We start from the raw sequence: 144,179 nt of genomic DNA, 5'->3' as shown, positions 1-144,179 counted from the left end.
AAACGGTAAGTGAACTTCATGGGAGATTCAAGGAGATCATCAACGGTCTACACTCTGTGGACGAACGAGTGGAGAATCGCGATCTAGTAAGGTACGCTCTTAAATCTTTTCCTAGGAATGCCTTGTGGTCATCTATGGTGGATGCCTACAAGGTATCCAAGGATCTTTCCATTGTTAAACTAGATGAATTTTTCTGTGAGATGGAACTTCATGAGCTTGCTAACAAAGGTCAAAAAGAGAAGGGTATTACTTTATTTGCAGGACCAAAGAGCAAGGATGGAAGAAGGAAGAAGGAAAAGAAGAAGGAAAAGGAGATTTCCTCATCCACCTCTTCCTCCGAATCCGATGATGAAAGTGGATCATCATCAAGTGAGATGGCGAACTTCGTAAGAAGGATTATGAGAAGAAGCCGAAGATACAAAGGAAAAGGTAAAACTAATGATCAAAATTTTGATAAATCTAATGTTATATGTTATGAGTGTAGCAAGAAAGGACACATTCGGAGCGAGTGTCCGAAATTAAAGAGGAAGGAGGAACGAGCCAAAAAGAAGGAGGAAAGAGTCAAGAAGAAGAAGGCTCTCAAGGCCACTTGGGATGAGTCCTCATCAAGCTCATCGGAGGAAGAAGAGAAGATGGAAAAGAGCACACGACAATTAGCACTCATGGCAAGGGAGGTTTCGGACTCCGGAAGTGAGGGAGATTCGAGCGACGCTTCAACCGCGGCTTCATCATCGTCGGATGATGAAGAGGTAACCTCTTTTCATATAGAAAAGTGTTATAAGACTATCACTCACTTATCTACATTGCTTAAAAAGTCAAAAACAGAAAATAAATTGTTAAAAGAAGAAGTAAAAACCTTAAGGACCCTTAGGGAAGATGAGGTCGATGACCTACATCTAGAAGTCCTTGAGGATGAGAACAAGGCTTTAAAGGGTGAGGTTGAGAAACTCAAGAAAATGCTTGAGAAGTTCTCAACTAGCTCTAAGACTCTAGACATGATTCTAAATGCCCAAAGGGCAGTCTACAACAAGGCCGGGCTAGGGTATCAACCCAAGGAGTCGAGTTTCATTTCTCTAATGTCTAGAACTCAAAATAGTAGATCACATGTTTCTAGGGCTCATGGAACTAGGAAAGGTATGACCAAGGCATGGGTTCCTAGGTCTTTCGTTGTAGAAGCGTTAGGTCCCAAGATTTGGGTACCTAAAACCTCTATCTTCCGTGTCTTGTAGGCATTGGTCGAGGGGGAGCATCTATCAACTTGGTTTGTTGATAGTGGATGCTCCAAGCACATGACCGGGGACAAATCACTGTTTACAACCATTCAAAACAAAAGTAGAGGTAATGTATCTTTTGGTAATAATGGTAGCCTTAAGGTTGTAGGAGTTGGAGACATTCATATATCCGAATGTCTCCATATCAAGAATGTCCTTCTAGTCAAGGGGATGACTTTTAATCTCCTAAGTGTCAGTCAATTGTGTGATACGGGTTACACAATTGAATTTCATTCAAGTCAATGTTTGGTTAAACACATTGACACACTTGACACAGTACTAGTAGGCACAAGGGTTGATAATATTTATCAAGTATCGTTTAAAAGTGCTACTAATGCTTTGATTAAGTGTTTCATGTCGAAAGAAGAAGAGTCTTGGCTATGGCATAGAAGGTTGGCACATGTAAACATGAAGAACATCCGGAAGTTGGCCAACCAAGGATTAGTGCGAGACTTACCCAGCATCAAGTACCACAAGACCAAACTATGTGATGCATGTCAAAAGGGTAAGCAAACAAAAGTTGTTCATAAAGGTAAAAACACTGTAAGTACATCTACTGCTTTAGATTTATTGCACATGGACCTATTTGATTGTAGTAGTGTAATATCATTGAATGGAAGTAGATATTGCTTGGTAATCGTTGATGATTTTACTAGATACACATGGACTTTCTTCTTGAAACATAAGGACCAAACTATAGATATTTTTATTTCTTTTTGTAGAAGAACTGAAAATGAAAAATCGACAACAATTAAAACCATTAGAAGTGATCATGGTGGGGAATTTCAAAATCATAGGTTTTTAGAGTTTTGTCAAGAAAAGGGATATAGGCATGAGTTCTCTACTTCAAGGACCCCACAGCAAAATGGGGTTGTGGAGAGAAAGAACCGAGTCCTACAAGAGGCTGCACGAAGCATGCTCAATGAGTACTCACTACCGAGCTACTTATGGGCTGAGGCTGTGAATACAGCTTGCTATGTGCAAAATCGAGTTTTAATACATAGGTTTTTAGGAAAGACTCCCCATGAACTTTGGTTTGGGAAACCGCCTACAATTAAACATCTTAGGGTGTTTGGTTGTAAGGTGTTTATCTTGAACACCAAGGATCATCTTGGGAAGTTCACGGCTAAGGCTGATCAAGGGATACTGGTCGGGTACTCTCTTACCAGCAAAGTCTATCAAGTCTACAATGAGAGGACTAAATTGATTGAAGAGTCCTCGGATGTAGCTTTCGAAGAAATCCCTGATAATCAATCAAGGAATGTAGAAGAAATTCAATTCGAACTTAGAAGGCTAGGTTTGAATGATCCAAACATGGAAAGAGTCGAAATTGACTCTGATGATGATGAGCAAGGGCAACAAAGAACTCAGGCAGACCCGTTGCCTGATACTGAGTCCTCGCCTGTGCCGAGTGAGACCACTCATGAGGCACCGCCAACACCAAGGCAGTCTAGGTTAGTCTCTAGTCATCCCCAAGACCAGATTGTGGGAGACATCCAACAAGGGGTTAGGACTAGATCATTCTTTAGAAATGAGTCCAATGAGGTTGCCTTAATCTCAGAGATTGAACCAAGACTAGTTGATGAAGCATTGCACGATCCTGATTGGATCATAGCTATGCAAGACGAATTAGGTCAATTTGAAAGGAGCCAAGTATGGGACTTAGTTCCGAGACCTAAGAAGACCACCATTATTGGAACTAAATGGGTCTTCAAAAATAAGTTAAATCAAAAGGGAGAAGTTGTAAGAAACAAGGCAAGACTTGTAGCCAAGGGCTATAGTCAAGTCGAAGGTCTCGATTATGATGAGACTTATGCTCCCGTGGCCCGATTAGAGTCCATTCGTTTGATGCTAGCTTTTGCTGCACATAGAGGTTTCAAGCTCTATTAAATGGATGTTAAATCTGCCTTCTTAAATGGCTTTATTAAAGAAGAAGTCTATGTTGAACAACCACCGGGGTTTGTGAATACCGAAGCTCCAAACCACGTGTACAAGCTCAAGAAAGCACTTTATGGGCTTAAACAAGCACCACGAGCTTGGTACGAAAGGTTGTCAACATATTTACTAGAAAAGGGTTTTGTAAGAGGTCAAATAGACCCAACACTATTTCTGTGTAGAGATGGTGAAAATATTTTTGTAGCCCAAGTGTATGTCGATGACATAATTTGTGGCTCAAATAACAAGGGCTATTTGAATGAATTTATTTCTCACATGGAAAGTGAGTTTGAGATGAGTCTAGTAGGAGAATTGACTTTCTTCCTTGGACTTGAAATCAAACAAACTCGAGATAGAATTTATGTCCATCAAACGAAATACACTCAAGAGATGCTCAAAAAATTCAACATGAGTGACTCTAAGGAAATGTCCACTCCAATGGCGACAAACACTCGTCTTGACAATGATGAGAGTGGGAAACCAGTTGATCTAACGCAATATAGAAGCATGATCGGTAGTCTTCTATATCTCACAGCTAGTCGACCGGACATACTTTTTGCTGTGGGCATGTGTGCTAGATATCAAGTTTGTGCCAAGGAATCTCATTTAACTGCAGTTAAGAGAATTCTAAGATATCTCAAGGGCACAATTAGAGTAAGACTGTGGTACCCTCGTACGGAGTCTTTTGATTTGATAGGCTATACCGATTCCGATTATGCTGGATGCAAATTGGATCGAAAAAGCACTAGTGGGGGTTGCCAATTTTTAGGTTCATCGTTGATTAGTTGGTCAAGTCGGAAGCAACATTGTGTTGCTCTCTCCACGACCGAGGCTGAATACATTGCCATGGGAGAGAGTGTGTCACAATTGTTGTGGATGATTCACACTCTAGAAGATTATGGACTTTCATATAAAGGAGTGCAAGTGTTGTGTGACAACATTAGCACAATAAACCTAACAAAAAATCCAGTCCATCATTCTAGGACCAAACACATTGAAGTGCGTCATCACTTCATTAGAGATCACGTAGCTAGGGGAGACATTGCACTCACATATGTTGAGTCAAAGTCAAACTTAGCCTATATTTTCACCAAACCCCTTCCGGAAAATGAATTTAGTCATTTAAGGAGGGAATTGGGAATGTGTTTGGCTCAATAAGTCATTTTAACCACATCATGATCAATAAGAACCATTAAAATGACAAGAGAAATTGGAAAATTAATTTGGGCAACTTGGGGACATCTCACACAAACTATAAGGTTTAACAAAATATTTTTGTTTGCTAGAAATGGGGTGAGATGCTAAGATCAACCAAATTATTCAAAATGTATCATGCATCCCTTGAATAATTAGGTTGAAGAGACATAAATTGAGTATGGGGAAGGCCATTACATAATTCATGTGTATTTGGCTCCTAGATCTTACTCATATATTCCAACCAAGGAATCTTGGTTGGATCTGTGTCTAGAAATCATCAAACCTGGTTGAAAATAGGACAAGTTGGTGAAGAAATTTGACATATTTTGACAAACTTGTAACTACTCATAGGAAGAATATATCGTGAACCGATAGCCTGAGTCAGATTTTTTACCTTGGTTCACTATAAATCATAGTTTCAGCAAACAACTAACACAAACTCTGGTTTTGAAACTTTGAGATTCAACACATTTGTTATGAAGTGTCTGAAACTTTCGAGCCCTAAATAATTCCAAGCATTAGAGCTCGTCATTAGGAAATATTCATTGGTATCACTGAATATAATCTGTGAGCTCTTCAGATCCTAGGTTCTAAACTTGGAAGTTGTTGAATCAAGTTTGGGTATCGTCACAATTTGAGATGAAGTCACGATTATCGAGACCTTGATCGGTCGAGGACCGATCAAGATGATCTCGATCGGTCTCTGACCGATCGGAGAGTTCTTCGATATCGATCGATGCGCAAATCGATCGGTGGTTACACGCGTATTATCGATTCTTGGTGGACTTTTGATCGGTCCGGGGACGATCGAGAACTCCCGATCGGTCTCCACGGCCGTCGGGAGGCAACTGCGATCCACCTACGATCGGTGCGGGGCGATCGGGAGGCCGACCGATCGGGGCTCTACCTCGATCCACTCGATCGGTCCGAGGACCGATCGAAGCTCTGATCGGTCTCGCGGCCGTCGAACACTCCACGACCGTCGGGGCGTTCACGATCGGTCGAGATTCTCTGATCGGACGGTAGTCCGATCTTTTGATCTGTTCACCCCTTTTTAACTTCCCCAATCCTTCGTCTTCTCATTTCACGCCGAAAACCCTAGCCGAACCACTCCTCAGTCCCGACTCTTCTCTCCATCTTCTCCGAAAACCTCAAATGGCGCCCAGGTAACTTCCTTTCTCCCCGAAATCTGTTCATTTTTGACATGTTAGTTTCTTTTCACAGTGTTTTTCTGTGTGTTGTCTTGGTTCTCTACTTTGTGGCTCCCGTGGACTCCCATTTGCCTCGACCGTGTCCTATTTTTGACCTATTTAGGAAGAAATCTGCCGGTGAGGGTACTTCTAAGTCTTCTGCCGAGAAATCCAAATCCCAGGCACCCTCCCGACCTCAACCTTCCTCATCTTCAAGATTTCCTAACCGCCAGTTTGAACAGGCGTTTCAACAGAGGACATTCAAGCTCCTCCCATGTCGATCTGTGGATCGAAAATACATGGATGAATTTTGTCCCTCTGTATCCGAAACCTTAGCATATTACAAACTTGACTCGGTAGTCTACTTAGAAAGGGACATCAACCTTGACCTAGTTTCTGAGTTCTATAACAATCTTCATCAGAACAGTGATGGTGTTTATAAAACCCGAGTCGCTAAAAGAACTATCGATTTCTCCATCAGAGAATTCTTTGGGTATCTAGGGTGTCGTATGTGTTCAGGAGATCCTTTTCCTATTTATCCTGATTTACCAGAGTCATTACCTCCTCCACTTGATGTATCACCTGACTCTATCTATGAGTATTTCTTTGGACACCCTAGACCTGATGGACTAGATGAGCTAGATGTTGACTTCCCTACTTTTGCAGTCTTGAGATTATCTCCTCAAGACTACATTCTTTTTAAGATTGTCACGAACTGCCTTCTACCTATCACATCTAAACCATTATCAGAGATCCGACCATACCACTGTCTTATGCTTTATGGTTTACGTCGGCGTCTCAATTTTGATATCGAGTATCTACTCTTCGATCATCTCTTATTCTCAGCCTAGCAGCTCCACTGTTTATATGCCTTATGGGTATATAATTACAGATTGGCTCGAGACCCTTCAGATTGATGTCTCTAAGGGTAGAATAGTCAAGATGGTCAGACAGGATTGCAGACTTGGGAAGCGGGCATTTTCCAAGTCTGGAATCATAGGACAAAATGGGGATGTTCGGTGGAAGGATGGAAGAGCACTAGGTGAGTTACCACGGGGATCTCCACGACAGGTTGCTCCTGTTGCTGCTCCTCCTGCTGCTGACGATGGAGAGGTCGATCCTGATCTGCGCTGGCAGATCGCCGAGCTGGAGAGTCGCTTTGATCGACACGATGAGCTACTGGCTGCTGAGCTCCATGGACTGCGTGTTCGGATCGACCAGCGCTACGATGACTTGCGCAGTCAGCAGCTGGTGACGCAGCAGCTACTTCTGGGCTGGATGGTCAACTACCCACCTCCGCAGCATTTCTCGGGCCATCCACCTTCGAGCTCCAGCATGCCGCCTCAGGGTTACGAGCCTCTCGCGGATGATGATGATGTTCCTCGTGTCGAGGAAATTGATTGATACATTCTATGTGTTATTTTGCCTGTCTATATGTTGGATGATATTTGTTGGATATCTTTGTCTGACCTGGATACTTATGCTACTCATATATTTTTGCTATTCATTTGTCCATTTCTCGTTTTTCCTTATGCTTCAGTTCATATTAATATGATGTTCCTATGCCATGACTTGATTGTATATTATCTCTTTCTTACTGTCATATTATACACTTAGAGGGAACTCTAGGTGCAAGACAGTATGGGTTAAGGGGGAGTCTTTTGAGTCTTATCACCCCATTCACACCTTTTCGGTGTTTGACAAAGGGGGAGAAGATAACTAAGTTTAGAAATGAATGAAAGGTTGATTTTAGGGGAGAGGATGACTTTGAGTCTTTTTGAATCCTCTTACCTAATTCGCACCTATTCGACTAAGTTAAGTTAAGTGATGAATTGACTTCATCGAGTCAATATGAAAAAGGGGGAGAAGATAACTAAGGTATATCCGTCTTAGGGGGAGGATCCTGATTTCCCTAAAAATTATGGGTATATGAGCATTTTTGATCTAAACTTAAATCGTGTTGTCAAACAACAAAAAGGGGGAGATTGTTGATACAGTCTGACCTGGATGTTGTTTTGCTGTTGACACTGATTTAAGTTTGTATCAGATATTTAACTCAGATTAATTACTAATCTAGGTTGACTTGGTTGACCTGATTGAGGAAGTCCTAACTGGGATGTTAGGCAGTTGGAAAGTCCTGGTGAGTGAAGCCAGGCAGATTGAAAGTCCTGGTGAGTGAAGCCAGGCAGATTGGAAATCCTGGTGAGTGAAGCCAGGTGAAAACCCTAGTGAGTGAAGCTAGGTGCAAGTCACGGTGAGTGAAGCGGTGAAAACCCTAGTGAGTGAAGCTAGGTGCAAGTCCCGGTGAGTGAAGCCGGCGAGGAAAATCCGGATGGATCAAGGGTGATCGGACATCCGGTGTTGAAAGATCCAGGAATGTCTGGATCGGTCGGCTGACCGTTCTCAGGACCGGAAATCGGGGACGCTACTGTATGGACTGGATCGGTCGGCTGACCGATCCAGGAGGGTCAGAGCCTGATCGGCTGGATCGGTCGGCGGACCGATCGATGGCTGGACACTGATCGGTGCGCGGCCGATCGGGAATCGTCGATGGCTGCGGCGATTGCGTCGATCTGCGGACGATCAATCGTCGATGATCTCGTGATTTTCTTGATCGATGCGGAGACCGATCGAGGCATGGCGCTTGGGAAGGCGACATCGGATCGGTGCCGTCGAGCTCTTGCATTGGAAAGAGCGACATCGATCGGTGCGGGGACCGTCAGATTAGTTCTGATCGATGCGCGGCCGTCGGCGATAATCGGCGTGGATCGATGCGAGACCCACGGTATTGTTTGTTTTGCATGCACTTTTTCTTATTGCCGTATTTGTTTTCACCCATCTGTTTTTAACCATCTGCTGTGAGTCTTTTTAGCTTGCAGATTGCAGGTCACACTCTCATGGTTGAATTCAAATTGAGCTTCATTAAGAGAAGAAGACAAGTGCTCTTTTCACTGTGATTTGCTGCAACAGATGCATTTGAGGCATCAACGTTCACTGGCGAATCTGATTGCGATTGGGCTGCGCTCAGTTTGACCTCTACTTATTGGTTCGTATCCAGAGACGCCAGTGATTTCCATTGGCATGGGTTCAGAGAACCAGATGAGGAGGAGAGGTGATTGGCTACGCCTTGTTGGCAGCAGCGATTCTGCAGGCGGCGGTGATTCGAGACATAAGAAGGAAGAAGAGAGGTTCAGAAAAGGAACTGAATTCTCTGTTTCTCTTCGATCAATCCTTTGAGAAAGCAAGTTGGTGAAGCTGTGAGCTCCTTGCTAAGAAGGTCGTTGTGCGCTCTCTGCTCTGTTTTTTTTTCCGCGTGGCTGTAAGCTCATCTGATTATTCTTCTCAGCCACTGTAAGTCTTGTGCTTAATTCTATAATCAACTGAGACTCTGTTGAGAGGTTGCTCCACCGAGAAGGAGACATCTTTAGCCGGATTTTGTCCGGGGTGTGATCTACCGAAAGATCAAGGAGTCGTCCTCCTTACGGACACGCCGAGGAGTAGGGGCAAGTTATCCCCGAACCTCGTATATCCTTGTGTCTGCTGTGTGTGTTTTTCTTCCTTCGTTTTAGTTTTCTACTTCCGCTGTGCTAACAAGTTTTTCTTTAAGAAAGATTGTGTTTAAGTTTTCAAAGAGGTTATTCACCCCCCTCTAGCCATCTAAGATCCCAACAATTACTATGTTATTCATGAGATTGCCATTCTTAGTGTCATGCATTATGATTGCATGTTGTGCGATTGTCGGCTCCACTATGGTTGAGCCCATCGCCAGTTATATGTACTACACACACCACCACCCATGGATATCGGGCAGGTGTGTGGCGGTTCTGCTGTTTGGCTCCGTTGGTCAGGTGACTCAGCGTGGTAGCCAGCAGTCAGTTCCGCTCTAGTTGGCTCCATTGGCATTTAGTGTAGCAGCGTGGTAGCCGGCAGATGGTGGACTCTGTTTGGCTCCGTTGGTCAGATGACTCAGCATGGTAGCCGGCAAAGATATCCTCCCCGTCATCGTGTACCGGGAGATGAGAGCATTGAGCTCCCCCATTTATAATTTGGGGTCAGAGGACAGGAGTACTTCGACAGCATCCCGTCCACTCGGTCGCTCATCAGGAGCAGTGATGTCAGAGTGCACGGTCACCATATGCATTTATTGCATTTATTGTTTGTGATTGCTGCATTTACTTGCTGCATTTATATGGATGCATATGATTGACATGCATACAGGATTATGACTTCCCCGGTCTGACGACCCTATTACCTTTGTACTTTGATTCCGGTTAGTAAAGTTATCTCCTGATTTCGTTTCAGTTGCATTTATCCTTCTCGTATTCAGGAGACTGTACGCATGATTAGTGTTGTCTGTTATTTGTTTTATTATGCATATCAGTTGTACCTGATGAGTGTTGGACTCACCCCGCTTCCATTGTTGATATATTTTCAGGTTGAGGCTGTCAGGAGCAGTTCCAGTCGCTGGTTCCCACAGCACGTAGTGCTAGTCCTCTGCTAGTTTTGAGTTGTTATTTTATTTTATCTTTTCTCTATCAGACTTTATTTTAGTCTTGTTTTGGATTTTACATATGGATATTGTATGGAATCCTTCCGTTTGATGGACTTTTGGTATGATTTGGATTTTATTCTATTACATGCCTGCCTGGACGGCAGAAGAGGTGAGTTCGTCGGATTTGAGCATTACGAGTGTAGTTGAGTAGGGTGGATTTCGAGTCAGAGTACTATTGTTTGTGATTACTATTATTAACTGCGTGGTTGTGACAGTCAGAGGCTGAATATCTATATAAACTGCGTGGTGATTGTTTTTATTTATTGTTATAATTCCAGCCGCCTGTGGCTGAGGTATATGTGTTATGTAGAAGTTTCAGATTGTCCGTCGTACAGGGGAGATGCTGCCGAAATTTCTTCGGACAGGGACTCCTCTGGGGTGTGACAATTTATTTGGTATCAGAGCCTAAGTTTTACGATCATTGTCTTTGTATTTTGGATATTTGGGATAACCTGATACCAATTTAGTGGTATCAGAGCGCCAAAGTTTGGCAATACTTGGTTGGTTTCCGTGTGTTGGATTTTGAGATTTATCTAATACTAATTTAGTGGTATCAGAGTAGGGTTATGATACCTGCTTTTGGTGTTCTGGAGATTTATCGGATACCTATTGTTGGTATTCTGGATATTTGGGTTAGCCAGGTTTGCGAGTTAAACTGGGCATTTTCAGATTTTCGATATGGTTATGTTTCGGATTTTCGTTTCGGATTTTATTATGGATTTTCGGCGATTTTCTTGTTCGGAATTTTGAGGTCAAGTTGGGGACTAGACAGCGACGGAACATCTCCAGACAGCAATTAGGTATGATGTCTTTTTGGTAGTTTGTTATACTGGTAGTAATATCTGTAATATAATTTAACAGATATGAGGCGATCTACACGTATTGCTGCGAGTCGTGGTGCTGGACGACCACGTGCGAGGACCACGGGATCTCTGGATATGCCAGAGATGCCTATTGTTGATGAGCCTGTCAGTCAGGGACAGACTCAGCATACTGCGGGCGCGTCGGGCTCTCAGACCCCGACGGCTCCTATAGAGGTACCTACCTCGGTTACACCAAGTGTACCTACTCCTACTGTATTTCCGGTATCATCAGGGGTACCGTTGACATTTCCGACACCAGCTCCAGCTCCAGCCCAGCCTATGGCATACGCGGCACCACCGCCACCTGGGCCTACAGTGTACCCGACACCAGCGACACCTATGCTCCCAGTACATACGGTGTACCCAGCAGCACCTGCATTAGGGATACCGGCTACTCCTTATCCAGTACCATTACCTACTGTACCTCCAGTCGCGGCCACCTATGTTCACCCTACAGTGCCACCGACAGCATATGCTCCAGTTTACCCGGCAGCACCGGGAGTACCTCCTCCGATTTATACAGCAGTACCACCCGTAGCACCGCTCGGTGGTTCCGATTCAGATAGCCGTTCGACACACCTCGACATTCTTGCAGCACGAGCGAGATTCCGGTGTTGGCGAGTCGATGAAGAGTCGATTCACACTCTTCCGAGGAGAGATCCAAGTGTGGCCTTGTCTTGGATTGAGACTATGGGCGGACTTTCTTTATATTGCTTGCTCGAGTGGGAGAAAGCGGTGGTACTTTTCACTTACGGGGCGGCCGACACTTGGTGGCTTACCGCGTTCCATCATCGGTGGCGAGAACATCACTTGGGCGATTCGAGGCGCTTTTGAGGCCGTTTCTTTCCACGAGTTTATCGGATGGCTCGTCGGCGAGATTTCTGAGTTTGCGGCAGAATAATCGGACGATGGTGAGTATAATCGAGTTTGACATATTGGCGATTTTGTCGAGCTAGTTCTTGAGGGCAGTTCACGTATCTGACGGCTCATTCGGTGGATGGACATTTGCAACTAAGACTTGTCGGTCTTGGTATCACATCTTATGCGGAGATGTTGGACAGAGCCCTCATTATTGAGTCAGCTCAGCAGAGAGTTTTTCCGGATAGGAAAAGGAAGCAGCCGAGTCAGACATCTGGACAGATCTAGCAGCCTCAGGCTACACCACAGCAGAGCAGGCGTAGTCGATCAGATCAGGGTACATCTGGGGTATCACGTAAACCTCATAAATCAGGGCAGTCTTCTTCGCGGCAGAGCCGGAAACAAACCGCCAGCGACATTCGCTGTTTCAGATGTGGGTCCAGAGATCATGTCACTTCAGCCTGTTCTCTGGGACAGTCAGTTTGCTTTCATTGCAAACTGCCTGGGCACCAGAGCCGAGATTGTCCGCAGAAGACTCAGCATATGACTTCTGGAGGGTCTGATCATGGAGGACAGTCCGGTCAGTCCGGAACTTATCGAGGAGGGCGAAGAGCCCAACCTTCGCATGGCCAGCAGCGGAGTACTTCACCTGCAGCAGCGGCATATGTCATGCTTGGACAGGAGTACTCCAGTGCTTCCATAGCACCTCAGAGTTCTGTTCCGGGACTTTATTATCCGACGTAGGGGCAGTATCAAATGCAGCCTCAGCCTTTAGGCCAGTACCAGACTCAGTCCGAGCCAGCTGCACCGTATCAGACACCGTCCTCTCAGTCTTCTCTGGCGCAGTATCCAGCACCGCCTCAGTGGCAGGCTTCTGCCCAGCGTTACCTCCTCCTCCGCCAGAGACTGGACGTGTTCATGCGATGACCAGAGAGGATGCGCAACGAGCCGATGGATCCGTTTTCCGCGGTATGATTTCTATTTATGCCTTATCTGCAGATATACTGATAGATAAAGGTAGCTCGCAATCATTTATATCTCGTACTTTTATGCGGGAGGTTGGTAGATTACCCACTTTCAGACCCCAGTGATTGACCGTCTCCCTATCGTCCTGTTATACTTTAGAAGTCACCCAGGAGGTCAGAGGTTGCTCGTTAGATTTTGGCAACCTAATACTTACAGTGGATCTTTTAGTATTAGAAATGGTCGATTTTGATATTATTCTTGGCATGGACTGTTTGTCAGCATATCATGCCACAGTTGATTGCCAGACGAGGGTGGTCACATTTCGACCTCCGAACCAACCCTCGTGGGATTTCACTGGCATCAAAGATGACGGCATATCGATCATTCGGCGATTCAGGCTCAGAAGTTGCTGTCACATGGCTGTCAGGGTTTTCTGTTATCTTTGATCAGTACTGAGGACAGCAGCAGTTCGCAGCTCTCAGACGTTCCTGTAGTCCGGGAGTACCCAGATGTATTTCCAGAGGAGCTGCCAGGTTTGCCTCCCAGAAGGCCAGTGGAGTTCGCTATTGAGTTGATTCCGGGAACCGCACCGGCATCGAAAGCTCCGTATCGTATGGCACCAAAAGAGTTGAACGAGCTGAAGGTTCAACTCCAGGAGCTTTTGGATAGGGGATTTATTCGCCCTAGTGTTTCTCCATGGGTTCTCTGGTATTATTTGTCAAGAAAAAAGACGGCACTATGAGGTTATGTATTGACTATAGACAGTTGAATGCAGTTACCGTCAGAAATAAATATCCTTTACCACGGATCGAGGATTTGTTTGATCAGCTCAGAGGTACATCAGTGTATTCTAAGGTTGATCTGCGATCCGGATATCATCAGCTGAGAGTCAGAGACTCAGATATTCAGAAGACAGCTTTCCGTACTCGATACGGTCATTATGAGTTTTTGGTAATGCCATTTGGGCTTACCAATGCTCCAGCAGTGTTTATGGATTTGATGAATCGCATATTTCTAGAGTATCTTGATCAGTTTGTTATCGTTTTCATTGATGACATATTGGTTTACTCGCATTCCGAGGAGGAGCATGCACAACATCTTCGTATAGTCTTGGAGATTCTTCAACGACATCAGCTGTACGCGAAGTTCAGCAAGTGTGCGTTCTGGCTATCCTCAGTCGGTTTTCTGGAACACGTGGTTTCTAGCAGAGGTATTTCAGTAGACCCTCAGAAGATCGAGGCTATCACCGGTTGGGAGCAGCCGAAGTCAGTACAGGAGATCCGCAGTTTTCTGGAATTGGCCGGATATTAGTGACGTTTTGTCGAGGGTTTCTCGCGTATTGCTATGCCGCTAACACGCCTTACCAGGAAGGGCGTGAAATTTACGTGGACCGAGGATTGCGAGACCAGCTTTCAGGAGCTGAAGCGGAGATTAGTGTCGGCTCCAGTTTTGGTTCTACCTTCTGGAGAGGACGGATTTGTACTCTACACCGACGCTTCTCTTCAGGGTTTGGGTGTGTTAGGACCTTCGGATGGCTAGAGAGGGAGTGTGAATAGCCTCTTCGCAAACTTACACAAATTTTCTTCCAGAACTTTGTTAGCACAGCGGAAATAAGCAAAAACAAACTAATACAAGGAAGAAAACAAACCACCACTAACACAATGATGTACGAGGTTCGGGGATAACTTGCCCCTACTCCTCGACGTGTCCGTAAGGTGGACGATCCCTTGATCTTTCGGTAGATCAACCCCCGGACAGATTCCGGCTAAGTATTTCTCCTTCTCGGTGGAGAAACCTCTCCACAAAGTCTCAAAAGGATTTAAATGAAGCACAAGACTTACAGAATTTGGTGGCTACAATGAATGCACAATTAACTTACAGCCACAATGAAAGCAGAGCTTAAAGAAGCGGATCCTCAGCCAAGAACTCCACACGGCACTCTTGCTTAATCGACGACAGAGAGTTTGCAATGCAAAAACATTACCCCTACCTCTCTTCTTTCTCCTTCTTATTTCTCTGCTTTCTTCACTGCATTTGCCTGCATCGAATCACTGCAAACTGCATAGAATCGCTGCAACCTATATCGAATCACTGCAATCAACTCAGGCGTCGCCAATCACTCCTCCTCCTCATCTGGTCCTCTGAACTCACACCAATACCATCCATGGTCTTCACTGGTGTCTTCTGAGCTCGAACCAATGCCAAGGAGTCAAGCTGATTGCAGCCAGAACATACCCAGATCGCCAGTATCCGTTGATGCTTCAAATGCACCATTTGCAGCCAAGCTAAGTAGAAAAACCATTTTGTCTTATTCCTCTGATAGACCTTAATTTGAATTCAAGCATCGTCATGATACCTGCAACCTGTAACTCAAAAAGCTCACAGCAGATCGTTAGCACAGAGAACCAATGTGGGCTGGTGAGAATACAAATGACATCGGCATGGATCGGTCAGACGATCCATGGCTCTGGACCGATCGGGACACATCCCGATCGGTTCGAAGAGTCTGATCGATGCGTGGACCGATCGGCCTATATGGATCGGTCCACGGACCAATCCACCCTCTCGCTTTGAGTCGGCGTTTCTAATCGCTTCTTTACGATCGGTGCGTAGGCCGATCGGATAACCAGAATGTACGTGGTTGTTGATCGGTCCAGGCCGATCGGATAACCGAAACTTTACGTGTGGTTCTGATCGATCACGAGACCGATCGGGTGACAAATATCCTGGATCGGTGCGTGGACCGATCCGCACAACAGTTTCCTTTGGATCGGTCAGCGGACGATCCATAGCTCTGTGTTAGTTTTAGAGCCTCCATCCCTAAACCTCATCTTCCACGGTCCGGAGAACGAGCTACCAAGCCCTCTCGACCTAGTCACGAGCAGTGCAGGCCCTCTCGACTTGTCGGTCCAAGAACGAGCTCACGGGCCCTCTCGGCCTGGTCGGAGGCAGTGCGAGCCCTCTCCGACTTCGTCGGTCCGGAGGCAGTGCCGAGCCCTCTCGACCTAGTCAGGAGGCAGTGCGAGCCCTCTCGGCTTGCGGTCCAGAGAACGAGCTACCGAGCCCTCTCTGACCTAGTCCGGAGACCGAGCTGCCGAGCCCTCTCTGACTTTGCGTGCCAAGTATCCGTACTTGGACTTTTCCTTTCCTCATGATCAACCTTGATCATCAATCAATCTGAGTTTAATTAATGTCTGATACAAACTTAAATCAGTGTCAACATCAAAACAACAGCCAGGTCAGGCTGTATCAACAATCTCCCCCTTTTTGTTGTTTGACAACACGATTTAAGTTTAGATCAGAAATGTTCATATTTCCATATTTCCCTAATTTTAGGGGAATCAAGATCCTCCCCCTAAGACAGATACAACACCATGTAAGGATAGGGAAATCAAAGTCCTCCCCCTAAAGCCAAACTTTCATTTATCTCTAAACTTAGTTATTCTCTCCCCCTTTGTCAAACACCGAAAAGGTGTGAATTAGGTAATAAAAACTTTAAAAGACTCCCCTTAACTCATACTGTCTTTTTCTTAATTCACCTAGAACACCCTCTAAGTATATTATAAGACAGTGATAAATGAATAAGAGACATACAAGACACGGCATATGAGTAGCATATTAAAAACCAATAAGGAGCGAAACATAAAGAAAGAAAATAAACAACATACATAGATGAAATGAACAAGCATCCAGGTCAGACATAAAATATCCAACAAGCAACATCCAAAAACATAGACAGTCAAAATGACATCATAGAACAATGTATATCACTCAGCCTCCTCATCATGAGGAGCATCAGCATCATCAACGGGAGGAATGGATCCCTGAGGTGGCATGCCGCTGCTCGAGGATGGATAGCCCGGAAAATCCTGCGGAGGTGGGTATCTGGCCATCCAATCCATAATCACCTGATGTGTCGCCAGCTGCTGACTGCGTAAATCATCGTAGCGCTGGTCAATCCGGACGCGCAGCCTGTGAAGCTCAGCAACTAGCAGCTCATCGTGTCGATCAAAGCGACTCTCCAGCTCGGCGATCTGCCAGCGCAGATCAGGATCGGCCTCTCCATCGTCAGCAGCAGGAGGAGCAGCAACAGGAGCAACCTGTCGTGGAGGTCCCCGTGGTAACTCACCTAGGGCTCTCCCATCCTTCCACCGGACGTCCCCATTTTGTCCTATGATTCCAGACTTGGAAAATGTCCGCTTCCCAAGTCTGCAATCCTGTCTGACCATCTTTATTATTCTACCCTTAGAGACATCAATCTGAAGGGTCTCGAGCCAATCTGTAATTATATGCCCATAAGGCATATAAACAGTGTAGCCGCTTGGCTCACTATTGGAGATGATCGAAGAGTAGATGCTAGATACGATGTCAAAGTCGAGACGCCGACGCAATCCATAAAGCATCAGGCAATGATATGGTCGGATCTCAGACAATGGTTTAGATGTGATAGGCAGAAGGCAGTTTGTGACAATTTTAAAAAGAATGTAGTCTTGAGGAGATAATCTCAAGGCTGCAAAAGTAGGAAAGTCAACATCCAGCTCATCAAGGCCACCCGGTCTAGGTTGTCTAAAGAAATACTCATAGACAGAGTCAGGTGTGACATCAAAAGGTGAGGGTAGAGGGTCTGGTAGATCAGGAAATATCGAGAAGACATTACCAGAACACCTCCGACAATCGAGATACTTAAAGAAGGATGAGAAACTGAAATCAAGAGTCCGCTTAGCAACTCTTGTTTTATAACCTACATCATTAGCAGTCTGATAAAGGTTGTTATAAAATTCAGAGACCAAGTCATAGTTGATATCCCGTTCTAAGTAGACAAGTGAGTCAAGTTTGTAGTAGGAAATGGTTTTAGACACAGTTGGACAAAATTCGTCCATGAATCTACGATCTACAGACCTACACGGGAGTAATTTGAAGGTTCTTTGTCTAAAGGCTTCCTCAAAATTTTGGTTCGGGAATCTCCCGGAGACAGACGGTTGAGGTCGGGAAGGAGCCTTAGACTTCGACTTAGCAGGTGACTTAGAGGTACCCTCACCCTCACTCACTGGTTTCTTCCTAAGGTGTAACAATGTGAACCAATAGGGGAAATAAGTGAGCACCGGAGCCACAACACCCAAAAAGCACAAAATGGTGAGAAATAAAACCGAAATGCCAAAGTTCTAGAGAAATAGGGAGTTACCTTGGTGCCATTGAACTTTTGGCTAGAGCTTCGGAGGGCTAGAACTTCGGCTAGGGTTCCGGCGTGCAAAGAGAGGAGAAGTGGTGAGGTGTAGGGAAGAGTCGGCTAGGGTTTCGCATGAAGAGAAAAAGAAAGGATCGGGAAGTTTTAAGGGTTACAGATGGGTGTACAGTGAAGAAATGATCGGATGGTTGTCCGATCAGGAGGTATCAGGAGCCTCCTAATCGGTCCATGGACCGATCCAGGAACATCCTGATCGGTCTATAGACCGATCAGGAGACGATCAGTACTCGCTGATCGGTCCCTGGACCGATCAGGGAACTTCATGATCGGTCGGTAGACCGATCAGAGATTGATCAGTGGCTTTGTGCCGGATTGATCTGATCGGTCTCCGGACCGATCAGGGAACTCCCTGATCGGTCTGTAGACCGATCAGAAAGTGATCAGTAGCGGGCTCTGCGTGCCAGGCTGACCTGATCGGTCCGTAGACCGATCAGTGTCTGATACTTAGATATTTCAGTAACTGAAATTCGCAATTTCAGTAACTTAAATTCATAGAGATGTTCGATAGTTCCTGGAAGTTTCTCTAGGAAAACTTCCAAGTTCAGAACCTAGAGCCTGGAGGATCTACAAGCATAACTATTACCTAAAAATTATGGCCTGAACTTGTTTATAGCCCTAAAGTTGTAGACATTTAGAAAACAGACAACTTAAGGTCTGAAAACTGAAATTTTTGACCTTTGTTATGTTCAATTTCAAGTTTGTCAAAATATAACCAACTTGCTATCATTCTTTCAAGGACTTGTCCTCGTATCAATCAACATCATGAAAAGCATCGTTCAAGTGTATCAAACAGTCCATCAACCAAAGTTTCATAATTTCTAGGTAAAGGTCCAACCAAGTTTCCTTGGTTGGAATATATGAGTAAGATCTAGGAACCAAATACACATGAATTATGTAATGGTCTTCCCCATACTCAATTTATGTCTCTTCAACCTAATTATTCAAGGGATGCATGATACATTTTGAATAATCCGGCTGATCCTAGCATCTCACCCCATTTCTAGCAAACAAAAGTCATTTGTTAAACCTTATAGTTTATGTGAGATGTTCCCAAGTTGCCCAAATTAATTTCCCTATTTCTCTTGTTGTTTTAATTGTCCTTATCGATCATGATGAAGTCCTAATGGCCTATTGAGCCAAACACATTCCCAATTCTCTCCTCAAATGACTAAATTCATTTTCCGGAAGAGGTTTGGTAAAAATATCGGCTAGGTTTGACTTTGACTCGACATAGGTGAGTGCAATGTCTCCCCTAGCTACGTGATCTCTAATGAAGTGGTGACGCACTTCAATATGTTTGGTCCTTGAATGATGGACTGGGTTTTTTGTTAGGTTTATTGTGCTGATGTTGTCACACAACACTTGCACTCCCTTATACGAAAGTCCATAATCTTCTAGAGTATGGATCATCCACAACAATTGTGATACACTCTCTCCCATGGCAATGTATTCAGCCTCGGTCGTGGAGAGAGCAACACAGTGTTGCTTCCGACTTGACCAACTAACTAATGATGAACCTAAAAATTGGCAACCCCCATTAGTGCTTTTCCGATCCAATTTGCACCCAGCGTAATCGGAGTCGGTATAACCTATCAAGTCAAAAGACTCCGTGCGAGGGTACCATAGACCTACTCTAATTGTGCCCTTAAGGTATCTCAGAATTCTCTTAACTGCAATTAAGTGAGATTCCTTGGCACAGACTTGATATCTAGCGCACATGCCCACAGCAAAAAGTATGTCCGGTCTACTAGCTGTGAGATATAGAAGACTACCAATCATGCTTCTATATTGCGTTAGATCAACTGGTTTTCCACTCTCATCATTGTCAAGGCGAGTGTTTGTCGCCATTGGAGTGGATACTTCCTTAGAGTCACTCATTTTGAATTTCTTGAGCATCTCTTGAGTATATTTTGTTTGATGGACATAAATGTCATCTCGAGTTTGTTTGATTTCAAGTCCAAGGAAGAATGTCAATTCTCCCACCAGACTCATTTCAAACTCACTTTCCATATGAGTGATAAATTCATTCAAATAACCCTTGTTATTTGAGCCACAAATTATGTCATCGACATACACCTGGGCTACAAATATGTTTTCACCATCTCTACGCAGAAATAGTGTTGGGTCTATTTGACCTCTCACAAAACCCTTTTCTAATAGGTAAGTTGACAACCTTTTGTACCAAGCTCGAGGTGCTTGTTTAAGCCCATAAAGAGCTTTCTTGAGCTTGTACACGTGGTTTGGAGCTTCGGTATTCACAAACCCTGGTGGTTGTTCAACATAGACCTCTTCTTTAATGAAACCATTTAAGAAGGCTGATTTGACGTCCATTTGATAGAGCTTGAAGCCTCTATGTGCAGCAAAAGCTAGCATTAAGCGAATGGATTCTAATCGAGCCACGGGAGCGTAAGTCTCATCATAATCGAGGCCTTCGACTTGACTATAGCCCTTGGCTACAAGTCTTGCCTTGTTTCTCATTATTTCTCCCTTTTGGTTTAACTTATTTTTGAAGACCCATTTGGTTCCAATAATGGTGGTCTTCTTAGGTCTAGGAACTAAGTCCCACACTTGGCTCCTTTCAAATTGACCTAACTCATCTTGCATAGCTATGATCCAATCAGGATCGTGCAATGCCTCATCAACTAATTTTGGTTCGATTTCTGAGATCAAGGCGACCTCATTAGACTCATTTCTAAAGAATGACCTAGTCCTAACCCCTTGTTAAATGTCTCCCACAATCTGGTCTTGGGGATGACTAGAGGCTACCCTAGATTGCCTTGGTGTTGACGGTGCCTCATGAGTGATCTCACTAGACACAGGCAAGGGCTCAATATCAGGTAAAGGATCAGACTGAGCTCTCTCTTGCCTTTGCTCATCGTCATCGGAGTCAACTTCGACTCTTTCTATGTTTTGATCATTTAAACTTAGATTTCTAAGTTCAAATTGAATTTCTCCTACATCCCTTGATTGATCATTTGACTTAGGGATTTCTTCAAATGCTACATCAGAGGACTCTTCAATCAATTTAGTCCTATTGTTGTAGACTCGATAGGTTTTGCTGGTTAGAGAGTACCCGACTAGTATCCCTTCGTCAGCCTTAGCCGTGAACTTTCCAAGATGATCCTTGGTGTTCAAGATAAACACCTTACAACCAAACACCCTAAGATGTTTAATTGTAGGGGGTTTCCCAAACCAAAGTTCATGGGGGGTCTTTCCTAAAAACCTATGTATCAAGACTCGGTTTTGTACATAGCAAGCGGTATTTACCGCTTCAGCCCATAAGTAGCTCGGTAATGAGTACTCATTGAGCATGCTTCGTGCAGCCTCTTGTAAGACTCGGTTCTTTCTCTCCACAACCCCATTTTGTTGTGGGGTCCTTGGAGTAGAGAACTCATGTCTATATCCCTTTTCTTGACAAAATTCCAAAAATCTATGGTTTTGAAATTCTCCACCATGATCACTTCTAATTGTTTTAATTGTTGTTGATTTTTCATTTTCAGTTCTTCTACAAAAGGAAATAAAAATATCTATGGTTTGGTCCTTATTTTTCAAAAAGAAAGTCCATGTAAATCTAGTAAAATCATCAATGATTACTAAGCAATATCTACTTCCATTCAATGAAATAACATTACTGCAATCAAACAAGTCCATATGCAATAAATCTAAAGCAGTAGATGTACTTACAATGCTCTTACCTTTATGAGGCGCTTTTGTTTGTTTACCCTTTTGACATGCATCACATAGTTTTGACTTTTGGTACTTGATGCTTGGTAGTCCTCGCACTAATCCTTTGTTGACCAGCTTTCGAATGTTCTTCATGTTTATGTGGGCCAACCTCCTATGCCAAAGCCACGATTCTTCTTCTTTTGACATGAAACACTTAGCAGAAGCATTAGTAGCACTTTTAAACGATACTTGATAGATGTTATCTACTCTTGTGCCTACTAGTACAGTGTCAAGTGTGTCAATGTGTTTGACCAGACATTGACTTGAGTGAAACTCAATTGTGTAACCTATATCACACAATTGGCTGACACTTAGGAGATTAAAAGTCATCCCCTTGACTAGAAGGACATTTCTGATTTGGAGACATTCGGATATATGAATATCTCCAACTCCTATAACCTTAAGGCTACCATTATTACCAAAAGACACATTATCTCTATTTTTGTTTTGAAGGGTAGTAAAGAGTGACTTGTCCCCGGTCATGTGCTTGGAGCATCCACTATCAACAAACCAAGTTGATAGGTGCTCCCCCTCGACAAATGCCTACAAGACACGAAAGATAGATGTTTTAGGTACCCAAATCTTGGGACCTAATGCATCTACAATGTAAGACCTAGGAACCCATGCCTTGGTTACACCCTTCCTAGTCTCATGAACCCTAGAAGCATGTGATCTATGAAATTGGGTTCTAGACACTAGTGAAATGAAACTAGACTCTTTGGGTTGATATCCTAACCCGGCTTTGTTGTAGACCGCCCTTTGGGCATTTAGAATCATGTCTAAGGTCTTAGAGCTAGTTGAGAATTTCTCAAGCATTTTCTTGAGTTTCTCAACTTCACTCTTTAAAGCTTTGTTTTCATCCTCAAGAAGCTCTTGATGTAGGTCATCGACCTCATCTTCCCTAAGAGCCTTCAATTTTTCTACTTCATCTTTTAGTGATTTAATTTCTGTTTTTGATTTCTTGAGCAAAGTAGATAAATGAGTAATAGTTCTATAACACTTTTCTAAATGAGGCGAAGTTACCTCTTCATCATCCGAAGATGATGAAGCCGTGGTTGATGTATCACTTCCGGAGTCCGATTCCTCCCTTGCCATGAGTGCTAATTGACGAGTGCTTTTCTCCTTCTCTTCCTCCGATGAGCTTGAGGAGGATTCGTCCCAAGAAGCTTTGAGAGCTTTCTTCTTCTTGGCCCTTTCTTCCTTCTTCTTGAGTTTCGGACACTCGCTCCGATAGTGTCCTTTCTTGCTACACTCATAACAAGTAACGTTAGTCTTATCAATATTTTGATCAATAGACTTACCTTTCCCTTTGTATCTTCGGCTCCTTCTCATGATTCTTCTCACGAAGTTGGCCATCTCGCTTGACGATGATCCTCCTTCATCATCGGACTCGGAGGAGGATGAGGATGTAGGGATCTCTTTCTCCTTCTTCTTTTCTTTCTACCTTCTTCCATCCTTGCTCTTTTCTCCTGCAACTAAAGCAATACCTTTCTCTTTTTGACCCTTGTTAGCAAATTCATGAAGTTCCATTTCACAAAAGAATTCATCTAACTTAACAATTGAAAGATCCTTGGAGACCTTGTAGGCATCTACCATAGATGACCACAAGGCATTCCTTGGAAAAGCTTTGAGAGCGTACCTTACGAGATCGCGATTTTCTACGCGTTCATCCACAGAATGAAGACCATTGATGATCTCCTTGAACCTTCCGTGTAGTTCACTTACCGTTTCGTTCTCCTTCATGGTGAGATTTTGTAGTTGGTTTAGGAACAAGTCTATCTTGGCGATCCGAGAGTCTCGAGTTCCTTCTTGGAGCTCGATGAGCTTGTTCCACAAATCCTTTTCACTCACGAATAGACCTACCTTGACAAGCTGATCTTTGGCTATTCCACATTGTAGAGTTACCACCGCCTTGGCATTGGCTTGTCCTTTGCAAGTTTGCTCGGCGGACCACCTTGACGACTCTAGTTCCTTACCTTCTTCGTCCTTTGGAGGTGTGAACCCTTCCTTGACCGAGAACCACATGGAGATGTCGGTCTTGAGGTAATACTCCATGCGGCTCTTCCAATATTGGAAGTCCGCTCCGTCGAAGTAGGGTGGACGATTGGTGCTAAAGCCTTCCTTCATAGTCATCTTCTTGCTCTTTAGGGTGTTAGTCCGGATGAAGAGCGTCAAGCTCTGATACCACTTGTTAGGACCTTCGGATGGCTAGAGAGGGGGGTGTGAATAGCCTCTTCGCAAACTTACACAAATTTTCTTCCAGAACTTTGTTAGCACAGCGGAAATAAGCAAAAACAAACTAATACAAGGAAGAAAACAAACCACCACTAACACAATGATGTACGAGGTTCGGGGATAACTTGCCCCTACTCCTCGGCGTGTCCGTAAGGTGGACGATCCCTTGATCTTTCGGTAGATCAACCCCCGGACAGATTCCGGCTAAGTATTTCTCCTTCTCGGTGGAGAAACCTCTCCACAAAGTCTCAAAAGGATTTAAATGAAGCACAAGACTTACAGAATTTGGTGGCTACAATGAATGCACAATTAACTTACAGCCACAATGAAAGCAGAGCTTAAAGAAGCGGATCCTCAGCCAAGAACTCCACATGGCACTCTTGCTTAATCGACGACAGAGAGTTTGCAATGCAAAAACATTACCCCTACCTCTCTTCTTTCTCCTTCTTATTTCTCTGCTTTCTTCACTGCGTTTGCCTGCATCGAATCACTGCAAACTGCATAGAATCGCTGCAACCTATATCAAATCACTACAATCAACTCAGGCGTCGCCAATCACTCCTCCTCCTCATCTGGTCCTCTGAACTCACACCAATACCATCCATGGTCTTCACTGGTGTCTTCTGAGCTCGAACCAATGCCAAGGAGTCAAGCTGATTGCAGCCAGAACATACCCAGATCGTCAGTATCCGTTGATGCTTCAAATGCACCATTTGCAGCCAAGCTCAGTAGAAAAACTATTTTGTCTTATTCCTCTGATAGACCTTAATTTGAATTCAAGCATCATCATGATACCTGCAACCTGTAACTCAAAAAGCTCACAGCAGATCGTTAGCACAGAGAAATCAGAAGTTGCAGAAAGACAGCAGAATACAAATGACATCGCTGTGGATCGGTCAGCAGACCGATCCATGGCTCTCTGGACCGATCAGGACACATCCTGATCGGTCCAGGAAGAGTCTGATCGGTCTGTGGACCGATCAGCCTATGTGTGGATCGGTCCACAGACCGATCCACCCTCTCGTTTTGAGTCGGCGTTTTAATCGCTTTTCTCGATCGGTCCATAGGACCGATCGGATAACCCGAATGCTTTATGTAGTTCGGATCGGTCCACGCCGATCGATAACCGAAACTTTACGTGTGGTTCTGATCGGTCACGAGACCGATCGGTGACTTAAATATCGATCGATCGTGGACCGATCCGGACAACAGTTTCCTGGATCGGTCAAGATCGATCCATAGCTCTGTTAGTTTAGAGCCTCGGCCCTAAACCTAACATCTTCCCGGTCCGAGCGAGCTACCAAACCCTCTCGGACCTAGTCACGAGCAGTGCCGAGCCCTCTCCGACTTCGTCGGTCCAAAGAACGAGTTCCGAGCCCTCTCGACCTAGTCCAGAAGAGCTGTCGAGCCCTCTCGACTTGTCGGTCCAGAACGAGCCGAGCCCCTCTCGACCTAGTCCGAGGAGGCAGTGCCGAGCCCTCTCCGACTTCGTCTGGTCCAAAGAACGAGCTACCGAGCCCTCTCTGACCTAGTCCGGAGACTGAGCTGCCGAGCCCTCTCTGACTTTGCGTGCCAAGTATCCGTACTTGGACTTTTCCTTTCCTCATGATCAACCTTGATCATCAATCAGTCTAAGTTTAATTAATGTCTGATACAAACTTAAATCAGTGTCAACATCAAAACAACAGCCAGGTCAGACTGTATCAACAGGGTGCTGTTCTGATGCAGCACGGCAGTGTAGTCTCTTATGCTTCTCGTCAGCTGAAGGAGCATGAGAAGAACTACCCAGTTCATGACCTAGAGTTAGCCGTCATCATTTATGCTTTGAAGATTTGGCGTCATCATTTGTATGGTATTACATTTGAGATTCTCACTGATCGTAAGAGTCTCAAATACATTTTCACTCAGAAGGAGCTTAATCTCCGACAGAGGAGATGGATGGAGTTCCTGAAGGAATACAATTGTACCATTAGCTACCACCCGGGGAAAGCTAATGTGGTTGCTGATGCACTCAGCAGGAAGTCCAGAGCGACTTTGACTTGCCACCGGACTTCAGTCACGGACTTGATTCAGAGTTTCTCTGAGTTAGACCTTGAGGAGCAGGGATCCACAGAGCAGGGTATTCTGGTTACCATAGTTGCTCAGTCGTCGATCAGGACGAGGATCCGAGAGGCCCAGGCCAGTGATCAGCATTGTCAATTCATTGGTAGTCAGATAGTTTCCGGGCAGCAGACTGAGTTTACACGAGACGAGGAGGGTGTTATATACTTCCGAGGCAGATTATGCGTACCTCAGTCTCATCCAGTCTTACAGGAGCTACTTCAGGAGGCTCACCGTTCTCAATTTGTGATCCATCCAGGCGGGGCCCGTATGTATCGAGATTTGAGACGTTCCTATTGGTGGAACGGTATGAAGAAAGACATCGCGGATTTTGTAGCTAGATGTCTTATCTGTCAGCAGGTGAAGGCTGAGCACCAGAGACCTGCAGGATTACTTCAGCGGATTCCTATTCCTGAGTGGAAGTGGAATCACATCACTATGGACTTTGTGGTGGGTTTGCCGAGGACACGACGAGGCCATGACGTGATTTGGGTAATCGTTGATCGATTAACCAAATCTGCGCACTTCTTAGCGATCCGGAGGACTGATCCTCTGGATCGATTGGCATATCTGTATTGTCGAGAGATCATCAGACTACATGGTGTTCCGTTGAGTATTATTTCAGATAGAGATCCACGGTTTACGTCTCATTTCTGGCAGAGTCTGCAGCAGACCTTGGGCACACAGCTCCGATTTAGTACATCTTTCCATCCACAGACAGATGGACAGTCAGAGCGGACTATTCAGACTCTTGAGGACTTGCTGAGATCATGTGTTATGGATTTTGGAGGCAGTTGGGAGGACCATCTGTCGTTGGTAGAGTTTGCTTACAACAACAACTTTCATTCAGCTATCCAGATGGCACCGTTTGAAGCGTTGTATGGTAGACCTTGTCGGACACCCGTCCTCTGGGATGAGGTTGGAGAGGCCCAGTTGTTGGGACCTCATAGAGCTCAACAGGATGCAGAGTTGATCCGTACTATCAGACGGAGGTTGTCAGAGGCGCAGAACCGTCAGAAGAGTTATGCTAATCGGAGACGCAGACCACTAGAGTTTTCTGTTGGCGACCATGTATTTCTGTGAGTTTCACCCACGAAAGGGGTGAAGAGATTTGGCCTCAGAGGTAAGCTGGCTCCGCGGTATATTGGCCCTTTCGAGATCTTGGAGAGGATCGGAGCGGTAGCTTACCGACTGGCACTACCATCGTCCCTGGCAGGCGTCCACGATGTATTCCACGTATCGATACCCGACACATGTGCTGGCAGATATCCCAGTTCCAGTTCAACCTGACATTACTTATGAGGAGATTCCTGTACGGATTCTGGACCGGAAAGAGCGTCAGTTGCGGAACAAGACCATCCGGTTGGTTAAAGTCGGATGGCAGCATCATTCAGACGAGGAGGCTACTTGGGAGTTCGAGGATACGATCCGAGCTCGATATCCCCACCTTTTCACTTGAGGTATGTGATTTAGTTTACCGTTCAGTATTTATATGTTTTACTTGTTGTTAGTATTTGCTGATGGTAGATAATGAAATTTGGGGAACAAATTTTTATTAGTGGGGGAGAATGTAAAATACCGCAAATATACGAATATTAATAAGGGAATTTTCCAGAAATTTTTCGAGAATTTTTCAGAGCTCGTATGGACGAGTTAACGGGGACAAGAACGGGGTCAGAAAAAAGCCTGTTTAGGCGACCCATTTAAGCGAGGAATTGTTTCTTTTATAAATTCCTTATTCCTTTTCTTTTTCATTTATTTTCCTTTTCCCCGTGCCTAAACTTCCTCCTCACGCCGAACCTGTGTTTCTCCTCCCGACTCCTTCCCCGCGCCTGCTTCCCCTCGCGGCGAATCTGCCCTAACCGCCGCTTGCGGCAGTTCTTTTTCCTCTTGCGTGAGCCGAGACCAAAGAGAGGTCGGTTGTTCTCTACTTCCCTTTCTCTGTGCTGAAGCCCTCCTCTGCCGTCATCATAGCAACGCCGTTCCTGCGCCCTAGCCACCGGCGACGCACGGAGCAGCGCCGCAAACCCCCCCCCCCCCCCCCCCCGGTGCCCTAGTGCCGATCACCGCGCATCACCCTTTCTTCCTCTGCCCTAGTTTGTGTTCAAGGCCGATTTTCTGTGTCGGCACCCGAGCCTAGCGCCGACGCCGCCTCCCGGTTCCTCTCCCCTCTGTGTTCGAACCCTAGCACTGACGTTGCCGACCAGATAGCCACAAGAGCTCGCCGGCATGAAGGACCAGCACGACCATTTTGCCTCTGCCCTAGATCGCCGGAATTCAGAAGATTAAGTAAGTCTTCAGTTAGAAGCAGCAACTCAAGTTTTGGAGTTCCCTTCCGTGCCCTAATTCAACTGCCTGGTTTTTCTTTCAGCCACCTACAGTGAAACAACAGGAGATCATCTGAAATTTGTGGGATCTGTTCTCGGCAACAAATTTGTCTCTGCTGTGGATTAACAATCAAGGCTGAGGAATAAGGTAAGGAGTAGGGCATTTGATACATGTTATTGATCATGATTTTGATTCGATTATTTTAGATGGTTGATCATGTGTAGATTTGAATTAGGGTTATGTTTGAATTAAATTTAAAATGGAATATGTGATTCATCATGTTTTAGATGCATGGGTAATTGGACTTAGGTTTTAGATTTTTAATCAAAGGGTGGATTAAGGATTAGGTAACTAATCCTAATTGATCGTCCAATTTGTTTAGACAGGATGATGGTCATATGATTTGGGTTTTTCCCTAATTTAGGGTTATAGATTTTTATTTAGTTATTTATGAGAAATGTAGCTAAATAAAATATATTACATTGGTGGAACAGGACTTTGACGCGAGACGAGTATCTCGGAGTCAGATTTGCACCATTTTATCGGAGGCGAGTACTTTGACTTATGTCTTTGATATGCATAATAATATGTTTAACATGTAGCAGTGATTGTGTAATCATTTTGTTCGGTTGGTCACTACATGATAGTTACATGGTTGCTTGTTTATTTATTCTGCACTGCATATTATTTACCTGATCATATATGCTTTAGGTAGTGACCCAACCACATGCTATGTTATCTTCTGGATCTAGGGTTTATTTGATGCCCTATCTGATTTGTGTACCTTCTATCTGATACATCTTCTAGTGGTACACACTTTGTTTTATTTATTTGGTCATTACTATGTTATTCATGAGATTGTCATGCTTAGTGTCATGCATTATGATTGCATGCTGTGCGATTGTCGGCTCCACTATGGTTGAGCTCATCGCCAGTTACATGTACTGCACACACCACCACCCATGGATTAGTGGTATATCAGGCAGGTGTGTGGCGATTCTGCTGTTTGGCTCCGTTGGTCAGGTGACTCAGCGTGGTAGCCGGCATTCCTCTGTTTGGCTCGTTGGCATTTAGTGTAGCAGTGTAGCCGGCAGATGGTGGACTTTGTTTGGCTCCGTTGGTCGGATGACTCGGCATGGTAGCCGGCAGAGATCCTCCTCGATCGTCTCGGGAGATGAGAGCATTGAGCTCCCCATTTATGATTTGGGGTCGGAGGAGTACTCTGACAGCATCCCGTCCACTCGGTCGCTCATCAGGAGCAGTGATGGTAGAGTGCACGGTCACCATATGCATTTATTGCATTTATTGTTTGTGATTGCTGCATTTACTTGCTGCATTTATATAGATGCATATGATTGACATGCATACAGGATTATGACTTCCCCGGTCTGACGACCCTGTTACCTTTGTACTTTGATTCCGGTTAGTACAGTTATCTCCTGATTTCGTTTCAGTTGCATTTATCCTTCTCGTATTCAGGAGACTGTACGCATGATTAGTGTTGTATGTTATTTGTTTTATTATGCATATCAGTTGTACCTGCTGAGTGTTGGACTCACCCCGCTTCCATTGTTGATATATTTTCAAGTTGAGGCTGTCAGGAGCAGTTCCAGTCGCTGGTTCCCACAGCACGTAGTGCTAGTCCTCTGCTAGTTTTGAGTTGTTATTTTATTTTATCTTTTCTCTATCAGACTTTGTTTTAGTCTTGTTTTGGATTTTACATATGGATATTGTATGAAATCCTTCCGTTTGATGGACTTTTGGTATGATTTGGATTTTATTCTACTACATGCCTGCCTGGAGGTGAGTTCGTCGGATTTGAGCTTTACGAGTGTAGTTGAGTAGGGTGGATTTCGAGTCAAAGTACTATTGTTTGTGATTACTATTATTAACTGCGTGGTTGTGACAGTCAGAGGCTGAATATCTATATAAACTGCATGATGATTGTTTTTATTTATTGTTATAATTCCAGCCGCCTGTGGCTGAGGTATATGTGTTATGTAGAAGTTTCAGATTGTCCGCCGTACAGGGGAGATGCTGCCGAAATTTCTTCGGACAGGGACTCCTTTGGGGCGTAACATAATAAGTCTTGAAAAGAAAAGTTTTTCAAACTTAGTTTTTGAAATCTAATTTTTCAAATATTTTCTTAAAACTAGCTTTTATTAAATTCTTCAATTAGATTTTATAAACTCAGTTTTGAAATTTGAAAAATGTTGTTTGGAAAATTTAACTTTGAAAACTTAGCCTTAAGATTTTGATTGTCAAAACTTATGTTTGAAAAATACTTCAAAATTGAAACATATTTTGAAAATTCACCTTGATCCTAAAATTTGAAACTTATACTTATATTAGAAAATTATCTTTTCAAATTTCTGATTTGAAAATCCTCTATGAATTTGCAAAGTTATTTTTGAAAATTAACTTTTGCAAAAATAAATCTTTAAATGCTTTATATTTAGTCACTCTTTCAAAACTTAGCTATTTTCCAAAAGAATGTTTTACATGCTTTAGCTACCTTAAAAACAAATCTTCGAAAGTTCAAACTCCCCCAAGTTAACTTGGCATCGTTTCCTACATATTTTTTTATGTATTCTATATTTTTGAATGTTTAAAATATATCCTTGTTTGATGAATGCCAAAAGGGGAGGGATAGGGGTTAAGTTAGAAAAACAAAATAAAATTAAAAACTAACTTAAACCTCATGCTAGAACAAAATGCTTAATTTGCTAGAACAAAATGCTTAATTTTTTCGTATATTTTTACTAACTTAACCAGGTTGTCATTCCATCAAAAAGGAGGAGATTGTTGGTACGGTTAGTACTAACGGTCTAACTCAGGTTTTGATGAATGACAAATCGGGTTAAGTTAGGTTTGTCGTGATCTAACACTCTGACCGAGTGTGCAGACGAAGTCTAGACAGGTCGACGGGCTGACCGGATGTCTGGCACGAAGTCCAAGCGGGTCGACGGGCTGACCGGACGCTTGGCGAGAAGTCCAGCTAGGTCGACGGGCTGACTGGATAGCTGGCAAGAAGTCCAAGCGGGTCGATGGGCTGACCGGACGCTTAGCGAGAAGTCCAGCTAGGTCGACGGGCTGACCGGACGCTTAGCGAGAAGTCCAGCTAGGTCGACGGGCTGACCGGATAGCTGGCGAGAAGTCCAGACGGGTCGAAGGGCTGACCGGACGTCTGGCAGGTGAGTAAAGGTAAGTCACTGGAAGGGAGTGACTGTGAGGACGCGTTCCCGGGAAGGGAACATTAGGCGTCAATCCGGCTTAAATCCATTTCGGATATCTAAGTCGAGATCGTGACTAGATTCCGGTCTCGGAAAGACTGAATCGAAGTCATAATCTTCTTTGATTAAAGTATAAACTGTGCTAACATCTTATTTTGCAAGATATACATATTGTTTGCCTCGGACTAACTCTTTCTTGCAAATAAAGGAGCTTCTGGAGAAAAAGTGGTACGGGCGCCCGGAAGGGATCCAGGCGCCCGGGAGGCAATTTCTATCCCTGGCGTGCGTCGACACGTGGAGCTCGTTGGTTGGGCGGGCTACGTCACACCAGGGCGTCCGGAAGGGATCCAGGCGCCCCGAGCATCCTATAAAAGGAGGGTCAGAGGGGAGCTTCAAAAACAACTGAAAAAAAAAAAGAGATCTTCTACTGCTTGCTCTGCTGCTCTGCGCTCCTACGACGCTAACGAAGCTCCGACAACACACGTTTCTCTTTTCGATTCATTCCGTTGTCGGTATTGCTGTTATTTTTCATTAGCTTTTTCTGTACTTAGTTTGTAATAAAATTCGAATTGCTAGTGATTGTCCACCGAAAGCAGTCAACGATCGCGGGCCTTGGAGTAGGAGTCGACACAGGCTCCAAATCAAGTAAAATTAGTTTGTGTTAGCATTGTTTTTTTTTTATTTCCTCTGCGCCTATACTCGAACGAATTTTTACATTCGATATTCACCCCCCCCCTCTGTCGAACGTCTACGATCCAACACTTACAACCTTTGCCAATATCACACTTGGACTTTCCACTTGCCTGGCTCCTCACCAGGACTTTCTCCTTTGCCAAGATCACACTTGGACTTTCCAATTGCCTGACTCCTCACCAGGACTTTCTCCTTTGCCAAGATCACACTTGGACTTTCCAACTGCCTGGCTCCTCACCAGGACTTTCCCGTTGCCTGGCATCTTCACCAAAACTTTCTCCTGCCTAGCTCCTCACTAGGACTTTCCAAATGCCTAACATCCAGTTAGGACTTTCCCAGTCAAGTCTCCTGTCAACCTTGACCTACTTGACTTGTATTCTCATCAAGTTGGTCAACCCTTTGACCATCTCCATAACCGGACAATTGCTCCAGCAATCTCCTTATATTGTCAAACATCAAAACTCAAATCCCGACTCAAGGCTGACTCAACTCAAGCTTAGTCAAACTGGTCAAACTTGACCTAGGGAAATTGCCCCAACAATCTCCCCCCTTTTTGATGTTTGACAATACCCCTAAGTTAGGCTAAATCCTATAGCCTTAACCTCTTTTTTATCACAAGGCTAAATCTCATAGCCTTAATCTCTTCTTTATACCAAGGCTAAATCTCATAGTCTTAACCTCTTCTTTATCACAAGGTTAAATCCCATAGCCTTAATCTCTTCTTTATACCAAGGCTAAATCTCATAGCCTTAACCTCTTCTTTATCACAAGGCTAAATCCTATAGCCTTAACATATTCTTTATCATAAGGCTAAATCCAATAGCCTTAACCCTTTCATGACAAGGCATGAATGAAGGTTTCCTTCATTCTCTCCCTTTCCTAGAGGGCAAACTCTCTCTACTTGGGATGAATGCCTAACTTAACATTCCATTCTCCCCCTTTATCACACATCAAAAATTGAAACCAAACTCTTCTCCATAAGAGTTAACTCTACGTTGTTTACAACCTCATATGTTGTTAACAACCCCACAATGAAGCATGTAAGCTAGAGCTCCCCCTTTAGCTCTACTTCACTTCAAGATGCTCATCCTAGAGCATGCATCAACTTCCCAATGATACTCTCATTCATTGTATTTAATGCTCCCCCTTGAGCAGTAATCTTCTTCTCAATGCTCATCCAAGAGCATTTTTCACTTTACCAATGAAGGTATGATCCCCTTCATTAACCCAATGCTCCCCCTTGAGCAGTAACCTACTCCACAATGCTCAGCCAAGAGCATTTATCATCCTAGCAATGAAGATAACCAATCTTCCATTGTTCCCCAATACTCGACCCTGAGTATTATCCATCACGAAGGTTTAACCCCCTTCCAAGGTCCTTGAAAGTAAATTTTCATGCATTCAAGGAGTAACTCCTCCTAAAAATATGGTCAAACTTCTATCATTGCACCAACAATGACTTGAAGTTCCTAAACAACTAGGAAAATCAAAACTTGAAGTTTTGAGGTTCAAAATTCAATAATAAAACTAAACCCCAACCTAAACTTCACCTAAGTTTACCTTAACAACTCCATACTTGCTTTCATCATGGAAACTCCCCCTAAATGTATACAAATGTATTCCAAGGGGTTTGGAATGATTATTGGGACTCGAAGTGACTTGAAGTGTAGAAATCAGGCTTTTCCAGCCATAATCAGACTTCCCAATCGATTGAAGTTGAGACTCAATCGATTGAAATCACTTCAATTGATCCATGGATCGATTCCGCAAGCTTCTGCCCGCAGAAATTCCCTCTGAATCGATCGACTGATCGATCCAATATAGGTCAATCAATCAACTAATTGATTCACTAACCTTCTGTTCGCGGGAATGGACTTCCCAATCGATCGACTGATCGATTAAACCCATCCCAATTGATCAACTGATCGATTGGGTTTCTGATTTCCTGAAATTCAATTTCAGCGAAATTCAGAAACTCCCCAAAAATTCTACAAAATTTTAAAAATCATAAAAATTCATGTAGACTTTATTTAGGGTATACTTTTTCAAGAAAAAATAGTTTTCTACGAAAATACTTCCTATTTTCAAATATGGATACAAACTTGAGAACATGTAAAAACTTTAGTGTTTTCTTCCAAGTTTGTGCCTAATTATTCAATGATGATTACTATCAAAAGATAGTTTTCACCAAGATTTTCAAAAAGTATTTTAAAATAAATTTTAAAACTAATATCCAACCATGTTCTTTGGGCTCAATGCACATGACTTGTACATTAGCTTTCCCAATGATTGGAAAACACATAACTATGTGTTTTGATGAACCTAAAACTCAACAAGATGCACTAAATTAACATCTTGAGTTGTGTTCACCATCCTAACATCTCACTTGTATCTAATGTGTACTAAAACACATACAAGTCACCTTATGGTTCTTTGTGAGATGTATATTTGGTATTGCCCTAAACTAAGAGATCATGCATATTTATCTAGGCATTATGAAATTTATGATCATCCACCTAGGATGTCATTTGGTATAATCCCACTTGTTGGGATATTTACCATTCTTAATAAATGATTTTTATCCTTAATTACAAGGAAATTAACATAATGATGATGTTCCATGGCATACATCAAAATAAGTAATTTTCAAAAGAAAAACATGCTATAGCTACATGATGTATGTATGATATGACATGATATTTTTATGTTTTTCATAATAAAAATGAATGTAACACATGATGTCATGACATATAATAGGCAATAAATCATGGTATTTTAGCATAAATAAAATATACCTAGATAATCTATCTAAGTATTCTTAATTCTTAGCTAAGCCTTTAAATTCTAATCCTAGATTGCCTATATCTTAAAGAAATGTCAAAACCCAACTTGACATTTCTTTTACCCTTTTTCAAGTGTACCAACTTACATTAAATGTGATTCCTCAAAGTTTGGCACAACTTACTCTTCCAAGGAGTAATTAATTTTATTAAAGTTTAAATTGTCCCTTAGCCCATTAAGAGAACACCAAAATCTCAACTTAGTATCTCTTATGGTTTTCCTTTAAGTGTGCCAATTTTAACCTAATTTTAAATCCTCAAAACTTGACACTTTTTTGCTCTTCAAGGCTTAATCACATTTGATTAAAGCATGAGTTTTCTCTTAATTCCTTAAGAATGTATCAAAATTCTAACTTGATTTTTCTTATACTTTTCTTAAGTGTGTCAATTTAGATTAAGTTCAACTCTTCAAATTTTGGCATATATAACTCTTTCAAAGAGTAACCCTACAATCCTTTTAATTTTCAAAGGTTAACAATAACCTTGAAAATACTCTCAAAGTGTCAATTTAACAAGGTTGGGTTAACTACCCTTCCAATTGGAGTTGACACTCTCTAAACTCATCTAAGGTGTAGTGAATATACTCCTAGGAACCCAAAACATATTGGTGCTCCTTGGATACTTTAGGTACTCACTCGGGATAACTTCCCTAGATATCTTCCTAAGGACCTTTCTAGGCTTCTTAGAGACCTTGGTCACTTCTACTAGGTCACTCATAGGGATAACTTCCCTTGTAACCTTCTTTGTGACTTTATTTGGCCTTTTTGGAGCCTTAGTCACCTTTACTAGATCAACTTTAGGGATGACCTCTCTTGTGACCTTCTTTGTGACTTTGTTAGACTTCTTAGAAGTCTTAGTCACAATGGTCTTGCCAAAAGAACCTTTAGGGAGTCTCTCCCTAGTATCCTTTACTTGACCTTTACACCTAGGGTTGATCTCATAGCTATATGGAACCCTATAAAAAGAAGTCATATCCTTATAGACTTTAGGTTTGTATCACAAACCTCTATAGCCATTGGATGACTCTTGTCTAGCTTTTCCTAGGTGATGCTCATTTTTACCCCTAAGAATATTTTCCATTCTTACTAGGGTCCTTTCTAAGTTATCAAGTCTTGATCTCAAGACTTGGTTCTCCATCATTAAATCCATAGATTTGGATTTTTCTTGACCCATATGAGCATTTCTATATTTTGACATATATCTATAATCCTTAGAGTTATTGCCTAAGTTGCTATCTACCTTCCTAAACTTAGGTGTGATAGTTCTAGCATGAGGAGGAATGTATTTTCCCTTAACGCTATCATGCTTCCTACTTTCATGATAATTTGCATTAAGATGGTAAGAATTATTTCTAACATGCATTTTATCATGACTAAGAGGAATTGCACTATTAAAGTTTACCTAGGGTTTACTCTTAAAAGCTCCCCCTTGATTTGTGCTTCCTCCTTTGACTCTAGTTGTGTTCTTCCCCTTTGGACATTGGCTTCGATAATACCCATTTTGGTTGCACAAGAAACACACGATGTGTTCCTTGCTCCTTTTTGTTGTGGGGATTGTCTCTTTGGGCTTCTCCTTGCCCTTGAGTGCTACTTGGCTCTTCTTTTTGGCCAACTTGGGACACTTGCTCTTGTAGTGTCCCTACACTCAAAGCAAATGATATGGTTTTTATCTTTTACAATTGAAGTTTCTATACCTTTGCTTGTAGGGATGATGTTTGATTCTCCATTTAATGTAGCTTGAATTGTGGAGGTTGCATCATCTTCTTCTTCTTCTCCTTTTGGGATGTGGGTGCTTCCACCTCTTCAACTCTTGAGAATGTGGATACTTCCACCTCTTTCTCTCTTGAAGATGTAGAAGATCTCTCATCTTCTTCTTTCTCCTCCTCTTCCTTCTTCTCCTCGAATGTTGATCTTATGTCAACATCGGATTGGTCCTTCTCTTCTTGGACCAATGAGTTCTTCTCCTTGGACTCCTCTACTCCTTGGAATTGTGATGGGTCTTCATGATAGGCAATGATCTTTTTCCAAAGATCACATGCACTTGTGCATTCACCTACACTCAAAAGGATATTAGAAGGTAATAAATTTAACAAGGTTTTTGTTACCTCCTTATTCGCCTTCGCTTGTTCCCGTTGCTCCTCGCTCCAATGTCGAGATCGGAGGCGCTTCCCTTTTTTATCCGTTGGAGCTTCAAATGGGTCTTCCAAGACCATCCATTGGTTCCAATCCATTTGGAACCAAGTCTCCAATTGGTTCCTCTAAAAATTGAAGTCCTCTTTGTTGTATGGAGGTGGAATCCGGATATCCCATTCGAGCGGTCCTTCGGACTCCATCTTCTTCTTCCTATAGCTTCTTGCTCTCTTAGCGTTTAGTCCGTAGATGAGCGACCTCACTCTAATACCAATTGTTGGAACCGATGTGCTCACTAGAGGGGGGGTGAATAGCATTTCGTCGCGCTTGCGTCGGTTTGCTTCGTCTTGTTGTTGTGCAGCGGAATACTCGAAGACAAACACTCACAATGCTAACACCTAGGGTTTACTTGGTCTCCACCTCAAGAAGAGGTGACTAATCCAAGGATCCACATATGACACGCTCCTCCACTATGAACAACTCCTTCTCGGTCCCAACTGGAGGCGGAGAAGCCTCGTACAGATCCACACACAGCAACACAACTCACACAAGAAGAAAATACAAGATATAACTACAATACACTCTTCTTCTTGCTTACTTGTTGCTTGTTGTTGCCTCTTGAACCTTGAGAGAACACTCTCAAGAGCCTTCAAGAACTGGCAGTGAAAGACGGAGAAGCTCGCTGAAGATCGTCAAAAAATCGCAGGAGAAATCGCAAAAGATCTGGCGAAGAAAACACTCCGTTCAGGCTTTAAACAGTGCTCCCAATCGATCGAATTCATCCCCAATCGATTACCACGTCAGCATTGCTCCATCGTAGTCGTCCATCACCTGCATCCTGCGCAACGGTCACTTCCCAATCGATCGACCGATTGATTGGGACTGCCTGAATCGATCACCCGATCGATTATGCACCTTTCCGTGCTCTCGCGTCCGCGTGAGAGCTTTTGCTGCCCAATCGATCAACCGATCGATTGGCAGCTCCCAATCGATCGCCCGATCGATTGGGAAAGCCTCTGTGCTCGCGATTCCACATCCCAATCGATCGACCGATCGACTAGGCCTTCCCACAATCGTAGCACACTCCAATCGATCGACTGATCGATTGGACCCTCGTTCAATCAATCGCCCGATCGATTGACTAGCCTGGACTCAAACTCAAGTCCAAAATCTCCAACCCAACTCCTGGTCAACTGTGACCTGTTGGGTCTCCATGCCTAGCATTTGGCCATACTCGACCAACCTTGAACTAGACTTCTAGCCTCCTCCATCAGCCTTGCGTCCCTCGGATATCTCCCATCCTTCACGCCTTGCCTTCAGGAGCTTCCTTCGGCCTCATACTAGTTTTTGGATTATACCACTGATCATGTCCGAACCAAGAGTCAACGAACGCTGGGGACGTGGCGCTCCCTACTGGATCCTCAGATGCTCCGGCGAACCTGCAACAAAACCGAGCCGGGAGGGGTGTCCCGGCGACGGCCCTCCGACGCTCAAGTCAGGCGAGGAAATAGCAAAGAAGTGGCTTTTAAGTAGAAGACTCGTGTACCTCCGGTGAAGAAATGGAGACCTTATATAGACCTCTCAAAGAAGCCTGGGCGCGCCAATCAAAGCAACCACCTCCTTTTGACCATGCCCAGGTATGGGTCTGTCAGAAGGGTCATGCCCAGACATGGATCTGTCAGGAAGACGTCCATGAGGCCATACTGCTACTGTATCAACCTTTCCATGATGTGACGGCGAGATCTTCCATCGTGCAATTTTGTGTACGGCCCAACCATCAGACATGCCTTCTCTGACATCCCAGATCCCGAGACAAGCGAATAGGCCGCTCGGCTACCTTTGTACCCTCGCCCTTATCTTGGCCGAACGGGCGACCCGCTCGGCTCTTCGATCCTAGCCGAGCGGGATACGGGCAACCCGCTCGGCCCTTCGATCCTCCTGCCTTAGCGTCGGAAACCCAAGCCCATGGATGGGTTATCTCTAGCTCCGCTCGGACCCTTCAGAGGGTGGGCCCCCATTCTTACCGCCGGATCACTTGCCTTCCCTTCAAGTCTAGTCGAAGGAGGCGGTGAGTCCGACCGACTGGACTATGTGTCGCGGGCGGTCGTCGCCTTCGATCGCTTATAATATCTCTAGGGCCGTTCGGCCCTTTCGGCTCTTCATTCGATTGTCTTGTCGCTCAACATGGATGTTTGCTTGTCTAGATCTTCTCGAAAATCACGCAAATCCTCTCCATTAAGTCGAAGCATGCGCGGTATGGGCGCATTAATTGTGCTTGGAGACAGAGCGCCACGTGGCTTCTCTGGCGTGGCGGTGATGATCCGTACGATGGGACGCCGGTCATTTTGAAACGGACGGCTAGATGATGACTTCGTCTTCCGTGACCTGCATCCGACGGACGAGGCCGGCCAGCTTCGTTCGTATAAAGCCCTCGTCTTCACCTTTTACGCCGCATTCTCTATTTCATCGCGTATTCTCCGTCGAAGGTGCCCGCTGCTGCAGCATCATTCCGGCCGTCCCAGCTCTCGTCTCTTATTGGTCTCCGGCTCTTTGGTGATCCATTCTGTCTACCTTCCCTCAGTAAGCTTCTCCTTTCCCTTACAAGATCTTCTCTGTTCATTTCGCCCCTTTCGTTTCCCTTCCTTCGATTTCTTGCTATTCTTTCGCTTCTCCGAGATGGCAAGCTCCTCTGCACCCGCTGTTGGTGTTCATGGCCCTTGGTACCTGACCATGGAGAGTCGATTTGATGAGGAGGGTGCTCGGCGTCTTGTTCGGACGTATAGAATTCCCGATAACTATGAAATAGTCGTAGCCGACCCGACCGACCGACCACATGACCCGCCGATCGGCACAGTCTGTTTCTTTTTAGACCAATTCCAGGGTGGCCTTAGATTTCCTACCCATCCCTTTGTTTTAGAGGTTTGTAACTATTTTCGCATCCCGCTCGGCCAACTTGTGCCGAATTCCTTTAGGCTGCTGAGCGGGATGGTCGTCCTCTTCAAGCTGCACAGTATCCCTCTCGACCCTAAAATATTCCACTTCTTCTTCTACCCCAAACAATCCGAGCTGGGGACTTTTATTTTCCAAAGTAGAATAGGCTTTAAATTTTTTGATAATATGCCGACCTCCAACAAGCATTGGAAGGAATTTTTCTTCTACATCCGACTTCCCGAGCGGCCAGCCTTTCGAACCAAATGGCAAACCGTCGTGCCGACTCAGCTGGAGCTCGGCAAATTCAGAAGCAACCCGGCATATCTTCATGCGGCGAACTGGTTGTCCGGTCAGCGGTACAAGATAGATCAGTTGCTTCTCAAGGGGGTGTTGTATATTTTTGGGTTATCTCCCGTTCGGGCCAATCTTCCCTACCGTATGGGTAAGAGACTCTTTACTCCCTTCACCTTTTTTATCTAACTGATTTTAATTTCTTCTATTGCAGCTGAAGTCATGTGGCGCTCCAAGGCTATCGCTCATCTGAAACTGAAGGCCGTGGAAATTGAGACGGCCACCAAAAAGGAGCTCGCCGAGCGGGGTCTCATCCCCAGCCGCCCGGCAGATGCGGGAGAGGGGGGGGCGCAGTCCGCCCCTGAAACAGATGCTGCCCCATCCGCTTCAACAGAGGTTGAGGCGGATCCTGTTTCCTCAGCCCCCGCCGAGCTGGGGATCCCTCAAGTCGAGGATCCACTGCTGGAAGTTCGGCGAAAGCGTCGAAGGGACTCCAGCCTTCCGCCACCACAAGAGGGAGCACCACAGGTGCCGATCGGCGTAACTTCGCCTGCTCGCACGCCATCACAGATCGGGACTCCAGCGACCTCGCCTACCGCACAGCCTTCCGGCTCTCCTCCCCGGACTCGTCGCCGTTTACGTCGGTTGGGTGAAACTTCCACCATAGGGGAGTCTTCGCCACAAGCGGCTGCAACTGAAGAAGCGCCGTCCGGCCATCCGACCATCAAGACCACCCTCCGATTCCCATCGGAGGAATATTTACTGTCTGCCGATCGGCCATCGAGCCCTGTTCACGAAATAACCTTGACGGGTCCGCTCGCCAAGCTTTTTTAGGACGCCCAGATTCAGGTTGCCCTCATGACGCCCAAGCAGCTCGGCGATAACAATATGCAGCAGGCCACACAGGTAAATTCATCTCTCTTCATGTGCCATGCTATTGCTTGACTCCTGATTTTATTATTTCCTTACAGCGTTGGGCTGAGCAAATCGCCACCAGCCACCGGCTGGCCGAGCTGGAGGGTCTCCTGGAAAAACTCCAAGTATCAGGGGGTCCATCGGCCGAGCGGGAGAAACAAACTCTCGAGGCCGAACAGAAGAAGGCTGCTGATCTGGCTGCAGAGGTGGCCCGACTCGAAGACTTGGTGAAGAAGCGGGACGGAGACGTGAAACGCGCCAGTGGCCGGAAGAGGCGGGCGATTGCTGATCTGGACAAAATGAAAGTCGAAGTCCGGGCCCTAGATCAGCAGTCTAAGAAGCTAGAGGCCGATCTGAATGCCGAGCGGGAGATCCGTGCAGCCGAACGCACAAAAGCTGAGATGGACTTGAAGGCTGTCCAAGATACCTTAACCGCTTCCCGAGCGGCACTCAAGAAGTATAAGGAGGGAGAGCCAAGTCGGCTAGCAGCAGCGCGCCAGGAATACCTCCGCTCGGAGAGCTTTGGCGAAAAGTTTGGTGGCAACGTCTCCTCAACCTTCCTCGAGGCGGTCAAGGTCACCACGGCGTACTTTAAGAAGGGGGGGCATCTTCCTGCTGACCTGAGCATTCCCCCTCCCGAACTGGCAGCCATGATTGACGACATCCCGGACACCTTTTTTAATTTTGAGGATCCGGAGTGATGCGGGTTATTTCAAGTACTTTCTGTATTTCATCCGCTCGGCGGATGTAAAGTTTTTGTACGTGTCGTTCGGCATAATTTTTCTTTTAATGAAACGATGTCCCTTTGCTTGTCTTCCTACTCATTGTCCATAATATTCTTCTGTTTGCTTAACGTTGATGCTTAGAGCCAGTCATGCTCTTAAGCGCTCTCCTTCACGCGTCCGATCGGCTTGGCACATTGCATAAAGTCCAAGCGAGGAGGCCTACTCGCTCTGCACGTATCCTGCCTGCGTGAAGCCAACAAACGCCGAGTATTGGAGGACCAACCCCCAATCGGCCCTGAATGTTTTAATATTTGTAGTTTCCGCGATTTCTTACTCTGATATTCCTTCGTCCGCTCGGGGTATTTATAGTCGCCGGACCGACTTGATTTTTAACGACGGGGCTCGTCGGTCTTTCCGCTCGGATATTTATAGCCGGTCGGCGCGGCTCTCGATTTTTAACGACGGAGCTCGTCGGCGCGGATGTTTATAGCCGATCGGCGCGGCTCTCGATCTTTAACGACGGGGCTCGTCGGCGCGGATATTTCGGCGCGGCTCTCGATTTTAACGACGGAGCTCGTCGGCGCGGATATTTATAGGGCTCATCGGCGCGGGTTTAACGTCGGTCTTCTGCTCGGGGTTTTATTGACGCCGGCTCGTCTCCCGGTTTCCCGGCCGGTGGGTGTATAGCCGCCGGACCGGCTCTCGATTTTAACGACGGAGCTCGTCGGCGCGGATATTTATAGCCGATCGGCGCGGCTCTCGATCTTTAACGACGGAGCTCGTCGGCATGGATATTTATAGCCGGTGCGGCTCTCGATTTTAACGACTGAGCTCGTCGGCGCGGATGTTTATAGCCGGCGCGGCTCTCGATTTTAACGACGGAGCTCGTCGGCGCGGATGTTTATAGCCGATGGGCGCGGCTCTCGATCTTTAACGCCGGAGCATGTTTATAGCCGATCGCCGCGGCTCTCGATCTTTAACGACGGGCTCCGGCCTTCAAGGCTAACTCCTTACGGTCGAGCGACCTTGGCCCTCATAACTTATCTCGCGCTTGAACAATCTTTGTTCATTTGCTTGCGAACCTAATCGGCTGGGAGGCCTTCACTTATTCGGGTGCTTGGCTCGGATAATCCATATGCCCCTTTTACCCAGCTTGGAGAACGTACTCCTGGCCGAACGGCTCAGGGTCTGCTTCGAGCATTTTGGCTCGGATAATTTATCTCCATCCGGAAGGTACTGGGTCTTTGATCCTCGAGCGCTTGGCTCGACCCATTTACCTCCGGCTAAGCGGCTCGTGGCCTTCATTTCTGGCCAATGCCTTATATTTGTTCTCTTGATTCTTCATTTCTGCATTTCCAGTATTAGTTGAAAAAAGTACATAGGATGATTTACATTGGCACACCTTTCACCCCGCCCGGTAAGGCTGGAGGTGGTTCGCGCTCCACGGCCTATCTAACTGCCGACCGTCCTCATCCTCCAAATAATACGCGCCCGAGCGGAGCTTTTCGATGATTTTGAAGGGACCTGCCCACGGAGCTTCAAGCTTGCCGACGTCGCCGACCGGCTTGACTTTCTTCCAGACAAGGTCGCCGACCTGGAATGATCGGGGGATGACGCGCCGGTTGTAGTTTTGCTTCATCCGTTGACGGTACGCCATCAGCCGAACGGATGCCTTGGCACGCTCTTCGTCGACCAAATCCAGCTCCATATTCCTCCGCTCGGCGTTGCCTTCATCATAACACTGGACCCGGATGGACTCAACGCCGACCTCAACCGGAATGACCGCTTCACCTCCGTACACCAGATGAAAAGGTGTAACGCCTGTTCCTTCCTTAGGAGTTGTTCGGATGGCCCATAAAACGCTCGGCACTTCATCTGGCCAACTTCCTCCCAAGTGGTCGAGCCGAGCACGCAGGATACGGAGAATTTCCCGGTTGGCCACTTCAGCTTGACCGTTGCTCTGAGGATAGGCCACGGATGTGAAATGTTGCTCAATGTCGTAGCTCTTGCACCAATCCTCTAACATCTTCCCTGTGAACTGCCGCCCGTTGTCGGACACTAGTCGACGAGGGATGCCGAAACGATGATGTGTTGCCGATGAATTTTTTAACCATTTGTTCAGTGATCTTTGCCAGCGGCTCGGCTTCCACCCATTTGGAGAAATAGTCGACCGCCACTAGTAAAAATTTCCTTTGTCCGGACGCCATCGGAAATGGACCGACAATATCCATTCCCCATTGGTCGAACGGGCATGAAACGCTTGACGCCCTCATTTCTTCTACCGGTCGGTGGGAGAAGTTGTGATACTACGGCATGAAAGGCGGTAGATAGCGTCTGTTGGTAAAGTTGGCCAAAAGTATCCGGCCAAGAGGATCTTCTTGACCAATGAGTGCCCGCCCGGATGACCCCCGCATGATCCTTGATGTACTTCCTGGAGGATGTAAGCTGAGTCCTCCGAGCTTACACATTTCAGCAATGGGCGCGAGAAAGCTTTCTTGTAAAGCTGATCTCCAATGAGTGTAAACCGACCAGCCCTTCTCCTGAGGAGTCGGGCTGCATATTCATCGGAGGGTGTGGTGCCCGAACGGAGGAATTCTATAATAGGTGTTCTCCAGTCGCTTGGAAACGTGAGGCCTTGCATCCGATCGACGTGTGCCATCAGCAGTACTTTTTCAATTGGTTGCTGAATGGAAACTGGTGTTATTGAACTTGCGAGTTTGGCTAACTCGTCTGCTGCCTGGTTCTCCGTTCGGGGGATCTTCTGTATAAGAACCTCTCGGAAAGTAGCTTTGAGTTTTTCAAAGGCCTCAACGTAGAGTTTAAGCCGATCACTGTTGATTTCAAAGGTGCCAGAAAGTTGTTGAGCGGCCAACTGTGAGTCCGAATAGAGAGTCACCCGACCGGCACCCACATGCCGGGCTGCCTGCAATCCGGTTATGAGGGCCTCATACTCTGCTTTGTTGTTGGTAGCTTTGTAATCCAGCCGGACGGATAGGTGCATCTTCTCTTCTTGAGGTGAGAGCAGCAATATTCCAATCCCACTTCCGAGCCGAGTAGAGGATCCATCCACATATATTCTCCACATATCTTCCGGCTCGGGCCTTTGCACTTCGGTCACAAAATCAGCCAGGGATTGGGCTTTGATCGCCGAGCGGGGTTGATATTGGATGTCAAATTCACTTAATTCTGTCGTCCACTTGATGAGCCGTCCGGACGCTTCTGGATTCAACAGCACTCTTCCTAGTGGACTGTTCGTCCGGACGATGATGGTGTGAGCCAAGAAATAAGGTCGAAGGCGCCGAGCGGCTAGAATCAAAGCAAAAGCCAACTTCTCGAGCCCGGTGTAACGAGATTCAGCATCTTTTAAAATGTGGCTCAGAAAATACACCGGCTGCCGCTCGCCTTCACAAGTGCTGAGCCCACAGCATGCTCAGTTGACGACAGATAAATATAAAGTGACTCACCCCCGATCGGCTTAGCAAGAATAGGCAGAGAATTAAGATATGTCTTTAATTCTTCGAAGGCTCGATCACATTCTTCATCCCACTGGAACTTAGTAGCCTTGCGCAGGATCTTGAAGAATGGTAAGCTCCGATCGGCAGTTTTGGAGATGAATCTGAACAAAGCAGTTATCCGACCGGTCAACCGTTGCACTTCCCTTGTATTTCTGGGAGGCGGGAGCTTTCACCTTGCTGGGGTTGGCTTCAATTCCCCGCTCAGTCACTATGTACCCCAAGAAACGCCCTCCTTTTGCTCCGAACAAGCACTTTTGAGGATTTAGCTTGACTCCATATTTGCGCAGCGTTCGGAAGGTTTCTTCCATGTCCTTGAAGAGATCGACCGCTAGGACGGATTTGATAAGAATGTCGTCCACATAGACTTCCAAATTACGCCCGATCTGCTCCTTGAACACCTTGTTCATCAAGCGTTGATAGGTGGCCCCAGATTCTTTAATCCGAACGGCATCACATTATAGCAATATATGCCGTCGGCCGTTAAAGCTTACTTTTCTTGATCTTCCCATGCCAGATGATATCCTTGATAGGCGTCAAGCATGCAGATTAATTCACAGCCGGCCGTAGAGTCCACCAGCTGATCTATCCGAGGCAGAGGATAGAAGTCCTTGAGGCATGCTTTGTTTAAGTCCCGAAGTCGATGCAGACTCTCCACTTGCCGCCGGCTGAGACTAATACTACGTTAGCCACCACTGAACCTCACAGATGTGGCCTCCGAAGTTTTTCCACTCCGCCGGATGATGGAGTTCTGCTCGCAACAAATCTCTTTTCTCCGCTTATCTACGAGCGTCCGCCGGACATGCAACTCATGCCGTATGCCGGCGAAATTCCAGCAATTCATGTGTCGACTGCATTAACACATCATGATTTCGTTGAGGCATTGGATCAGCTCCTCCTTCTGCTTCTCCTCCAGATCAGAGGCGATAAAAGTTGTAGCCTCCGATCGAGTCGGGTGAATCTGGACTTCCTCTTTTTCCTCGTAAATTAGGGCGGGTGGCTTTTCAGTGATAGCATTTACCTCGATTCGAGGCGCCTTCCGAGCGGAGCTGGATTCTGCCCGGACCATCTCTATGTAACACCGCCGAGCTACTAACTAATCTCCCCGTACTTCTCCCACTTTGTCCTCGACGGGGAACTTCATCTTCTGGTGGAAGGTTGAGACGACTGCTCGGAATTCGCCGAGAGCCGGTCGGCCCAATATGACGTTGTAGGACGAGGGAGAATCGACCACCACAAAATTTATTGTCCTGGTCCTCCTGAGCGGCTCCTCTCCCAACGAGGTAGCCAGCCGGATCTGTCCGACCGGCTGAACCTCGTTACCCGTGAACCCATAGAGCGGCGTAGTCATGGGAAGCAGCTCGGCTCGATCAATTTGCAGCTGATCGAACGCCTTCTTGAATATAATGTTGAGCTCCCTGTGTCGAATAGTGTAATTTGCTATTACGGCTTTAACGAGCAGAGCGTCGTCGTGGGGCACTTCTATTCCTTCCAAGTCCCCGGGCCCGAAAGTGATTTCCGGCCCGCTTGCCCGCTCCTGGCTACAACCAACTGCGTGAATTTGTAGCTGCCGGACGCCCGCCTTTCTGGCTCGGTTGGAATCTCCAGGGGTCGGCCCACCAGCAATAACATTGATCTCGCCCCGGGCAATATTGCTTCTATTCTCCTCTTCCCGAGCAGATGGTCGGGACCGTTCTCTGACGCCTGCCGATTCTCCGGTCTTGGGACCGTGCCGACCAAGGCTCACGATGTAGCCTCCTGGGTGTCCGTCGGCTTCATGGGTCTTTTGTCTCCGTCAATGGGAGTAGACCGCCTCGGCTTTCACGACTAGGATTGACCACGAAGGGCGACTCGACAATCCCTCGTGTTGTGCGATCCGTCTGTGGAATGAGGCAACATAGGACCCACCTCTTCTTTGCTTCACGAGCGACACCACTTCTTGTACGCATGACCGGCGTGGGGGATCTTATTGCTTCCGGCCTCCTCTAGGGGAGCGGCGGTCGCTTCCGCTCAGATGAATAGGTGCCCGCAGATGAGTTTCCTTTTTATGCTTCTTCTTCTTTATGTTTTTGCATTCTGAAGATGCATCATAATCTTGGGCGCTTTCGGATGAGCGATCGAAGAAGTCCTATCCACAAGGCCTTGCGTGAAGGCATTCATCGTCTCCGATGTGGCCGTTGGGATATCCATCGCCACTTGGTTGAATCACCGGATATAAGCTCGCGATTCTCTCGACTCTGCTTGATGGCAAACAAGTCGACACTTGTCTTCCGATAACGCCGATCGCCGCGGGTGGTGGAGGAAGGCCGCTCTAAGTCCTCGGCTAGTGATGGATCCGTCCCAAGAACCTCCGAAACCACCGCTGAGCCGATCCCGAGAGAGTTGTAAGGAAGACGCGACTTTACTCCATCCAGATATTGATGGAGCGTAGCTGAGTTATCAAACTTACCTGATGGTCATCCGGTCCGTGGTTCCATTGTACTACCGATCGCTTGAGGCACGTAATGCTTGGGCAAAGGGTCTCGAGAATAGCCTCCGAGAATTAGCGATTGATCCGCCGGAGATGGATCCGCTGGGAGCTTTCCCTTTCGGCCTCGCCTAGGCATTTCGCCGAATAAGATCCTCTATCTCTCCGGTGCGGCTCAGGAGTGCGAAATAAGGCCCTGGAATGCGACGGTGGCTTGAGGTGCGTCCGCCGACCACCCGACGCAGATGTTGCTTGTTGCTCCGGCCGCTGCTGCCTTTCTGTTTCTGCTCCACAAGTTTGGCGGCCCTCATCTCGACCAGAGCGTCCAACTCTTCTTGTGAGAGTGTCACATTGTGTATTCTTCCAGCCTCGTCCATTGTCTCTGTTCGGATGCAGGTGCGTTCCCACAGACGGCGCCAAATTGATCCTGTCCGAACCAAGAGTCAACGAACGCTGGGGACGTGGCGCTCCCTACTGGATCCTCGAAAAAACCGAGCCAGGAGGGGTGTCCCGGCGACGGCCCTCCGACGCTCAAGTCAGGCGAGGAAATAGCAAAGAAGTGGCTTTTAAGTAGAAGACTCGTGTACCTCCGGTGAAGAAATTGAGACCTTATATAGACCTCTCAAAGAAGCCTGGGCGCGCCAATCAAAGCAACCACCTCCTTTTGACCATGCCCAGGTATGGGTCTGTCAGAAGGGCCATGCCCAGACATGGATCTGTCAGGAAGACGTCCATGAGGCCATACTGCTACTGTATCAACCTTTCCATGATGTGACGGCGAGATCTTCCATCGTGCAATCTTGTGTACGGCCCAACCATCAGACATGCCTTCTCTGACATCCCAGATCCCGAGACAAGAGAATAGGCCGCTCGGCTACCTTTGTACCCTCGCCCTTATCTTGGCCGAACGGGCGACCCGCTCGGCTCTTCGATCCTAGCCGAGCGGGATACGGGCAACCCGCTCGGCCCTTCGATCCTCCTGCCTTAGCGTTGGAAACCCAAGCCCATGGATGGGTTATCTCTAGCTCCGCTCGGACCCTTCAGAGGGTGGGCCCCCCCCCATTCTTACCGCCGGATCAACCACCACACTCGACCAACCTCGAACTAGCCTTCTAGCCTCCTCCATCAGTCTTACGTCCCTCGGATATCTTCCCATCTTTCACGCCTTGCATTCAAGAGCTTCCTTCGGCCTCATCCTAGTTATCGAGTTCTCTTTGCCAAGTCACACTAGGACTTACCTTGCCAAAACCACATGCTTGGACTTACAACCTTTGCCAAGATCACACTTGGACTTTCCACTTGCTTGACTCCTCACCAAGACTTTCTCCTTTGCCAAGATCACACTTGGCTTTTCAATTGCCTGGCTCCTCACCAGGACTTTCTCCTTTGCCAAGATCACACTTGGACTTTCCAACTGCCTGGCTCCTCACCAGGACTTTCCCATTGCCTGACATCCTCACCAGGACTTTCTCCTGCCTAGCTCCTCACTAGGACTTTCCAAATGCCTAACATCCAATTAGGACTTTCCCAATCAAGTCTCCTGTCAACCTTAACCTACTTGACTTGTATTCTCATCAACCTGGTCAACCCTTTGATCATCTCCATAACCGGACGATTGCTCCAGCAGTCTCCTTATATTGTCAAACATCAAAACTCAAATCCCGACTCAAGCTTGACTCAACTCAAGCTTAGTCAAATTGGTCAAACTTGACCTAGGGAAATTGCCCCAATAAGCATCTCAAGTATAAAATTAACAGAAGGAAACAATAAACCCTCCGAACATCTCCCTATACAAATGAAGAAGATCTCACAAGGAAATAAGTCTGCTATGCACTCCTAAGACATCCGGACAGTGTCATGCGTCCATCTCGCCTCCTCGTCTACTCCGTCTGCATGCCTTCCGTCATATCCTGGGAGATGTCCTTACTTGTAACGTAGGCATCATGAGTCTACGAACCCAGCAAGTACAATTTAATATAAATAATATGGCATTCATAAAGTAGTAGGAGCAATAACTAGTAGGCAAAGAACATAAACTCAATTACAAAACAAAAAAGGAAATACGGTATGTAAAAGAGTCTATATAGCTAATAAGGGTATATATGTCACAAATCTGGAAACCACTATTTGAGTCAGTCAATCAGTCTCATGACTCTAGAGGTACCTCCTAGAGAATATGCAGTAATATAGGCGAAGCTAACATAAATTACAGTATCAGTCATGTTTGGAAAGGCCCTCCCCGGTGCTCATCCCGGGGCACCCAATCCGTACTGTCACCACATTTGCTCATACCCATCCAATTAGCCACATAAAAAAAAACATAATCTATCCATATTATATTGTAAACATTTGATCATACATAACCATTCCATTTATCCTATAAACATCCCAACCTTAAAAGAAGACCACAGAAACATACATCCACGAAAGAGAGCAATAAGAAATGGAAATTCAGCACCTAGCATATATCAACACTTGAAAGGAAACAACCAAAAATATGTTGCTACCTTGTTACTATCTAAAGGAGAAGGATTCAACACCTATAGCAGTTCGAATTCCCATCACAAGGTGCAAAACCACAGAATTCATGCTTCATTCTATAGATCTAACTACAAAGAAAATCATGTCTAACTCGAAAGAATCCCAAACATCATTGATTTAATTTCCAAAAAAAACTCACTAACCAAAGCGGACCAAATCCCAAATCTGATAAAAATAAGTAGAGCATCATTGTTTCGACCACAATCCAAAATCAAATCCGTCCAAAAAGTTGATAGCATTATGAAGAACCAAGAACATTCTCGGAATCGATCGAAAGTCTACTAAATCTATCCTCACAATCCACAGCAAACTGATGAAACAAAAACAACATCGAAGTTGCACCCATGAAAGATCCACAGCTAATCGAGGAAGCAAAACAACGTCAAGATAAACCCACACTTTCCAAATCAATCCTGCAACTCCAAGATTAACAACAAGGAACCAATAACATCTTCAAAACAACATCAAATTGGGTCCACATATTCCAATCTAACCAGCATTTCAAAAGCAACAGAAGGAACAAAAATGTGATTCACCAAGGTTTAGACCACCAGCATCTAGTTGAAACATTTGGAAATAATAGAAGCAAGCAAATCATCTCAAGCTATCAAGGAGAAGAACCGGACTTGTAAATCAGAATCCACATCTTAATGAACCGGTCACATAACCTTGCTCCAAATCTTACGATGCTGCAATTGCGATCCAAAAGAACACTGCGAGGAACCTAAACGAACAGAGAATTACAAAACATCCACCATCCACCAAGTTCATCAGTATTCCCATGAGCAAAAACAAATCGGAACCCGAAAGAAACCCAAGAAGAGGCAGAAACCTCAAGGGAAAACGAATTGCGACGCATACCTTACATTGTACAGAAGACAAGTACATCACCTCCTTCCAAACACCGAATCCAATCATCGACCCCCAAATCCTATGCAGAAAACCAGAAAAAAACCACAAGGCGAAGCAAGATCGTCACAGAAACATTAAATCGCAAACCATTCAATCAATCGAACCTCATAGGTAAGCATTTCAACATCTCCTAGATTCCTCTCCCTTACCTCACGGATCTCACATTATCACAGGGATATGAACTTGTCTTTCCCTTGTCGTTCCCTTCCTCGTGCCTCCTTCAGAACCCTTACGAAATGCTACAGCACTGACTGTTATCCCCGTCCGATTGTGTCACCCTCCGCAGAAGTTGGTTGTGATTTGTGACACGTGACCGAAGCTCGATACGTAGGGTGGAAGTTTCGTCGGAGTAGCGGAGGTGGAGAGGATAGTGACGCGGCGACGATTTCAGGAGGCTATGAGGACAATCGGCGAACACTAGATTTTTATACCTAGGTTGTTTAGTATTGACTTAGGGTAATTAAGATTAATTAACTCCTAACTTAATTGGACATTAACCTTGAACTCCCTCATGCTTATTAGTTCTATTCCTTTAAAATATGTCGTACAAGTTCTTTAAAATCTTAGAAAATTCGTATAAAATTTAGTAAATAAATTTCTTTATTAGCACTGACCTTAGTTTATTATTATTATTTTTAATTAAAATTTTTAATTAACGCTTGAGAGACCTAGTCTTATCATAAAATTATTGTATAAAGATTTCAAATTATAATTGTAAAATAATTATTTTGTGACGTTTTATAATTATTAGATTTTATATTTTTTTTACTTTATTAATTATATTAGTGTTTACAAAGATCATAACTTAGCTATGATGATCAATAGGCCCACATAAGGTTTCATTGTCAATGTGCAGTAACCATTTCTTATACTATTGAAATGATTTGGTAAATGTTACTCATAAAATGAATCTTTTTATTTTCTTTGGAAATCATGGTTGAGCAGCCGTGAAATTGAAATTGTGGCTTATTTGGTTATGAAATGGGAGCTAGGTGACCACAAACTTAGCCTTGAGTTTAGGGGTAGATCAAAATTTAAATTCTATAATGTATATTTTATCTAAAAAACTTGATATAACAAAAATACGTATTGATATTGATCCGGCAGTAAGAATGGGGGACCCACTTTCTGAAGGGTCTTAGCTTGAGAACCGATGAAGGGCTGACTAAGCGGTCAATGGCCGAGCCGATCCACCGGGTTGGTCCGAGCGGAGTTAGAGATAACCCATCCATGGGGTTGGGTGTCCGACGCCAAGGCAGGAGGATCGAAGGGCCGACCGGGAGCCCGAACGGCAGGGGTCAAAGAGCCGAGCGGGCAACCCGCCCGGACAAAATAAGGGCGAGGGGACAAAAAGGTGGCCGAGCAGCCTATGCGCTCGGCTCGGGATATGGGATATCGGTAGAAGCATGTCTGATGATTAGGCCGTACACAAGATCGCACGATGGAGGATCTTGCCGTCACATCATGGAAAGGTTGATACAGTAGCAGTATGGCCTCAGGGACGCCTTTTCTGACGGATTCATATCTGGGCATGGCCCTTCTGACAGACCCATGCCTGGGCATGGTCAAATGCAGGTGATTGCTTTGATTGGCTCGCCCAGGCTTCTTCGAGGGGTCTATATAAGGCCTCAATTTCTTCACCGGAGGTATGCACGTCTTCATCTTGAGGCCACCTTTTTGTCATTCCTCGCCTGACTTGAGCGTCGGAGGACCGTCGCCGGGACACCCCTCCCGGCTCGGTTTTGTTGCAGGTTCGCCGGAGCACTCGAGGATCCAGCAGAGAGCGCCACGTGCCCAGCGTCCACTGACTCTTGGTTCGGACAGGATCAAATTGGCGCCGTCTGTGGGAACGCTCCTGCATCCGATCGGAGACAATGGACGAGGCTGGACGACAACACACGGTGACGCTTTCAACAGAAGAACTCGACGCCCTGGTCGAGATAAGGGCCGCCAAACTCATGGAGCAAAAACAAAAAGCATCCGCCGAGCGGGCGGAGCAGCAAGCAACATCTGCGTCTCATGGCCGAGCGGAAGCACCTCCAACCACCGTCGCATTCCATCGGGCCTTGTTTCGCACCCCTGAAGCCATACCAGCCCGAAGAGATAGAGGATCTTCCTCAGATGAAATGCCAAGGCGGGATGAAAGGAAGGGAAAAGCTCCCCGAGCGGACTACTCCCCCGAGCGGATCAATCGTCAATTTTCGGAGGTTATCCTACGAGACCCTCTGCCCAAGCACTACGTGCCTCCGACGATCGGCGAATACAATGGAACAACGGACCCGGATGATCATCTGGGTAAGTTCGATAATACAGCCACGCTCCATCAGTACACAGATGGAGTAAAGTGTAGAGTTTTCCTTACCACCCTCTCGGGATCGGCTCAACGGTGGTTTCGAAGGTTGCCGGACGGATCCATCACGAGCTTCAAGGAATTCCTTACGGCCTTCCTCCACCACTTCGCCAGTAGTCGGCGCTATCAAAAGACAAGTGTCAGCTTATTCGCCATCAAGCAAGAGCCGAGAGAATCGCTTCGAGGCTATATTCAGCGATTCAACCAAGCGGCGATGGATATCCCAACGGCCACATCGGAGACGATGATGAATGCCTTCACGCAAGGCCTTGTGGATGGGGACTTCTTCCGGTCGCTCATCCGAAAGCCGCCCCGAGATTATGATCACATGCTACATCGGGCCAACGAATATATAAATGTGGAAGAAGCGCAAGCCGCTCGGAAAAAGGAAATTCCAGCCGAGCGCGCACCTGTTCATGCCGAGCGGAAACAGCACACCGCTCAGCAGCCACCCAGAGGACCGAGGGCCGAAGCAATTCGATCCCCTCACGTCAGATCGCCAGCCGCTCGGCCCAAGCCAAAGAAGAGGTGGACCCCTATGTTCTGCAAATTCCACCAAACGGATACGCACAACACGAGGGATTGCCGAAGCCTTCCCTTTGTGTCCAATCCTGTTCCCAGGAAAGCCGAACGACGGTCGCCTCCCATCGACAGGAGACGTAGGACTCATGAAGCTGACCGGACCCGCACCGAGGGACGACACCAGCAGACACCCGATCGGCACCGATCCCCGAGGCAGGAGAATCGCCGGGCGTCTAGAGAACGGTCACGACCGTCCGCTCGGGAGGAGGAAAATAGGAGCAATACTTCCCGGGGCGAGATCAACGTTATTGCTGGTGGGCCGACCGGAGGAGATTCCAACCGAGCCAGAAAGGCGGGCGTCCGTCAGCTGCAGATCCACGCAGTCGGCTGCAGCCAAGAGCGGGCAAGTGGGCCGGAAATCACTTTCGGACCCGGGGACTTAGAAGGAGTTGAAGTACCCCACGACGACGCGCTGCTCATTAAAGCGGTAATAGCAAATTACACCATTCATCGCATATTTGTTGACACAGGGAGCTCGGTAAACATCATATTCAAGAAGCGTTCGATCACCGAAATTGATCGAGCCGAGTCACGCCCATGACAACCCCGCCCACGGGTTTACGGCAACGGTTCACCGGACAAATCCTACGGCCACCCACTGGAGAAGAGCCGCCAGAGGACCAGGATGCTTAACTCGTGGTGGTCGATTCTCCCTCATCCTACAACGTCATTTTGGGACGACCGGCGCTCAATTCCGAGCGGTTGTCTCAACCTTCCACCAGAAGATAAAGTTCCCCGTGGAGGACAAAGTAGGAGAAGTGCGGGGAGATCAGCTAGCAGCTCGGCGGTGCTATATAGAGATGATCCGAGCAGAGGCTTGTTCCGCTCGGAAGGCTCCCCGAATTGAGGTACACGCCATAACCGAGAAACCTCCTGCTTTAATTTATGATGAAAAGGAGGAAGTCCAGATCCATCCGACCCGATCGGAGGCCACGACTTTTATCGCCTCCGATCTGGGGAAAGAACAGAAGGAGAAGCTGATTCAATGCCTCCAACGAAATCATGATGTCTTCGTTTGGTCGACACATGAGTTACCTGGAATTTCGTCGAGCCTGGCGCAGCATGAATTGCATGTCCGACCGGACGCTCGACCAGTGAAGCAGAGAAAAAGGGACTTCAGCGCCGAGCAGAATGCCATTATTCGGGCGGAGGTGGAAAAACTTCTGAAGGCCGGCCACATACGCGAGGTGCAGTACCCGAGCTGGCTGGCCAACGTAGTCTTGGTCTCCAAGCCGGGCGGCAAGTGGAGGGTCTGCATCGACTTTCGAGATTTAAACAAGGCATGCCCCAAGGATTTTTATCCTCTGCTCCGGATAGATCAGTTGGTGGACTCCACAGCCGGCTGCGAACTAATTTGCATGCTTGATGCTTACCAAGGATATCATCAAGTACCGCTCGCCCGAGAAGACCAAGAAAAAGTAAGCTTCGTAACGGCTGACGGCACATATTGTTACAATGTGATGCCGTTCGGATTGAAGAATGCCGGAGCCACGTCTTCATCTTGAGGCCACCTTTTTGTCATTCCTCGCCTGACTTGAGCGTCGGAGGACCGTCGCCGGGACACCCCTCCCGGCTCGGTTTTGTTGCAGGTTCGCCGGAGCACTCGAGGATCCAGCAGAGAGCGCCACGTGCCCAGCGTCCGCTGACTCTTGGTTCGGACAGGATCAGATATTATACTAAATTTTTAGTATACTACTAATTTTTAGTATACTAAAAAAAATCAGTATAACAAAATTCGACATGAAACAAATGTTATCATATATATAGTTAAATTTAGATATCTATACGGTATACTAAAAATTTTGATATAAATTTTATATCGATATCGATAGAGAAAATTATAATATAGTGTTATATCGTACCAAAATTTTTAATATACTTTAAATCGGTATATTTCGATATGGTATATATGGTATACTAAAATTTTGAAAATTTTTTCACCCCTTACTTAAGTTGGCTACAAAAGCATAGCCAAGTGTGGTCGCTCAACTAGGTCAACCGATTTCATGATCATTTTCTTCACTTGTTCAAATAGTCATCGATCGCCCCTCAAGCTACGGTACAGCGGTAGAGGTGCTCCATCAATTCTCAAGCATTCATGATTCAATTATCAGCTACGATGCACTATAAAGCTTTTCCTTTAATGGGATGAAAAATTTAGGATGTTGAATGATGGGTGAGAAACTGCTTGTATTTTTAGATTCATCCTAATGACCGATAGAAAATTTTTATGAGATCAAATCAATTACTTTCAAAATTAGTTAAAGAATTAAATATCTAAATTAGAAATAATCATAGGCCAAATAAGATGGAAGGAGACCATGAACCAAAGAAAAAAAAGTATTTTTAAAAATAAGTTATGAGTTGAAAATTATGCATAATAAATATAGCTAACTCATCAAAAGTCTAGAGTGTAATTAAATGAGGTCTATTGGGAATAAAATCTCTCCCAATTACTTCCCTTATAATTGCCTTGGGACGGATATGAAGAGGTGTATTAATGAAATCTTTTGCCACCTAGGATGTAATTAAAGGATGAATAAAATGTAGAGAGTTTGGGGTTTGGGAAGGGATACGAAGCGTGGAATGTGAGTTTCGGGTTTAAGATTGATGATGAAGCATAAATGTGCTCATGTTCTTAAACATCAAGGGCCACATAGGAAGAATCAAATATAGGAATAATAATTTTTCCCACGAATTTATGGCCCATAAGAAAATTCTAAAATATGGACAGATTTAAACTTTAAGTATGTGTTTAGGTTAGGAGATTTTTTAAATCCCTGCAGTTAACAAGAATGGGTATGATGCAAGCGTGGTACTTACAAATTGCCCAGGCCAATGCTCCATTGGTGCGGATGCGGCCACACAAAGATGGTCCATGCCCATCTTTTTCTCTTTAGTTTTTCGAAGCTTCAACAATCATGACCCATCACATCGATATCAATCACAAAATAATAATAATATTTTTATTTTTCATAACATTTTTTTAAGGATGAATAACTGACCAAGACCGAATGGGAGACCGGGGTTGAGTCGCATAAGTATGGTGCGACTTAAGCTGAGCATAAGTGAAAGGCCCTTGACCCCTTGTTTGATAAGTCTGAGGGTGGGTCAACGTATTCATTCTTTTTAATTGATATGCAATATTCAATTTACGTCTTCATCGGAAAAATAATGGAAGCTCTCGTTTTTTTACTTACTATATTTTGTTGTCAATTCCCTCCTCCCCCCTTCCCTTTCCTCCTTTTCCTCTCTCGGCCGCTTTCTAACCAGGTAATACGTTTGTCATAATGTTCTCGTCAATTCGTATTGACGTCTCAAGATCAATATGGAGGAGATAAATCACGGACGACTATTAACTTTTAGAATAATGACTAATATATAAGGGAAATATTTATCTTGACTTTATCGAGATTCAAACCTCAGATCTCATAATGATAATATCTCATACGCTAACAATTAGACCCATCCGAAAATATCATAATCCTTCTACCCACGCACCTATTCGAAGAAATTACAACTCAACTATTGCGTTCACCACCACACTGACTCCAATATCGATCGGAACTCAATCTCCCTTTCACTTTGCAGTGATAGACCTGATCGGAAACCGAGCCGACAAATGATCAACCTGATGGTTACCGACCTAACAAGGGATTGACTCGGCAAAAGATGACCTAGTCCTCATGGAGTCGACCTGCCGTCCGATCTCAACCGGATCCAAAATCTAAGGTTGAAAACTAAGAACGAAATAACTCAATAACCTAGTCCAAACTAGGCGAATTCGGATTTATCATAATCATGGTTGAGTCAGAATCGATCGAGCCAAAATCAACCACACATTTTAGTTTCTTTTTCTTTTTATGTTTATTATTATTATTATTATTATTATTATTATTATTATTTTATTTAAAATGAATAATTCACCACTTTCTTCTATCTCCTCTTTACTTCAGTGTACCGAGTTGCAGGTCCATTTTTGGAAACCACTTTGGGAGCTGAAGGCAAGTAGGTGAACTTACCGCCTTCCTTTTCCACAGGCCGCAGCTCTCTCTCTCTCGCTACTCCCCAAGACCCCGAGCTGAAGTAGCACCAGCGACGGTGATGGACGTGGAGGCCGTTCCGCATCCCCGATCGCCGCCGCGGATGCCCGACCTCTGCGGCCGCCACTGTCTCCAGGCGCAGCTCCTCCTCTTGACCCGAGAGATTGCCTTCCTCGAGGTAGATTCCTTTTTCCCCTTCCCTTCCTACGATCTTACCCGGCTCAATGCCGATACTAAGATGTAGGATAAGATTGAATGGATCGAGATTGTATGGAAGAGTTTGCTTAAATCTGAAGATGTTTGCTTGTTCATGAGAATGTGAAATGGTTTGATCTTTGGAAGGTAAAAATAGGGTTTGTTTTGCCATCTGCGTGGAGAAGATTTTTTTTTTTTCCTTTCAAGATTCAATCTTTCGGCATTTTTATCAATTCTGTAGATGCATGTAATTTGAGGGGGGGAAGGGAACAAACTAAATCAATAAAAAGGGCAAAAGGCAAAAGGATCTTTGAGTAGACAAGAGACCTGAAGAACAAAGAAGTTACTAGATTAAAGTGATGATGGTACTTCACAAACAGGTCTTGTTTTGCTGTTTGTCCTATGGGAATGTTACTGCACTGCAGTTCTTCTTCTCAAATGACTTAGTTCTCAGTCTTACATATTTTGGAAGTGTTATCATGGTCTATAGGACCCAATTTTACTCTTGTCATGTCACAATTTTCCAGAAAACATACACAAATTAATTCTTTTTTTCTTGTCCTGGTGACCATTAGGCATTTTAAAGTGCCCTTGCTATTTAAAAAGGCAGATAGAGAGGCTATTTCTGTTGGAATTAGTTTTTGAATACTCCAAAATTTTAATAAGTCCACATGTAGTAGTTATCTGTCAAGTATTGTTTGTACTTCAATGGGGTCATAGAGGTGCTTTATGGCTTTGAAGAAATTAACACAAGTGAGCTTGGGTGCCTTGATTAGCACCAACTTCATAGCAAGAAGCACTTGTAATGGAGCTTTGGTGCTTGTGCAGGATGACTCTTTTACTTTTATACTCCTTAATTTTTTTTTTATTTAGTTGGTTCTTATTTTTTCTTCTCCAATGTTGAAAGATAGTCTCCCCATATTGGATGTGAGACTCGTTTTGTTCTTTTTGTTAGGTTTTAAATGGTATTAATTTCTTGATCAGAGCTGTTATTTTACAATTTTGATCTAATAGTTCTTGAAAAAAAAGGTAGATTCGCTACCTTAGAGGTCCCCTAGTACCGGCCCCATGGATATGAAGGGAGGTACATGCAGGTACATAGGTCATAGGTACATGGTGGGGTAAACCCCAAGTCGTTAGTTCCTGAGAATCGACCCCTGGTCATTACGCCAGAGATGTTATGCGCCCACCGTCTGTGCTACGCCCTGGGGGCACTCTAATAGTTCTTGAAGCTCATCTAGTAGGTTTGTCTTTCTTCTCTCTTTTCCCAAAAATGAAGAAGCATGGTAACTTACTCTATCACCTTAGGAAAACCATTGCATTATAGAGATTTAGTTTTGGTACATTTAGGATATTCTTGTTGTATTTGCTTTCTTCAATCAGACTTTCCTAAGCAAGTTTCTTGTTAACGAAAGAGATAATGAAACTTTGTTTTTTCAGGAGGAGATACAATCCATTGAAGGAATCCAACCTGCATCTGTGTGTTGCAAAGAGTATGTTATATAAACTCTTTTTATTTTATAAATTTAAACAACTAAAGTCGATAAAATGTCTTTAACAAAAGCCATCACATTTTTATTGTCATTTCTTTGTTAATTTTAGGGTTGAGGAATATGTGGGGATGATCCCAGAGCCCTTAATCCCAATGTATGCTACTTCGAACTTGCTTTTATTTTAGAGGTTCTACTTTTCTACTTACCCCATTTCTTTCAATCAGATATAAGAGAAGAAAAAAGCAATCTCGCTTTTGGAGGCGGCTCTGGTAATTTCTAGTTCTTCTTTCTCCTATCCACTTGAAATCTTTAAAAGTCTAATTCTCCAAGGTTGGTGTTGTGAATTTTCAGATTTATTCTATTTTGTTTCTCATTTATATCTGTTTTTAGTCCTCAAACTGTAGAATTTTCAGCTATGTTATTATTTAACATATTGATTCTATCAATCGACAATAATTTAGATCATCTATCTTCGATAAAGTTGTTGTCATGTGACCAAAAGGTCATGGGTTCGAATCCTAGAAACAGCCTCTTGCAAAAAGCAGGGTAAGGCTGCGTACATTGGATTCTTCCCCGGGACCCCGCATGGTGGGAGCTTCGTACATTGGATTGCCCTTTATCTATCTTCGATAAAATGTCCTATTGAAAGGTTAGCAATATCTTGTCATAGTTTAAGCTTTAGAATTCATGAATCAATTGGCTTTATTAAAAACTTATATTGGCATACTGGTTTGTCTTTGAGATACTTACTGGTTTGTCTTTGAGATATTTAAGTAGCTTTATAATTGGCATTATCAGATTTGTCAAATCCTGAAATTAAAGTTGCATAATCATGTGTTATGTATCATTTTTTTTTTTAGAAGTTCCCATTATTTTACTGGAGTATGATTATGGCCTCTCAAATTTAGTCGATGCAACATTAATCATGGTGATTTAGGATCCTCCACAGAGGAAATGTTATCCATTCTTTATGCAACTAGTAGTAAATACTAAATGCAAACAATATGTCGAAAAGACATTTGCTTACCAATATGTAAATAGTATGCAACGCAACATTTAGACAGGATATCGAACCTTACCGTTTGGTCTTCAAAATTGTCACTGATAACTTGAATTAGCGGAGAGTCATCCGACCACGCAGAGTAACAGTTTCCTCCAATATCAAGAACAAAATAGTTAGACAAATCATCTTTAGCTACAATATCTAACAGTGATGGTGAAACCTTACTATCTTTATCAGCCGGTCATCTAACTTTCAAATTGTTGTTTCCCGAGTGCAGCACGATGGTGGTTTGCTTCAACATACCAACTTGCTGCTCTGGAGCTCCCTTCAGCTGGTTCAGTAGACATTGGCACAACTGTAGACCGACCTGGACTCATCGCTCCACTCGCTGTCGATGCCCCTGCAGTGGCAACAGCTGCAGTACCTGCAGTTGCTCCAGATTAAAATGTGTGACCCCAAGTTTCTCATGCCCAGGGTATTCTTGTGGATGTGTTTGCTCATGTTCGAAATGTAGCAAAGTCTGCATTTGCCCAAGGTGCTTGTCCTGCATCAGCTACTGCATCTGCGAGTAAAAGTTTTCGATTGCACATTATTTTTTACACTAATCTTGAGAGAAGTTTGTCGGTAGAGTTATCGATAAGTCGCGAATCGTTCGGCTATCACTGAACTCCATGTAAGTTTATATTCGTCAATAATATCTAAATCTTTTTTGAATCATTTTTAATATATATTAAATGTAGTTTTCTTTATATTTTTTTTTACTAGGATCCATTCAAAACTCCTGTGTTTTGATATAATAGCCTGAAATTATTTATGGATTGTTGTTATAAAGGACCGTGCTCTCTCCTGGGTTATCCGCTGTGGTTAAGATCCACGAGAAACTTCCTAATTGCCACTTTACTTGAAATTTGCTACTTCAAATCCGCTGCAAATATTTGGTCCTTCACCGGACTACTTAGAATTGACATAATAGATAGGATTCAAGATTCACGGTACCATATTTTAAGAAGCTGGCCAAAATACAAGTTTCCAGCTTTTCATTTTCCCTAATGAAAGCTTCCATATATATATAATGAAGCAACGAAAGGCAAAATGGCTTCGACAGGTTTTCTCAGGGAGAGAGATACTATGCAACCTGAGAAATTGTTCCTAGAATATATTCATTGCTTCATTTGCTACTATCAAAAATGCCGGCCATGAATCCCCCTCACCGTGCATGCCAACCTGCCTACAGAAATGACCAAATTAATAGCCTCAAATAGTTGCAATGGTGAAAGAGAGATCACAAGAGTCAGAGAGGGGAGTTACTGAACCTGGAGAATGATCAGTGAGCATATAGACTTCAGTTGTCGAGTATGCATTTTCCAGCATTGTTCTCTTCACACACCAATCAAAGTCAGAACCTGAATCACCAGATGCAAGCCATATCTAATGAATCAATTCAGTCAGCTGCTTAAAGCTGGTAGGGAGGTTTGCTGGTTGTACCTGAAAAAAGCAAAAAAGATAAGCATCCAACGTGAAGAGTTCATACGGTCTATTATCTAACACATATGGATAATGACACATACCTTAATGCTAAGTGCTTGTTGCCATTTTGCTATGTAAGGTGCTTGCATCTCCAACCGAATGCGAAGGAGCTTTGTTACACGATCACTGACAGATAAATCCCTCAGTTCATTCTTCTGACTCAACTTTCTCTAAAAGATTTTGAAGACAGTAGTCCATGAAAAACTGAAAAGATGGAGAAAATCACAAAAACAAAATTAAAGAAGTGACACTATAACAGTAGAATGGGAACATTTAAAGACACTTCTATAGCTCTATGATTGTGAATTTCTGAGAAAGGAAAAAAAGTCAACTAAATCATAAGTGAAGCTAAAGATTAGTGCCACCTATTTTCCGCGGACTTTAATTTATATATGTATACAAGTAGGGACGGATTCAAGAATTAGAGATGGGCTGGACTGATCCCAAGTTAGTTGAGTCTATCGAGGACGGTGTAGAAGAGGTCCGAGTTCACTTTACGATCTCATTTTTCCCTATATTTTATCGAATTTAAAATTTTTATTGAATGAAAATTTTCATTATTTATGAGATTGTTTAGTTCATTTACTAGTAATGATATCTAATTCTTAGAAGTTGAAAATTTGAGGGTCGCGGTAGAAGCCTGGCCGCTGACACCGACGTTAGAGAGCATGTCGCTGATGGTGAGATAGAAATAGTTGATCCACTAGTGCGGTACGAGGTCGTGCTTGAACGTCACGCACAAATCTCAATCCACAATTGCTCGCCTCTGAGATCAACGTAAGGGTACTTCATGTGTAGAGGACACGTCGATCCGATAGTGGAAGTTGTGGTAAGGGCGGCTCTATTGATGACTACGCCTCCAAGGACGAGGGCCATGGAGAGAGTGACCATAGTCGTGAGTGACGACAAAGAAATGAAATTAATTAATTAATTAATTAGGAAGTTCATTGTTCTTTGTACATCCCATTTGTGTTTTTTTATTCATGAAATAAAATTAGTATATAATTGATTTTTTTCAGGAAGGATTTAAAAGGATATTTAGTGTTGAAAACAATAATTAGAATGTCTTTATTGATTCAGTGAAGAAAAAAAATGATTTTATGATGTTTCTGTAAACTTATTCTTCAACTTAGACTTATCTATGTAATTTAATCAGGGCAACTCCGTGTAAGAACTGCATGTCCATTTTATGATTAATCATATGTTTGGGCTCGTTTCCAAGTCTGCTTGACCAGAACTGCATGTGCCATTTTATGATTAATCATATGTTTGGGCTGCGCTACAGCATAGTCCAGCATAATCTGTATCAATATACGAGTATATTATGTTGTGCACAGTGTAGTGCGCACGACTGCACAGTGTGCAGCATTTTTTTTATTAAGCTTCGGATTTAACTATTTAGGATTTTGACTTTATGGTATAATTTTAAATCTAAAAAAATTACATTAGAACTATATATATATATATATATATATATATATATATTAAAAATATATGAATTTAATTAAAACTAAATTTTAGTCGAGATTTATTTTTATTGATAATTTTAATATTTTTCCTAGACAAATTAAATTTTATCATTAATTTTTTATTTTTTTTATTAGTCAAAATTAAATTTAGTCAATAATTTTTAATGTTTTACTAGTTTTGACAATAATTTTAAATTTTTAACTTACCATAGTTAGAGTTGGCATATAATTTTTAATTTTTTAAATGACCAAAATTAGGTTTTATAGATAGATCATAATTTTGAACTAGTTAAAATTAAATTTACTAATAATTTTAAATTTTTTTACGTGTCAGATTTGACTGATAATTTATTATTTTTTAGCTAAAATTTGATCAATAATTTTTAAATTTTTATTAATCAAAATTTAATTTATTTAGCAAAATTAGGTTTGTCTAATAAACAAAAAATATTTATCAGTTATATTTATTAGCCATTGATATTTTTTAAAAAAATATTTTTTAAAGTTTACAATTATATTTAATGCTGTACAAACTTTTCCTCTCTAATTTTTTTTTCTTTTTCTTTCTCATCATAATTTTTATACAACAATTTATTCATTCGCGCCCTCTCTTTTTTTTTTGTGTGTAATTCATCATCTTTGTCTACAAAAGATTATAAACTAAATATTTTAACTAAATAAATTTGATCCATAATTTATCAAAATTAAAATTCATATTTTAATCCAGATTTATTTTCATAAGTAGTTTTAATTTTTTAAAAGTCAAATTAAATTTGGCCAATAATATTTATTTTTTTATATATGAATAAATTTTTATAGATTATTGTTAAATTTGGTTGTTTTCAATTTTTTACTGTTAAATTTAGATTTTATTAATAATTTAAATTTTTTACTTTAAGTTAGATTTGCTTGTTAACTTTTTTTTTATTTTTTTATTAATAAAAAATTAATTTACTAACAAAAATTAAGTTTGATTAATAAATTTAAAATATTTATTGGTTTTACTTAATATTTTTTTATAAAAATATTTTTGAAAGTCAAAATCATATTTAATATTGCACTATTATTTATCTCTAAATTTTATTTCTCCATTTTCATTTTTTATATCCCTATCATTGTGCTCTTGCTCCTTCACAAATTATTATACTTTGTTTTTTTTTTATCTGTTTAATAATCCATCATCATTGATATTTTCAAATTAAAATTCAAACCTAAGTAGTTTTAATTTTTTAAAAGTCAAATTAAATTTGGCCAATAATGTTTATTTTTTTATATATGAATAAATTTTTATAGATTATAGTTAAATTTGGTTGTTTTCAATTTTGTACTGTTAAATTTAGATTTTATTAATAATTTAATTTTTTTTTACTTTAAGTTAGATTTGCTTGTTAACTTATTTTTATTTTTTTTATTAAAATTTAATCCAGAATTTTTATTTTTTTATTAATAAAAAATTAATTTACTAACAAAAATTAAGTTTGATTAATAAATTAAAAATATTTATTGATTTTATTTAATATTTTTTTATAAAAATATTTTTGAAAGTCAAAATCATATTTAATATTGTACTATTATTTATCTCTAAATTTTATTACTCCATTTTATCTTTTATATCCCTATCATTGTGCTCTTGCTCCTTCACAAATTATTATACTTTGTTTTTTTTTCTTTATCTGTTTAATAATCCATCATCATCGATATTTACCAGCTAAATTTTTTATTAAATAAATTTAATCGATAATTTATAGAAAATAAAATTGATAAAAAGATAACTCGGGTCATAAAACTCCCGCTAATACGGAATTTCAGGTAAGGATATATTATACACACTTTATCTACTAATCAAACCTATTATCTCTAAATTATACAATAATAATAATTTACTATTCCCTCATGACTTGTCTTCATCGAAATTAAAATTCATTGATAAAATTTTTTAATAATAATTAAAATGTATATTAATAGTATTATTATAATTTATTGCTCATTGCTAAATTAATTGGTATTTTAAATATTTTATTGACTAAATTTAACTTTATTTATTTAATTAATAACATTTATTAGATAAGTATATTATTTTTAATAAATTATGTTTGAAAATTTAGTATAAAAGAATTTTTATTTTTTAAATTTTACTAATAAGAAGTGAGCTTTAGCACAAATTAAAGTTATTAATAAGTGAACGGCAGTCACTAATTCCAATTTCGAAAATAATTTTTTACAATGTATAAATTGTCTTTTTAAATTTTACTAATAAAATTAAATATCTCTAATAATATTTTATAAAAAAAATTATTTTTTAAATATTATTTATTTTTTAAATAAAAATTAAGGTTTTTTTTCCTGCCTAGGATCTCAAGAATAGTTGAGACAGCCTTGGTTGAGGGGAAATTCTATTGTATGCACATTTATCCATCTTTGCAAGAGACTATTTTAACAACTCGAACATGTAAAGGTCACATATCGTTGCGTCAAGACAGCTCTTCATCGAAGTTAAAATTAATCAATAACAAAAAAAATATATATATCAATTACAATGAATATTACTAATATTATAATAATTTATTTTTCATTGGAAAATTTAATTAATATTTTTAACATTGTATTGACAGAATTTAATTTAATTAATTAATTAAAAATGTTTATTAGGCAAATGTATTTTTTAACAAATTATGTTCGAAAGTTTAGCCGAAAAAATTTTATTTTCCAATTTTATTAATAAACAAGTGGCATCACAGTTTCCATTGATAAATATTTTCTAATAAACAAAAAAATATTTATCAGTTATATTTATTAGTCATTGATATTTTTTATAAAAATATTTTTTAAAGTTCAAAACTATATTTAATATTGTACTAGACTTTTTCTCTCTAATTTTTTGTTCTGTCTTTCGTCTCCTTCATCATAATTTTTATAGACTCTTTTTCTGTATAGGTAATTATTTTGATTGATAATTAATCAAAATTAAAATTAATAAAATTATAAAAAACTTCCGCTAATGTGGGTTCGAAGAAAGGTTCACACTCTTATCCTTCTTTGCAAAAAAACTATTTTGACAACTCAAATTTATGACCTCTATATCACATGAAAGTAATCTAACATTGAGTTAAGACATCTCTTCATCAAAGTTAAAATTGATCAATAAAAAAAGATATCAATAAAAATGAATACTATTACTAGAAAGTTGGAAGACGGCCAGCTTAGGTGGCCCAGTTGCGTAGGCGGCTCTATGCGGTGTTAGGCGGCCTTGGCGCTGCTAGGCGTCGCGGCCTTGCTGTTAGGCGGGCAGTGATGTTTTGGGGGTTTAAACTAAAAGTCGGATTTGTCCAACCAATTAAAGCCTTAAATCATCTTTAATCACCATGGAAGGCCTGCCTCTTCGTTTGCTTCTCACGGAAGGTATGTTTGTCACCTCGGAAGGTCTGGAGCTCTGGATTCACCTCTTTGATTATTTTGGTAAGTTTATTTTGTTTTGTTATTTTTTTTAACTCGAATGTCACGAGACATCTACAATGGTGTCGGATGCATAGCAAGAGGTGTCCCCAGCTGTTAGAAGCTTCACGAGAGGCGTCTGTAGCCGTTGGAGACGTCGTTGGATGCATCCTACGATGCTTCTGGTGGCGACAGAGGTATCCTGTGACACTTCCAAAGCCATCGAAAGCATCGATGGATGTCGGACCCATTGTAGGAGGTGTTTGTAGCAGTCGGAAGCGTCGAGGGACAGACGCGTCACAAGACGCATCCGATGTCATCCCACGATACTTTTAGCAGCTCTGGATGCCTCCCGCGACCCTTCCTGTCACACCGGAAGCCTTGAGGGACATCGCCGGATGCTTCTAACGCCATCGCATGCTTCCTGTGACTAGTTTGCACAGCGTCCGATGGTATCGTGATTGTTGTACTATTATAAATAAAATTTTAATTTAATTAATTCAAAGAACTCCCAATTGGTATAGTTCTAATAATAGACTTTCATAAGTCCCCAGAGATAGTCATTGAGGCTAACTGGGATTATCATTTTTTTTTTAATAATAGACTTTCATAAAATTTAATTAAATTATCTCAATAAAATATATTTAAAATTTAAAAATACTCTAAAATATTATTAATTTATATAAATAAGATTTAAATATATAAAAATATATTTAAAATTTTAAAAATTCTAATAAATATTATTAATTTATATAAATCAGATTTAAATATATAAAAAATATATTTAAAATTTGAAAAATTCTTTAAAATTCTAATAAATTTTATTAATTAGATTAAATATATAAAAAATATATTTAAAATTTTAAAAATTCTAATAAGTATTATTAGTTTATATAAATCAGATTTAAAATTTACAAAAAAATCTTTAAAAATTCTAATAAATTTTATTAATTAAATTAAGATATATAAAAAAATTATATTCTCAAATAAATATTTTATATCTTAATATTTTATATATAATTATATCTTAATTATTTTATATATAATTTTTCTCTCAGACTTGTTAATAATTCTAAAGTTCCTAAATTTATTCTTAAATCACTTTTTAGGTTATCACAATGATAAGAATCCATCTTCAACGACATCTGTCACTCAACCTGAATTTGAGATTTTAAGGAAAAAGTCAATGACATTGGATGGGAGTTTAGGACGTTAATTGATTCTAAGAATCTCGACAAAATTAAATGCAAGTTGTGTGGAAAAACGATATCGGAGGGAGTGTATAAGATCAAGGAGCATGTATGAAATATACCTGGAAATGTATTGGTTGTTGAAAAGTATCTCAAGAAGATAAAAATAAGTGCAAATAGACTATTTTAGAAGGGAGGAATAGAAAGAAGAATAAAATAATGGAAGAACAAAGTTGTAGAGTAGAGGTGACTATTTCTCTAGATGAAAAAAAATGTCCTAAAATTGAAGGATAGATGAAATTAAAAAACCTTTTCCACTTGACCTAATGGATAGATATATATCAGTAATTGTTTCAGAAATGTAAGTTCAACTGGGATTAAAGGGCTTCGCCAATAAAATATAAATGAAGATCTTTTCAAATAGAGAACTCAACAAATTCAATAATATATTGGGAGATGGGTTTATGAAAATGGGCATCCATTCAATGTTGTTGATAATAATAGCTTTAAGCGACTAATGGAGGTAGTGGGTCAATTTGGACCAGGATTCAAGTCTCCAACTCAATATCAATTTAGAAAGCCACTGTTGAAAGTTGGAGTTAAAAGAACAAAGCAATTGCTGAAGAAACATGAAAAAGAATGGCAAAGAATGAGTACTCGATCACGACAAATGCATGGAGTGATAGGAAAAGAAAAAAATATCTTAAATTTGTGTGCTAATTGCAAAGAGTGTACTACATTTTTAGAGTCTAAAGAGTCTTGAGGCGAAGCATATACAATTGAACTTCTTTTTGAGTATGTTGAACAAGTAAAAGCTCAGAATATTATTCAGATTGTAACAAATAGTGCCACCAACAATATGACCGCAACTAAATTGATGAGAGAAAAATGATATGGGATCTTTTGGAGTTCATGTGCAACTTACACTATTAATCTCATGCTTAAAAGTATTGACAAACATACACGATATAACAAGGTTATTAAGCAATCCAAGTCTTTTACCATTTTCATTTATGTTCACTATAAGATTTTATCGTTTATGAGAAGTTTCACAAAGAAGAGAAACATAGTCCAACCAAGAGTTACCAAGTTGCATCAAATTTCCTCACATTGTAAAGTTTGATTGAAAAAAAAAATCTAGTTTAAGGGGCATGCTTACAAGTGATATGCAGGAAAAATGTAAATGGTCAAAAATAAATAAAGGAAAATTGGCTTACTCTAATGTGATGAGCATGAGTTTTTGGAATGGTGTGACACTTTATTTAAAAATATTTACTCCTTTGATAAGAGTTCTTCGATTGGTAGATGGAGATAGAAAGTTGTCTATAGGGGTTCTATATGGGGAGCTTCTTTAAGCTAAAGAAGATATCAGTGACTATAAACAATGTAAAATCAAATTATCAGCCTATCATAGTAGTTATTGAGTAAAAAATGAGGGATAGACTTGATACATCATTGCATACCACTTTCTTTTTATTGAATCTCTATTTTTACTATAAAGATAGTTCTATTGCTCTTATAAGGAAGTCGCGGCCGAGATTTTTAATTGCATAGAAATTTTGCATGCCACTGAGTTAGATCTACAAAATATAATTATTAACAAGGAATTTGTAAAATACAAAGACAATACTTGGTTATTTGTTAAAACATTGGCAGCAAAAGCATGTGAAAAAAATGATAATACATTTGATCCATGTGCATGGTGAAGTACATACGATGCTCAAACACCTAATTTGATAAGAGTAGCATTGAGGATACTTTCATTAACTACAAATTCATTTGGGTGTGAAAGAAATTGAAGTACATTTAAAGAAGTAAGCTTGAAACTTTAAATCTTTAATTAAAGTAAAGTATTAATTTTTAAAGTTTATATTCATGTTTCTAATTATAATATTTACTTTTTTTTTAATTCATACAAAGAAAAGAAATAAATGAGATGTCAATAGGTTGAACAATATAATATTTATCCAATTTAATTCTGAATTGTTAAACAAACAAAAAAGAAAGAAAGAATAGAATATCAATGTGCTTCTTGCAAAAGATTTCTCAAATGCATAAGGTTGGATTATGTTTGGTGGGAAAGATGATAAAGTTAAACTAGGTTCCGAGCTCACAAGGCAAATAATTGATAAAGCAAGTGGAGCAGATGAAAATCTACAATTCCGAAGAACTCTAGAGTGAGAAAACTTTACGAGGATGATTTTGCATCCGAAGAAGAAGAGGATCACAATGATGATATTGAGTTTGTGTCTAATGAAGAACACGTCTTGAAAATTATGGAGAAGAATAAGCAGAATAAATATGTGATATTTTATTGGTTGTATAATTTTGAACTCATTTTAAATTTGATATTATTGTATTGGAGATATAATAAGTGATTTATTATATAATTTATATTGATACCGAGGAATCCGCTTAGCGACACCTAGTCCCCACCTAGGCGCTAGTTTGCGGCTTGACCAGCGCCTAATGAATTTTAGAAGTTTGCTTGCAAGTATTCTTTCCTTTACGTTTTTATTATATTCCTCTGCAACTAACACTTTGATAAAAATAACAAACAAAATCGAAGAAAAGTTGACGAGTCGATATTCTCCCCTCCCCTTCTATCGACGTCATTGATCCTACAAAATAGTGTTGAATTTTAGAAAAATTATATCTCATTTTAAACTTTTTGTACCTATAAAAAATAATGAGGATTTTTGTTCCTTCGCGATAAACTAATTGTTGATCGATTCCCAGTTGATCAATCAGAGTTGTCCAATTGATAGAAAATATATTATATCCTAATTAAATGATGTTGAATTTAAGAAGAATTATACCTCGTTTTAATTTTTTTTTTACCTAAACAATATTGATATATACATGGAGAAAGTGAATAAATTTTTCTTAACACAAGGACAAAACATTCCCATTATTTCAACTGCATACACTCACATTATGACAACTACATAATTTCCAACCTCATGATTGATTCTGAATTTCGAGCGTATTCTAAGTTGTCTGCTACAACATCCCACCCACCTCTTTTTCTATCCAGCAATAAAAATTTTACTTTTACCATTATTATGATAGACTTGCCAACTTGCTTTAATTTCCGTGGCTATAATAACTTTAATTAGTCAGTTTTTTTATTTCTCAACGACTTCATTTTTCCCCAAATATGATTCTTATGTAAGCATATTGAATCAAAACAAACTGATTCACCGTAGACTCCTACAGATTAAATTGAAGCCAACGAAATTGGGTGAAGGTTCACATCTTTTGAGCAAGCTTTGGATGCGTCAACACCCATACTTCGAGTGGAGTTCGTTACTCACTTGTAATGTTCTTGTCTAGGTCAACTGATCAATGATTAAGCCATAAGTGAATTTTGTCATGATTAGATCCTTAGGTCGACTTCTCAATGATTAAGCCTGGAATTATTTATGGATTGTTATAGAGGATCATGCTCTTCCCTGGGTTTTCCGCTGTGGTTAGATCCACAAGGAACTTCCTAATTGCCCACACTCTACATGAAATTTGCCACTTCACATCCGCCGAAATATTTGGTCCTTCACTAGTCCACAAAAGTTTCAGTGCAGGACTCAAGATTCACTGTACCATATTTTGAGAAGCTGGTCAGAACACAAGTTTCCAGCTTTTCATTTTCCCTAATGAAAGCTTCCATATATACACATGGTATTCAAGATTAAAAGGCTCTTGCAGTTCAATGTCTGGTTGTGATGAATCAACTAAAGGCCAGATGATATCGACAGTTTTCTCTGGGAGAGAGATATTGTGCAACCTGAGAAATTATTCCTAGAGCAAATTCATTGCCTCATTTGCTACCCGGAAAAATGCCTGCCATGAATCCCTTCACTGTGTTACCCACGCCTGCCCCGACTGCCTCGGCTAAGTATGCAGCCTACAGAAATGACCAAATTATAGTCTCAAATAGTTGCAATGGTGAAAGAAAATAGAATCTAAAAAATGTAAGCAGTATGTCTAGTTGTCAACGAGATAGTACTTCTTGAACAGTCTTCTGAAGGTCGAAAGCATCTTTAACACGGCGGTCCAAGAAAACCCATGTGTCTCTGAAATCTACCAAAGGAAGGGAAACACATACTCGTATAAGATACAGAATTGTGAATAACATGGATTTGGAAGCTACATACGAGCTAGGAGGCTATCCATACTTTGTAACAAGAATTTCTGAAACTAGCAAAGACTAAGTGAACTATGCAATTCAGAATAACGATCTAATGAGATAGACAAAACAAACAAATTAATTAATTTAATATGCCTGTCATTAACAAGGCAAATAGAAAATGGACATGACTGAAAAAAAAACGAAATGAATAAGCTCTAGAATAGATGGGAAAGGAATCCAAATCTTAATGCAGTGGTTAAATATCAGCTTCTATAATTATTTCGTTAAGAAATGTGTAGGAAACAACAGTATCAAAAAGCACAAGAGTCAGAGAGGGGAGTTACTGAACCTGGAGAATGATCAGTGAGCATATATACTTCAGTTGTCGAGTATATACCTCCCAGTATTGTTCGCTTCACATACCAGTCAAAGTCAGAACCTGAATCACCAGCTGCATGCCATATCTCATCAATCAATTCAGCTCGTTGCTTAAAGCTGTTAGGGAGGTTTGCTGGTTGTGCCTGAAAAAGCAAAAAAGATAAGCATCCAACACGAAGAGTTCATACGGTCTTTTATCTAACATATATGGAAAATGGCACATACCTGAATGCTAAGTGCTTGTGGCCATTTTGCTATGTAAGGTGCTTGCATCTCCAATCGAATGCGAATAAGCTTTGTTAGACGATCACTAAGAGTTAAATCCTTCAGTTCATTCTTCAATTCATCTCCTGACTCAACTTTCTCTATAAGTTTTTGAAGACAGTAATCCATGAAAAACTGAAAAGATGGAGGACATCACAAAAACAAGATTAAAGAAGTGACATATAACAGTTTGGAACATGATTAAAGACACTTCTGTAGCTAGATTGTGAAAATCTCATAAAGATCAATTGTAGTACAACTGTAGTTTCAGCAGATGCTATTATGATACATGTGTTGAGGATCACCTGTTCATCTAGCTGGTGTTCTATGTAAATAATATGTTGCTCGCTACCAGTTTTCAATAGCGGCAAATAGTGCACTATGTAGTGCGCTATTGAACGCTACCAGTGTTTTCAATAGCGCGCTATGTAGTGCGCTATTGCACGCTATGATCAACAAATGCTACATAGCGTTCGCTGATTAGTGATTGTTCCAAATAACCCATGTTATTGAGGACAATAGCATCGATAGCGCACGATAGCATGCGCTATCTTGACTTAGCAGCCCATAGCGTGCGATAGCTTGGGCTATCCTGATTTAGTTGACTACAAAATCAACTAAGCAAGAATCAGATTTTAACAGGGCAGAATCGTGACAAACCTTCGAGCAGTTAGGGCAAAGGCAGAGGCAAGTAAGAAAGATAAGTCCGAATACAATTGGCGAGGGGAGGAGCGAGGGGCGGCGAGGGACGGCGACTGGAGGTGAAGTTTTCTCCTTCCTTTTCGTTTTTCTTCGATTGGTTTGTTTCTGACTTTCTATCAATTGTTTGTAATTTTTGATTGATTTTTTTTTCTAATATAATCAACCATGAAATTAGAGAATCAATTAATTAATTATTTGTTCAAACAGTGAAGATTTTTGTTTCTTTCTATTGCTTTTTCTCCTTCATTCAAATCAAACAGTGTCAAGAAAATAATTAATTATTTATTTATTTTGATTTTTTTTTCTTTTGTTTTTCTAGGATTTCTATTGTATATTTAGAATTTAAAATGTCTATGAATTTATCAAAAAAAAAAGATAAAAAAGATATTTTTTGGAAGTATTGTTATCAAAAGAAGGGGGGAAATTTGTTCGGTGCAAATTTTGTCACCATATATCGAATGGAGGGATTACTCGCTTAAGGGAACATTTAGCTTAACTCATAAAAGGGTTACACCTTGCATAGTTGTCAAAAGCGCGAGCGCAAAAAAGCGCTCAAGGGTCGTGAGGCTTAAAGCACAAAGCGAAACGCGGGCTTTACGGAAAAAAAATATAATAAACAAAAGGACTAAAAGTCTTTGAAATTTCAAATAACCCTAAATAAAATATTCGTTGATGAAATTGTAGATTATTCAAAAAACTAAAAATAAATCAAGTCTTTGAAAATATGATAGATGAAATATCAAGTATCAAAATAATCATCATCTTTATCTTCATTGTCCAAATCTATGTCATTAGCGTCATCGCTTGATTTGTATCCATCAGTATCTTCTTCTTTAGTTTCAATATCAAGATTAATTCCTTCTTCATTTGCAAGACTAACTTGAGCTGAAAATTGCTTTCTTTTTGCTGATGCAGATGATGATGCGCCTTTTGAAGAAGACACATTTCGAGATCAAAAGTCATATGCACTTTCACCAACCCCAGATCCTCGTGCTACATCACTCCAACGCAAATCTTCCTTCATAGACAAAATCATTATTATTGTCTATATCACTATCATGCAATTTTCCCAACAACTATTCATTACTATCATCTATCTCTGACAAAGTAATAGGATCAATCTTAACTCGCATGTCATATCTTCTCCTCAAAGCTTTATTGTACTTGATATATACTAAATCATTCAATCATTCGAGACAACCTATTCCTTTTCTTAAAATGTATCTACAAAAAAATTTAAAGTAAAAGGTTAAGTCCATAATGTAAGTTTTAATATATATTAAAAAAAACTCCAACTTACATGTTCAAAAACACTCCAATTACGTTCACGGTCTGAAGAAGAGCATGTGAGGTTTAAAATCTTCATTGCAAATATTTTTAATTCAGGTGTTGATGCACCATAAGAAGACTACCAATCAGCTTGAAATGCAAAAGCATATAAATTATAAGATTAACTTTATTACCATCCAATATTAATATTGCGCAATATATTATTTACAAACTTTACCTGATGATTTTAAAGTTCGTTGTTGAATAGCCATTGGCAAACTAAAAAGTCCTACTTTCTTATATTTTTTCCAATTGATTCGTGATCTTATCTTGTAAATCCTCACCTTTCACCAATCTAGATATGCACTTGTACAAGCCCTACATCACTTCTGTATCATTTTCTATGTCAGGGTTTGAGTAAAAACACTTTGGATTCAAGAAATATCCGGCTGCGCGCAAAGGTCGATGGAGTTGAACGTTCTATCTTTTGTTAATGAATTCAAAAATACTACGATATTTCTCTTCATTATTGTTAAATGACACAGCGATGACTTCTTTGGCCCTGTCCATTGACTCATAAATATAACCTATAAGAGACCTTTTTTTCACCATCTACTAGCTGTAATACTTTCACCAATGAGTCGTCAACTTTTAATGCAAAAATCATATTTTTCCAAAAAGAAGGCATCAATATCACTTCTCCTAAATGTTTTCCAGCAGCCTTTTTAGAAAATTGACTATTTGCCCACTTTTCAAATGTAAACATCTTTCTCAAATTTACTTGTTGTACATGAAACCATTTTAAAGTCAAAAAAATGATTGCGAAACATGTCTTTGCAATTCTTACCATGTCTCTCTATCCAGTAAACTCTCTTATCATGCTCAATACTTGTAATATGATGTAAACATAACCATTCACTATCAACGCCCGTTCATGTAATTTTTTGAATATATCCTCCAGCAACAAATCTAAACAATGAGCTGCACAGGGAGTCCAGTACAAGTGTGAAAATCGATTTTCCAAAATATGTCATAAAAAACAAATAAATTTAGTCAAAAAATTTAAAAATATGATCCAATTATTAATTAAAAGTAACTCAAATTTAAAATATTATCTGGACTGACATTGCAGATTGCATTATCTGTTACAATCTGAACCACATTTTTTTCTCCAATGTGATACACAAATTTAGAAAATAACTCAAACATCTTGTCAGCTGTGTGAGAATAGCCTGAAGCATCAACTGATTCAACAAATACACTTCCTTTGGGACCATTCAGCAAAAAATTTATAAGAGTCCTACCCTTTTTATCCGTCCATCCATCAGCCATGATTGTGCACCCAAACTTAGCGTGATCCTCTTCATGGGATTTGAGAAGTGAGTTCATATTTGCCAATTCTTTCTTTAAATACTTAACCCTCACTTCATGATATGATGGAGATTTCATCCTCAATCCAAATTGTCCAATAGATTCAATACAAGGCTCAAAAGAATCATATTTAACAACATTAAAGGGAATTCCAGCATCATACATCCATCTTGCAAATTTCTCAACTGTAATATCTCTTAACTTTTTTTATTTTCATGAAATTGTCCTTTATTTTTTGCATGTCTTTATTTGACAATTTCATCAACATCTTTCATAAAATAAAAATTAATAGGTTCAGTGTATTTACATTTTTTTAGTATCTTGGACCATAGGATGGATGCTTGAATCGGATATTGGTCGTTTCCCTTTCACTTTAGTTTGATGATCATCTTCTTGTTTTTCCAAATCTTCCAAATCATCAATATCATCAAAATGAAGAATTTCATCCATTTACAAAAAAAAAAAAAAAGGATAGCCCGGTGCACGAAACTCCCGCCATGCGAGGTCCCGGAGAAGGATCCATTGTACACAATATTACCATGCTTTTTGCAAGAAGTTGTTTCCAGGATTCGAACCTGTGACCTTTGGTCACATGACAACAATTTTACCGTTGCGCCAAGACTCCTATTCAAATTTCATCCATTTGATTCTTCAAATTACTCTTTTTTGCATAAACTCTCTAATCTCTTCTTTAACATGCGCAGAACATTTTGGACAAGCTTTCACATTTCTATTGCCCCCAATTAAATGTAGCTTGTGTCGATAAATTCCGCCATTTGTTATTTTATCACAAAAAATATAACTAACAATATTTGGATTTTTAAGATCCGAACATGTTGCATAATTCCAAAGAATATCCTTTCGAGTTGATGAAATTGTTATATTTGACATGGTTAAAAATCGAGACTGCTGAAAATACAAGAACAACCAAGCCTTTTCCCACTAGGTGGGGTCGACTGTATGAATCCTTTTACGCCATTGAACTCTATCTCATATTATATCATCATCTATATTTAAATAAATTTTATCTTGTTTTATTGTTGCTAACCAAGTCTTTTTTGGTCTTCCTCTTCCTCGTTTGATATACATGTTTATCATAGTTTCACATCGCCTAACTGGAGCATTTATTGGCCGTCTAAGTACATGTTCGTACCATCTTAAACGTGTCTCTCGGAGTTTGTCCTCAATAGATGCAACTCCGACTTTCTCTCTAATGTTCTCATTCCTTATTTTGTCCATCTTCGTATGTCCACACATCCACCTTAACATCCTCATCTCTGCAACTCTCATCTATGCTCATGTGCTCAAGTCATAGTCCAACATTCAACTCCATATAATATAGCAGTCTAACCGTGATTTTATAGAACTTTTCTTTAAATTTAAGAGATATTTTACGATCATAAAAAACACCCTCCATTTCACCCATCCCGCTTGTATTCTATGTAAGGCGTCTCTCTCAATCCCTCCATCATTTTGTAAAATGATCCTAAATATTTAAATTTATCGGTTACAAGCAACTCGTCCTCTCCTATCTTAACAATTGTTTCATTATTTCTAATATTGCTAAATTTAAATTCCATATATTCTATCTTTAATCTACTAAGCTTAAAACTTTTTATTTCTAGTGTTTCCTCCAAGATTCTAGCTTAGCATTTACTCCTTTACGTGTCTCATCTACCAAATTAATAACAAGCACCACGTACCATATCTTATATCGTCCAGTGAGTTCGTCCATAATTAGTGTAAAAAGATAGGGACTTAGGGTCGATCCTTGATGTAACCCTATCTTTATTGGAAATGCTTCGATTACTCCACCTGAAGTCTTTACTAGTCATTACATCCTCATACATATCCTTAATTAGTTCAATATACTCTATATTAACCCCTCTCATTTATCATAAGCTTTTTCTAAATCAACGAATACCATGTGCAAGTCTTATTTCCATTCTCAATATTTTTCAATTAATTGTTCAAAAAGATGTATAATTTCTGTTGTCGACCTTCCAGACATTAACCCAAATTGATTTTCTATCAACATGGTCTCCTTTAATCTTTTTTCTATTACTCTGTCCAAAATTTAATGGTAAGACTCATTAATTTAATACCCTATAGTTTGTACAATTTTGTATATCTCCTTTGTTCTTATATAAGGAAACTAGAGTACTTATCCTCCTCTAATTATGTATTCTTTTGTTTTCAATATCGTGTTAAATAATTTTGTAAGTCATTCAATACCTTGTTTCCTAGGTACTTCCATACCTCTATCGGAATATCATCCGGTCCAACGGCTTTTCCATTATGCATCTCATTTAAGTTTGTTTTACTTGAAGTTTGAATTCTACGATAAAAATTAAAATTTCTATGCTCATTTGACCTAATTAAATTACCTAAGTTAAGTTGATCACCTAAACCTTCATTAAAAAGTTGATGAAAATACCTCTTCCACCGCTCTTTTATTTCTCCATCATTTACTAATACCCTATTACACTCATCTTTAATACATTTTATTTGGCTAAGATCTCTTGTTTTCCTTTCTCTCATTTTAGCTATTCTATAAATATCTCTTTCCCCTTCTTTTGTATCCAATTTTTGATGTAACCGTTCAAAAGTTTCATTTTTTGCTTCACTCACTACTTTTTTAGCTTCTTTCTTGGCTATTGTATATTTTTTTAAGTTTTCCTCGTTCTTACAAATATATAATTCCTTATAAGCTATTCGTTTTTCCTTCACTTTCTCTTGTACTTTCTTATTCCACCACCAAGATTCCTTACTTTGTCCCTTTGACTCACCGAATACACTCTTAGCTAATATTTTCAATTTTGATATTATCTTATCCCATGTCGTATTAGAGTCATCATATATTTCAACTAATACTTGTACTTCTACCTTCTCCTTAAATATATTTTGTTTTCCATCCTTTAACTTCCACCACTTAATTCAAGGAGTCGTATATATTTTCTTTCTAATGATACTATGTTTGAAGCGTATATCCAACACTATTAACCTATATTATGTAGTTAAGCTTTCGCCAAGGATAACCTTTCAATCTTTACAAATCTTTCTATCCTTCTTCCTAACCATAAGAAAGTCAATTTGCGATTTATTATTCTCACTTTTGAACGTGACTAAGTGCTCTTCTCTTTTCTTAAAAAAAATGTATTAGCTAATAATAAGGTCATGTGCTATCGCAAAATTTAATATAATTTTTCCTTCCTCATTTCTCATTTCAAACCCATAACTCCCATGTACTCTCTCATATTCCTCATTTTCACACGCTCATTTAAATCACCTCTTATTAAAATCATTTCACTTGGTGGAATATTTTGTAATATTTCATCTAAGTCCTCCCAAAACCTTGATTTGGTAGTTTCATCTAATTCTACTTGTGGTGCATATACGCTAATTATGTTCATAGTTTCTTTCGCCACTATTATCTTAAGGGTTATAATTCTATTCCCTTTTCTAACTACTCCTACAACTTCATCCTTTAACAAATTATTTACAATGATACTCACTCCATTTCTTGCTTTACTCTTTCCAGTGTACCATAACTTAAAACTCGAGTTCTCTATCATCTTTGCCTTCTCGCCTATCCATTTTTGTCTCTTGTACACACAAAATACTAATTTTTCTCCTAATCATCATATCTACTACCTCCATTGATTTACCAATGAGAGTTCCTATATTCCATGTTCCAAATCTTAGATTATTAGTTTTCCTATCATATTTGTTCTTATCTAACCTATGGTGTGAGAACTTTTGTCTATTTAACACTACACCCAAGTTCTCATAGAGATATAGCGGTCCTTGCTGAGACGTTACAGTCGGACCCTGTAACGCGAACTCTTGTTTATTTATCACTACACCCGAGTTCTGGAGATGTAGCGATCCTTGCCGAGACGTTACAGTCGGACCCTGCAACGCGTTCCTTCCGGGGAACAACCTAGCATTAGCACAATAGTTTAATGAATTCATTCATTGAATATTTGTCATAGTTTGATGTTGGCTGGCAACCTAACGCAACCCTTCTCCTTTATCCGGACTTGGAACCGGCCATGACCGGTCATCATGGACGCAGTTGAGACTGTTGAAAATGAAATCAATAATAATCAATCAATAGATAAAATATAAAATAGGAAAAAAATAATTATAGAATATAAATCTGATTTATATGAATTAATAAAATTTATTAGATTTTTAAATTTAAAATATATTTTTTATATATTTAAATCTAATTCATAAAATTTATCAGATTTTTTTTATTTTGAATATATTTTTTATGTATTTAAATTTTAAATCTGATTTACTGATTTATTTGAATTAATAAAAAAAAATATTTTTTGAATTTTAAATATATTTTGATATATTTAAATCTGATTTATATAAATTAATTAGAAATTTTTATATTTAAAATATATTTTTATATATTTAAATCTAATTAATAAAATTTATCAGATTTTTATATTTTAAATATATTTTTTATGTATTTAAATTTTTAATCTGATTTACTGATTTATTTGAATTAATAAAAATATTAAATTTTTTAAATTTTAAATATATTTTTTATATATTTAAATCTGATTTATATAGATTAATTATTTTTTAAAAATTTTAATTTAAATATAATTTTATATATTTTATTGGGATAATTGATTAGGCTTTATAAAAGGCTATTCGAAATACTCCATTTAAGTGAGGAGTTCTTTAATTTAATTAAATCTTTAGAAAATTTAAAAAAAAAACGTGTACAGTGCCACGTGACCGTGACGCCTCGGCAGCATCGGAATCGTCGCGAGACGTTACCGACGCTACCAGAGGTTGGAGGCGTCCGACATCCCGCGACGCCTCCGGTGCCGCCCCCGCGATGCTAGAAATGTCTCCGGATGCCTCCGGTGGCGCCAGGAGCGTCCCGTGACTATGCGATGGCAAGATACTCGTTGGATGCAGACATCGTTGGAAAAATTCACAAATAACAATAATAACAGAAAGAGATGAAGCACTTACCTAAAAGAGGTGATCGAGAAGCACAGACGATGAGAGGAGACGAAGAAGCAGCGGCGATTTGAAGCAAATGAAAATTAAAGAGGTTTAGGGCTTTAAACTTATAAAAAAAACAAACAAAACAAACAAAAACGATCAAAAAAGGAAAGTTCGCGCTTCGCTTTTGCATGCGCGAAGCGCACACTTCCTGGAAGTCTTGCGCTTCCGAGTTCACAGTAGCGTGACGCTTGCGCCTCATGCTTAAGTGAGCATAGTGATTGCTTTTTACAATTATGGCACTTTGTATTAGTGTTTCGGATGATATTAAGCAAGAAATTAGAGAATCACTTTGACAAAATTAGAACATCTAAAAGCAAACAAACCGAATTGTTACGAGAGATTAGTGAAGGTCCCCAGAGTATACGCAATCATCAAAAGTTGGACTTGGAAGTGAAGGGGGAAATTCAATTGGATTTTTTGGTAGCGGTGAATCAAAAGGTAAAGATACTCTTCATGGGTTTGTTAGTTTAGAACCTAGACAAAAAAAATCCTTAATTCGGCATACAAAAAAGATTTGCTTGTTGAGCGTAGAGTTGGTCGTTTTATTTACTCTGTTGCACTTTCGTTTAATGTTATGAATGATTCTTATTGGTTGCCTATGGTTGAGAGTATTGCGAAATATGGAAGAGGGTTCAAGCCTCCTTCAATGCACGAGTTAAGAACTTGGATACTTAAGGCTGAGGTTGATGACATCAATCTAATATATGAGTATAAAAAGGAATGGAAAAAATATGCACTATTATGTCCGATGGTGGGACGGATGGGAAGAGTAGAAGTTTGATCAATTTTTTAGTGAATAATCCCGCCGACACTTTCTTTTTGAAATCTATTGATCCATTAGCTTCGATAAAAATGGGAATTGATCTTTAAGTATCTTGCTGATGTTGTTGACGAGGTGGAAGCGGAAAATGTTATTCAAATTGTCACGGATAATGCTTCGAATTGTATTAAGGCGGGGAAAAAATTATGGAGACTAGATACAAAATTTGGTAGACACCTTGTGCGGCGTATTGCATTGATCTAATGTTAGAGGATATTGTAAAGTTGAAGATTTTTTCTAACATAATTGAGCATGCTAAGATGGTTGTGAAGTTCCTTTATGGTCATGGAACTATACTTTCTTTGATGCGAAAATATACAAACGGTAAAGAAATTCTCCATCCTACTGTTACTCGCTTTGCTACTTCATTTCTCACTCTTTAAAATATGTATAAGGTTAAAAGACCACTTGAACAAATATTTGCTTCCAAAGATTGGGTTAGTTCACCACTATCTCAAACAACTTAGGGAAGGTCGTGAAGAGAATTGTTGTTAATGATCCCAACTTTTGGCCACATATTGCATTATGTGTTAAGAGTGTTGTCCTCTTGTAAGTGTGTTAAGGGAAGTTGATTCGGAGGAGAGATCGACCATAGGATATATTTATAAACTTATGGATAAGGCAAAAGAAACAATAAAATTTAATTGTGGGAGAGTTGGCAGAAATACAAGCCAATTTGAAAAAAATTGATTCACGATGGACTCATAACTTCATCATCCTCTACACGCGGCGGTATTATTTGAACCCGCAATTGCGTTATGAAAAAGGTTTTCGATTGTGATGAAGTTAGAGATGGATTGTATGCATGCATGAATAAGATGTTTTCGATGATCGTCTTAAAGAAGACATCCAATTGGACTTCTATAACAAAGTGAAGGAGAAATTGAACTCCAATAGCAAAGCGAACAAGAATGTTACGGACTCCGAGTTAAATTATTTACTTCTTTACATCTCTTTTAAGTTTTTAACCTTTTATACCAGCATTCGTATTTTAAAATTATATATACATTTTGTAATTTTCATTTTCTTTATGTTATTAGCCTCGTGGTGGGAACGTTTTGAAAGTAATACACCGAGCTTACTATGTTTGCAATTCAAGTGCTTGATCTCACTTGTAGTGCTTCGGGATGTGAAAGAAATTAGAGCACTTTTGAATTGGTGAATATTCTAACTCTCCTTGAATTTTAATTGTTTTATAATTTTCATATCATTGTTTAATTTTTTATATATGTTTTCTTCTTTACAATATTAGATTCATACAAAAAGAGAAATAGGCTTGAACATGCGAAGTTGAATGTGTTGGTGTTTGTGAAATATAACTCAAGCTTAAGAAGAGAAGCCTTAGGAGGAGAGACAAGATTGATCCCATTATAGTTGATGAAATTGATTCGGATGATGAATGGATAACCGAGAAAGAAGGTCATGTCCTCCCGTAACTACTAAATAGCTTGAAGATGATAAATTATTTGAAAGTGATCCTATTGTGAGTGTGTCGTCGACTATCTTTGAAAGTCTTTCGACTCGGATAAGCGAGTAGAAAATGTTGAGAATATAGTTGAAGTTCCTCCTACAAATTCAAAAAAAAAAGTTGTTTAAAATTCAAATAAGCATATGCAAAGTATTTACTTATATCTACGTAATCTATTTATTTGGAAGCAAAGGCAAACAAGCAATTTTTAGGCTTGTTGATTAGAAAGATAATCATCTTGATTCTAAAAACTATGGTGATGTAACTCCAACAATTTTTATAGTGAAAATTTTCCAACCAAGACACTATTGATGATGATAGCGATATAGAGTTGGATGATACTGATTATTTTTAGGTTATAAAAAGGGTAGCCCAGTGCATGAAGCTCCCGCCATGCGGGGTCCCGGGGAAAGATCCATTGTACGCAGTCTTACCCTGCTTTTTGCAAGAGGTTGTTTTCAGGATTTAAACACGTGACCTTTTGGTCGCATGGCAACAACTTTACCGTTGCGCCAAGGTTCCTCGTGATTATTTTTAGGTTATATTGTTTTAATTATAAGACTTTTTAAATTGTTGTTTTGGTCATGTTGTTTTAATTATAAGACTTTTTAAATTGTTGTTCTTGGATATTTTGGCATGTAATGAATTATTATAATTAATTTTAGGTTATGTTATTTTTATTTTACTTATATAAGTTATTTTATTTTTTAAAATTTAAAAATTGACGTGCACGAAAAGCTTGCGCTATGTGCTTCGCTAGTTAAGCTACGCGATGACAAGACAAAAACGCTATGAACCAACGCTACGTGATTTAAAACATTGCTCGCTACTAAGAGTATATCTAATGTGAACACTCTGAAGGAGCTGCATAAAAATGAGTTCAAAGTGAGAGGTTCAAGTAAAGAAAATATTTAGCTTATATAATTGAAAAATACGAGCTCAAGAAAGTTAAGTTTTGATTGACATAACTATATTAAGAATCTGGAGTAATTCAATATGTTGAATCCAAGTTGGTCAAAATGCATTTGGCAAGTCGTTTCAGACACTTTGCAAACATGACAACAAGATGAATGGCAAGATTCATATATCAAGCACATCACATATGCAAGTAGTATCAAGAGTATTATGTAAATCACAATCTACATTCGACCTGATTCAACACATGAAGTTAGTATAGTGGCTAGATACATGGTCAAATGGAGAAAAACACTGAAAAATCGAGTATTAATTATTTTGCAAATCCAGATATAATAGCAACTCAGATTTTGTTGCAAATCCAGATGAACGGGTTTAGTGACAAATCCAAATAGAATTAAGTTGGGGTTGAAGATGATTGAGTTTGACATGGAATGCTGTAATAGGCATTTGTTCTAAGCCACATTGAGAAGATTGATTATTCATTATTTTATCTTAATGTTATATATAAGGCATGAGCCTCTCTTTGAATCAATATTATATATTACTACGTTTAAAGTGTTTATTCTGTATGTTTTGACAATAATAAACATATTAACCATAAAAAAATTAAACATATATGATATGCAATCAACTACTAACCATTGGATCTAAAGAATTTCTATTAATGAGTTTATCATGATTACTCTTTTCTTGAAAGGACAAATAACTTAACACAAGAAATATTAGATAAGTTACAGGAGTACTTAAGGGTTCACAAGAGAACTATTTTTTTTTTTGCTTCTTTCATATATCCAGCAATTGATTTAATATTTATTATTCAAGGTATTTAATTATGTGATGCATTTTTAATACAACATAAATCAAACATGGTAAAGCGATGATGTGAGACAACAAACATAAGCATGGAGTGCCAGCAGGTGAGTGAGATTATATGCACTAACATTGTCCCAAATTTAGGATTTTTCAAGAATGCTTCTCAAAACCAAAACTGAAAAATTTAAAATTGATTTGACAGATAGAGAATTAGTAATTACTAGTGTTCAATATTAACTCATCCAAATTCAATCAAAAACGAATAATTCTATCAATAATTACTATAGTTCTGTACACAAATTCAGTGGACTCAATATGTTTTGATCGTGTACATATCTTAAAAATATAACATTTTGTTTGATTGTTAAATATGAAAATAAACATCTGAGCAAGAAAAAAAATGAAAAATAAGCATCAAAGGGTTACATACAAAATATAAATTATGTGCCTTTTAATTTGAACATAATACTACTATATACTAGAATACTTTCAACATGCTTACTCAAAGTTTATTGAACATCAAAGGAATTAATTACGTGTGGTATCAAATAAATTAAATTCATGGACCACCATGTATTAGGTTAAAGTTTTAATTATTTTACTACTAATGTTCAACTAAATTAATTTCAGTTTAATTAGAGGAAATAACAACAACCAAGCCTTATCCCACTGGGTGGGTCGGCTAAATTTTGAGGAAACATCAACTCTCATATAAATTAGGCTGTAAACTGGCTTTTTGAGTACTTAAATTTTGCAGTATAAGTACCTTAACCATAATTTATCTCACTGATAAATTTAAGTTGCATTATTATAAATTAATATGTCTTGCATGTGCATTACAAGATGTGGGCATCAACTAGTTTGTTTAAAAACTCTGGTCAATGATCTATGTGTTAATCCTCATCAAATTTCTATGTACTGTGACAGTCAAAAGGTTATATAGTAGCCAGAGATGAAAATCCATTCGAGCACCAAGCATGTTGAGTGAAGTATCACTTGGTTTGTGATACTTTTCCGTATGTTTTTATAAAGAAGGTTAACTCACATAACAAACACATGAAAAATTGGTAAACACATCATGAAGACCCTCTTTGCACCAAGTTCTAGTAGTGCTTGGAACCAATGAGTGTCAACAACAATTCATAACCCCGCAATGGACCATTAATAAGGACAAATGATAGCAATTATGTTTTGACATTATGTGAACCGAGGTGAAAAATTATTAAGTGTTGTTCAAATATGCCCTACAATCAGTTGTTGAAGTCTCACAATGGGCGACCTTATAGTGTTTAAGCTAAAATGTAAAAAAAGCATATGCTTGAGATGATTTGGTAATAAATCAACCTGGTAGTTGACCCTAAGGCCTGAGCAGTCAGATCCATTCAAAAGTAGTTAACGCATTGATGTGCTTTGCATTTTTTGCCAGCCCTTGAGGGTCGATTTGAATGAAGCTGTGTTGAGAAGACAACTAAATTAAAACTGCAGAAAGCATGAAACTTGTTGGGTCAGTAGAATTGAAGGTCACTAAGTTGGTCCTTATTGAATTGGCAAAAATACATATTGTTTGAGACACTCTGAAGTTGGAACTTGTCTGGTCATTGGAAATGGAAATACCCTTTGTAGCATGTAAGTGGCACTTACATGCTTTTTTAATGCTTTGATATGATAATCGTTAGATTAACCCATTGTGTTTTCCTCGAATACATCTTGTTAGGTTAGAATTTATGGTGGCATGATGTATGACAAATCGTTGGGAGACATTAAAGTGACACATCAAATGCTTGTTGAGTTATCTATGAGAGTGACACTAGTATAAGAGTTATTGTGCTAGTCAACCACTTGTGTGTTTATATTGCAACCTTCCCTATTTCTCAACACCGTTTGTGCTTTTCATCTTCATCCCCACTGCGATTTTCTCCTTGTCTTGAGGCTTCAACAGAAATCATTGCGGTTCTGGGTTTGTGTATCATTTTTGTGTTTGATATATTCTATTTAGTTGTTCAGCTGAAGACTACATCGTCTAATGCACATAGATCCCTAATTGACTGGCATCCGAGCTATTATGTGGCATGTGTGGTAATAAGAGCAGCGATAATTTGATTGATTGCAACATTAGGGACAAAGATAAAAAAATATGTGAAATACAGGTGAAGCAAATCTGGATTTGATTACCTCGACAAGTGCTGCATCCTTACGAGGAATCGAGCCAACGATAGCTGGGGATACGCCCACATCCCTTGCCCCAGCGATCAGAGCCGACTCCGTCCACCCTAACCTTGCCTAAGACACAGAAAAATAATCACAGTCGAAGAACACAGGAGCTCAAATGTTCGCAAAGAAGAGGATCAAATACTTACCGTGTGAGGAAGTGCTGCGATGAACACACGAGCCTGCGTTTCCTCGTACTTACCTGCCGCACCTTCAGTTGGCCTAGAGCGGTTCCCATTCCTCCGGGCCTCACCGTCATCGTTCGCGATTCGTGTAGCCTCCACCGGCGACACCCCTTCCGGGGTCTCCTTCTGCGGCCGCGACTGTTCCTCGGAAGGGATCGGCCGAGGCGGGGGAAGCGGAGGTACGTCGCTGGAAAGGCCTCGGAGGGATGTCGGTCCCGCGGCCGCGATGCGGGATCTGGAAGCGAGGGCAGAGAGGAGGCGGCGAGTCGCCACCCCTGAATTCAACATTCGCGCTGTGAGAGAGAGACCGAGGAGTGTGGCGAACCAGAAAGCCACCGCTCTCTAGAGAGCCCGAGTGTAGTTCCCTTCTGCGGAGCTAAGCGATCGCCGTTGAATTGATATCGAACGGACGATTTGATTTTCGTATTGGCCGATCTTAAAGGTTAGATAGGGTTGGAAATAAGTATGATCTTTCATGTAATACGAATTTATTTATTTAATATATATAAATTCGTATTACCTGGGAGGGCACATCCTCTGATTAAAAAAAACTTAAAAAATAGATGAGGAGGAATGTGTAAATAGGGCTGTAAATGAACCAAGTGTTCGTAAACAAGTTTGGTGTTCGGCTTGGTAAAAGTTTGTTTATGTTCGTTAAATATACATTAGATTAATTAAACAAACAAGCTTGAACAGTCGTTAAGCTAAACAAATAAGGTTGAACACATATGTGTTCAGCTCGTTAATGTTCGTGAATAACGTTCGTGAACAATGTTCACGAACAATATTTATTAATAAAATTCTTTTCAATATGCTAAATAAACAATAAAATAAAATAAAATAAATAAATAAATTTAAATTATCAATCTTAATAACCAATCAAACAATTAAAAGTTTCAAACAATCAAACAAGCTTGGATTGAGAGCTTGATAACCTCTAAACGAACCAAGCTCAAACCAAGCTTGAATTGAGAGCTTGATAACATCTAAATGAACCAAGCTCAAACCAAGTTCAAACCAAGCTCAAGCCAAGTTTGAACCAAGCTCAAGCCAAGCTTGAATTGAGAGCTTGATAACATCTAAACGAACCAAGCTCAAGTCAAGCTTCAAACAAGCTCAAGCTCATAAAAAATAAACCAAGCCAAGCTTGAACAGAACACTCATTTCAAAAGTTTGGTTAATTTTAAGCTCGGCTCGGCTTGGCTCGGTTATCTTATCAAATAAGCTTGAACACCCCAAAGTTCAACTCGGCTCGGCTTATTTACAGCCTTATGTGTAATTGTGATTTAAGCGTGATTATGATTTAATCATAATTGATTATGATTCTTTTTGGATTTATTATCTCTTAAATAATAATTTAGATAGGATAACTGAAGATTATCAATAATAAATAAGTCATCAGGTAATCTAAAGTCGAGATCAAATTTATGTTAAAATAATGATAATCTAACATCGATAATGAGTTCTACCCCATTTTTAAATTTTCCAATGATCATCAATTTATTAAAAAACTAACATATGAATATGAAAATTTTTGAATAATTTTAAATTAAAATTAATGTACTCCTCCAAACATCTTTAATATATTTATATCATCCCGAGCTATGGTACTATAATAAAATATTCAAATTGTAGAGTTTGTTATTTTTTTTAACATATATTTATATCCTTAAATCTATATTCATAATGTAAGCTAAGAATGATAAATTTTTAAAGAGTAGAATAAAAATTTAAAGTGGATGGTAACGTCACATAATATATATATATTTTTATTAATCCAATATCCAAAAGCGATCTGGTCAGATTTCACGGACCAACTATTAAATAGATCGATAAATCTAGTAGTCTGAATTTAGCTAGCTACAAAATAATTAAATTAGTTAAAAATTAATTCAATATTATTAATAAAAAAATAATTAGTTATTATTTTTGAAATTAAATATGAAAATAAATGAAAAAGTATATAATTGTCTCATAAAATATAGTATTACTTGGACACCTTTAATAATAACTTAAAAAAATTATTCTGCCACAATTAAAAAAAATATTCTAATTAATCAAATTCTATCCCTTTAGACTTTAATATTATTCTAGATTTAACAAGATGAATCATAATGTACCACCCACCATCATTAATGATTCAAACATCATCAACGTTTGAAAATGCCCAACATTATATTAAATCCTTGCATACGAATAGATGAAATTGTATTTTACTGGTGGTAAAAAGTGAAGTCCTCAGCTAAGCAATCCATCTAAGATGGATGGTTCAAAAAGATAAATCATGAAGATTTATTCAGTTGAGCGGCTTTCTTAAATAGGGATATGAAATAATCAAAAGCACTTGGATTCCGTGTTAATATGATAATTTATAAAAAAAAACACGTCTAATTTTATTGGTTGATCCAAAACCAAACCAAAAGTATATAATACTTTGATAATTATTAAATAACATACGAATTTATCTAATTTTTCCATTTTACCCCTTCTATCAATCACATGCAATCTCTCTCCCATCCTCCACTCCCTCCTCTCTCAACTCATGGAAAGTAAATTTTTTCTCGGGATAATCTAGTGATTAGTATATGAGATGTTGTCATTATGAGATATGAGATTCGAATCTTAGTAAAGTCGAGATAAATATCTCCTTTATGTGCTAGACATTATTCTAAAGATTAGTAACTTCCGTGATTCATCTCCTTAGCCTGGGATGAGATGGTGAAAACACTGGGAATGAACCTTTTCGCTTTTTATAATCATAGAAAACAAATCTCTCTGATCCTTTGTTTCATTTATTAATTTATTCAACTTAAATTCATTTTTGAAAACATCATCACCCGCTAATATAAAAAACAATAATGAATGACATATTTTCAAAGGGCTTAAAATATATGTAATCGGAGCGTAGGTCAATCAATAAATTTATTTGATTATTATTAATTATTATTATTTTTAATCCCGGGTGTTTTGAAAAAAAATAATTGGAGTCGAGTAAAATTGATAGTGAGAGAAAGAGGGAGTGGATAGAGAGATGTTATCGTTGTCTGGCGGGAAGAATATAATAGGAAAATCAAATAAATTATTATATCCTTTAATAATTATTAAAGTATGGTATGCTTTTAGTCGATATGGAAAGTTAGGTGTGTCCTTTCATAAATTGCCGATATATTACATATTCAATTTGCTTATTTAAATATTCCTTATTGAAAGTGAATATTAAGGAAGAAAAATCATCAGTTTCTCTTTATTTTTAATAAAAAATTTTAAAATATATATTTAATGGTAAAATTTAAAATATTTGATAGTGATGGACCTCATAAATATTTAATTTATAAAATATTTAATTATAAAATTTATAATATTTAAAAAATAAAATATTTAATTAATAATGCGACCGGAAGATTGAAAATTTTGATTTATTATGGATGCTCGTGTAAATTTCTGAGCCTCCAGAGGCATTCTCGGTACTCTAATCCATCTAGAGCTACTTAAAAAAAGCTGTCCATGAAATGCCACGGCACTCTCTCTCCTCAACTCCTCCACTCCTCGCTTCTCTCTCTTCTCATCTTCGACTTCTCTTTGAGTAAGAGGAGAGCAGATAGCGGCAGAAGAGTAAAGCAACCGCCTCCCCTGCCTCCTGCCGTTTTTCTTCTCCATTGTCCTCATCTCGTTCCGTGTCGGTCTTCCGACCTTCCTCCATTGCTCTCACCTCTCGATCTCTTTCTACCTACCCCGCCCACGGTTGCTGGGATCCCAGATCGAGGCAGAAGGCGCCTGGAGAAGCCGACGAGGTCCATTCTTCACACCTTCCTACGGCTATTCCTCGTTTCCAGCGTCTCAAATACACGATCGGCCGGTCGCGGGGTCCTTGGACTCCCTGCCTCACGATGCTCCGGCATTGTGGTAGTCAGTGGTGAGTCGGCTAAATCTAAGCGAATGCTCGTTGTTGTCTTCTCTGGGTTTTGATTCCAGAGTGGGCCGTCACTTTGCTGGCTTGATCTAGTAGATCTGAATCGAGCTTCCATCTTGATGAGGTTTGCAAGTTGTGATTTTTGTTGTTTTATCGTGTGGCTCGTGGAATCAGACTGGCATGGCAACCGATTTTACTGGATAGGTCGCATGTCTGCCATATTGTAGGGCTCGAGGGCTTCGGATTTTTTGATCGTGTGGTGTTGCTGGTGAACGGATAAGGAAGAGCTTTTTCAGGCTAAGAAGATGGACTCTGACACTCCTCTCGACTGTGCTGTATTTGAGCTATCGCCAAGGCGGTCAAGGTGAAATCCACCGTCAAGATGAGTTTTGGTTTCAATTTTCAGTAGCTGCTTGAAGTGGGAAAAAAAAACACATCTTGCAGATGCGAGCTGTTTGTATCTGGAAATGGGAGGACCGAGAAGATTGCCTCTGGTTTCTTAAAGCCATTTCTCACACATTTGAAGGTTGCAGAAGAGCAGGCTGCGTGTTCAGACGAGATGATAAAACTGGAAGTTGACGGATCAACGAGTGGCCACGGATGGTTTAATAAAGGAACTCTGGAAAGGTTCAGTTGAGATAATGTCATAAATCACTGTTGATCAAATTAGGTCTTTAGGCAATGAGCTACGGGTTGTTTTACTCCTTGATCCTTCAGTGTTTGTTAGAATCTTCTGTCCAATTTGCTTAGAATAGTTATTGGCTGCAGGTTTGTTCGGTTTGTCAGTACTCCTGAGGTGCTGGAGTCAGCCATCACCTGTGACGCAGAGATATCACAGTTGGAAGGCGCCAGACGAATATATTCACAGGCAGTCCCATTGATCATGGAACTTAGTTTGGATTTAGACTTGCTTACATTTTGATAATGCTGAAATAACTACTCTGTAATGCAGGGTATCGGAAATACACTTTCTTGTAGACCAAGTAAGCTTAGTTTTGTTTCCTTTATATCTACATAATGATTATTTTTTTTCTTGATGAGGTGTACCTAAATCTTTTATTATTCTTTTCTTTTGTTTTCTGAGTTTATGCATTTCATGAAAGCCTTTGTTTCCTTTGTCCTCCCACTATGAAATTAACATACAACTTTGATAATGATGTGAGATGAAATATGTATCCACCATGGGAATGAAGGGTCAAACTCATTTGTGTCTCCATTTGGAAGTAAATTGAAAGGATGGAAAAAAAACTCCCTATTTCTTATTTTTAGAGGTTTGGATCTATTCTTCTCCATCTCACATGGAACTTGTGTGACAATTAATCTATACAGTGCTTTTGCATGGAGTCAGTTATCAGGTGGTGCATTCCAGGTGCAATTGCAACTTGATGGAAATTAACAACTTCCTTTATTTGCCCCCCAAAAGAAGGGCACAAGAAACCCATGCCAGTGAAAGGAACTAACAAAGACATGATAAGGGAAACAAAGGAAATGGCGTTGGCATAGACCCTCGATTAACAATAATTTCCTGCAAATGTTGAAGGGGCAATCACCATGCACACCGATGAGGTGATGAGTAGGAGACAAGAGAGTGACACACAAACAAGATGTGTTTTAGGAATTGATGCTTGCATGAAGGTACAAGATTTATGTGAACATAGGCTTCCTTATCTGGATATAGTATGTCCGCTGATCTCAGCAAACCAAACACTAGATAGTGACCCAGTGGTCTCCCACTTGTAACATTATCCCATGGAGACTTGAATTGCCTAGGAAATCCAGTGGTCAGATTTAAACTTCTTTGTTTTCATATTAAGCCATGACTATAATAATACTTGAATCTTTGTAATAAAATTTATGTTTTGTTGCATCTCAGTATTCGTGTCTAAAATCAGACCCTTGCATATAGAGTCACTGTGATCCCCACTTAGAAAATGATGTGCTGAACACCTACATACACGTGTATTGAATTCTCATATTTGACTACTTGTAAGTAAGAAAAATAGATGTTCAATTTAAGTGTAAGATTTAAGACCATCATGTAAGTTTTGTTGCATTCCTTTTTTTTGCTTGTTTGTAAGGTTGACCCCGTAAGTTAAGAATTTTTACTAGGTATCTGCTGCTCACTAGTCTGATGCCTCAATCTTCTCTCTTGCTCACTATCTATTGAGAGAGGCTATAATGAATTGTGACATAAAAATAATCTCTCTTGATAAATGGAGGCCTAAAATTCCTTTTTAATTAAAATATGATTATGAGGTAATTATGGGCCCAATTGGACTATAATACAGTTTTACTAAAAGTATGTTCGATAATCTATAATATAGTTTTATTCAATAATAACAATACAGATCATTTTTATTTTGATTATTATCGATTGTTGTTATCTATAATTTTTATGAATAATGTTTTATTATTTGATAATTGTCTAGTAGATTTAACATGTAAAGTAATAATATGAGTTTATCAAATAATAGTAGTAAGTAATTGCTGATATGATGATTAATAATAACAATAATATGATATTATTAATACTTTGATAATAAATTTGTTTTTTTATCTAATTTTATCTATGCCATTATTGACTATTTGCACAATGTTAATATGCACAATATGCATCTTTTTAAGATTTTGAACATCTTTTGAAATATATCTTAATACTTTTTTTTTTCTTTTCTTCCTTTAAATTCTAGTTCACCTATATTCCCAACTTGATAATTATTAACCATCTGACAATCATGACTTAAATTTTTTGCATCTTTTATCCAATATTGAATGAGGAGATCTTGATGAAGATATAACCAATAGGATAATGAGTGACTAAAATGGACATAGAAAAGGTTCTAAACTTTACTTATGTGATTGTCTTTGGACAAAAAGAGAAGTTTTATGTGACTTTGGTACAACTAATCATACTTATATGGGTCAAAGTGGTGGGCACCCATGATTTGAAGACATGAGGCATAAAGGGAGAACAAGGAAAATTTAAATTCTATTACTAGCCTATTGAAAAGTGATTTAAAACATGTAGATGTTACTAGCATATAGCTTTACGTATTTTATTGGTGGAATGAGATTCATACGACTGACACCAATACCTGAGCCCTAACTAGTTTGGTAGAATCATCTTCACCAAATTAGTTATGCCTCAGGTTATTGCATATAAAGCGATCTCTTGTTGGCTTGATAATATCTTTCGCTTTTTCTCGCAGGTGAAGATGTTATCAGTTCTGTAGAAGATGCAGATGTAACAAAGTATGTTTTTATTGCTTATCATGCAAATTTTGATCAACATATTTATTTTTTTTTCTAGTTGTGTGGGCAATCTTTCATTAAGATTACACCTATGAAACAATTTATGAAGCAAGAACTTTTTGAATTTTTTATGAACTGTTAGCTCAGTATTTGAATGGATGGAGTATGTACCATTCAATAATGAATTAACTTGCCTTTTGGCCCTATTTATTTGTTTAATTATTTAATTATATGTCCTAGCAGCGAGTTACTAGATTCAAAGTTTGTTAAATCAAGGTTCAATCTTGATTGTTATGATAAAATTTTGAATTGTGAATCATAAGATTTAGCTGACAAAATGTGAGATAGGTTAAAAAGATTACTATATTTTGGCATTGTAAAACATGTTTAATAATATTATTGATTAACTAGGTTCATATCTCACCTAGATAAACAAATACAGTATATTTCTACTTCATGTAGCTCCAACAATGCAAAGTTGAATTGACACTTATCTCCTCAACTTCCATCAACATAGTTGAAGAGAGGAAGATAAAGACACCAACAAAGGACTCTTCAGCGAGAGAAAAGGACTTCTTCTGTCAATTCAGGTCCAATGTGACAAGATTTGCATCATTTCATCAATAAGAGCTGAGCATCCAATCTCATGGTTGTTTCTGAGTTTCCACATATTTGGTTGTTTCTGGTTTCCACATATTCTAAGTTATCTTTTTCATCCACTCTGCTTTTTTTTTTTCTCCCTTTTATAATGGACTTGACAACCCCTTTTAATTCTGTGGCTAGATTAACTTTAATTCCTCAGTTTTTTATTTCTTAACCACTTTATTTTTCCCCAAACATGATTCTATGTATCATATTAAATCAGAACAACAAATAATCATAATTATATATGATATAACAAGTCTATCATCCAATTTGTATTATATTGATAAAAATCTATAAATCATGAATTGTGCTAATTACGCATAATAGTGTTAGACAAGTTATTTAGTATGATTTTGTGTCAATTTTGGGCTTAGCCAAATGGTTTTGCTACTATGTTATGTTGATGCTTGACACACTCTTCAAAGCTTGCTGAGATCAACTTAATTTTTTTTATAATCCTATAATTGTTTTTTACTTGACTTGTTTACCTTCAATTATAATAAGTCAACAACAACTGAGGAACAAGTCACAATAATATAACTATCATTTGATAAAATTATCACATCTTATTGATACCAAAAATGATCGTCATACATCGGATGAGAGCATTTGGTCATGCAACATCTTAGTGAGATCACTCATAATTTTCAAAGAGAAGATAAACATTCTCTTTGGATATTTGATGTTGGAGGTAGTTTCTCCATGTATCTGGCTAACTAATGAGTTGAACTTGGACTGGCTGCCAAAAACTGGAATAAATACAATTATAGGATAATGATACATCTTAATCTCTCCAACTTTTGTGTTACTCATCTTTGTTGTTGGTGGCGGTCCAGATGATGTTTCTTCTCTTCCTATCCCTACTTGTTTTATAGTATCACTTCATAGAGTATACGCAATCATCAAAAGTTGGACTTGGAAGTGAAGGGGGAAATTCAATTGGATTTTTTGGTAGCGGTGAATCAAAAGGTAAAGGTACTCCTCATGGGTTTGTTAGTTTAGAACCTAGACAAAAAAACCCTTAATTCGACATACAAAAAAGATTTGCTTGTTGATGTGAAGCGTAGAGTTGATCGTTTTATTTACTCTGTTGCACTTTCGTTTAATGTTATGAATGATTCTTATTGGTTGCCTATGGTTGAGAGTATTGCGGAATATGGAAGAGGGTTCAAGCCTCCTTCAATGCACGAGTTAAGAACTTGGATACTTAAGGCTGAGGTTGATGACATCAATCTAATATATGAGTATAAAAAGGAATGGAAAAAATATGCACTATTATGTCCGATGGTGGGACGGATGGGAAGAGTAGAAGTTTGATCAATTTTTTAGTGAATAATCCTGCCGACACTTTCTTTTTGAAATCTATTGATCCATTAGCTTCTATAAAAAATGGGGAATTGATCTTTAAGTATCTTGCTGATGTTGTTGACGAGGTGGAAGCGGAAAATGTTATTCAAATTGTCACGGATAATGCTTCGAATTGTATTAAGGCAGGGGAAAAAATTATGGAGACTAGATACAAAATTTGGTAGACACCTTGTGCGGCGTATTGCATTGATCTAATGTTAGAGGATATTGTAAAGTTGAAGATTTTTTCTAACATAATTGAGCATGCTAAGATGGTTGTGAAGTTCCTTTATCGTCATGGAACTATACTTTCTTTGATGCGAAAATATACAAACGGTAAAGAAATTCTCCATCCTACTGTTACTCGCTTTGCTACTTCATTTCTCACTCTTTAAAATATGTATAAGGTTAAAAGACCACTTGAACAAATATTTGCTTCCAAAGATTGGGTTAGTTCACCACTATCTCAAACAACTTAGGGAAGGTCGTGAAGAGAATTGTTGTTAATGATCCCAACTTTTGGCCACATATTGCATTATGTGTTAAGAGTGTTGTCCTCTTGTAAGTGTGTTAAGGGAAGTTGATTCGGAGGAGAGATCGACCATAGGATATATTTATAAACTTATGGATAAGGCAAAAGAAACAATAAAATTTAATTGTGGGAGAGTTGACAGAAATACAAGCCAATTTGAAAAAAAATTGATTCACGATGGACTCCGCAACTTCATCATCCTCTACACGCGGCCAGGTATTATTTGAACCCGCAATTGCGTTATGAAAAAAGGTTTTCTGATTGTGATGAAGTTAGAGATGGATTGTATGCATGCATGAATAAGATGTTTTCTGATGATCGTCTTAAAGAAGACATCCAATTGGACTTCTATAACAAAGCTGAAGGAGAAATTGGAACTCCAATAGCAAAACGAACAAGAATGTTGCGGACTCCGAGTTAAATTATTTACTTCTTTACATCTCTTTTAAGTTTTTAACCTTTTATACCAGCATTCGTATTTTAAAATTATATATACATTTTTGTAATTTTCATTTTCTTTATGTTATTAGCCTCGTGGTGGGAACGTTTTGAAAGTAATACACCCGAGCTTACTATGTTTGCAATTCAAGTGCTTGATCTCACTTGTAGTGCTTCGGGATGTGAAAGAAATTAGAGCACTTTTGAATTGGTGAATATTCTAACTCTCCTTGAATTTTAATTGTTTTATAATTTTCATATCATTGTTTAATTTTTTATATATGTTTTCTTCTTTACAATATTAGATTCATACAAAAAAGAGAAATAGGCTTGAACATGCGAAGTTGAATGTGTTGGTGTTTGTGAAATATAACTTCAAGCTTAAGAAGAGAAGCCTTAGGAGGAGAGACAAGATTGATCCCATTATAGTTGATGAAATTGATTCGGATGATGAATGGATAACTGAGAAAGAAGGTCATGTCCTCCCCGTAACTACTAAATAGCTTGAAGATGATAAATTATTTGAAAGTGATCCTATTGTGAGTGTGTCGTCGACTATCTTTGAAAGTCTTTCGACTCGGATAAGCGAGTAGAAAATGTTGAGAATATAGTTGAAGTTCCTCCTACAAATTCAAAAAAAAAAAGTTGTTGAAAATTCAAATAAGCATATGCAAATTATTTACTTATATCTACTTAACCTATATAGGTGGAAGCAAAGGCAAACAAGCAAGGTTGAGGCTTGTTGATGAGAAAGATAATCATCTTGATGCTAAAAACTATGGTGATGTAACTCCAACAATTTTTTATAGTGAAAATTTTCCAACCAAGACACTATTGATGATGATAGCGATATAGAGTTGGATGATACTGATTATTTTTAGGTTATAAAAAGGGTAGCCCAGTGCATGAAGCTCCCGCCATGCGGGGTCCCGGGGAAAGATCCATTGTACGCAGTCTTACCCTGCTTTTTGCAAGAGGTTGTTTTCAGGATTTAAACACGTGACCTTTTGGTCGCATGGCAACAACTTTACCGTTGCGCCAAGGTTCCTCGTGATTATTTTTAGGTTATATTGTTTTAATTATAAGACTTTTTAAATTGTTGTTTTGGTCATGTTGTTTTAATTATAAGACTTTTTAAATTGTTGTTCTTGGATATTTTGGCATGTAATGAATTATTATAATTAATTTTAGGTTATGTTATTTTTATTTTACTTATATAAGTTATTTTATTTTTTAAAATTTAAAAATTGACGTGCACGAAAAGCTTGCGCTATGTGCTTCGCTAGTTAAGCTACGCGATGACAAGACAAAAACGCTATGAACCAACGCTACACGATTTAAAACATTGCTCGCTACTAAGAGTATATCTAATGTGAACACTCTGAAGGAGCTGCATAAAAATGAGTTCAAAGTGAGAGGTTCAAGTAAAGAAAATATTTAGCTTATATAATTGAAAAATACGAGCTCAAGAAAGTTAAGTTTTGATTGACATAACTATATTAAGAATCTGGAGTAATTCAATATGTTGAATCCAAGTTGGTCAAAATGCATTTGGCAAGTCGTTTCAGACACTTTGCAAACATGACAACAAGATGAATGGCAAGATTCATATATCAAGCACATCACATATGCAAGTAGTATCAAGAGTATTATGTAAATCACAATCTACATTCGACCTGATTCAACACATGAAGTTAGTATAGTGGCTAGATACATGGTCAAATGGAGAAAAACACTGAAAAATCGAGTATTAATTATTTTGCAAATCCAGATATAATAGCAACTCAGATTTTGTTGCAAATCCAGATGAACGGGTTTAGTGACAAATCCAAATAGAATTAAGTTGGGGTTGAAGATGATTGAGTTTGACATGGAATGCTGTAATAGGCATTTGTTCTAAGCCACATTGAGAAGATTGATTATTCATTATTTTATCTTAATGTTATATATAAGGCATGAGCCTCTCTTTGAATCAATATTATATATTACTACGTTTAAAGTGTTTATTCTGTATGTTTTGACAATAATAAACATATTAACCATAAAAAAATTAAACATATATGATATGCAATCAACTACTAACCATTGGATCTAAAGAATTTCTATTAATGAGTTTATCATGATTACTCTTTTCTTGAAAGGACAAATAACTTAACACAAGAAATATTAGATAAGTTACAGGAGTACTTAAGGGTTCACAAGAGAACTTTTTTTTTTTTTGCTTCTTTCATATATCCAGCAATTGATTTAATATTTATTATTCAAGGTATTTAATTATGTGATGCATTTTTAATACAACATAAATCAAACATGGTAAAGCGATGATGTGAGACAACAAACATAAGCATGGAGTGCCAGCAGGTGAGTGAGATTATATGCACTAACATTGTCCCAAATTTAGGATTTTTCAAGAATGCTTCTCAAAAACCAAAACTGAAAAAATTTAAAATTGATTTGACAGATAGAGAATTAGTAATTACTAGTGTTCAATATTAACTCATCCAAATTCAATCAAAAACGAATAATTCTATCAATAATTACTATAGTTCTGTACACAAATTCAGTGGACTCAATATGTTTTGATCGTGTACATATCTTAAAAATATAACATTTTGTTTGATTGTTAAATATGAAAATAAACATCTGAGCAAGAAAAAAAAATGAAAAATAAGCATCAAAGGGTTACATACAAAATATAAATTATGTGCCTTTTAATTTGAACATAATACTACTATATACTAGAATACTTTCAACATGCTTACTCAAAGTTTATTGAACATCAAAGGAATTAATTACGTGTGGTATCAAATAAATTAAATTCATGGACCACCATGTATTAGGTTAAAGTTTTAATTATTTTACTACTAATGTTCAACTAAATTAATTTCAGTTTAATTAGAGGAAATAACAACAACCAAGCCTTATCCCACTGGGTGGGTCGGCTAAATTTTGAGGAAACATCAACTCTCATATAAATTAGGCTGTAAACTGGCTTTTTGAGTACTTAAATTTTGCAGTATAAGTACCTTAACCATAATTTATCTCACTGATAAATTTAAGTTGCATTATTATAAATTAATATGTCTTGCATGTGCATTACAAGATGTGGGCATCAACTAGTTTGTTTAAAAACTCTGGTCAATGATCTATGTGTTAATCCTCATCAAATTTCTATGTACTGTGACAGTCAAAAGGTTATATAGTAGCCAGAGATGAAAATCCATTCGAGCACCAAGCATGTTGAGTGAAGTATCACTTGGTTTGTGATACTTTTCCGTATGTTTTTATAAAGAAGGTTAACTCACATAACAAACACATGAAAAATTGGTAAACACATCATGAAGACCCTCTTTGCATCAAGTTCTAGTAGTGCTCGGAACCAATGAGTGTCAAAAACAATTCATAACCCCGCAATGGACCATTAATAAGGACAAAAGATAGCAATTATGTTTTGACATTATGTGAACCAAGGTGAAAAATTATTAAGTGTTGTTCAAATATGCCCTACAATCAGTTGTTGAAGTCTCACAATGGGCGACCTTATAGTGTTAAAGCTAAAATGTAAAAAAAGCATATGCTTGAGATGATTTGGTAATAAATCAACCTGGTAGTTGACCCTAAGGCCTGAGCAGTCAGATCCATTCAAAAGTAGTTAACGCATTGATGTGCTTTGCATTTTTTGCCAGCCCTTGAGGGTCGATTTGAATGAAGCTGTGTTGAGAAGACAACTAAATTAAAACTGCAGAAAGCATGAAACTTGTTGGGTCAGTAGAATTGAAGGTCACTAAGTTGGTCCTTATTGAATTGGCAAAAATACATATTGTTTGAGACACTCTGAAGTTGGAACTTGTCTGGTCATTGGAAATGGAAATACCCTTTGTAGCATGTAAGTGGCACTTACATGCTTTTTTAATGCTTTGATATGATAATCGTTAGATTAACCCATTGTGTTTTCCTCGAATACATCTTGTTAGGTTAGAATTTATGGTGGCATGATGTATGACAAATCGTTGGGAGACATTAAAGTGACACATCAAATGCTTGTTGAGTTATCTATGAGAGTGACACTAGTATAAGAGTTATTGTGCTAGTCAACCACTTGTGTGTTTATATTGCAACCTTCCCTATTTCTCAACACCGTTTGTGCTTTTCATCTTCATCCCCACTGCGATTTTCTCCTTGTCTTGAGGCTTCAACAGAAATCATTGCGGTTCTGGGTTTGTGTATCATTTTTGTGTTTGATATATTCTATTTAGTTGTTCAGCTGAAGACTACATCGTCTAATGCACATAGATCCCTAATTGACTGGCATCCGAGCTATTATGTGGCATGTGTGGTAATAAGAGCAGCGATAATTTGATTGATTGCAACATTAGGGACAAAGATAAAAAAATATGTGAAATACAGGTGAAGCAAATCTGGATTTGATTACCTCGACAAGTGCTGCATCCTTACGAGGAATCGAGCCAACGATAGCTGGGGATACGCCCACATCCCTTGCCCCAGCGATCAGAGCCGACTCCGTCCACCCTAACCTTGCCTAAGACACAGAAAAATAATCACAGTCGAAGAACACAGGAGCTCAAATGTTCGCAAAGAAGAGGATCAAATACTTACCGTGTGAGGAAGTGCTGCGATGAACACACGAGCCTGCGTTTCCTCGTACTTACCTGCCGCACCTTCAGTTGGCCTAGAGCGGTTCCCATTCCTCCGGGCCTCACCGTCATCGTTCGCGATTCGTGTAGCCTCCACCGGCGACACCCCTTCCGGGGTCTCCTTCTGCGGCCGCGACTGTTCCTCGGAAGGGATCGGCCGAGGCGGGGGAAGCGGAGGTACGTCGCTGGAAAGGCCTCGGAGGGATGTCGGTCCCGCGGCCGCGATGCGGGATCTGGAAGCGAGGGCAGAGAGGAGGCGGCGAGTCGCCACCCCTGAATTCAACATTCGCGCTGTGAGAGAGAGACCGAGGAGTGTGGCGAACCAGAAAGCCACCGCTCTCTAGAGAGCCCGAGTGTAGTTCCCTTCTGCGGAGCTAAGCGATCGCCGTTGAATTGATATCGAACGGACGATTTGATTTTCGTATTGGCCGATCTTAAAGGTTAGATAGGGTTGGAAATAAGTATGATCTTTCATGTAATACGAATTTATTTATTTAATATATATAAATTCGTATTACCTGGGAGGGCACATCCTCTGATTAAAAAAAACTTAAAAAATAGATGAGGAGGAATGTGTAAATAGGGCTGTAAATGAACCAAGTGTTCGTAAACAAGTTTGGTGTTCGGCTTGGTAAAAGTTTGTTTATGTTCGTTAAATATACATTAGATTAATTAAACAAACAAGCTTGAACAGTTCGTTAAGCTAAACAAATAAGGTTGAACACATATGTGTTCAGCTCGTTAATGTTCGTGAACAATGTTCGTGAATAATGTTTGTGAACAACGTTCGTGAACAATGTTCACGAACAATATTTATTAATAAAATTCTTTTCAATATGCTAAATAAACAATAAAATAAAATAAAATAAATAAATAAATTTAAATTATCAATCTTAATAACCAATCAAACAATTAAAAGTTTCAAACAATCAAACAAGCTTGGATTGAGAGCTTGATAACCTCTAAACGAACCAAGCTCAAACCAAGCTCAAGCCAAGCTCGAACCAAGCTCAAGCCAAGCTTGAATTGAGAGCTTGATAACATCTAAATGAACCAAGCTCAAACCAAGTTCAAACCAAGCTCAAGCCAAGTTTGAACCAAGCTCAAGCCAAGCTTGAATTGAGAGCTTGATAACATCTAAACGAACCAAGCTCAAGCTCATAAAAAATAAACCAAGCCAAGCTTGAACAGAACACTCATTTCAAAAGTTTGGTTAATTTTAAGCTCGGCTCGGCTTGGCTCGGTTATCTTATCAAATAAGCTTGAACACCCCAAAGTTCAACTCGGCTCGGCTTATTTACAGCCTTATGTGTAATTGTGATTTAAGCGTGATTATGATTTAATCATAATTGATTATGATTCTTTTTGGATTTATTATCTCTTAAATAATAATTTAGATAGGATAACTGAAGATTATCAATAATAAATAAGTCATCAGGTAATCTAAAGTCGAGATCAAATTTATGTTAAAATAATGATAATCTAACATCGATAATGAGTTCTACCCCATTTTTAAATTTTCCAATGATCATCAATTTATTAAAAAACTAACATATGAATATGAAAATTTTTGAATAATTTTAAATTAAAATTAATGTACTCCTCCAAACATCTTTAATATATTTATATCATCCCGAGCTATGGTACTATAATAAAATATTCAAATTGTAGAGTTTGTTATTTTTTTTAACATATATTTATATCCTTAAATCTATATTCATAATGTAAGCTAAGAATGATAAATTTTTAAAGAGTAGAATAAAAATTTAAAGTGGATGGTAACGTCACATAATATATATATATTTTTATTAATCCAATATCCAAAAGCGATCTGGTCAGATTTCACGGACCAACTATTAAATAGATCGATAAATCTAGTAGTCTGAATTTAGCTAGCTACAAAATAATTAAATTAGTTAAAAATTAATTCAATATTATTAATAAAAAAATAATTAGTTATTATTTTTGAAATTAAATATGAAAATAAATGAAAAAGTATATAATTGTCTCATAAAATATAGTATTACTTGGACACCTTTAATAATAACTTAAAAAAATTATTCTGCCACAATTAAAAAAAATATTCTAATTAATCAAATTCTATCCCTTTAGACTTTAATATTATTCTAGATTTAACAAGATGAATCATAATGTACCACCCACCATCATTAATGATTCAAACATCATCAACGTTTGAAAATGCCCAACATTATATTAAATCCTTGCATACGAATAGATGAAATTGTATTTTACTGGTGGTAAAAAGTGAAGTCCTCAGCTAAGCAATCCATCTAAGATGGATGGTTCATAGAAAAAGATAAATCATGAAGATTTATTCAGTTGAGCGGCTTTCTTAAATAGGGATATGAAATAATCAAAAGCACTTGGATTCCGTGTTAATATGATAATTTATAAAAAAAAACACGTCTAATTTTATTGGTTGATCCAAAACCAAACCAAAAGTATATAATACTTTGATAATTATTAAATAACATACGAATTTATCTAATTTTTCCATTTTACCCCTTCTATCAATCACATGCAATCTCTCTCCCATCCTCCACTCCCTCCTCTCTCAACTCATGGAAAGTAAATTTTTTCTCGGGATAATCTAGTGATTAGTATATGAGATGTTGTCATTATGAGATATGAGATTCGAATCTTAGTAAAGTCGAGATAAATATCTCCTTTATGTGCTAGACATTATTCTAAAGATTAGTAACTTCCGTGATTCATCTCCTTAGCCTGGGATGAGATGGTGAAAACACTGGGAATGAACCTTTTCGCTTTTTATAATCATAGAAAACAAATCTCTCTGATCCTTTGTTTCATTTATTAATTTATTCAACTTAAATTCATTTTTGAAAACATCATCACCCGCTAATATAAAAAACAATAATGAATGACATATTTTCAAAGGGCTTAAAATATATGTAATCGGAGCGTAGGTCAATCAATAAATTTATTTGATTATTATTAATTATTATTATTTTTAATCCCGGGTGTTTTGAAAAAAAAATAATTGGAGTCGAGTAAAAATTGATAGTGAGAGAAAGAGGGAGTGGATAGAGAGATGTTATCGTTGTCTGGCGGGAAGAATATAATAGGAAAATCAAATAAATTATTATATCCTTTAATAATTATTAAAGTATGGTATGCTTTTAGTCGATATGGAAAGTTAGGTGTGTCCTTTCATAAATTGCCGATATATTACATATTCAATTTGCTTATTTAAATATTCCTTATTGAAAGTGAATATTAAGGAAGAAAAATCATCAGTTTCTCTTTATTTTTTAATAAAAAATTTTAAAATATATATTTAATGGTAAAATTTAAAATATTTGATAGTGATGGACCTCATAAATATTTAATTTATAAAATATTTAATTATAAAATTTATAATATTTAAAAAATAAAATATTTAATTAATAATGCGACCGGAAGATTGAAAATTTTGATTTATTATGGATGCTCGTGTAAATTTCTGAGCCTCCAGAGGCATTCTCGGTACTCTAATCCATCTAGAGCTACTTAAAAAAAGCTGTCCATGAAATGCCACGGCACTCTCTCTCCTCAACTCCTCCACTCCTCGCTTCTCTCTCTTCTCATCTTCGACTTCTCTTTGAGTAAGAGGAGAGCAGATAGCGGCAGAAGAGTAAAGCAACCGCCTCCCCTGCCTCCTGCCGTTTTTCTTCTCCATTGTCCTCATCTCGTTCCGTGTCGGTCTTCCGACCTTCCTCCATTGCTCTCACCTCTCGATCTCTTTCTACCTACCCCGCCCACGGTTGCTGGGATCCCAGATCGAGGCAGAAGGCGCCTGGAGAAGCCGACGAGGTCCATTCTTCACACCTTCCTACGGCTATTCCTCGTTTCCAGCGTCTCAAATACACGATCGGCCGGTCGCGGGGTCCTTGGACTCCCTGCCTCACGATGCTCCGGCATTGTGGTAGTCAGTGGTGAGTCGGCTAAATCTAAGCGAATGCTCGTTGTTGTCTTCTCTGGGTTTTGATTCCAGAGTGGGCCGTCACTTTGCTGGCTTGATCTAGTAGATCTGAATCGAGCTTCCATCTTGATGAGGTTTGCAAGTTGTGATTTTTGTTGTTTTATCGTGTGGCTCGTGGAATCAGACTGGCATGGCAACCGATTTTACTGGATAGGTCGCATGTCTGCCATATTGTAGGGCTCGAGGGCTTCGGATTTTTTGATCGTGTGGTGTTGCTGGTGAACGGATAAGGAAGAGCTTTTTCAGGCTAAGAAGATGGACTCTGACACTCCTCTCGACTGTGCTGTATTTGAGCTATCGCCAAGGCGGTCAAGGTGAAATCCACCGTCAAGATGAGTTTTGGTTTCAATTTTCAGTAGCTGCTTGAAGTGGGAAAAAAAAAAACACATCTTGCAGATGCGAGCTGTTTGTATCTGGAAATGGGAGGACCGAGAAGATTGCCTCTGGTTTCTTAAAGCCATTTCTCACACATTTGAAGGTTGCAGAAGAGCAGGCTGCGTGTTCAGACGAGATGATAAAACTGGAAGTTGACGGATCAACGAGTGGCCACGGATGGTTTAATAAAGGAACTCTGGAAAGGTTCAGTTGAGATAATGTCATAAATCACTGTTGATCAAATTAGGTCTTTAGGCAATGAGCTACGGGTTGTTTTACTCCTTGATCCTTCAGTGCTTGTTAGAATCTTCTGTCCAATTTGCTTAGAATAGTTATTGGCTGCAGGTTTGTTCGGTTTGTCAGTACTCCTGAGGTGCTGGAGTCAGCCATCACCTGTGACGCAGAGATATCACAGTTGGAAGGCGCCAGACGAATATATTCACAGGCAGTCCCATTGATCATGGAACTTAGTTTGGATTTAGACTTGCTTACATTTTGATAATGCTGAAATAACTACTCTGTAATGCAGGGTATCGGAAATACACTTTCTTGTAGACCAAGTAAGCTTAGTTTTGTTTCCTTTATATCTACATAATGATTATTTTTTTTCTTGATGAGGTGTACCTAAATCTTTTATTATTCTTTTCTTTTGTTTTCTGAGTTTATGCATTTCATGAAAGCCTTTGTTTCCTTTGTCCTCCCACTATGAAATTAACATACAACTTTGATAATGATGTGAGATGAAATATGTATCCACCATGGGAATGAAGGGTCAAACTCATTTGTGTCTCCATTTGGAAGTAAATTGAAAGGATGGAAAAAAAACTCCCTATTTCTCATTTTTAGAGGTTTGGATCTATTCTTCTCCATCTCACATGGAACTTGTGTGACAATTAATCTATACAGTGCTTTTGCATGGAGTCAGTTATCAGGTGGTGCATTCCAGGTGCAATTGCAACTTGATGGAAATTAACAACTTCCTTTATTTGCCCCCCAAAAGAAGGGCACAAGAAACCCATGCCAGTGAAAGGAACTAACAAAGACATGATAAGGGAAACAAAGGAAATGGCGTTGGCATAGACCCTCGATTAACAATAATTTCCTGCAAATGTTGAAGGGGCAATCACCATGCACACCGATGAGGTGATGAGTAGGAGACAAGAGAGTGACACACAAACAAGATGTGTTTTAGGAATTGATGCTTGCATGAAGGTACAAGATTTATGTGAACATAGGCTTCCTTATCTGGATATAGTATGTCCGCTGATCTCAGCAAACCAAACACTAGATAGTGACCCAGTGGTCTCCCACTTGTAACATTATCCCATGGAGACTTGAATTGCCTAGGAAATCCAGTGGTCAGATTTAAACTTCTTTGTTTTCATATTAAGCCATGACTATAATAATACTTGAATCTTTGTAATAAAATTTATGTTTTGTTGCATCTCAGTATTCGTGTCTAAAATTAGACCCTTGCATATAGAGTCACTGTGATCCCCACTTAGAAAATGATGTGCTGAACACCTACATACACGTGTATTGAATTCTCATATTTGACTACTTGTAAGTAAGAAAAATAGATGTTCAATTTAAGTGTAAGATTTAAGACCATCATGTAAGTTTTGTTGCATTCCTTTTGTTTGCTTGTTTGTAAGGTTGACCCCGTAAGTTAAGAATTTTTACTAGGTATCTGCTGCTCACTAGTCTGATGCCTCAATCTTCTCTCTTGCTCACTATCTATTGAGAGAGGCTATAATGAATTGTGACATAAAAATAATCTCTCTTGATAAATGGAGGCCTAAAATTCCTTTTTAATTAAAATATGATTATGAGGTAATTATGGGCCCAATTGGACTATAATACAGTTTTACTAAAAGTATGTTCGATAATCTATACTATAATATAGTTTTATTCAATAATAACAATACAGATCATTTTTATTTTGATTATTATCGATTGTTGTTATCTATAATTTTTTATGAATAATGTTTTATTATTTGATAATTGTCTAGTAGATTTAACATGTAAAGTAATAATATGAGTTTATCAAATAATAGTAGTAAGTAATTGCTGATATGATGATTAATAATAACAATAATATGATATTATTAATACTTTGATAATAAATTTGTTTTTTTATCTAATTTTATCTATGCCATTATTGACTATTTGCACAATGTTAATATGCACAATATGCATCTTTTTAAGATTTTGAACATCTTTTGAAATATATCTTAATACTTTTTTTTTTCTTTTCTTCCTTTAAATTCTAGTTCACCTATATTCCCAACTTGATAATTATTAACCATCTGACAATCATGACTTAAATTTTTTGCATCTTTTATCCAATATTGAATGAGGAGATCTTGATGAAGATATAACCAATAGGATAATGAGTGACTAAAATGGACATAGAAAAGGTTCTAAACTTTACTTATGTGATTGTCTTTGGACAAAAAGAGAAGTTTTATGTGACTTTGGTACAACTAATCATACTTATATGGGTCAAAGTGGTGGGCACCCATGATTTGAAGACATGAGGCATAAAGGGAGAACAAGGAAAATTTAAATTCTATTACTAGCCTATTGAAAAGTGATTTAAAACATGTAGATGTTACTAGCATATAGCTTTACGTATTTTATTGGTGGAATGAGATTCATACGACTGACACCAATACCTGAGCCCTAACTAGTTTGGTAGAATCATCTTCACCAAATTAGTTATGCCTCAGGTTATTGCATATAAAGCGATCTCTTGTTGGCTTGATAATATCTTTCGCTTTTTCTCGCAGGTGAAGATGTTATCAGTTCTGTAGAAGATGCAGATGTAACAAAGTATGTTTTTATTGCTTATCATGCAAATTTTGATCAACATATTTATTTTTTTTTCTAGTTGTGTGGGCAATCTTTCATTAAGATTACACCTATGAAACAATTTATGAAGCAAGAACTTTTTGAATTTTTTATGAACTGTTAGCTCAGTATTTGAATGGATGGAGTATGTACCATTCAATAATGAATTAACTTGCCTTTTGGCCCTATTTATTTGTTTAATTATTTAATTATATGTCCTAGCAGCGAGTTACTAGATTCAAAGTTTGTTAAATCAAGGTTCAATCTTGATTGTTATGATAAAATTTTGAATTGTGAATCATAAGATTTAGCTGACAAAATGTGAGATAGGTTAAAAAGATTACTATATTTTGGCATTGTAAAACATGTTTAATAATATTATTGATTAACTAGGTTCATATCTCACCTAGATAAACAAATACAGTATATTTCTACTTCATGTAGCTCCAACAATGCAAAGTTGAATTGACACTTATCTCCTCAACTTCCATCAACATAGTTGAAGAGAGGAAGATAAAGACACCAACAATGCAAAGCGAAGCGAGAAAGAGAAAAGGACTTCTTCTCAGCCTTGTTAACTCCACTTCGGCTGTCAATTCAGGTCTCAATGTGACAAGATTTGCATCATTTCATCAATGTTGAGCGTAGAGTCCAACCTCATGGTTGTTTCTGAGTTTCCACATATTCTAAGTTATCTGCCCCAACATTCCACTCACCTTTCTTTTTCTATCAAGCAATAAAAATTTTACTTTTCCCCCTTTTATAATGGACTTGACAACTTGCTTTAATTCCTGTGGCTAGGATTAACTTTAATATGTCAGTTTTTTATTTCTTAACGACTTCATTTTTCCCCAAATATGATTCTTATGTAATCATATTAAATCAGAACAAATAATCATAATTATATATGATATAATGTCTTTCTACATCCAATTTGTATTATATTGATAAAAATCTATAAATCATGAATTGTACAATTACGACAATAGTGCTAGACAAGGTTTAAAGTATGATTTTGTGTCAATTTTGGGCTTAAGCCAAAATGGTTTTGCTACCATGTTATGTTGATGCTTGACACACTTCAAAGCTTGCTGAGATCAACTTAATTTTTTTTATAATCCTATAATTGTTTTTTACTTGACTTGTTTACCTTCAATTATAATAAGTCAACAACAACTGAGCAACAAGTCACAATAATATAACTATCATTTGATAAAATTATCACATCTTATTGATACCAAAAATGATCGTCATACATCGGATGAGAGCATTTGGTCATGCAACATCTTAGTGAGATCACTCATAATTTTCAAAGAGAAGATAAACATTCTCTTTGGATATTTGATGTTGGAGGTAGTTTCTCCATGTATCTGGCTAACTAATGAGTTGAACTTGGACTGGCTGCCAAAAACTGGAATAAATACAATTATAGGATAATGATACATCTTAATCTCTCCAACTTTTGTGTTACTCATCTTTGTTGTTGGTGGCGGTCCAGATGATGTTTCTTCTCTTCCTATCCCTACTTGTTTTATAGTATCACTTCATCCCTGCGACCTACAACTGAAATCAAAGAACAAGTTATAGGAAGAAAACCTTCATGTCCCAGCCTGCTTTGGGCATATTGGCAGAGAGGCACTGTCACAGTTAGGACTATCAAAATTGTGTTATAACAAGCAACACAGTGGCATTTACCTGTTCAGGGGCACAGTGGCAAGATGATATGTTTTCACTATGCTTAATTGGCACTTGAAACCATGATGCTAGATTTGCAGGATAAGGTATCCAACGTGTTTGGATATTTTTCACAATTCCAATTTCTCCAACTAGAGATATCCGCTACCTTAGCGGCCCCCCTAGTGTCGGCCCCACGGATATAGAGGGAGGTTCATGCAGGTACACAGGCCATAGACGCATGGCGGGGTAAACCCCAAGTCGTCAGTTCCTGAGAATCGACCCCTGGCCATTATGCATTTTAGTAAGAAACAAAAGGAAATAAACAAAAGGAAAAATAAAATAAAATGTAAAATTTGGTCAGTCAGACTTTGCCACACTGCATTTTTTTCAAATTTTGAGCTTGTCTAGATGAATCCAAAATCTGCTTCTAGTCCAACCAATCAAAAGAAATGATTGGTCATTATTGTATTATTGTCTTGTTTCCCTTAGGTTAAAAGAATAATTGTATAAAACTATGGTACTATCCATAGGTGAGAGTGTTAAGTCTTATTAAATAATGGACTCACAATGCCCTGATCTGATTTCACAGACCGCTATTTGTTCCTATGTAGGGAAACAAGTTTGACTGTCATGGTTAAATTTTGGGTCTTTTTTCAGCCAGGTCCTTGTTTCCCCACTTTTAGAAAATAAAGTCTCAAACACTTAGATCTGTACCCGTGTTAAATACTTGACATCCAAGTTCAAGTAATTTAAGTGGCTGCATCATTCCCAAGCAATAGTGTGTGACTACATACAAGGGATGAAAATAACAGCTTAAGTAAATCAATTTTCCAATCACCAAATCACTGCAAGAATTAGAGTTATTTGATTCTTGCCTGTGTGTTTATTAATCCAATCTCCTCTGTCAATATTCTCTTTGTAGATGCACTGTTTAGCTCCCGGCACTAGGGGGTTGTTAAGGTAGCAGATTTTTTTTTTTTGTAGATGCACTGTATCTAAACTAGCAAATCAGGTTTCCTATTTGGGTTGTGTAAGAGCTGTCCATATGCCTGGCTGCTGTCATAACCACAATGTTCATTATCAAATGTAATTATGAAATCTAGTGGTTGTCAAAGATTGTTCGACTTATACATACCACTGGGTTTTTTTTTTATACTCAAAGACTGAAAATATGAGGAAAATAATTATTTCCACTTAACTAGAATAGGTACAAGGCTCTCCTTTTATAGAGAGAATTTACAATAGACAAGGAAACTAATGAAAAGGAAACTAAATAAAGCTAAAATTTGGCAGATTATACTTTCCTATTTTTTCTGATTTGTATATCTTTTACAATCTATATTCATATAAGAAACGATCTTGGAATATTCCTGAAATTATGACTAAATCAAGGACTTTAATGACATAATTTCCAACACTTCCCATTTAGCTGGTTTGAAGATATCTTCTAGCCAGCTTGCTAGTAAGTTTATCAAATTATTTCTTGTGTAGTCCCTTTGTTAATACATCAGCTAATTGTTCATTTATTGGAAGATATGTCATGCATATTATTGCAGTATTGATTTTCTCCTTGATGAAATGTTTATACACTTCTATATGCATTGTGCAATCATGAAGAACTGGATTATGAGCTATGGAAATAACATCTTTATTTCACAATAAACCTTCATAGGAGTTGAGTAATAAGCTTCAATTCTTCAAGAATTCTTTTGATCCACATCACCTCACAAATTCCATGAGATTATGCTTCAGCAACACTACTTTTGGCTACCACATTTTGTTTTTTTACTTTGCAATGTAACTAGGTTCCCTCTAACAAAAGAACAGTAGCCTGATGTTTATCTCTTGTCTGTAACACTCCTTCCCATTCTGCATCTGTGTATACTTCTATTTGAAGATGTCTATGTTTCCTGAATAATAAATTTCTTTGGAGTTCCTTTCAAATATCTCAATATCCTATATATGGCCTCGAAATGTTCTGCTCTTGGTGAGCGCATGAACTGACTTACCATGCTAATTGTGAAAGCGATATCAAGTCGCGTATGAGACAAGTAAATCAATTTTCCTACGAGTCTCTAATATAGTCCTTGGGCCTTAGCAGCTTGTAACTTCAAGTTAGGCTCAATTGAAGTCTCAACCATTTCATACCCAAGCAAACATGTTTCTCTAAGGAGATCAAGAATATACTTTCTTTAATTAACAAATATACTTTGGATCTTGCAAATTCCATTCCGAGAAAAAACTTAGGACTCTCGGATCCTTAATTTGAAATTCTTTTGTGAGTTTCTTATTTAGGACTGCAAATTTTGTTTCATCATCGCCAGTTAAGAAATGTCATCAACATAAACAATCAAAAAATAACAACGTTACCTTTTTTTTAATGTTTATAAAATATTATGTAATTTACTTGACTATGCAAGAAGCCATAACTGATAACAGCCTTTCCAAAGCGTTCAAATCACGCTGTTAGTGACTGTTTGAGTTCATATAATGTCTTGTTTAATTTGCACGCTTTTCCACTCAAGTCTCTTCTCAAATCTCGACGGTAGGCTCATGAACACCTCCTCTTCTACATCACCATTGAGAAATACGTTTTTAATGTCAAGTTGATGTAGTGACCAATCGGAATTTATTTCAAGAGATAACAGGACTCTGATAGAGTTTATCTTAGCAATTGGAGCAAAAGTCTCTTGATAATCAATTCCATAAGTTTGAGTGAAGCCTTTAGCCATGAGTCTACCCTGGTACCTTTCAATACTTCCATCAGCTTTACATTTTATTGTAAACACTCATTTACACCCAACTAGTTTCTTACCTTTGAGTAGATCAACTATCTCCCAAGTGTCACTTCTCTTTAAAGCATTCAACTCTTCCATGACTGCTAATTTCCAGCTTGGATCATCCAAAGCTTCCGGTATATTCCTTGGAACAAACAAGTGTGAAATCCTAAAAGTAAAAACTTTATGGTTTTTTTGATAGTCTTTGATAGGAAAAAATAATTTGCAATAGGATGATTAGTGCAATTTCGGATACCTTTCCTAATTGCTATAGGAACATAGATCAGTAATAGTAGGTGAATAATTAGGCACAATGGGAGGAATCAAAGTTGGACTTGGGATAGGGTTACATGAAATTTTGATGCCAAAGCTCGAATTTTCAGACTGGTGTTGTGGATGCTTGATATTCGAGTCTTTATTTCTAATGAAATCTCTTCTTGGTATAAACCTGAGGCTCCGGACTTAGATCATGGTGATCAGTTTGTAGAGGTAAGTGACTATTTTCAAGATTGTCCAGAAAAATGATATTGGGAAGTGGGATAGAAATGCCCCAAAAATTGTCTTTTACTTGTCGTCATTGAAGAGAATTTTTGGTAAAATAGGGTTTTGTTTCTAAAAAAGGCATATCCGTGCTCACATAAAATTTTTTTGTTTGAAGATCGAAACACTTATACCCCTTTTTGTTTGGTGAATAACCCAAGAATACGTATTTTATTGCACGTGGTTCAAGTTTTGAACGAAATTGACATGACACATGAACATATACAGTACATCCAAAAACTTTGACAGATAAATCAAAAATCAATTTTATTTCATGAATTTTTTTTTAAGACGATCTAGAGATGTTTTGTATTCTAACACCTTAATAGGCATCTTTATCAAATAAGAGGAGGTTAAAATTGCTTCATCCCATAAATACTTAGGAACATGCATATAAAACATTATGGCATGTGCTACTTCAAGTAAATTTTTTTTTCGTTCTACAATGTCATTGTGTTGAGGGGTATCCCGACAAGTAGATTGATGAAAAAAAAATTTATTCAAAAAATCACCCTAAGTGCTCATTAAAATATTTGTTCCATTGTCAAAATATAAAATACAAATTTTGGTTTGAAATTGGTTTTCAATCAGTGTAAAAATTTTTGAATAAAATTCTCACTTCAGATTTTTTTTATTCATCAGATAAATCCAACATAAACGCGTATGATCATCAATAAATGCTACAAATTATTTTTTTCTACAAAGAGTAGTAGTTTTAGATGGGCGCCAACCATCACTATGAATCAAATAAAAAGGTTTGAAGGTTTGGTAAATTTTTGGCAAATAAGTTGAGCGATCAGATTTTGCAAAAATACAAGTTTCACAATGTAAAGAAGAACAATTAATGCCTTTAAATAATTCTAGAAATAAGTTTTTTAAATAAAGAAAACTAGGATGTCCTAGTCTATAGTGCCATAGTATTATTTTTTCTCAAATCGAGTTTGTCTGATACTGTTAAAGCTCTGAGCTTTTTTATTACTAATAGGTATTTCATCCAGGTAGTAAAGACTTTCAATCATCCTAGCACGCCCAATCATCATCCCCGAGTTTTAGTCTTGAATTTCACAATGTGATTTAAGAAATATAATGCAACAATTAGAATCTTTAGATAGTTTACTAACAGATAAAAGGTTGTATGCTAATTTAGGAATATGAAGAATTGAATTGAGATTTTTTCTCGATTAGTTTAATAAGTCTTTTTCTTGCAATAGGTGAAAAACTACCATCGACAATTCTAATTTTCTCATTTCCATAATAAGGGAAATAAATATTAAATAAGTGAGAGCAACTAGACATGTGATATGAGGCTTCAGAATCTATAATCCACATACAGGAGTTTAAACAAGAGAGAGCTTTAGGATTGTTACCTGTTTGTGCCAAGGAAACACTAGGAATACCATATGAGAAGTTGGATTTTATCAGCTTCAAGAATTGATTAATCCGCTCTTTGTTGAAGGAACCTGAGTCGACTTCATTGAATTCTACGATTCTTCTCTCCTTGCTTACTGCTTTTTTGGTTGGCAGGTTTGCTATAAATTTTCCAACATGTCTCACATGTATGCCGAGACTTGTTGCAAAAATCGCACCAAACTCGTGGCTTATCATCATACCTACATTGGTAATTTGCAGTCTTGTAGGTAGCATCAGTGAATAAGGTAGAATTTTTAATTGACTCATTGGCACTCCTTTTTCCCAGCATGACACTCCTTCAGCTTTCTTCTCTTCTGAATTCGGCAAATACTTCACCAATGGATTGGAGAGGAGGTTTCCCAATAATCCTTCCTCGTACTTCATCAAATTCAACGTTGATACCGGCAAGAAATTTGTAAACACGATTGTTTTCCATAGTTTTCTTGTGGTGGTTGTAGTCATCAGCACATTTCTATTTGTATGTGCTGAAGAGTTCAAGATTCTACCACAGCCTTTTCAACGAATTGAAATATTTGGTAATGGAATCATCTCTTTGACAAATTTCCCCTAACTTTAAAGTCAATTCAAAACCCTGAGATTGGTTTTCCAGCTCAAAATAAATCTGACTAACATTATCCCATAACTCTTTTACAATAGGATAGTACATGTAATTGGTACTTATATTCTCCTCCTTAGAGTTGACTAGCCATGTCATAACCATAGAGTTTTTAGCATCTCATGTGGCATGTGGTGGATCATTAACAGTAAGAGCCTTCTTGTATCTGTGATGTAACCGATTTTTCCTTACCCACGAATATACATTCGGACATATTGCGACCCTCGGAGGAAGTTGTCACCATTATGGTGGTGATTTGGACTGAATGAGAGTTAGAATGGTGTTGCAAGGTCTCAGAGGGTTTTATTGTGACAAGGAATTGTAGTGGTTTTGGACGTGACTTCTGATATTGGCTACTACAATTTTATTGTTGTTGTATATATATATTTTTTCCTTCTTGCTCTAATACCAAGAAATAAAATATGAGGAAAATAATTATTTCCACTTAACTAGAATAGGTACAAGGCTCTCCTTTTATAGAGAGAATTTACAATAGGAAAGGAAACTAATGAAAAGGAAACTAAATAAAGCTAATATTTGACATATTATACTTTCCTATTTTTTTTTATTTGTATATCTTTACAAAAATGATCCTGGCATACTCCTGAAATTATGACTAAATCAAGGACTTTAATGACAGAATTTCCGGCACTCAAAATAAAATGTGTGATTTCATTCATAGAACCCCATAGTTTCCTACAGTTTAGGTTCTCAAAATAACAGTAGCATTTGCTAATGAAACTTCAAAATAATTTGCCAATCAGTTTCCTTGAATGTGCTCCAAAATTTTCTAATATATTAATCAAAAGCTTTAGTAAGATTGTTGGATAGCTAATTCTTTTTCTTATCAGTCTCATTATGGTTTTGTTGTCAGGAACGAACTTCTAAGAGCCATTGATTTGAGGCTTGTCACTCTTAAGCAAGACCTGGCCAAAGCGTGTGCTCGGGCTTGTTCTGCTGGATTTTCTATTGATAATGTCTCTGAGCTTCTTCTCTTTGCCGAGTATTTTGGTGCAATTCGTCTAATGTAAGTAGTGGAACTCAAAATGACTTGTATTATTTTTTTTCCTGCTAAATGAGAAATGATATCTCAATTTATAATAGATGTAGCATACAGTGAGAAAAAAAAAGCTTGGTTAGCCAATTTATTTTTGTTATTGTTTCCTATTTCTTCTATCAATTTGAATGCTCTAGGCTTTTTCTTCAGGAGTAACTCTTCTTGAATGCAACCTCAATAGTTTGGATCCATTTCTTTGTAACTATTTATTGACAATGATATTTCTTCATCTATCTCGTGGGAAAAGATGTTTTCCATTATGCTGATGATGATCTGGGCCTTATCAAGGTAATTAAGGATTAGTGGCATCACCATTGCAATGTTAAAACTTGTTCTGTGGAGACTGGGTGCACAGACACATTCTATTTACACATTCTCCATACATTCTTCCCTTCAGCTTGTGGTGGCATAGGGCTAGCTAACACATCACAAGAGAAATATGATACAACCAATTAATTTGTCAGTTTGCTTCTGACCAGGCAATACCTGTCATGTCCATGTCCTGGCTGGCTGGGACTGCAGAATTGGTACGATATCTACCAAGATCCTTGTATCTTGTTTAGTACAAGACCCACAATTTGTTGAGTGATATCAAGAGCTCTGCCAGTTTATATAGCTTGTATGCTTCCTACTTTGCTAGTGAGGTAGAATGGTAATGCCAGTTCAAATGTTAAACCATCAAATTTCAAGATATGAAGAATCTATTGACTAGTAATTATGATGGGACCGTGCTTTATGTGTTCATATTATCTGGGTAAGCCATCGACTAGTAATTGTGATGGGAGTATTTATTATGTCTTCATGTCATCTAGGGAAGCCATTGCCAGAAGTAAGTTGTGTTTTTCACTTCCTGAAAGTCAAACATGATCAATGCTGTAACATCTTGTTAGTTGTCAACAGAACCATGCCTTATTTGATCTGGGTTATCTAATAAAAGTTAGTGCACAAATATAATGTAACTGTTAAAGCTGATCAAACTTAATCAGCAAACATCATTATAAGAATTAGTGGTAAAAACATCAAAGTTCATAGATACGAATGCTTCCGACTAAGCTAGACAGCATAGTTCATGTATGCTAGGATCTTTGTATTTTTCATATTCATTAAATTTCACAAGAGTTTGTGATTCTTGTTAGACAAGGTGACTTATTTCTTTTTCTATCAGTATATCATTTCTTCTTTCTCTCATATTGCAATTTTCATACTGATGCATGGTATATTGTCAACAGTGAGGCATGCAACAAATTCATTTTCCTTTGTCAAAAGTATTCCGATCTTATTGCCCATCAGTCACAGTCTCTGCATCAGCATTTGAAAAGCTTTGCAGACAAAAACCTCTGTTCCTCTTCAAGCTCAGACATGTCAACAGATGAGCCAGAGTTGCAAGTTGGTGCTAGTAAACCTCCTGTTGGTGGTGATCCTCAAGATCAGAAACCTAACAGCCAAACATTAAGGACAGTGTCGACAGTGTTTTCAGGTGCAACTCAGCAAGCCATGTCCATCCTGCGGCAGAAGGCAGTGTCGGAGGAGCCTATTTCCTCTGCTTCATCAGCTAATGAGCCATCTCGGCAGGATGGAGGGGGATCTAGACGGCTAAGTGTCCAGGACCGAATCAACATGTTTGAAAGCAAACAAAAGGAACAGTCAGCAAACTCTGGAAATATCATTTCTGCAGGTGCCAATAGGGTAATATCAGGTAAAGGCCATAGGAGGCTCTCTTCTGATGTTTCGGAGAAGTCAGTGTTGAGAAGGTGGAGTGGTGCTAGTGACATGAGCATTGATCTTACCAGCAGCACCAGTAACAGTATTAATGATGTTAGAGGAAGTGGGAGCACTGTTGAAACACCTACTTCTACCAACTTACAGCTTCCATTGAGAAATAAAACTGAGGAGACCAAGGCTGCAGGATTGAGGGATACTGTCACATCACAATGCTGGTTGGATCAAAGAACAACAGATACTTCACCTTCATTGCATTCCGAGGACAAAGGATTTTCTGGTGATGGAGATGGAAACAAGGATGAAGGTGTCAGGTCCTCTATTAACAAGAACAGGCCAGATGTAGAGAAGGGCAAGCACTGTGTCTCTACAGGACAGGATGAACAAATGGGAATTGACAATAAAAATTGTAAGGTTGTACACCAAAAAACCCTTCCAGTAAACAGAAATGATACTGATTCACTAAATCTCGCAATATCTACCTTACAGTCAGAAGAAGGGAACCAATTTCAAATGAAAGATCAAATAACACTACTTGAAGTAGGACAAACTCGATCTATTGCCACCGAGCAACTTGATCGGAGAGATCAAGAAATTGCACATCCTTGGACCAGAGAAACTCTTGGCACAGATGGTGCTGGTACAAAGAATCAAGCAAAATTAGGCAACCAATCCTCGACATCTGGGAGAAGGACAAGTGTAGAAGTGAAAGCAAAAGGTCCATTTGGTTCTCAGGTTCAGCTGAAAGTTTTATCAAGTTCACATTCAGAAAGTGATTTACAGACTTCTCAAACCCAGGGGAAAACTCTCCCTGTAAAAATGGAGGAAGCTGGAGCAAGAAATGTTCCTGCCTCACATGTAACTTCTAGAAATTCTCTAGTTAAAACAAAAGAATATGCCTATAGCATGGACAAAAAAAATCAGCAAAAATTATCCGTTTGTGAGACAAACATAGAGGAATTAAAAAATAATGAAACAAACTCTGTGCCAGCTTTGCTTTCTAGGAATTCTAAGAAAACACAGAATGTAGTTGAGCCGCCTTCTACCCATCAGAAGGAACAGCTTCAAGTTATGAAACAATCAAAAGGAAATCAGGACTTAAATGATGAACTAAGAACAAAGGCTAATGAGTTGGAAAAGCTTTTTGCTGCACATAAGCTCAGAACTGCTATTGATCAGACAGCTAATAATCGAAGAAGCACACCTGTGGAATTTGATGATCAGGTTCCTGTGGCTATGGATAAAAGACATGCAATGATACCTCCTGATCACTTGCTTAAGAAATCCACGAGGGAAATTTCTGAAAAGGAAATGGAAACAGATGCCACATTTCTAAAACCAATGGCAGATAAAAAGGACTATGGTTCTGCTAATGAAAAATTTGACAACTTCAGCTCATCAAATGATTCAAGAGGAAAGTTGTATTATGCATACACGCAAAAACGGGATGCTAAGCTAGTGGTAGAGTCGCAAACAAAAAGGGCTCAAAAGGAAGCGAAAATGAAGGCAATGCGGGACAGTCTAGAACACAGTCAGGCTGAAATGAATTCAAGATACACAGTATCTGCTGCTAGACAGGTTTCAAAAAAAAAATATCTTCGGGCAGAAAAAGTGGGATCTTTTGGAAAAAGACAAAATGAGGTATTGATATGTAGTTTCTCTTCTAATTATCCTTCATTATTATGCATATTCACTATTATTGTACATAGTCTCTGACTTTATCTAGAATTGTTACAGTATAGGTCTAGCTGCCTACAAATTTCCAGTTGGAAAGTAATTACATCCTTAGATTTATGTATATATGGTTGACATCATAAACTATGTAACAAGCTTAAGTTAGAGTTTTAGCCATTGTTGGATTCTAGTGTGACTTGCCCATATGTTATCTTTGTCTAATTGATTGAGTATTAATCTGCACCAAATTATTTTAGTACGGTTCTAGCGATTCTGGATTTGCAATCAGTTGTGTCTATTTGGTTTTTTGTTTTGTTATCACAATTGTGTGAACTGTTCCAGTGACCAATTAATTTCTTTTTCAGATTAGCTAGAAATAAAACTTAAAACAAAGCAATGTAGCAGATAGGTAAAGAGATGGCAACCTAGCTTGTTTGTTGCACAATTATGTCCAAACTAACCAGTGACTAAATTGTTGTATCATGACATGTTTGAACCTAGATCCATACTTTTGTCAGGTACTTGTACTGAGTTCAAATAACAGTTTATATTGTTTGTTGTTGCCAATACCATCTGATAATCCATTGAATTTTTTGGACACTAATCAGTAGCCTCAGCTTGATATTTTACGGAAATTATTTAGTGGAGCAATTTTTTCTGGTTGTAGGCTGTTGAATCTGTTGCTGAAGAGGAGGAAGACGTGGATAAACTATATGATCAAGGCCAGCATACATCTTATAATGATCTGTTTGCTAATAATCATTTTAAAAGCACGAAGCTTTTGCCTAACAAAGCTTTGTCTTGTTCCACACCTCGGACAACAGTAATTTCAAATCCTAAGCCTTCTGTTAAATCTGCCAAATTAGTTTCCACAAAGAACAGATCACAAACTGAAAATCCTCTTTCTGAATCACTTCCTAACTTCACTGACTTCAGAAAGGAAAATACAAAACCATCAACAGCAATTAACAGGGTAAATAAAAGAGAGAGAATTAAAATTCTTTCTCGAAGCAAGAGCATTGTTGAAGAGACTAACCATGTTATGGAAGACAAGTCACATAGGTTTCTGTCCATGAGAAATAGTGCTGCAATGCCTGGTGAATTGGAGGACCTTTCTCTTCTCAATTCTGATATTCTTGATACTGCACTCACTGGGTTTGATAAGCCACATGCAGATACAGTTTTTACCAATGAAGCTCAAAAGAGCAAGGAGCTGAAGTTGTTTGTCAGGAAAGGGAAAGGTGCCGCTCCTAGTTCAGGAATTAGCATTTCTAATCCTAAAGCCTCTGTTGTTTCAGGTTTAATTCAGCAAGGCAACTCACCTGATTTGGATAAAGATACACATGAGAGATCATCTGTTCAAGAAGATCCTGAGCCTGCTGACTATCTGCTTGATTCAGATAGTGAAAAGTTAAGGTGTAGTCAAGAATATGAGAACTCTGATGATTTTGGCTCAGAGGATGGTGATTTTCAGTCACTTTCCCAAGTAGATTACAGTACAGCTCCCGTTTCCCCCAATAAGCATTCTGCAGGGAATGCAGAAGTGCCACCAGGAGAAAGCCCTCGATCATGGAACTTTAATGTGCACCCTGAGGCATCAGATATTGATGTTTGTGCAGATTCACCTATCGGCAGTCTGGCATCATGGACCTTAAATCCATTAAACCCATTGGAGGCAGATGCTGCTTGGATGAGAAAAAAATGGGGAAGTGCTCAGATGCCTTTGATTGCTGCTCATGCATCACAACAATCGCGCAAGGATGTTACAAAAGGGTTCAAACGATTACTGAAATTTGGAAGGAAGAGTAGGGGTGCGGAGACTCTAGTCTCGGATTGGGTTTCTGCTTCAACAGCTTCTGAAGGTGATGATGATACTGAAGATGGTCGTGATGTGACAAACAGACCAACAGAAGATTTGAGAAAGTCTAGAATGGGTTATCCACTTGTCCATGATGGGTTTAATGAAGGAGAGATGTTTTCTGAACGAGGTAGAAATATTTTCCTTTTCGCATGAATTTCCTTTGAACGACTTCGATTTCTTCAATGTGATCTTATGGCCTGTTTGCTTCACTGAAAAAATTTTCCAGAAAAAATATTTTCTAGATTTTCCAATTTTTGGTGCAATAGAAAATCATAATTAAAGGAAAATTTTCTTTAGGTCTAGGTTTTTTTTTTTGAGGAAAATGATTATTTTTTGAAAAATCGCAGTAAATGACTCGTTCTCTTCTGCTGCTTGCCATCGTTCTCCATGTAGGTTTATTGATTTAAGCAGGATTGACATTAATTATTGACCTTTATCTTTTATTGTGCAGAGGATGCAAACATTGATTAGGTCCCTATGATCTTTCTTCTGAATCTCAAGTTGACAATGTTATAGTTCTAAAGATGTATGCATAAACTAACAAAGTAACACCTTTTTTTTCCTTAAAGGATTGTTTAGAATGGAATGTTTAAGACCGATCAAGATGCAGTTCTCATGCTTACATTTGTGCTATAAATATTTGTATGAACTCTCAATCCATACCTTTTACTCGTTCTTTCTTCTTAATCTCAAGTTGACAATGTTATAGTTCTAAAGATGTATGCAGAACTATGTATGCATAAACTAACAAAGTAACACCTTTTTTTTTTTCGTAAATGATTGTTTAGGATGGAATGTTTAAGACCAATCAAGATGCAGTTCTCATGCTGACATTTGTGTTATAAATATTTCTATGAACTCTCAATCCATACCTTTTACTCGCTCTTTCTGTACCAGCTATTAACATTTGAAAGATTCTTCTGATTACAATGAGCAAATTGCTGAACACGGTTGGTTTATGCAGCTGAATCATTACGAAGCTCCATTCAAAACCCTCCTGCAAATTTCAAACTTAGAGAGGATCATCTGGGTGGGGGCTCCCTGAAAGGTAACAAAAGCACCGTGATTCTTGACAATTTTTTCAAAGTTCCCGACGGACAACTGCTAATATGCTGAATGATAAAATCTCAGTTGCAAGTTTGTTGTAAGATAATCATTTGGGCACTTCAACTATCTTTGTTGACCCATTTCGTAAATATTTGCAGCACCACGATCTCTCTTCTCGTTATCTTCATTTCGAAGCAAGGAAACCAAGCTTAGGTGACACTGGATTGCCTGAAGTATCCAATTTTCCAATAGATTCGTTATAGCGGCTTCAGTGATGAATCCCGTCTATTGTTTGCTGTGAGTTCTTAGCTACCTTGCCACTGTCTTCTCATTGTAGATTTGGATGATTTATAATCTGTTAGTCTAACTTATCAATTAGCACGGCAATGTTGTATGGCCCGAGGTGTTGTCTTCTCCACTTATAGCATGCTTTTATATGATGATATAAAAACATTGTTTTGAACTACAGTGGTTCGACTCAATTTTATAATATACAATCTTCTTCAGGATTATGTATTGACGAAAGTTTTGTGGATCCGACGGTCCTTTATTACAATTTATTACAATGCTATGTTGCTGCTTCTTCAGTTGCCATTTGATCTCATCTGTGCAGTAGAATCTTTTCCGTCTCGATGGATCTTGCTGTTTATATGTTTCGGCCATAAAAGTTTTTTTTTTTTTTGGTAAATATCAAATGAACATCTTTTTTGTTTAAAAATGAAATATGAATTTAAAATTTATGATAATTTTAATTGAAATTGTTGACAATTTCAAATGGAATATTATATGTAATAATTTATTTACTTTGGATTTAAAATTGATAGGAAAATTATAAAATTATTTTAAAAGTATGGATGGATTTCAATTATCTTGTAAAATATATTTATTTATTAAGTAACCCATTCGATTATTAATTTTTTTATCCACATCATAATTATTTTGTATGTTTTGATGGTCGAATTTTTGTTTAAAATGGCAAATATGCAATTACTATCTGAAAGATTAAATTTATCTTTTCAATTTGATTTAGTTTATAGTTTAACTAAATTGAAATTGAAATAATTTTTTTGATTATTTGGTCAACCAGAAACAAGTCAAATCGATTCAGTAAAAGAAATTAAAACAAATAATTCTTCTAGCTAATAAATAGTGCTATGAGTCTAGATTCAGCTCAATTGGTATTGTCAACCAAATTAAGTAATGGACAATCCTAATCAGTATTAGAGAGTAGAAGATCTCCTCACGAGCTTAACCGAGTTAAGTTTTATGATGCTTAAAATTATTTAATACTATAATTAAGTGAAGTCGAATCTAAAATAAATATTGAAATGATTATTCAAATTTAACTTGATTTATTTTTTTATAAATTTGAACTTATTTAAAATTTGTTTATTTTCATTCAAGAAATTTATTTGATTATTTAAAATTTTTATTAAACTTGATGATATAAAATTATTTATTTATTTTTTTAAAAAATATTTATTTATTGATAAGAATTTTATTAATAAATATGATTTATAAATTTTATTCGTTACCGAATTCATAAATATTATTTATGAATAATTTATAATTTTTATTCATGAATATTAACTAATTGAACATATATATATTTAAAGTTATTTGTTTGTCATTTAATGATCTCATATCGAACATCAAATTTATTCATAAACATTTGATTCATTTATAATCTCATCTTATCATTCATATGAATGATTAATATTTTATCTCATATTCCAATTCATAAACTAAACAGTCTTTCTGTCGAGTAAATTCTAGGGTTAATAACTTTAAGCCCCCCTTATTTTATAGCAAGTTGCATTTTGCCCCCCTCTATTTTAAAAACTACACTTATCCCCCCCCCCATTTTGACATGAAGTAAAAAGGGGGGAAAAAAGTAAATGACCAAAATAGCCCTAACCTAAATCAGACTTCTAGAAGAAAATGAAAAATAAAAAAAATCCCACAAGACCGTTGAAAGCTTAACCTTAATAAAATTTGATTTATATATAGGCCCAAAATTTCACTTGTTCCTAGAAAAAATATCCTCACAAAATTCATACATGCATTACCAGTATAAACAAGAGAAAAATAGTAACTATAAAAGGGATAATCAATTAAAAACTCATTTTACCAAATAAAAAAGAGTCAAAATTTTAAATTAATGAATCAAAATTAAATGAAGATAGAACAAATCATTAAAAATTAAAATGAAGACCCTTTGACGATTTAGAAAAAAAAATTACCCTTTTAATTTTTGTCCAAAAGTAAATTTTCATTTCAAAGCAACTAAAAATACTTTTCATTTCAAAAGGGTGTTGTTTTGAAATAAAAATTTACTTTTGGGCAAAAATTAAAAGGGTGATTTTTTTTCTAAATCATAAATGGTTTTCATTTTGATTTTTAATGATAAATTTTATTCTATCTTCATTTAATTTTGATTCATTAATTTAGAATTCAGAGTTACTGTTTTTTCTATTATTTATGCCAGTGCAGTGCATATATGAATTTTATGAGGATATTTTTTCTAGGAACAAGTAAGATTTTGGATTTATATATAAATCAAGTTGAGTTAAGGTTAAGCTTTCACTGGTTTTGTGGGATTTTTTTTTATTTTTCTTTTTCGTGTAGAAGTCTGATTTCGATTAGGGTTATTTTGGTCATTTATATTTTTTCCCTTTTTACTTCATGTCAAAGGGTGATTGAGTGTAGCTTTTTAAATAGAGGAGGACAAAATACAACTTAATATAAAATTCAGAGGGCTTAAAGTTATTAACCCTAAATTCTATTCACATAATTTATACACATGCGTCTCATTCGTTATTCAAACTTTGTCTCTCTTAATTTTTTTTTTTCTTTTCGAGTGTTTTACTATGCACCACACTTGTGGAAACTTATGGCATGTTCTTCCCCTTGACTTCCGGCAGTCCCACTGTTCCACATGTCTCTCCCCTCACATGATTTGTCCTCTCCACCATTCTCGTCACCATCACAACATTAGAAATTGCCAAAGATTTGGGCACTTTTTCCTTGTCTTCCACCAAGATTCCACACACTCACCATAAACAACCCCATTCAACTCTGCCTCGCATTAAAAGGTTAAAACACAATGCAATAATTTTGTTATTTTTATGCAGGGACTGTCTTCTTCCACTGTCCGAGCCTTTTATATTTTCTCCAGGACCAAGTTTGAGTTGGTGCACTGGCATCCCTGCAACTCTTTACTTCTTCTCTTTCATTTTTCCTTTGTACTCAGTCCTTTTTGCTCGAGATTGTCGATGAAGAGATTACTCTTCGCAGCGTGGTTTAAGTGATCTCTTCGTGCCGCCATTTAATGCTGGTCCTGTCGATGAGCTGCGTGAGGAAGATGATGAAGAACACTCCAATTTCCTATAAAAACAGGAATGTGAGCTACGATCTCGGCCAGTTGGATTTTTAAAAGGCACTGTATTCCAATTTACCTTTTACTCAATTGTTCCTTGTTCAGTTCTTGCAGGAGGCCATGCAAATGATGCATCACTGAGACAGCTTGAGACTGCAAAAATGAGAGGCGCAAAGAACAAGAAGAAGACATGGATAAGAGCTCTCTCCCAGCTGTTCTTCAATTGCAGACATACGAAGAAGAAGAAGAAGAAGAGTGAGGAAGAGGAAGAAGAAGCGCCATTGAAGGCCAAGGCATTGAAGCTTTCAGGAGTAGAGAAGAGGCCATGGCTATCAGGTTCATTTGGTGAGCTTCGCCACAAAATGGGGTTGTCTTCTTCTTCTTCTTCAGTGTCTCTCTCTTTCTGCTTCACCCCTGCAGAGGCAGGAGAGACTGAGGTGTCCTACAGGAGCTTGGGGCACCAGAGCCATGCCATTGGAGCTCAAGCTTTTGGACCAATCTATCTGGTGACATAAGGCAGAAGATACATGTCAGATCAAGTGCAAGAGAATTCAATTTTAGGTTCTTTTCCTCGTGTTTTTTCTGAACACTAAAGTTTCCACCTGTGTTAGTTTGATCTGAGGTTCAAAATCTTAAATCGTGCTAAAGTTTCGATTTTTGATTGGAAGATTGGAAATTATATTATTTTGGTATCGTGCCGATGCTGTTTTGATACATGGTACAGGTAATGACTTAGAGTTGAAGAAGTAAGAAGATGAAACATAAGAAGAAGATATTGTCTTTGCCAAACATAGTTTTAAATCTTGTATCATGCTTGGGAAACGAAATGAAACATATTGTAACACTAAATTGTCAAAACTTATGCCTCCTTCCTTTTCGCCTTCTTCACGGATATCATGTATCATAGCGTTGACATGATACTGAAACAATTTCTTTTCAGCCAAAAATTTAAAATTTTGAACCTTGGTGACGAATGATATTGAGTTTCAATGATTTACTAGAATGTTACATTTCAACTATTTTGCCTAGCACAATATAAAATTTTAAATCATGATTTCAACCCTTGAAACCTTATTTCCTTTCTAAAGCTAGATCAGACCGGCGAAATAATGACTATTTTTTGAACCAAACTTGAATGGTTCGAGCAGCAAAATCATGATTGTAATCCTTCGGCAAGGTTTTTAGAACACTAGCAAAAAGGATAGTTTGGTGTAAGTTTTTGTTAACGTGGGATCCTGAAAAAGTATCAGATGGTCTATTATAGATTGTCTTGATTTTAACATGTGATCTCATGGTTGTTTTAGAACACTAGTGTTTTTCCAAAAAAAAAAAAACTAGAAATTTGAAAATTCAGTCCTTCAGTGCAGTGAACTAAAATTGAATGCCACATTGATACTTTTTTCAATATGAATTCTAGATTTAATGCTTGGTTCCGAGTTGGGAAGGGCACATTTAGTACAATAAACTTCATTGAAGTTTAATGAGTTTGGTATGGATATTCAAGTTACCCTAGAACCCTAAACCCTAATGAAACCTAAATTGATGTCAAAACCACCAATCCACCAACCTAAAACTTAGTTAAAGCATATGTATCTCCATTCACTGGTGCAGTGTTGATTATTTGTTTACAACTCAAAAATGGCGCACAACTCTTTGAAAACTAATGGCATCAACTCAATTACATCACAAATCCACATAAATGTTCACTGCTCTACCAAATTCAGAATCTGAAACATCTTGTAGCCTGTCAAACCAATTGTTTGTTGTCGTCGGAATCACAGTGTGTGGCCACCTTGAATAAGGTCGATATCTAATTTCTTCAATCTCACTAAGGATTCGACATGCACCCTTTAGTGTGTGTATTTCTCCCAACCTGCAAGTGATATTAAACATCTGTTGACCATAAGAAACAAACTGAAGGAATTGTTATGGAAGTCAAGGATTAGGCTACAACATTAAGTCATTAACCTTCCTAGTATCAGTCTTGGTTGCAGATTTTGGCTTGAACTTGGATTTAAAAGTTTCGGTATAATTCAGAAATTAACATGTTGAGAGTAAATCTGTTAACCTTACTATTTCGGCACGCCTCTTTGCCTGTTCAGCGATCAAAGAGGATCGTCATCCATTGTTCACGATATCAGAAGACACAAGACCTTGCAAGGATTGCTGGGAGATCAACCATTGAGCCTCTCTATCTTGCTTTCCAAAGCTCTTTCTACTAGTAAAAGCAGTCTGTAATAGGCAATGACATAATTAATTTATCGACTCTTGCTATCAGTCTCTAGAGTTTACAATGTAGCTAGCAGTAAACATCTTGGCAACAAGAATTTGGCTACAAAATTTAACTGAGTTTGTTACCTTTCTATCAAATAGCAGATTCCATGCTTCTCCACTGAGAGTGTATCGCACGGTGAACTTGATTATATCGAGAGGAAAGTAGAAAACTACACTGTAAATCCATATCACACCAGCCCAGCCCCAGCCTATGCCACTTATGGATGCAAAACTTATATGTGCATAGACTGCAATCAAGGTGGCAACCTGCACACAGTGTAAAGTTTATGGATATGTTGATCAAACCTTTCGGTCAAGCTGAATACTAAAAGATCAAATAGAGGCGAGTATTCTAAACTAGTCATATACAAGAGAAGTAAAAAGTATGGTGAATTAGTGACTGAATTCTAGGGAACTCACCAATTGAGCTACAACAAATGCACACATCAGAAGAGTGCCCGGTCTCTCCAAAAACGACCAACCATGACTGCGTGTGATGAATATAAGAGCTTGACTAATGATGCTAACTTGCAGATATATAGCAGAAGACACTTCTTCAGTGTTCCCACATAGAGATCGAACTTTGAAATGCGTCTGTTGTCGAATAAGAAATTCATGGGAAAGGGTTGAAATTAAACTGAAGCTAAGCTTGCAATCTAATGATGGTAAGAAACAATCATAATACCTCAAAGAAGCTAGTCTTGATGATAGCCCAATAGAAAAGAACAGAAACTAATGCTAGATATGTCCCTATAACAATGCTTGTAGTAAATATCTCTTCTAGCTTCCAGCTATCAGGGTGTTTCGATGGCTTCACATGATCCTTTGATATCGTCATGATGGTCCCTGAAAAGAAAAAAAAAAAAAAAAGCATACCATTTAGGGGGAACAGTTGAATTGGTGATATTTAAGCTCGAGAAAAATAATTAACTCTTTACCATCATTCAGAATGGCTATGATCAAAACCATGAAAGGAGGGAAATCATATTCCCATATCAAAGCAAGTAGAACAAATCCAAGCTGCAAAAGCTGCAAAGTATGTAGGATTAGGATTTGATCACGCATATGAATTCCTTCATATTGACATGAGTTTGCTTACCACTATACGAATTGTTATGGAGACAGCATAAATCTGCAGTTTAGAAATAAAGACTATGATGGCATATGTGGAGTATAGTAAAGAAATTGATTGGAGGATCACTTATTCAAGCTTCTTAACTGTATAGTTGTTCATTCTCTGGAAGATGGCTCTACTGGTCAGGACAGCACTTATAATGACACTAAATCCAGGCTCTGTAAGGACGATATCAGCGGCGCTCCTTGCAGCATCTGTAGAATCTGATACTGCTATTCCTATGTCTGCTTTCTTCAATGCAGGTGCATCATTTACACCATCTCCTATCATTCCACACACATGCTTCTTTTCTTGGAGAATCTTCACAATCTCATACTTATGTTCTGAAATAAGAGAATGAATGTGCATTAGAACTTTCTTACAGGACCTAAATTTTATTTTTAGTCGTTTTAAAGAATTGCATTGCAGTTTCTGGCGCATTACACTGGTGGAAATGTGGTTCATGAGATTTCAATAGCATTACAAATCTTGTTTCAAATGGGCAGCATCCAAAAATACCTGGAAAAACTCCAGCAAATTCATCTGCTTTTTCGATAAGTTCATCTACAGGAAGAGCATCATTTTCGTCCTTATTACGACCAAACAATGACCAAGAAGGATACATGTTAGTTCCCATTCCTAGGCATCTGCCGGTTTCTTTAGCAATGGCTAGTTGATCACCTGCAGGAAGATCTATCTGCCTTTAAGCACTTAAGAATAACAGCATCAATTCAGTGTACACTGAAAGCTGTTAGGCATCATTTGAGAAGTAACGAGTCAAAACTTCAAATAAAGCAGCTTTAACTCAATCAAATGGCAGATATACCAGTAATCATCTTCAAGCAAACACCAAGGTTTAGAGCTCTCCGAATGGTCTCAGCGCTGTCGTGCCTAGGAGGATCAAACAATGGCAATAAGCCGCAAAAGACCCATGGATCACCTGGGCTCTCTTGCCTTCTCAGGAACAGCCTGGAATTTTGTATGCAACAAATCAAATTTAGCAAGCAAAAACTGTTTTTTGAGTTAGTAAAATGTGTGCCGGTTTTACCTGGAAAGCTACTCCAAGAGAGCAAAAGACCCCTTTCAGCAAACTTGTCAATGATTGCATGAACTTTTCCGACTATTTTCTCTTTATTGTGGCATAGATTCAGAATCTAAAGGCCACAAGAAGTTCAGTTTTGGAAGAAATTGACAGTCATGAAGGCACCTGCTCTGGAGCTCCTTTGCTAGCTCGATACCAATTTCCATCAAGATCCATGTATGTGATAGCAGTCCTTTTGTCCACAGGGTTGAAGGGGAAAATATGCATTTCAGTTATGTTTGAGCGTGCCTATTTTCAAAATGATTTTTGTTATTTCTCCTTGCAAAACTTTCAGTGGAACCATAATGCTACTTGAAGGATTTCTGATTTCACATGAAAATTGTGTTTCTTACCTCTTTAGGATCAGCAAGCATATTAACGATAGCAGTATCGATAGCATCCTGGTTTTCAAGCCTTGCGGCTCTTGCTGCAAGCAGTATAACCGTGTCCTTGTTCATGTCCTCACTGAACACCTATTGGATAAGAATTAGCAGTCAATAGCTACTATTTGTTCATAAACAAGAGAAGTTTTCTACCTCAATTAGATTCCAGTCGACAGTTGGTCGTTTAGTGTAAGTGTGCCAGTTTTGTCGCTGCAAAGAACATCCATTCCAGCTAGCTCTTCAATTGCAGTCATCCTCTTAGTGATTGCGCCCTGAAATCGACATTTTGGCGTGAGATAGTTTTTCAGATACTACAGCTTAAGCTCCAAGCATGTACCTACTGAGAAAGTCGATGAGACCCAATTGCAAGTGTTATTGATAGCACCGTTGGCATGGCTATTGGAATCCCCCCAATCAAAAGAACAAGAAGGTTATTGATTCCATTCCAGTACGAGCGGTGTTGGATCGGAAACATCACTATGATTTCAAGAATTATTCCAACAGCTATCGAGCATATACAGAAATTCCCAATTGAAGTAAGAACCTGAAAAATTCAGTTAGCCAACACTGAACATGACTAGCTTAAAGAAGAGGCATATGATCCTCTTTAATGGAGCTTTACCTTCTGAAAGTGCCCAACTACTTCGGTGGAGTCTACCAAAAGGGCTGTTTTTCCAAAGAAAGAGTGACTGCCGGTCGCAATTACGACAGCCTCAATCTCTCCTTGCTTACAGATTGAGCCAGAGAATACTAGATCACCTCTCATCTTTGTGACAGGAAAAGATTCACCAGTAAGAGCTGACTGCATCACCACAACAAAGCAGTCCTCACATTTCCATGGATCTAAAGAGCATGATAATGAAAGCAAAGGTGAAGTTATAGGAGGATCTGCCTGATCAACTTTCAAAGGATCTCCCTCAAGCAAACGAGCATCTGCAGGGATGATGTCGCCAAGCTTAATGCTGATGATGTCTCCTGGCACAAGAACAGCAGCATCCTTATCTTGCCACTGTGCATCTCGGAGCACCTATTGGTAACAATCAGAATTGACTAATGCTTTGTAGTAATCTGAGGACAGTTTTAGCTTGATGTTGTTGTTGGTGGTGGTGTTTTCTGTGTTACAAATCAAACTCAACAAGCATTCAGAACCTATCTTACACTTTGGAGCCAGACGAGCCATGAGGGCGGCGGCAGCATTTCCGGCATTGTTTTCCTCGAGGAAACTGATAGTAGAATTTATGATCAGAAGGCAAATGATCCCTGCAAAGTCTTGTCAATCTGGACACTGACCCTATAACCAAATGATCTTCTACTTGAGTCAAGAAGAGGCAATACGAAATTAAAGAAAAATGAAATGATCTGAGGCAACTCACTCCACCATTAGCCAGCACAATCGCCATCACTGCTGCAGCTTTCATGACCCAAGACAAGGGGTTCCACATGAAACTAAGGAACTTCAAGAACTTGTTTTACTGAATTCAAATGAACCACTAACTATGATGATCTTGAAATGACAACAATGAACAAGCTTTATCGAACTTACAGATTTCTCCTCTAACTTGTTTAGTCCAAAAAGCTGCAGTCTTGCTTCTGCGTCTGCTGAAGAAAGTCTAGCTCCGGATGTTCTTAGTTGTTCAAAAACATCCTCCAAGGGCATGTGTTGCTGTAATCGACACTTAAGCAAGCCTGAGGGATATCTTTGGCCGTGATGCAATTTAGAAAATGATTACCAGATCGATCGAGTCATGTATAAAGTTTCCAGGATCGAGCAATAGCTTATCAAGCTCATCCATTTCTGAAGTACTGATGTTGGCTTCCCGCTAAATTCTGCAAAAGAACACATCTTTGAAGCACAAGTATAAAAGAACACTGATTTCTCTCGGGGATTTTGAAAGTTAATCCTCTGGAACTTGGGATTTCTGCCGAGGGAAGGTGAAAAGAGAGAGTCCCTAAGCCAGTGGCTGCTGGTGCAGTTGGAATGGGTCGGCGGTTGACCGGAGGGTGGCCCTTCCCGCCACTCCCTCCAACGGCTCTTCAAATGACTTCAGCAGTCAAACCTACCCTTCGGCATGCAAGCAGTATCAGCCGGGCCATGCAATTTCTTCATGCGTTCTTATGTGAATTATCGATTAGTGATTTGACCCTTTTTTTCTTTAATTCTATAATAATTTTTTTATTGAAGTCAATTGTAAATTCAGGAACGTTCGCAGGAAACAGGTGCCACCGGCATCCTCAGCCGGCCGCCAGATTCACTAACAGCGACCTCCTTCACCAACGCCGGCTTCTCCTTGATCTTCCCCCTTGCCAAAATTTCTCCGCCCTCAACATAAAAAACAATACCTTTGAATCTTCATGAACCCAGCAACCATTGACCTCCTGATACTCCATCTGCTTGGTGCTCGATTCCCCTGACAATTAAGGGCGCCAAAGCTTTTGAATGATAACAATGTAAAATGTCCAATAATAATAATAAGAAGCTGCTCTTGGGCAAAGCTTTCAAATGCAATTAAAGTGCAATGCAATGGTCATGACTCCACAGACAGACCACAGAGTCGAAGCTATCAGCAATAAATTTAACACACTTTTACTGATACTCGAAAAATCAAAACAAAAAAAAAGGGGGGAAAGGATCAATAGCCGCGCCTTGGCCTTGGTTCTGCTACCGTAACGCGTATAGATCTTCCATCCAGGTCCTGTGCCAAAAAGGAGCACAAGTCTTAATCTGATAGATTTGGTAGTACAAACAAGTAGAGGAAACAACATGAATCCTATGCCTGAACTATTGCGGGTTAGATTCATGGGTGTACAATCAGCTGTTGTGTATGAATACTTTGATCATAGGATTAGATTTCCTATGATCTTAATCACAGATGATGCTAATTATTGAGATGTTGGAGAGTGCTCTATATGATGTGCAATTTTTTAAAGCAAAGAAAAGGAAAATATGTGTTTGCATTAGTTGTGTATAAAACAAAGAACAAATCCTAAAAGAAGGATAAACAGACAATTTATCGAGGCAATAAATATAAGGAGCAGTGGCTTACAGCGCCGTTAAGTGATGTTATAGCATTGCCAACCTCCTTAGCAGAGCTATAGGTGACAAAGCCGAAGCCTCTCGACCTGCCGCTTTCCCTATCATAAACGACCCTGGCCTCTAAAACCTTCCCTTGCTCACTGAAAAGAGTTTCAAGAGACAAATCGTCAACACCCCATGAAAGATTGCCTACATATACTCTGTTTGCAGCTTCAGGGTTTGTTCTAGCTCGGGATCCTTTAGATGGGAATTCATCTCTTGGAGGAGGAGGTCCTGAGTTGACCCTCAATGATCTCCCTTCAAATGTCTGTTGATCATAGAAATTGCAACCATTACTCAACTTTATCAAGTCAACTCTTGCAAGAAGGCAAAAGCAAAGTCAACTTAAATGTGGGGTGAAAAGAACAAAAGAACCATCAACTGGACAACATAAAAAAGATAAGTTAAAAAAAGTGGCATATATGCACTACTTTTTAGGGACTCCAGCTTAACAAACACAAAGGCAATGAACCAATTGTCACACGAAGATAAGTTGGAATATCAACATCTAAGTAGGCAGGAGGACAAAAGCAATTTTACACATTCACCATCCACAACAAGACCAAGGGCAAGTGTTCAACAAGCTAAACAGTGAAAGGCCAAATTATCCATTATATCATTGAGACCAACAAGTGGATTTTACATCTCTAGCTTACCATAGGGAAGATTGACAATTTAAATAACAAAAGGAGAAAATAATAATGAATAGAAATATACTCTAGGCTACAAACTTAAACTGCCTGTGCAAAAACATCATTAACACACTACTATCCCCTAATAAAACAATGACAATGAGAGCAGATTATTATTTAGGTACTCCTCTGAATTCTAGAATCAGCTAAAGTTTATGCCAGTTGTTTCTTAGATTGTTTCAATACATGATAGGTACTCTTTATCACATCATGTTCATTCAATGTATGTACTCATAATTGCCACATTACCGTATCAAGTAGAAGTAAGAAATTCTCATATCTGCCAAATAACTCTGATTTAAGTAACTCAATTTTACTGTAGTTTAGCAGCTAAACGACTAACTACATGGATGCTATGGTGGTTGCATCAACTACTCTCAGTTACAAACTTGAGGAAGACAGCTGCTCAGTGGCACCCTCTCTAGAAATCGCATTAACAATATAAAGGTAGCACCAATTGTACTTCAAACATCACATCCGAGATCTTGATTTACATGATTAAAATATTTGGACCTTTCCATTGATGCCATAATGAAGTGTACCAAATTCACTTACATAACCATTAAACTGTTGAGCAGCTATTTCAACCTCCTCGATGGTAGACATGGTCACGAACCCAAACCCTCTGCTCTTTCCGGTTACCTTGTCATATATGACCTGTAAATGACCAGTAAGAACAATATCAGAAACTCTATTTAAAGTTTTGCGTGAGAAATTTCCATGAGTTTTAACTCAAAACCTAGAAAGTTGAGTCGGTCAAAGTAGAGTCTAGAGCATACCTCAACCATCTCAACATTTCCGACTCTCTGAAAGAGACCAGCGAGCTGGGAACTGTCGATGTTGAAGGGAAGGTTCCCGACAAAGAGCTTCAAGTCCGGCGAGAACTCCGCCTCTCCACCCGACAACTCGACATGCTCTTCCTGATCCAAGCCCGACGACACTGCCACCTTGGGGACGATCCCCGAGCCCAAGGTCGGCGCCTTTCGCAGGAAAGGGAGAGAGGTATAAGAGCGAAAAGAGACGAAATTGAAGCGGCCGACGGATTTGGGTGGGGCAAAGGAAAGGGAGGAGATAGCGAGAGACGAGGTCTGAGGTTTGGCTGAGGATACGGTGTGGAGTCGGGAGGAGAAGGAAGGGACGAGGGATGAGGAAGCCGCCATGGATTGGGGTTTAGGTGTTGATAAGACGGAGAGAGTAAGAGCGAGAAAGGAGATGAGACGGTGGAAAAGGAGATCTTGCTATTTACGATTTTATTTAATAGATATTTTGGGGGCAAAATTGCCAAATCACACATATTAAAACTAGGCTTTTTGCTCACTAATATGGGCCGGGTCGAAAGCCCGCATCGAATTAAGAAGACGAGCAATTGGAAGCAAAAAAAAATATGAAAAAGCATATCAGAGCCAGGTTTCGATCCTAGGACCTGTGGGTTATGGGCCCACCACGCTTCCGCTGCGCCACTCTGATAATTGAATTTTAAGGTGTTTTGATAGTATATAATTCTATTAGTTTCATAACGATGATTTTTTTAATAATGATTGGTTCATTTTCATTTTTCCATGCAAATAAATTAATTAAAATCTGTCTGATAAAATTCAAGTTATAGAATTTTAAAAAATATACCGTATTGAAATATTTTTATTTTTTTATATATGATGTCATTTTGCTTGAGCTAAGTGGGCGTATTGACTTCTAACTAGGTTAGTCAGATTAGCAAGGATAGAATCAAGCCCGTTAATTGATTTGATTAATCAGTTTGGCTGCTTAAAGGGATAATCTCGATGAATTATTCAGGTTGACCAAGGAAGACTTATAATATAAACTTAATGTGTAGGTTTGCATGATTTGTCAATGAAGTGTTATAAGTTGTTAGTGTTGAAAATATAATAAAGTTTTATATTGAAAAAAAATATTAAAAGATTATGAATTTAAATTTTAATTAATTTAAAATATTAAATGAACGGGAGAAAATATAAAATTGATTGTGTAGTAACTTAAAATTCAATAATTTTAAGTTAATAAATCTAATACTTTTATCATAAGGGCTTAATGTAATTGGGAGATGACATGAGAAACTATGGACCTATAATCTTAAGCTCTAATAGTATTAATTAAATTAAACTCTTTAATTAGTATGTCAATATCATTAATTTCAAAGTTACTCCACTATAAACCTGGAAGTGTACTCTTAAAACTATAGGTATAAAATTATTCAAAAGTAATAAATAATTTATTGATATAATCATGTACCATTCATAACCAAAACTAGTTAATTTCTATTAACATCTTTAATTATATCTTTCTTATGTTGAATTAATTTTCTAATGAATAATATATTTATGATCTCAATATCTCATCATAAATTAAGGGCTCTTATTATTCAAATCTCAAATCAATACTTAAGTAAACAGTTCATCTAGTTTCTTTATGAAGAAATGGATTTCGTCTTGTATATTAATGTTTCTGACTATTTATTTTATTATATTTCCAATAAATCAAGAATATTTGACACTATAATTGATTTGTGTTATCACTTGATAAGTAAAAATATATACAAATATTATACATAGGAGTTTATTAATTATTTAGAATATAGATCAGTTTATATGTGATAATCATTGACTAATAATAAATACTCTATTTATCACCGAATTTACTATAGATTTAAACTTAGAGGGTGTTTGATTGATGAATTTGAGAATGAGGAAATGGAATGATAATAAAAAATAGTGTTTGAATTGTGGATTTGAAAATCACATTTTGGGAATGATTACCAGATTTATAAGAATCAACTAAACCTATATAACTTGATGGGTTTCATTTCCATTCCTATTCCTATTTCACCCTACTATCAAACTCATACTCATAGTTATTCCCATCATTTAACCAAACACTCCCTTAATCATGTTCCAATCCTATAATCCAATTATATAAAGTGCTTTAATTTCAATAATCTCATTATTAACAATCAACATAAAATTATTTCATTCAGAATGTAATAACAGCGCTAGTAATTTTAAATTAAAAATTGTTGAATATAAGTGAATAAAGAAGAGATAAAGGAGGAAAGAGACTCCATTATGAATGAGACTTTAGTCTTACATTGGGAGTTTCATGGCATGATGGTTGGTTTATATTGCTTCACATGCATCGAGGATGTGAAGAAATGCATGGGGAGAGACTATCTCTCATGTGTGAATGTGTAGGGGGTGCAAATCCAGGGCTTGGATTGCATTGAATCATGTTGACTCATGTGCAGGCATGACTTACGCGCGTCGAATGCCGGACCGATCGGGGTAAAATTCACCCAAGTGAAACAATCATTATTTTGCCACGTAAATTTTTCACTGCTCGGCTAGTAATGGTCATTAATCGATCATTAACGTTGCCGTTGATCTGATGGTGGCAAATGGCGAATACGCTCGCCCCCCGCCCCTCCCCCCGCCAACCCGTCCTAAGGCCAACACGGAGGAGGTAAATCACAGACGGCTACTAGCCTTTGGAATAGTGACTAGCACATAAGGGAGGAACCCCAGACCTCATGGTGGCAACACCTCATGCGTTAGCCATTAGACCCATCCGAGGAGACTAACGCTGCCGTTGATCTGAACCCCTATATAATGAGGTTGTGATCACAGGCAGAGTAGACACACGCAGCAAAGCAAGTAGAAGCTCTCCACCTAATTTCCCTCATTTGTCGTGCTACTCCTGCTCGGCGGAGTGTCCATGATAACAATCGGGTGTCACTCAGTTCGCCGTGACGCCCAGTGCTTGGTGGGGTTCACGGTCAAACTGTTGTATCCTGGGAAACAGACGACCCGAGTAAGCCTCGAAGCACAACCGGAGGTGGGGGCGAATATGTTTCAAAGAAACTGCGACTTTCACAGGCCTCGGTTAGCTCTCCCTCTCGGTCGATCCGCCCTCTGTTTGGCCGATCCGCCCTCCGCTCGGCTGATCCGTCCTCAGTTTAGTTGATCCACCCTCTCCTTGGCCGACCTGCCCCCTCGACCGATCCGCCTTCCGCTCGGATGATCCGCCCTCTGCTTAGCCAACCTGTCATCTCGGTCGATCCGCCCTCCGCTCCGCCGATCCGCTCTCTGCTTGGCCGACCTACTCGCAAGGCCGATCCGCCCTTTGCTTGGCCGACTTGCCATCTCGGTCGATCCGCCCTCTGCTTGGCCGACCCGCCCTCTTGGCCGATCTGCCTCTGCTTGGCCGACCTGCCCTCTCGACCGATCCGCCCTCTTGGCCGATCCGCCCGCTCGGCTGATCCTCCGGCAACATATTGTTTTTATCCGACAAAGATCTCAACTTTAATTAATAATTTTAGATAAATTAGATCATTATACTTTAAATATTACAATATTTAATCATTTTTTTCTGAGGTTAGGTACCGAAGTAGGATATTTAGGTCACTTATCTTCTCAGTCATCGTAATTTACCTCTTCCGTATTAGTCTTGGGGAGGACTGCCGGGGGCACTAGGGGAGCGTTTTCAACTTTTGCCACATGAAATAAGATATTCAAATTATCACCTAGGCATCTGTAATTCAATCTCCAGTAATGACGTACTTGCATGATTAGTTTTTTTTCAAATGAGATGTGCAATCAGAGAATGGTGGACTTCTGACATGCAATGCACTTTTCGATATACAATATTTAAAATCATAAAATAATAATCTATTTTTGATATTTATAAAGTATTATAACATACAAGTAAACATTATTACTGAAAATTTTCTCCAATAAAATTATAATATTTCAGTTAGGAGCAACGAGGAAGAGATCAAATGGTAATAAATATTGGGCTAATGAGTTTGAATGGACTAAGATGAAACATTTTAGTTCACCCAATTGAGGCACATCTCTGTTCTTAACATATAAAAGTAATGTTTGCAATTTGTGATATCGGATCCGTGGCGCAATGGTAGCGCGTCTGACTCCAGATCAGAAGGTTGCGTGTTCGATTCACGTCGGATTCAATCCTCAAAATTACGGATCATTTATTTTTCTTTTAAATTTTTACTAGTTATAAGGCTATTACTAAAAATTTACGCAATTTGTAATATCGGATCCGTGGCGCAATGGTAGCGCGTCTGACTCCAGATCAGAAGGTTGCGTGTTCGATTCACGTCGGGTTCAATCCTGAAAATTATCTATCATTTTTTTGTTGCTTTTAAATTTTACTGGTCTTAGGCTATTAATAATAATTTACGAAATATGCTATATCGGATCCGTGGCGCAATGGTAGCGCGTCTGACTCCAGATCAGAAGGTTGCGTGTTCGATTCACGTCGGGTTCAATTTTTAAAAATACTTATATCATTTTTTGCTTTTAAATTTTTACTGGTTCTCGGGCTATTACGCAGGCCTACATGTTCGATTTGGGCCTTCAGAAGAACCAAGCCCAAGTGTCGAAGATTTGGTAGAACTTTCTAGATGCAAATATTTGATATAATTTTAATTTCTTATCGGATTGGAAATGCTGTACATCTTTGGACCATCGTATCCAGATTAATGTGTCATGTTGGACTTAACGTGGGTTTAACATCACTCTGTATGTTATACTTAGCTAGATAGATCATGCCAAATTGGATGTGATTTCAAATAGTATGGATGCAATCTATATCTCAAGGTCAGCCTAGTACCTTATCTCTGGTCTCTTCCGGTTTTACTATACAATTTTGATATCTTTCATTTAGTAAATTTATCTAAAAAATTATCATCTAAATTATCTTAATTTCATATATAAATTATAATTTTTTGCTTATTTAATTGGGATTTTTTATTCAAGGATCAAAGTTGAAAAAAAAATATTGATAAAATAAAAAATATAAAAAATATAATTTATGCACATAATTAAGACAATTTAGATAATATTTTTTTAATGAATTTACTAGATAAGAGACATCAAAATCATATAATGGACTAGAAAAGGACCCAGGATAAACGACTAGGGGATCTATACTTCTACATCTCGGACAAACAACAGTCAATATAGATCTTATTATATATTTTTATTATTCTTAAATATAAGTTAACCAAAAATTTTGAAAACATAATTACCAATGCATTAAAAAAATTCGTAGTTTTTTTATTGATATTTGTAACATTTTAATAGTAAGAGATTGACTTACTTTCTTAACTAAGAATGTTTTAGATGTGCTCAAGCTAGCTCATGTTGGACTTGGACTAACACGATCTCAAATTATGACTTAGTTAGAGTTATCGGGCCCATCACTAATTCAGGCATTTGGACTTCGTCTTTACTCCTTAATTCGTTTACTGAAGAAATTTAGAATATAATTTGTACATGTCAAAGATATTTGATAGACTATCAAAATTCTTTCCATTTACCATATCGGTAAGGCCATTAGAGCCCTTGCACTTTTTTTTTGTATTTAGGTATTGTTCAACTTAGTCCCAGAGGCATACGACTTTCCCCTTGCTTCGTATATTGCATAAATTCATGAGTGTTAAATTCAAGAGTGTGAGTACTTTCTTGTTCAACAACAAAATGTCATAGATTTTTCATCTCACTAGATTTTTTTTAATAATATAAGTATTCAGCTTTTACGTTCGTACTAATGAGTACTATGGTCTCACAAAAGTCTTCCACCGATTATTAAGGGTAAATAGGAAAACGTAACTTAGTCTTGGTAGATTGCTCATAGTCACAAGTTTTTGAAACACTACAGCCCTTAACTTTTTTATATCATGTATCTAGATCTTACAACCTGATTAATCTAGGGATAGACGGTCCAATCTCACATTTCACCCATCAAATAAATCTAAAAAAAACTATGACTCCTGACGTGGTGCACTAGTTTCACCAGTAGTTCAAAAATTATAGATGTACCCTACATGAAAATTGAATCATGATTTTTTAGGAAATGCATCTTGCCTCCCACACCAAATCGTAGGGCAGGGCCGTGTTCATTAAGAGATAAAAGAGTCATCCGGCTCAGGCTTATTTTCTTAGGGGCCCATAATTTTAGAAAAAAAATATTATATAAAATAGTAAATTAACTCAATATAATCCCTCATATTCGGATCATAAGTCGCAAAATCAATTGAAGAATCATTTTTCTCTTCTTCCCCTTTCATTTTTTAAAAATAGATTTATTAGTAAAATTATTTTTTCGGTAGTTGGAAGGTTTGATTTTTTCTTCCTCTTGTTAGACACAAACATAATAATTAAATGCTCCAAGATTAATAACGATCACAATCAGATCAGGAGAATTATGTTAGAGATAATACTTCAATGCTCCAAAATCAACCACAATCGCAATT

At 38.7% G+C, this 144,179-nt stretch overlaps 6 protein-coding genes, 1 long non-coding RNA gene, 3 other non-coding genes and 1 pseudogene across 13 annotated transcripts; 6 read left to right on the top strand and 5 right to left on the bottom strand.

Moving 5' to 3' along the window:
* Window positions 1-51,170: 51,170 nt before the first annotated feature.
* Window positions 51,171-52,061, bottom strand: LOC121973799. The gene is made up of 3 exons (XR_006109762.1): window positions 51,805-52,061; window positions 51,605-51,674; window positions 51,171-51,467 (listed from the first exon to the last, which is right to left on the bottom strand). It is a non-coding gene; the product is annotated as an uncharacterized LOC121973799 (long non-coding RNA).
* Window positions 52,062-58,542: 6,481 nt separating this feature from the next.
* LOC121973798 (guanine nucleotide-binding protein subunit gamma 3-like) lies at window positions 58,543-61,932 on the top strand. Its single transcript, XM_042525150.1, has 5 exons — window positions 58,543-58,808; window positions 60,266-60,318; window positions 60,428-60,472; window positions 60,543-60,587; window positions 61,599-61,932. Exons 1-5 carry the CDS (start codon window positions 58,692-58,694, stop codon window positions 61,891-61,893), a joined length of 555 nt encoding a protein of 184 aa, XP_042381084.1. The 5' UTR covers window positions 58,543-58,691; the 3' UTR covers window positions 61,894-61,932.
* A 10,539-nt stretch (window positions 61,933-72,471) lies between these two features.
* On the bottom strand, window positions 72,472-88,844 carry LOC121971724 (ubiquinone biosynthesis protein COQ9-B, mitochondrial-like). The gene is made up of 6 exons (XM_042523131.1): window positions 88,469-88,844; window positions 88,284-88,391; window positions 73,672-73,845; window positions 73,418-73,589; window positions 72,946-73,019; window positions 72,472-72,843 (listed from the first exon to the last, which is right to left on the bottom strand). Exons 1-6 carry the CDS (start codon window positions 88,790-88,792, stop codon window positions 72,757-72,759), a joined length of 939 nt encoding a protein of 312 aa, XP_042379065.1. The 5' UTR covers window positions 88,793-88,844; the 3' UTR covers window positions 72,472-72,756.
* A 3,179-nt stretch (window positions 88,845-92,023) lies between these two features.
* On the top strand, window positions 92,024-96,213 carry LOC121971723 (COP1-interacting protein 7-like). 3 transcript variants are annotated; one of them, XM_042523130.1, is made up of 7 exons: window positions 92,024-92,417; window positions 92,642-92,778; window positions 92,859-93,041; window positions 93,183-93,282; window positions 93,367-93,397; window positions 95,624-95,666; window positions 96,184-96,213. In XM_042523130.1, exons 2-7 carry the CDS (start codon window positions 92,720-92,722, stop codon window positions 96,185-96,187), a joined length of 420 nt encoding a protein of 139 aa, XP_042379064.1. In that variant the 5' UTR covers window positions 92,024-92,417; window positions 92,642-92,719; the 3' UTR covers window positions 96,188-96,213. The 3 variants fall into 3 exon arrangements, with proteins under 3 accessions (XP_042379064.1, XP_042379063.1, XP_042379062.1); XM_042523129.1 differs by having other exon boundaries at window positions 92,589-92,778; XM_042523128.1 differs by having other exon boundaries at window positions 92,024-92,538.
* A 6,021-nt stretch (window positions 96,214-102,234) lies between these two features.
* LOC121971722 lies at window positions 102,235-103,633 on the bottom strand. Its single transcript, XM_042523126.1, has 3 exons — window positions 103,246-103,633; window positions 103,061-103,168; window positions 102,235-102,339 (listed from the first exon to the last, which is right to left on the bottom strand). The coding sequence occupies exons 1-3, from the start codon at window positions 103,567-103,569 to the stop codon at window positions 102,271-102,273; spliced, it is 501 nt and encodes a 166-aa protein (XP_042379060.1). The 5' UTR covers window positions 103,570-103,633; the 3' UTR covers window positions 102,235-102,270.
* Window positions 103,634-106,845: 3,212 nt separating this feature from the next.
* LOC121971721 lies at window positions 106,846-125,398 on the top strand. Of its 2 annotated transcripts, XM_042523124.1 has the most exons (13): window positions 106,846-107,360; window positions 107,464-107,600; window positions 107,683-107,865; window positions 108,007-108,106; window positions 108,191-108,221; window positions 110,454-110,496; window positions 117,033-117,126; window positions 117,205-117,272; window positions 118,409-118,561; window positions 119,821-121,951; window positions 122,652-123,972; window positions 124,810-124,893; window positions 125,051-125,398. In XM_042523124.1, exons 2-13 carry the CDS (start codon window positions 107,542-107,544, stop codon window positions 125,107-125,109), a joined length of 4,326 nt encoding a protein of 1,441 aa, XP_042379058.1. In that variant the 5' UTR covers window positions 106,846-107,360; window positions 107,464-107,541; the 3' UTR covers window positions 125,110-125,398. The 2 variants fall into 2 exon arrangements, with proteins under 2 accessions (XP_042379058.1, XP_042379059.1); XM_042523125.1 differs by lacking the exons at window positions 117,033-117,126; window positions 117,205-117,272.
* Window positions 125,399-129,845: 4,447 nt separating this feature from the next.
* Window positions 129,846-135,443, bottom strand: LOC121971720 (annotated as a pseudogene).
* A 144-nt stretch (window positions 135,444-135,587) lies between these two features.
* Window positions 135,588-138,111, bottom strand: LOC121971719 (29 kDa ribonucleoprotein A, chloroplastic-like). Its single transcript, XM_042523123.1, has 4 exons — window positions 137,668-138,111; window positions 137,444-137,545; window positions 136,168-136,464; window positions 135,588-135,816 (listed from the first exon to the last, which is right to left on the bottom strand). The coding sequence occupies exons 1-4, from the start codon at window positions 138,046-138,048 to the stop codon at window positions 135,754-135,756; spliced, it is 843 nt and encodes a 280-aa protein (XP_042379057.1). The 5' UTR covers window positions 138,049-138,111; the 3' UTR covers window positions 135,588-135,753.
* Window positions 138,112-141,797: 3,686 nt separating this feature from the next.
* Window positions 141,798-141,869, top strand: TRNAW-CCA. Its single transcript has one exon. It is a non-coding gene; the product is annotated as a tRNA-Trp (tRNA).
* Window positions 141,870-141,957: 88 nt separating this feature from the next.
* Window positions 141,958-142,029, top strand: TRNAW-CCA. Its single transcript has one exon. It is a non-coding gene; the product is annotated as a tRNA-Trp (tRNA).
* Window positions 142,030-142,117: 88 nt separating this feature from the next.
* TRNAW-CCA lies at window positions 142,118-142,189 on the top strand. Its single transcript has one exon. It is a non-coding gene; the product is annotated as a tRNA-Trp (tRNA).
* The last annotated feature ends 1,990 nt before the right edge of the window (window positions 142,190-144,179 follow it).

This window comes from Zingiber officinale, chromosome 4A (genome assembly GCF_018446385.1).
Source record: "Zingiber officinale cultivar Zhangliang chromosome 4A, Zo_v1.1, whole genome shotgun sequence".
Lineage (NCBI taxonomy): Eukaryota > Viridiplantae > Streptophyta > Magnoliopsida > Zingiberales > Zingiberaceae > Zingiber > Zingiber officinale.
The sequence above is the reverse complement of the archived record's forward strand: the minus strand, read 5'-3'. Positions and strand labels throughout refer to the sequence as shown.

Excerpts from the sequence above, each read along its gene's own strand:
- LOC121973798 (XM_042525150.1), top strand. The coding sequence starts at position 58,692 with ATGGACGTGGAGGCCGTTCCGCATCCCCGATCGCCGCCGCGGATGCCC. Across the intron at positions 60,473-60,542 it reads CCAGAGCCCTTAATCCCAAT|ATATAAGAGAAGAAAAAAGC; the intron begins GTATGCTACTTC and ends TCTTTCAATCAG. Across the intron at positions 60,588-61,598 it reads CGCTTTTGGAGGCGGCTCTG|CACGATGGTGGTTTGCTTCA; the intron begins GTAATTTCTAGT and ends TCCCGAGTGCAG.
- LOC121971724 (XM_042523131.1), bottom strand. The coding sequence starts at position 88,792 with ATGTTGAATTCAGGGGTGGCGACTCGCCGCCTCCTCTCTGCCCTCGCT. Across the intron at positions 73,020-73,417 it reads GCTCACTGATCATTCTCCAG|ATTTCAGAGACACATGGGTT; the intron begins GTTCAGTAACTC and ends TTCCTTTGGTAG. Across the intron at positions 72,844-72,945 it reads TTCAGAAGACTGTTCAAGAA|GCTGCATACTTAGCCGAGGC; the intron begins GTACTATCTCGT and ends TCATTTCTGTAG.
- LOC121971723 (XM_042523130.1), top strand. The coding sequence starts at position 92,720 with ATGGACTCTGACACTCCTCTCGACTGTGCTGTATTTGAGCTATCGCCA. Across the intron at positions 92,779-92,858 it reads CTATCGCCAAGGCGGTCAAG|ATGCGAGCTGTTTGTATCTG; the intron begins GTGAAATCCACC and ends CACATCTTGCAG. Across the intron at positions 93,283-93,366 it reads CCAGACGAATATATTCACAG|GGTATCGGAAATACACTTTC; the intron begins GCAGTCCCATTG and ends TCTGTAATGCAG.
- LOC121971722 (XM_042523126.1), bottom strand. The coding sequence starts at position 103,569 with ATGTTGAATTCAGGGGTGGCGACTCGCCGCCTCCTCTCTGCCCTCGCT. Across the intron at positions 103,169-103,245 it reads TCGCAGCACTTCCTCACACG|GCAAGGTTAGGGTGGACGGA; the intron begins GTAAGTATTTGA and ends TCTGTGTCTTAG. Across the intron at positions 102,340-103,060 it reads AGGATGCAGCACTTGTCGAG|CTTCATTCAAATCGACCCTC; the intron begins GTAATCAAATCC and ends TTCTCAACACAG.
- LOC121971721 (XM_042523124.1), top strand. The coding sequence starts at position 107,542 with ATGGACTCTGACACTCCTCTCGACTGTGCTGTATTTGAGCTATCGCCA. Across the intron at positions 107,866-108,006 it reads AATAAAGGAACTCTGGAAAG|GTTTGTTCGGTTTGTCAGTA; the intron begins GTTCAGTTGAGA and ends TATTGGCTGCAG. Across the intron at positions 124,894-125,050 it reads GGGTGGGGGCTCCCTGAAAG|CACCACGATCTCTCTTCTCG; the intron begins GTAACAAAAGCA and ends AAATATTTGCAG.
- LOC121971719 (XM_042523123.1), bottom strand. The coding sequence starts at position 138,048 with ATGGCGGCTTCCTCATCCCTCGTCCCTTCCTTCTCCTCCCGACTCCAC. Across the intron at positions 137,546-137,667 it reads GAAATGTTGAGATGGTTGAG|GTCATATATGACAAGGTAAC; the intron begins GTATGCTCTAGA and ends GGTCATTTACAG. Across the intron at positions 135,817-136,167 it reads TAACATCACTTAACGGCGCT|GACCTGGATGGAAGATCTAT; the intron begins GTAAGCCACTGC and ends TTTTTGGCACAG.